Raw genomic sequence first — 144179 nt, forward strand, 5'->3', positions numbered from 1 at the left:
CTTGAACGAAGCACCGGTAAAATTGGAGAATGATAGCTGAAAGCTGAGAATGAATAATCCCGAAATGATGGCCTCCGGATAATCAAACTTAACAGAATCTTGAATTGCTCCAGATAGGTGAAAAGAATTCTCACGATCACGACAATTATGAGAGGATGGCAACAAGCTAGAATCACGAATCTTGAAGAGAATGGAGCAAGATTAAAGAGAAACTCTTCTTCGGTCTTCAAAATCCGAGAATGACGACGAGTAACACCACCAAGAATTATTGAGGCACACCGGAATGAAGAATGGAAAGGTTGATCCAACGATGAAAAGAATTTGACAGATCTTGGAGAAAGGCATTTGACTGATGATAATTCATTCTTACGTCAAACTTTGAAAAGAATTTAGGATAGCTCCGGGAAAATAAGAAGAGTCAGGTAAGATCCTGGGAAAAGACCTGTGGGTTAGGGCCCACTCAAAAGAAAACACCATTGAACAATTTAAAAGAGAGGTTGCACCGGTTGAATTAAATGACTTGAATGAAATAACATCCTCGAAATAGGTTGAACTGATCTTGAACGAAAAGACGAGCCTTCTGAGATATTTTGAGCACTCCGGGACAGTAGAATAGCGAGAGGTGAACGATTAAGAATTGCACCGACATGAGAAAACATTGAAATACGGAAAAGAATATGATCAACACCGAAAGCTTGAATTGGTTCCACCAGAGAAGAAAAAGAATGAATAATGGTGAACTAGAAACTTCGTTAAAATCTTCATGAGCATCACCGGGTAAGAACATTGATGGAGAAGAATGGAGAGACTTCACATCAATAAGATGGATACTCGATAAAGAAATCTGAGTCCTAGGAGAAACAAGGGTGGGAGGGTGGGAAAACAAAGACAACTTGGGATGGATGAACGAACACCGTTGAGAAAGCTGAGATTGGATCTTGCGGATGTTGAAATGTTCGGATCCACTTGAAGAGAAACACATTGGTGAAAAGGATTGATAAGACAATCTTGATGATCAAGAAGGATTGGTATCCACATCGGAGTATGAGAACACCATTTGGGGAAGGTATGGAATCAACACTTGACATCGAAGCAACTCGAATACCACAACTCAAAAACAAAAACAACGGATTGGCTCGCAGAATAAGCCGGAACAAACATATGATAGAGATTTCATCTGAAGTTTTCGTGGTGGGGCCTACACGGGCTCGATCGTACAACACCATCATGTACAAGGCAGTGCACATGACATACGAAGCGTCCCCGAGTCGGCATAGCCAAGGACTCTTTAAGACACAACGAGACCACTGTAAAACCAACCGTGGATAGGCGGACCACTAGACGTTGAACCCCAATTTCGTATCATACATCTGTCGGAAAGAAATCCTAAGAGCTACTTGAATTCCCACTTATGAAACTCCCGAACCTTTCCGGTTATGCAATCAGGTGTTGGGGATACAGGGGAAGCATAATATCTCACCCAAAACTAGCAAATCCTACATCCAGCTGTATCCATCCTTCAACACATAACCAAGAAACCTTCGGAGATCGTCTACCTCAACCTTTGAAAAGCATCCGTTATATGAGTTATGGCAATACTCCCGAACTCCCGCCCCAGTACTGGGTGGCGTCGAGGTTATCTCACCAACGAACTGCATAAAAGAGATTTTCGATGTTGGCGTACTAAACTCAGGTATTCCAGAACTGCAACGATAAAATTGTGACGACAACACCTCGGAGTTCAACTCCCCGGGACACTGCCAAAAAACCCCTGACAGGAGGCACCAAGACAATGTTCTCGTCACAAAACCATCGGAACGATTCCAAGATACCCGCGTGATCCTAAATTTTTTTTAGTGAAATTTGAGAAGAGAATAGTCAAAACTCTACGTCAGGATGCCTTACCAGAGCGATGAAGGGACTGGGGAGTAAAAAGAATTCCTAAACTCTCCGATATATAATTCCTAAATGACTCAAAACATTTTTTTTCTAGACTCAACAACGGCTGCTAAAAATGATCAAGCAGTGGGGGCTCCTAAGGTCGGGGAAGGCTCTGATTACCAACTTGTAACACCCTCGATGCGGCTATATCTCCCACGTGTCGAAGCACGACTTAGAGGCATAACCGCATTGAAAGCAATGTCGCAAGTGAGGTAATCTTCACACAACCCATGTAATACATAAGGGAAAGAGATACATAGTTGGCTTACAATCTCCACTTCACACATATTACATGAATAAAGCATTACATCAACCAAATACAAACAGGGCCCGACTACGGAGCCAAAATAAAAGAAGAACCCCAAATGCGACAAAGGTCCCCGATCGACCCCAACTGGGCTCCACTACTGATCAACTAGAACGAAGCAAGACAAAGGACAAGATCTTCAACGAGCTCCTCCTGAGCTGGGTTGCGTCATCTGCGCGGACTCATCGGCACCTGCAAACTGGTTTTGGAAGTATCTGTGAGTCACGAGGACTCAACAATCTCGCACCCTCACAATCAAGACTATTTAAGCTTATGGGTAAGGTAAAGGTATGAGGTGGAGCTGCAGCAAGCGACTAGCATATATGGTGGCTAACATACACAAATGAGAGCGAGAAGAGAAGGCAAAGCACGGTCGATAAAATTATGATCAAGAAGTGATCCTAGACAACCTACGTCAAGCATAACTCCAACACCGTGTTCACTTCCCGGACTCCACCGGAAAGAGACCATCACGGTTACACACGCGGTTGATGCATTTTAATTAAGGTCAACTTCAGGTTTTCTACAACCGGACATTAACAAATTCCCATCTGCCCATAACCGCGGGCACGGCTTTCGAAAGTTCAAATCCCTGCAGGGGTGTCCCAACTTAGCCCATGACAAGCTCTCACGGTCAACGAAGGAATAGACCTCCTCCCGAGACGTTCCGATCAGACTCGGTACCTTGGTTCTTCAAGACATTTTGACAATGGTAAAACAAAACCAGCAACACCGCTCGAATGTGCTGACAAATCCCGATAGGAGCTGCACATATCTCGTTCTCAGGGCACACTCAGATGAGCTCTCCATACAACTAAAACCAAACCTCGAGTTTCCCCGAGGGGGCGCTGCATAGGACTCTAGTTTGGACCAACACTTACAGGAGCACTGGCCCGGGGGGGGGGGTAAAATAATGATGACCCTCAGGAGCATGACTCCCAAGGGAAAAGAAAAGGCTAGGTGGCAAATGGTAAAACCAATGTTGGGCATTGCTGGAGGAGTTTTATTCAAGGCGAACTATCAAGGGGTTCCCATTATTGCCCAACCGCGTAAGGGACGCAAAATCTGGGAACATAACACTGATATGACGGAAACTAGGGCGGCAAGAGTGGAACAAAACACCAGGCATAAGGCCGAGCCTTCCACCCTTTACCAAGTATATAGATGCATTAATTAAATAAGATATATTGTGATATCCCAACAAGTAAACATGTTCCAACAAGGAACAACATCTCCATGTTCCAACAAGGAACAGACTTCAATCTTCACCTGCAACTAACAACGCTATAAGAGGGGCTGAGCAAAGCGGTAACATAGCCAAACAACGGTTTGCTAGGACAAGGTGGGTTAGAGGTTTGGTTCAACAATATAGGAGGCATGATAAGCAAGTGGTAGGTATCACAGCATAGGCATAGCAAAAGAGCGAGCAACTAGCAAGCAAAGATAGAAGTCATTTCGCGGGTATGGTCATCTTGCCTGAAATCCCGCAAGGAAGAACAACAAGTCCATGAAGAAGACAAACCGACGTAGTTGAACGGATCCTCACAACTCCGGAACGGAACCGAAGCTCACGAGAAAGGCAACCCGGAAAGAAGCAAACAACATAGTAAACAACCAACACATCAACATGGCATGATGCACAATCGAGTATGATGCATGTCCGGTTTAATGAAGCATGCATGGCAAAGTGCACAAGCAATTCTACAAATTAAGTGGAGCTCATTATGCAACGGAGTTACATATTGACGGAACACCACATTCAAGTTGTTTAGTTCTCTCTCGTTTAGGTACCCAACAAGCTTAAATGTTGTTAGCATGGCAAGAGGTGAAGCATGATGAAACTATCTAATCTAGGCAAGTTTAAATGAGGCCGGAACAACAAAACGACAAGTCCGGGAACTCCTCATATGCATATATTAGGTTTGGTACTGTTCTGACCTAAACACAATTTTAGAGTTGTTAAACATGCAAAGTGATGCCACCATGTTAAACTAGGCATTTTTATACCCCATTTACATATAAAGTTTATTTAAAATGGAGCTATGGTTATTTAGTTATGAATTAAAGCATTTTAGCATGGCATTTGGGCAAATTTAAACAAACAACATTTTAAGCATTTTAAACATGGATGAAAATGACATATTATTAAACTAGATGAAATTCTAAGCAAGTTTCATATATAAATTATTTTAAACCGATGCACGGTTGAGAAGTTATTAAATGCATGAAGTATGAGGGTTTTTCTGCAATTCTGTCAACTCTGGATAATTAGCAAATTCGCAGGACCCGAAAAAAACATATCGGGCCGAATTAGAGCTACAGGCCGAAAGAGGACATGGGCGCTGGGGGTTTCTCACCATGGGCTAAGCCCATCGGTGGGGAGGAGGATGGGTAGGCCACGAAGGGGCGCGCTGGGCCTTGGCGCGGAGGAGGCCGACCCACAGTTGCAGCCCATGTGAACAGCCGAATTGGTCAACAGGCGAAGGGGCGGGCGAGCTGTTGCTGCTCGTTTTTGAAGAACAAAACCAACATCGGGTTCAGGGCGACGAACGGCGAGAACGGCTGCCGGCGACGTGGGACTTGGGCGCGATGTCTTGGGGCTCCGGCAACGACGGGGATGGTCGGGACCCAACGGATCCGAGGAGGTGCGGTGGTGGTGCTCCATGAGGAAGCCCATGGCGGCGGACGCGGTTGACCCGCGACGATGCTTGCAAGACAAGGGAGGCAGGCGCGCGCGTGTGATCGAAGCAGAGGCTAGGATGGGATGCCGGCGGTCGGACGGAACCCGAGGCGTCAGATCACCGCGGAGACGAGGTGGCCGGAGTTGGAGCTCCGTGGCGGCAGTGGCTCTGCAGAAACGGTGACGTTGCAACACAAATCAGAGAGAGATGAGATGAGGGGACCGGAGGAAGGAGAGAAAGGGAATCAGGGCTGCGCTCAACTGAGACAGCGACGGTGGAGATGCTCGGGTCCCTCCTGGTCCAGATCGAGCGAGGCAGGAGGACTCGGGGTGCAGCCATGGCGCTGGACCTAGTCCTGCTGCAGTGGTCGACGAGGAATACGGGACGTGGTTCAGGCGGTTGGGTTCACCGAAGCTTGGACGGTTGACACGACGGTGAGATCCGGGCGCGGGGGTTTCGTTCCCGGCGCCGGAATGGAGGCGGGGTGCAGCGGCAAGGTGAGGAGCGCTCGGGCGCTGCGCTGTTGCTGCGGGCTCGAGGAGAAAGCAGAGGATGAGCTCCTCTCTTTTTGGCTTGATCGAGGCAAGGAGGAGGATTTGGTGGGGATCGGGATGGCTGGGAAGGATTGGTCCGGTGGGGAAAACGAGGGGGGGATTTTTGGACTTGGAGAGATCCTGAGGTGGGAGATAGTGCGGCGGCGGTGGCAGGGACAAATCCCCTAGATTTTAGGGTTGGCTTGATTGGGTAGGTGGTGGACTATATATATAGGGATAATCGGATTAGGTTTGGACCGTCCGATCAAAATCAGACGGTCTCGGATAAATAGGTTAGGGAGCCCAATTAAGAAAATGGAGACGTTTTGTAGATGTTTGGGGATGATCCGAACACAACGGTGGCACCAGTCCGGTTCGGGTTTGGGACAACTTTCGGACGCGCGCGAGGGGGGCTGTGGGCTGACGAGAGAGGTTGGGTTGGACCTGGCGGTAGGTAGTGAGCTGTGTAGACGGTCTCGAGCTGAGAGAAGAGAAGAGAGGGAGGCCCGGCGACTGTTTGCGGAGACCGAAAACGTCCGACGTTAAACCGGCTACTATTGCCGCTATATTTATCCGTTGGGGCATCAAACTATCTCCGAATGCGATGAAACTTGACAGTCGGTCTATCTACACTATAATAAGACCACACGTCAAATCTCATCTCATTCCGAGAACATTTTCCCGCCACTTAAAAAAATAATATTTTGGACATGCCGCGGGCGCGTGCAAGTGTGTCTGGGTTCAGAACGGACAACGGAGAGAACGAGGGGACCGGGATGGATGCAAGTTTTAAAACATGATGATGCAATGCACATGATGACATGACAAGATGCAACACGCAAGAAAATGACATGACAACGACAATGAAAAACTGGAAGACACCTGGCACATCGGTCACGGGGCGTCACACTCTATTGTCCAGGTCCTGGCATAAGTCGTAGGTATAGCCCGGAGCCGCTACCTCTCTGCCTCGACGGCGAGGCGGCACAGGCTGGTGTTCGGCGTAAGTAGCCGCTTTGTCCCGTCCACGTGGTGGTTGGTCTGGTTCATCAATATGATTATATCTTGACTGTATTGGTTCAAGGGCCTCGTAATCAAATTGTGGTAGCAACCTACGCTCCAGGTAGCTTTTCTTGGGCGTTCGAAGCCGTATTCTTTGGCAGCCAGGACCTTGGTCCATCTGTCGTTGAGCGTATCCTGTTCGGCTTGAAGCTGTTGCTGTTTTTTTTCAGGCTCCTCGAAGTGGCAATAAGTTGTCTCTTGAAGTGTTCTTGCTCAAGGGGTTCTTCTGGTACGATAAAATCTTTGTTACCGAGGCTAACATCTTCCTCGAAGATTGGTATAAATAGTTACTCTCCTCCGAATCCTCACGATCGACAAGTTCATCTGGGTTGGCTTGTCCTTCTTCCCATCCATCCTGCTCGAGGGCAGGTTCGACGGGGTGGTCGGAGTCTTTGGCCTTGTCTGGGGTGTTATTGTCTCTGGTGCCGGTATTACCGTCCTTTTCCCGACGCGATCGTGAGTGGCGCGTTGACGTCAGCGCTTTGGTGGTGCTTCGACGGGCTTGTCCTTGGTCGGATCCTGATTGCCATTGTCGTCCTTCTTTTCGGGCGTATCCACCATGTACACGTCGTATGTAGAAGTGGCCGTCCAATGTCCAATGATGAGTGGGTTTTGGCCTGATTCGGCTCCGGCATCATCGTCCATGCCGTCGATGTCCTCGGAGTCGTAATCTAGCATGTCGGTTAGGTCCTCGAAAGTGGCTATCAAGTGGGTGGTGGGCGGGACGTAAAATTCCCCGCTCTCAGCCCCTAGTTCGGGCTGGGCGTGATACGTCTCCGTCGTATCTATTTTTCCAAACACTTTTGCCCTTGTTTTGGACTCTAACTTGTATGATTTGAATGTAACTAACCCGGACTGACGTTGTTTTCAGCAGAATTGCCATGGTGTTATTTATGTGCAGAAACAAAAGTTCTCGGAATGACCTGAAACTGCACGGAGCGTATTTTTGGAAATAATAAAAAATACTGGCAAAAGATCAAGGCCAGGGGGCCACACCCTAGCCACGAGGGTGGGGGGCGCGCCCCCTACCTCATGGGCCCCCTGGAGCTCCTCCGACCTCAACTCCAACTCTCTATATTCACTTTCCGGGAGGAAAAAAATCAAGGAGACGGATTCATCACGTTTTACGATACAGAGCCACCGCCAGGCCCTAAAACCTCTCGGGAGGGCTGATATGGAGTCCGTTCGGGGCTCCGGAGAGGGGAATCCATCGCCGTTGTCATCATCAACCATCCTCCATCACCAATTTCTTGATGATCACCGCCGTGCGTGAGTAATTCCATTGTAGGCTTGCTGGACGGTGATGGGTTGGATGAGATCTATCATGTAATCGAGTTAGTTTTGTTAGGGTTTGATCCCTAGTATCCACTATGTTATGAGATTGATGTTGCTATGGCTTTGCTATGCTTAATGCTTGTCACTAGGGCCCGAGTGCCATGATTTCAAATCTGAACCTATTATGTTTTCATGAATATATGTGAGTTCTTGACCCTATCTTGCAAGTCTATAGTCACCTACTATGTGTTATGATCCGGCAACCCTGAAGTGACAATAATCAGGACCACTCCCGGCGATGACCGTAGTTTGAGGAGTTCATGTATTCACTATGTGTTAATGCTTTGGTCCGGTACTCTATTAAAAGGAGGCCTTAATATCTCTTAGTTTCCGCTAGGACCCCGCTTCCACGAGAGGGTAGGACAAAAGATGTCATGCAAGTTCTTTTCCATAAGCACGTATGAATATATTCAAAATACATGCCTACATTACATTGATAAATTGGAGCTAGTTCTGTGTCACCCTAGGTTATGACGGTTACATGATGAACCGCATCCAGCATAATTCTCTATCACCGATCCATTGCCTACGAGCATTCCATATATTGTTCTTCGCTTATTTGCTTTTCTGTTGCTATTGTTACAATCACTACAAAATACCAAAAACATTACTTCTACTACTGTTACCTTTTACTATCGTTACCACTACTATCATATTACTTTGCTACTAAACACTTTGCTGCAGATATTCAGTTTCTAGGTGTGGTTGAATTGACAACTCAGCTGCTAATACTTGAGAATATTCTTTGACTCCCCTTGTGTCAAATCAATAAATTTGGGTTGAATACTCTACCCTCAAAAACTGTTGTGATCCCCTATACTTGTGGGTTATCAAGACTATTTTCTGGCGCCGTTGCCAGGGAGCATAGCTCTATTCTTTGAGTCACTTGGGATTTATATCTTCTTATCATTAAGAAGAACTTGAAAGATCCAAGAACCAAGATTTATCCCTCAACTACGAGGGGAGGTAAGGAACTGCCATCTAGCTCTACACTTGATTCACCTTTTGTTTTGAGTGAGCTTGCGACACCTAAACCTGCTTCTGTTATTGATTCTGATATGTCGCATGTTATTGATGATGCCACTTATGCTATGCATCATACTTATGATGAAACTGCTTCTATGCTTGATACTACTATGCCACTTGGTGAATTTCTTGATGAACAACTTGCTAGGGCTAGAGAGAATGAAATTATTGAAACTGATAATATTGATGAAAGTGATGATGAAGACTCTCCCCCTAATAAATATGAATTGCCTGTTGTGCCTGAGGGTTATGTTCTGGATGAAGAATCTGCTAGAGCTATTCTTGCTTGTAATGATAGAAGTGATCTTAAGAAGTTATTAGCTAAATGGAAGCAGCAATCTCTTAATGCTAGAATGAAACCTTACCCTTCTTTTGCTACTTCACCTATCTGTGTTACTAATAAGGATTATGAATTCTCTGTTGATCCTGATATAATTACTTTGGTTGAGTCTGATCCTTTTTATGGCTATGAATCTGAAACTGTTGTGGCACATCTTACTAAATTAAATGATATAGCCACCCTGTTCACTAATGATGAGATGTAGCGACCCGACCTCAGACGGTCAAGTCTCTGTGCTTAAGTGTCATCCCTGGATCGGTATGCAGACACACACAGTACTCAAGGATTTATAACAGAGGTAAGTCACATGTATAAAGTATCGTAAATACTATTACCTCAATCCATATAGTGGAAGTAATAAAGGTTGTGGATTCCCATCAACACCAACGGCAAAGTTGAGTGTAGAAATCGTAACTCTAACATATCACTTACTCGTCGTAAGATTCCTGCAACATGAGACGTTGCAGCCACAAAGGGTCAGTACATTGAATGTACTGGCAAATTCACACTGTAGGAAAATGATGAATAAAGGCTATCACTACATGCATATTTGGCTGGTGGAAAGGCTCTATGGTTATAATATTTTTGCGAAAAGCCAATTTTTCCTTACTGCAAAGGAATATAATTTATTTAACTACAAAGTTGGTTGAAAATATTGAGAAGGTTCCTCCAACTCAATCCCAAATTAACATCAATAACCCAACAAATTATTTAAGTAACGTGATCAGATCAATATGATAATCCAAGTAACAGATACTCAAGATGTCCATAACCGGGGACACAGCTAACCATGATTAGTTTGTACACTCTGCAGAGGTTTGCGCACTTTTCCCCACAAGACTCGATCGCCTCCGTTGGGTTTCTCGCACTACATGGTGTTTGAGAAACGGATGAGCGAGACATAGTCTTTCAGAAGCATTAACTCCTTACTCCGGGTAGACCATACCAAACCTACATCCCTCTACCTGCTGATCCACCTCTTCAAGAGCTTCACGCAACTTACTCAACTATGCTAGAACCCATAATAGCTTGTGGCTGCACACGAAAGTTTCTAGCATGAATAATCGTATGATCCCTTTGAGCCTGGGTGGCATTCCATAGGGTGATCGCACGGGTCCTCCGGGATCCCCTTGGGCAAACACTGGGTTCTCCAGGTGCCCGGGCAAACCACTGGGTGCTCTAGGGTGCCCCAACCAATCCACCCAGATGTGTATTAAAGTAGCCACCTTAAGTTAACCATTACATAATAACTCTCACATCTGTCATGAATTCTCTCAAACCAATCCACGTCTACAAGCATAGCATGGCAGCATAAGCATAACGTAATAGTAACTCCCAGGGGTTTCATAGTAACAGGGCAATAGGTTCCTACCTCATCAACTACTTCCCAATACCCACATGTTATCAAGTCCTAACCATGCAATGTTTGAGGGTTGAAACTAATGCATAAAAACTGGGTATGAAAGGGATATGATCAAAGTGTGAACTTGCCTGCAATGTTGATGAAGATGATTCACACTCATAACTCTTGATAGATCCACTCGTCACACTCCGGTCAATCTATCGTACGCAAGCAATAGAACCACACATCAGCAATCACTCAACAGATCAGAAAGAACGAAGAAGACGATTTGGAAAACACCAAAACCAAGCAAATAACTCTTGCAACATAAAACAATTTCTAATAGTACCAAAATTATATGAATTTGGTCTTATCAGAAAGTTTAGGTCAAGAGCTTCGATTGGCAAAAAGAATCAACTCAAACGGAGCTACGAAACTCAAGTTATGATCAAACGAAGTTTGAATTCAAATTTTAAACTTTCAAAAACATGTTTGAGTTGGATTAATGGATAGAGGAGATCATAACAAAGAAGTGGGCATTGGTTTCGTTGGATTTGGATAAACGGGTAAAAAGTAGTGATCGTTTGAAGCAGAGGGACTAATCTGTAAGAAAATTTATCACGAATAGGTCCCTGACAGAAAACTAAAAAGAAAAAGAAAAATCCTATCGAGCGAACGCTCGCTAACATAACCTAACGAACGAAACCGTTCGTTGCTAAGACCTAACCTAGCAAACGTTCTCTAAATAACCTAACTAAAATAATAAAACCGGCTAAAAGAAAACCGAAGAAAACCTAAAGAGAAAATTAACCGGATCTAGGTTTTGGTGGTTTTACCGGTTCGGCCGGCTCGGTGAGAAAAACCGCGGCGGCTCCAGGGAAGCGGCGAGATCCGGCGATGTCGGCGGCGGTTCCGGCGACGGGGCGAGACGCGGGCGGCGACGCAGGCGAGCGGTGAGGGGAGGCGGCGAGCGGCGGATGCGGCACGGGCAGCGGCGCGATGCGACAGCGGCGAGGCGAAGCGCGGAGCAGCATCGGCAGCGGCGGGGCGCGAGGTGTGCGGCGGCGGCGCGATATGCGGAGGCGAGGCGGCGCGAGCAGAGAGGAAGGGCCCGGTGCCTCGTTTTTTAAAGGTGGGGTCGGGGTGTCGCCAACTTGGGGAAGGGGGCGGCCGGAGGCGGGCGGCGCTCGGACTCCGGTGAGTCCGGGTCACGCACAGGATCGGGGACGAAGGCGGTGGCGCACTGGGCCTTGGCCTGGCTTCGGTTGGGCCGGCCCAATAAGGAAGAGGGAAAGTTAAAAAAAACATTTTCCAGGCAAACAAAATAATAAAACCAAATAAAAATAAAAATAGTATATAGGCATATAATATATCAAAATTTTCAGAAAAAGATTTCCTACAAGCTGAACATTTTCCTAGCATTAAATAAAATTCACACAAATTCAGATAATTCAAAGAGTGCTACTGGTCTAATAAAATCCAATAAAAATCATTATAAAAATACCAAAATTAATTCAAATTTACTTCTCTCCACTTTTCTGATGTAGGGAATCATGTTACCCTATTTTCCCTATATTTTATTTTTGGAGAAAAATAATTTGAATAAAATCCAAATAACTCTAAATTGAAAATAATTTCGAAGGGGACTTTTAAATTTGATCCCTTTAAACTTCCAACTCATATTTCATATAATTTGAAGAAGTCATTTTATCTTCTCTCATGAAAATCATTGAGTTGCTTGAAGTTTCTGAATTAAAAATATTTCCAAATGAAATTCAAATCTTTTCAAAACCCTTTTCATTTATTTAAATGGAAGAAGTCATGTCATCTTCTCTCGAGGGTTTTGTTTTGAAAATAATTTGAATTCACGGAGATCAAAATGCAAAAGGTGAAAGTTTGGGAAAGTTCTTTTATTCCCTCTCATTTAACTTTCAAAAAGTTTCGAATTTCACTCAATCAATCACACAACAATCAATCAATCAATCAATCAATCTATTTATTATAACATTCCAAAATTTAGAATTTTGGGATGTTACATGAGAGAACTCGCTACTTTTATATCCTTAAAATATTCCCGTTCTCATTAAAGGGTGATGCTAAGATATGGTTTAATTCTCTTGATCCTGGTTGTGTGCGTAGTCCCCAGGATATGGTTTATTACTTCTCTGCTAAATATTTCCCTGCTCATAAGAAACAAGCTGCCTTAAGGGATATATATAATTTTGTGCAAATTGAAGAAGAGAGTCTCCCACAAGCTTGGGGGAGGCTTCTCCAATTACTTAATGCATTACCTGATCATCCTCTTAAGAAAAATGAAATACTTGATATCTTTTATAATGGACTAATTGATGCTTCCAGAGATTACCTGGATAGTTGTGCTAGTTCTGTTTTCAGGGAAAGAACACCGGATGAAGCTGAAATTCTATTGAATAATATGTTGACTAATGAAAATAATTGGACACTTCCTGAGCCTATTCCTAAACCAACTCCGAAGAAGAGAGGTGTTCTATTTCTCAGTCCTGAAGATATGCAAGAGGCAAAGAAATCCATGAAAGAAAAGGGTATTAAAGCTGAAGATGTTAAGAATTTACCTCCTATTGAAGAAATACATGGTCTTAATTTATCGCCTGTTGAAGAAATGCATAATTTTAATCCATCTCCTATTGAAGAAATACATGGTCTTGATAACCCGAAACATGTAGTAAAGGTAAATTCTCTCTATAGATATGATAAAGCTGAAATCCCATTCACTAAGTTTGCTAGCCCATGCTTAGATGAGTTTGATAAATTTATGGTTAAGCAAGAAGACTTCAATGCTTATTTTGGTAGAGAATTAAAACGAAGTGCTGATATGCTTGAACACTTGGGTGATTATATGGCTAATGTCAAAGGTGAACTTAAACTTATTAGTAAACATGCTTCTATGGTTACCGAGGGAGTCCTGGATTAGGGGGTGTTCGGGTAGCTGGACTATACCTTCGGCCGGACTCCTGGACCATGAAGATACAAGATTGAAGACTTCGTCCCGTGTCCGGATGGGACTTTCCTTGGCATGGAAGGCAAGCTTGGCGATGCGGATATTCAAGATCTCCTACCATTGTAACCGACTCTGTGTAACCCTAACCCTATCCGATGTCTATATAAACCGGAGGGTTGTAGTCCGTAGGCAATCAACTCCATACACAACAATCATACCATAGGCTAGCTTCTAGGGTTTAGCCTCCTTGATCTCGTGGTAGATCTACTCTTGTACTACCTATATCATCAATATTAATCAAGCAGGAGTAGGGTATTACCCCCATCGAGAGGGCCCGAACCTAGGTAAAAAAACATCGTGTCCCTTGTCTCCTATTACCATCCGGCCTTGACGCACAGTTCGGGACCCCCTACCCGAGATCCGCAGGTTTTGACACCGACATTGGTGCTTTCATTGAGAGCTCCTCTGTGTCATCGCCTTTAGGCCCGATGGCTCCTTTGATCATCAACAACGATGCAGTCCAGGGTGAGACTTTGCTCCCCGGACAGATCTTCGTCTTCGGCGGCTTCGCTCTGCGGGCCAATTCGCTCGGCCACCTGGAGCAGATCGAAAGCTACGCCCCTGGCCATCAAGTCAGGTTTGGAAGCCTAAACTACACGGCTGACATCCACGGGGACTTGATCTTCGACGGATTCGAGCCACAGCCAAGCGCGCCGCACTGTCTCGATGGGCATGATATAGCTCTACCGCCGAACAGTGCCTTGGAGGCCGCACACGCATCGATTTCGACCATTGATTCGGAGACTACTGCGCCGATCGAGGATCAGCAGTTGGACGCTGCCTCAAGGGCTGCGATCTTAGAGGCGATCGAGCCGAACTCCAGCCCCGCACTCTGCACGACCCGTGACTCCGAGGATCCGGACTCCTCCCCGGACTCCGAACCCCCCGCGCCCCTGCCAATCGAATCCGATTGGGCGCCGATAATGGAGTTCACCACCGCAGACATCTTTCAGCATTCGCCTTTTGGCGACATCCTGAATTCTCTTAAGTCTCTCTCTTTATCTGGAGAGCCCTAGCCGGACTACGGTCAGCGGGGGTGGAATACGGACGATGAGGAAATTCAAAACCCACCCACCACCCACTTTGTAGCCACTGTCGACGATCTAACCGACATGCTTGACTTCAGCTCCGAAGACATTGACGGCATGGACGACGATGTAGGAGATGAACAGGAACCAACACCTGTAGGGCGCTGGAAGGCCACCTCGTCATATGACATATATATGGTGGATACTCCAAAAGATGGAGATGGCGATGGAACAGTGGGGGATGACGCCCCCAAGAAACAGACAAAGCGCCGGCGTCAGCGGCGCCGCTCTAAATCCCGCCAAAGCAAAAATGGTGATTCCGGCACGGGAGATAATACTACCCCAGATAGCGCCGAAGAACACCCACCTCAGCAAGATTCGGCACAAGAAGATGGAGAAGCCAGCCCTCATGAGAGAGCGGCAGACCAAGAGGTCGAGGATGATAACTATACGCCTCCCTCCGAAGACGAGGCAAGCCTCCATGACGACGAATTCGTCATACCATCAGACCCCGCCGAACAAGAGCGTTTTAAACGCAGGCTTTTAGCCACGGCAAGAAGCCTCAAGAAAAAGCAGCAACAACTTAGAGCTGCCCAAGAATTTCTAGCTGACAGATGGACTAAAGACCTTGCGGCCGAAGAGTATGAACTCGAACGCCCCTCCAAGAGTTACCCGAAGCGCAGGCCGCTACCCCGATCAGAGGAGGAAGCGCCTACATCACCAGCGCATGACATGGCAGACCGGCCACCTCGCGGCCGCGACAGAGAGGCCTCTCAGCCCTCCACCCAAGCCATGCCCCGATGCCGCTCAACTAAGGCACGGGAAAATGCGCCCGACCTGCGAGACATACTGGAGGATAGGGCAAGACAAACAAGATCGATCCATGGATCGCGCAGGCGCCCTACGGCATGTGACAATGATCTTCACGCCGGATACAACAAATCCGGCCGGGCGAAACACAACAGACATAGCTCTTCCGAGCTGCGTCGTGATATAGCCCAGTACAGAGGCGCCGCACACCCGCTATGCTTCACGAATGAAGTAATGGATCATAAAATCCCAGAAGGTTTCAAACCCGTAAACATCGAATCATACGATGGCACAACAGACCCGGCGGTATGGATCAAGGATTATCTCCTTCACATCCACATGGCACGCGGCGATGATCTACACGCCATCAAATACCCCCCGCTCAAACTTAAAGGACCGGCCCGACATTGGCTTAACAGCTTGCCAGCAGACTCAATCGGTTCTTGGGAGGACCTGGAAGCCGCATTCCTCGACAACTTCCAGGGTACTTATGTGCGACCGCCGGACACCGACGACTTAAGCCACATAATTCAGCAGCCAGAAGAATCGGCCAGACAATTCTGGACACGGTTCCTAACAAAGAAAAACCAGATAGTCGACTGTCCGGACGTATAGGCCCTAGCAGCCTTCAAGCATAACATCCGCGATGAGTGGCTTGCCCGGCACCTGGGACAGGAAAAGCCAAAATCCATGGCAGCCCTCACGACACTCATGACCCGCTTTTGCGCGGGAGAAGACAGCTGGCTAGCTCGCAGTAACAACTTATCAAAGAACCCTGGTAATTCGGATACCAAGGACAAAAGTGGCAGGACACGTCGGAATAAGCAAAAACGCCGCGTTAACAGCGACGGCAATGAAGACACGGCAGTCAATGCCGGATTCAAAGGCTATAAATCCGGTTAGCGGAAAAAGCCATTCAAAAAGAATACTCAGGGCCCGTCCAGTTTGGACCGAATACTTGATCGCTTGTGCCAGATACATGGCACCCCCGAAAGGCCAGCCAATCACACTAACAGGGATTGTTGGGTGTTCAAGCAGGCAGGCAAGTTAAGGGCCAAAAACATAGACAAGGGGCTGCACAGCGACGACGAGGAGCCCAAGCCACCGAACAACAATGGACAGAAGGGCTTTCCCCCACAAGTACAGACGGTGAACATGATATACGCAACCCACATTCCCAAGCGGGAGCGGAAGCGTGCACTACGGGACGTATACGCAATAGAGCCAGTCGCCCCAAAGTTCAACCCATGGTCCTCCTGCCCGATCACTTTTGATCGAAGGGACCATCCCACTAGCATCCGTCATGGCGGCTTCGCCGCATTGGTTCTCGACCCAATCATCGATGGATTTCATCTCACAAGAGTCCTCATGGACGGCGGCAGTAGCCTGAACCTGCTTTATCAAGATACAATGCGGAAAATGGGCATAGATCCCTCAAGGATCAAGCCCACAAGAACGACCTTTAAAGGTGTTATACCAGGTGTAGAAGCCAACTGTACAGGCTCAGTAACACTTGACGTGGTCTTCGGATCCCCGGACAATTTCCGAAGCGAATAGTTAATCTTCGATATAGTCCCGTTTTGCAGTGGCTATCACGCCCTGTTCGGACGAACCGCATTCGCAAAGTTCAATGCGGTGCCGCACTACGCATATCTCAAGCTCAAGATGCCAGGCCCTCGAGGAGTAATTACGGTCAACGGAAACATCGAACGCTCCCTCCGTACGGAGGAGCATACGCCAGCTCTCGCAGCGGAGGTACAAAGTAGCCTTCTCAGGCAATTCTCCAGTTCGGCCATTAAAAAGTCAGACACTACCAAGCGCGCCCGGAGTAACCCACAGCAGGACCACCTGGCACACTCTGAACAAGCGTAGCAATGCGGCCCCAACCCCAGCCTTTGCGGCATAGCGAAACCAGTACCTCGCGTACATAACTACGCCCTTGAAATACCATGGGCACAGGGGAAGGGGCACAATAACGACACACCCAAAATACGGCTTAAAACATACTAGGGGCTGCCGGATTCTTTTTTTTAATTTTTTCTTACTTTCAGGACTCCATACTTCGGACGACCTGTTCGGCAATTCGACTGCCGCACAAACGATGCAAGATCTAGGGAGGCAGACAAGCCATGCCACATTATGGAACTCCCAGGTGGTCTCTGTTACAAGCAGTATACCTGTTTTAAATACAATTCCGTGGCCTGCCCCTGGTCAGGACATACTGAATAGTCCAATATCTTTTGCTTACTGCACTATTTGTATCGTTCGGCTTTGATAAATAGCCTCTCTATAAACAATGCTTAGCTTTTTGTCTATTTTTTGCATTACTCTCTTTTATATATGTTCATTAATGACATGTTTCACCCGTACACTATGGTACGGCAAGTATGCCTGGGGCTTTAGTACCCTTTAATATGGTGTGAGAAGTCCGTACACTTTCACAAGTGCGGCACCCCGAACTTATAGCACTATATGCATCGGCTCCGAATCATGATTTGGGTCAATAGTTGGGTTTGCCCGGCTCCTATGTTTTGGTGCCTTATGTTCCGCTATATCGGCTAAGGTAGCACTAGGAGAACCACTGCGATTGTGCCCCGGTTGAGCTGGGTTAAGCACCTCAGTGGAGAAAGCTAAAACTGACTGTCATGATGAGGCGAGAGACCGGTCGCTGTTCGAGAGGTTTTTCGAGTCCCTAAAGACTTATGCCGCTTCGAGCGAGGAGCCGGATTTGTCCGGCCAAGGCGTGGATAGCGCCTCGAACTCGGTCTTCCGAACTAGGGGCTTCGCCGAAATTTAAAATTATAAAGTTCTATGGCTAAGTGAGAGTGTTCAAGCATTATAGTCCAATTGCCTGGTTCGTCGTGCTGAGCGCCTCCCTCGAAGGACCCAACCATGGGAAAAAGAGCGCTCAAGTTTATCACCGAACACCCCAGCACTAGTGGCATGGGGGCAGAAGCCGACGACTGGCCATCTCTCAATTTTTGATAAACGGCCGCACAGAAAATAATATTTTAAATTCAATAAGCATTGCTTAGCGCATATGAACAAGTTTTCAGCGCATAGGATAAACACGAGCGAGTTCATTCAAAAATTACATCCTTGGTACACTCATCCGCCACAAGGCGGGCACCCGCAAGAACATCCTTATAGTAGTTCTCGGGCTTGCGATGCTCCTTCCCCGGTGGTGGCCCGTCCCTCACAAGCTTCTCACCGTCCAGCTTACCCCACTGCACCTTTGCACGGGCAAGGGCCCTACGGGCTCCTTTGATGCAGACGGACCGCTTGATGACCTCGAGCCTTGGACAGGCCTCCACCAGCCGCCGCACCAGCCCGAAGTAGCTCCCAGGCAGGGCCTCTCCGGGCCACAGCCGAACTATGAAGCCCTTCATGGCCTGTTCGGCCGCCTTGTGGAGCTCGACCAGCTGTTTCAGCTGGTCGCTCAAGGGCACAGGGTGTCCGGCCTCAGCATACTGAGACCAGAACACCTTCTCCGTCGAGCTGCCCTCTTCAGCTTGGTAGAATGCGGCGGCGTCGGATATGCTGCGGGGGAGATCTGCGAATGCCCCTGGAGAGCTCCGGATTCGGGTAAGTAACAAGTAGTTTACTTTTATATTTCTGCTTTGCATAAAGAATGCCTTACCCGCTGCTATCTTTTTCACCTCCTCCAACTCTTGGAGGGCCTTTTGGGCTTCGGCCTTGGCAGACTTGGCAGTCTCAAGGGCCGCCGCGAGCTCGGACGCTTGGGTCTTTGACTCAAGCTCCAAACTCTCATGTTTTTTCATGAGAGCCTGAAGCTCTTGCTGCACCTCGCCGACCTGAGCCCCAAGTTTCTCTCGCTCGGTGCGCTCCACGACCGTTTTCTCTTCAGCCTCGGATAGCGCCTGCTTGAGGGTCGCCACCTTAGTCGTGGCCCCTATAATAAGCAGTGCAATCCTGTTACTTTTTTGCAATCACGCCTCTCTATAGGCATTTTTTCTGTAAGGTATTTCTTACCTTCTTTCTCCTCGAGCTGCCGCTTGGCAAGGCCGAGCTCTTGCTCAGTCCGCTCGAGTCCCTGTTTCAGGGCACCCACCTCCGCAGTCAGTGCGGTGGTGGCTAGCAGTGAAGCCTGGATACGCATATCGACTCTTTGTTGTTAGACTCCTGCGAAATTTAATAGATCCTCTATTCGGCTTTTCTTTCCGAACGCCAAACAGAGCATCAGGGGCTATTGTCTATGCGGTAATATTTTTACATATTTTTACTTACCTCGAAGCCTGTTAAAAGGCTAGCGCAAGCTTCAGCTAGTCCGCTCTTGGCAGACTGAACCTTCTGGATCACCGTACTCATAATAGTACGGTGCTCCTCGTCGATGGAGGCGCCTTCAAGCACCTCCAGCAGATTGTCCGGCGCCTCCGATTGGACGGAGGCTGCCGGCTCAGAAGGCTTGCTCCTCTTGGAAGGAGTTCGCCTGCTGTGGTCCAGAATCGTTGAAGATTCCGGCACGGTGTCCGACTCAAAGCCGGACTTCGAGCCCTGGGGGGTCTTGTCCCCTTTACTCCTGGAGTCCGGGAGGTCGCCTTGCGGCTCCTCCAGGATCACCTCCTCCTGCCCCGGAGCTCGTTGCGATGCCACTTCGGCGTCATCCGCAGTGCGGGGGGAGACAGCGGGCGGGACTGAGTTCACGTCCGATGAATCCAGGGAGCCGCTCGACGACTTGTTGAGTTCGGCCCGGGACGGGCTGCATGATTATATTAGACATTAGGGAAAGCTATGCAACGAAAGGAATATCATGAGTTACTCTGGTATCCGAACACTTATGGTTTCACCAGACGCCTGGCCCTGTCCAGCCACTCCTCTTCGTCCTCGTCGGCGTCGGGGGCGTAGTCCGTCGGAGGGGTTTTCCTCTTCTTGGACCCTTCGCCCCCCCTACTGGGGCGGCCTTCCTCTTCTTTCCTCCCCCCGCTGGAGGGGGAGAGGTTTCTTCTTCCTCCTCCTCGTCTTCACGGGAGGAGTGCGTCTCGGACTCGTCGGACAACGAGTCCGACACCGCCATATGCCGGGAACTCTTTCGAGTCCTCGTGGTCTTCTTCTTCTTGGCCTTCTTCTCTGGCACCACATAAGGCGCCGGAACCAGCAGCTTCGCTAGTAAAGATGGGGCTGGGTCTTCGGGCAAGGGAGCCGGACAGTTAATCGATCCGGACTTCGCCCGCCAAGCCTGTCAAAGGTAAGGGAGTTTAGATCCCGCATAGAGTCAAACTATGAAAAAACTTAACATCCTGTAAAAGGTGAAAATAGCTTACCTCGCTAGCGTGACGCCGCGAGCTGTATCCGCAGTCTTCGGAAGCGGATGTGGGAGCCTCGGCGCCTTTGGTTAGCACCTTCCAGACGTCTTCATACGTCGTGTCGAAGAGCCTGTTAAGGGTTTGGTGTTGCGCTGAATCGAACTCCCACAGATTAAAGTCCCGTTGTTGACACGGGAGGATCCGGCGGACGAGCATAACCTGGGCTACATTGACGAGCTTGATCGGCTTGCTCACCAGGGACTGGATGCATGTCTGCAGTCTGGTCACCTCTTTTTCGTCGCCCCACGACAGGCCCATCTCTTTCCAGGACGTAAGCCGCGTGGGGGGTCCAGATCAGAACTCGGGGGTTGCGATCCATTTCGGATCACGCGGCTCGGTGATGTAAAACCACCACGATTGCCACCCCTTCAGGGTCTCCACAAAGGAGCCCTCGAGCCATAGGACGTTGGCCATTTTGCCCGCCATGGCGCCTCCGCACTCCGCCTGGCTGCCGCGCACCACCTTGGGCTTGACGTTGAAGGTCTTGAGCCAGAGGCCGAAATGGGGGCGGATGCGGAGGAAAGCCTCGCACACGACGATAAACGCCGAGATGTTGATGACGAAGTTCGGGGCCAGATCATGGAAATCCAGGCCGTAGTAAAACATGAGCCCCCAGACAAATGGGTGGAGTGGAAAACCCAGTCCGCGGAGGAAGTGGGAAGGAATAATACCCTCTCATGGGGCCTTGGGGTGGGGAGAAGCTGCCCCTCCTCGGGAAGCCGGTGCGCGATGTCTTTGGACAAGTATCCGGCCTTCCTTAGCCTTTTGACATGGCCCTCCATGACGGAGGAGACCATACACTTGCCTCCCGCTCCGGACATTGCTGGAGAAGGTTGAGGTGGGAAGTGCAGGCTTGGGCGCTGGGGCTTGAGTGCGCAGGAGATGGGTAGGCAAAGGAGGAAGAAGGCGTAGGTAAAAAGGGTGGATCCTTATCCCCTTATATGGGCGGATGCGGTTATGCGTCCCCACCTGCCTAATAAAACTCGCTTGCCTCCCAAGCGCCGTGGTAAATGGCGCGGTTGGGTTACCCACGTCCGTATTGATGAGAATCCCGTAAAGGGGGTACACGATCTCTGCTTTGACAAGACGTGCCAAGGAAACCGCCTCGCAAAACATGCTGAGGTGGAAAAATAAAAACGATTCGAGTAAAGGACTTGGCCGTAGTGTGATGACGCACTACGAAATACGTCGGCAGATTTGATTTGTGTCAATATTATTCTCTCTATGGCAATATGTGGAAACTTATTTTGCAGAACCGGACACTACTCTTGGTGTTTACAATCTTCTATGAAGGACTTGGAGGAGGAACCCGCCTTGCAATGCCGAAGACAATTTGCGCGCCGGACTCGTCGTCATTGAAGCCTGGTTCAGGGGCTACTGAGGGAGTCCTGGATTAGGGGGTGTTCGGGTAGCCGGACTATACCTTCGACCGGACTCCTGGACTATGAAGATACAAGATTGAAGACTTCGTCCCGTGTCCGGATGGGACTTTCCTTGGTGTGGAAGGCAAGCTTGGCGATGTGAATATTCAAGATCTCCTACCATTGTAACCGACTCTGTGTAACCCTAACCCTATCCGGTGTCTATATAAACCGGAGGGTTGTAGTCCGTAGGCAATCAACTCCATACACAACAATCATACCATAGGCTAGCTTCTAGGGTTTAGCCTCCTTGATCTCGTGGTAGATCTACTCTTGTACTACCTATATCATCAATATTAATCAAGCAGGAGTAGGGTATTACCCCCATCGAGAGGGCCCGAACCTGGGTAAAAAACATCGTGTCCCTTGTCTCCTGTTACCATCCGGCCTTGACGCACAGTTTGGGACCCCCTACCCGAGATCCGCCGGTTTTGACACCCACAGTTACCACTCAAGTAGAACAAGTACTTAAAGCTCAAAATGATTTGCTCAATGAATTGAATAGTAAGAATAAGGACTATGATGTTAGAGTGGCTACTAGAACTGGTAAAATGACTCAGGAACCTTTATATCCTGAAGGCCACCCTAAGAGAATTGAGCAAGATTCTCAAAGAAATAATATAGATACACCTAGTCCTTCTAAAAGGAAGAAAAAGAAAAGTGATAGGACTTTGCATGCTTCTAGTGAACCTATTGCTAAAACACCTGAGAATCCAAATGATATTTATATTTCTGATGCTGAAACACAATCTGGTAATGAACCTGAAACTAGTGATAATGTCAATGATAATGTTCATGTTGATGCCCAACCTAGCAATGATAATGATATAGAAATCTAACCTGCTGTTGATCTTGATAACCCACAATCAAAGAATCAACGTTATGGTAAGAGACACTTTGTTGCTAGGAAACATGGTAAAGAAAGAGAACCATGGGTTCAAAAACCCATGCCTTTTCCTCCCAAACCATCCAAGAAAAAGGATGATGAGGATTTTGAGCGCTTTGCTGAAATGATTAGACCTATCTTTTTGCGTATGCGATTAAATGATATGCTCAAAATGAATCCTTATGCTAAGTATATGAAAGATATTGTTACTAATAAAAGAAAGATACCGGAAGCTGAAATTTCCACCATGCTTGCTAATTATACTTTTAAGGGTGGAATACCAAAGAAACCTGGAGATCCAGGAGTACCCACTATACCATGCTCCATTAAAAGAAACTATGTTAAAACTTCTTTATGTGATCTTGGAGCCCGTGTTAGTGTTATGCCTCTCTCTTTATATCATAGACTTGATTTGAATAAGTTGACACCTACAGAAATATCTTTGCAAATGGCTGATAAATCAACTGCTATACCTGTCGGTATTTGCAAGGATGTGCCTGTTGTGGTTGCAAACGTTACTATTTTAATGGACTTTGTTATTCTTGATATTCCCGAGGATGATAGTATGTCTATTATTCTTGGAAGACCCTTTTTGAATACTGCAGGGGCTGTTTTTGATTGCAACAAGGGCAATGTCACTTTTTATGTTAATGGTAATGAGCATACGGTACACTTTCCAAGAAAACAACCTCAAGTCCATAGTATCAATTCTATTTGAAAATTTCCATCAATTATTTTTGGAGGTTTTGAATTTCCTCAACCTACTGTCAAGAAGAAATATGATATTCTAATTATTGGGGATGTGCATATCCCCGTTGAGGTAACTTAGTGTTATTCGAAATTTCTCCGGTTCCATGTTATTCGGAATGAGTTTGTTAACAAGACCTGATCAACCTTGTTAATGGATTCCTTTTGATGATCATGAGATGGATGAAGTTAGAAAGCACAGCCCCCTGTACCCTCCTTTTACTTTCTGTTATTTATATTAAATAAAATAAAAATAGTATTTTCTATCTGTTATCTGAATTATCCGTTCAATATAAAAATAACCCGAAAATAAAAGTTCTCCAAATGCCCTGAAATTTAAATATGATTTTTTTGAAATATTTGAGAATATTTGGCACTGGGAACACAACAGGGGGGTATCCACCTGGCCACGAGGGTGGAGGGTGCTCCCTACCCCCTTGGGCGCGCCCCCTGCCTCGTGGGCCCACGATGGACCTCCTCCACTTATTCCTGCACCCACACACTCCTTCCTCCCACAAACACCATTATCCATCTCAAGCACGAGTTCTAGCTCATTTTGCTACGATTTTCGATCTCCTTGCTCAAAGCAGCTCTCACAAAACTGCTTTGGGGGATTGTTCCTTGGTATGTGACTCCTCCATTGGTCTAATTAGTTTTTGTTCTAGTGCTTTATTCATGCATATTTTTGCTTCTTAGGTGACCCTATTCTTGAGCTTGCATGTCAAATTTATATGGTTCCAAGTAGTTTTGATGCATGATATAGGCTCTAGGCACTTGTAGGAGTAGTTGCTATCAATTTTGTTGAGTTTGGTTCACTTTTATTTTGAAGTTACTAAAAATTTCAGATTTTTTCAGAAAATAATGAAGAGATTTTTGAGGGGCTCATCGAGCCAAAGCTCGAAGGAAAAAGCAAAATGAAGAAGCAAAGAATCCCAAATATAATCTGCCTCGCATCACGGAGGTTCGGCCGTGTGAATGACCTTGTGATGATTTCTTGTGAGCAACCGGGATTTATGATGATTTCTATGAATTGGCTGAGAATGTAGGCCTCACCGCATTCCTCCACGACCAGCATGAACAGTATCTCTTACTCACCAATATCTTTGTGCAAAACTTTCATTTCCATTCTAGGAGCTCACCACCTACGGTGGAGTTTTATTTATATGATGAGCATAAGGAGATGTCACTTCGTGATTTTTGCCGGGTTTGTTTGTTCCCTTTCGAGGGCATCATAGAGGAACCACATCGCGGCAATGTGGATGGGTTTATTGATACCATCACTGTAGGGGAAATGAGGAAGGTTTCCGATGCACGCACTACTAGCATACACTTTCCTGTTCTACGGTACTTTGCTATATTTGCTAGTAGATGCTTAATTTGGCGCGGAAACTGTGGAAACTTGAGTGCCCCTGATATTGTTATTTTGTGCCATGCCTTATTTCGTGATGATACATTCAGCATGGGTGCTATTATTGCAAAGCGGTTAAATCTTAACCGTACTAAGGGCCCAGTCTTTGGAGGCATCTTCGCCTCGCGCCTAGCTGCACATTTTAACATACCTATTAGGCATTATGAGAAGGAAGAAAAATTGCTGCCTCCTGTTTATTTAGATTATAAGAGTATGGTAGCACACGATTTTATTATTAAGAATAGGGGAAATGAGCTCAAATACAAATTGTTCTTGATAAACATCATCCCGAGACTATTACCATGCCTGCTCCTTCCTTGTTTGATTTATCTGCAGGAAAGTACCTTGTTCCGTTGGAGGCTATTCACGCCTACCCGAACCCTACATCAGCCATAGAGCTAGAGTCGGAACCACAAGTCGATCCTCCACGACATTCTAATTACCAGTGGGATCCGGAGATGATTGCCAACCAGTGGCAATCAAAGTCTTCTTCTTCGTAGTACGACCCCAACTATTACTATGGATATCTGCCAGGCCATCCGTGGCATTAGACCAAATTAGGCCAAAATCCTAAGCTTGGGGGAGTACGTATTTCCCACCGACATTACATTCATATTCACACACTCATTGCTAATTGCCGGTGCTCATACTTTTTCATTGTATCATCCATGCTAGTTTATTTTCTCTTTTTATGCTTTCTTCTTGTGTGTTTAATAAACCTTAAGAAAAATAAAAAAAAATTAGTTGTAGCTTTTAGCTAGTTTTAATTTCCATGCTTGTAGTAGTAATTAAAAAGAAAACCCAAAAAGATTTCCTGTTCTTCTTTTGCTTGTTGGGAGCTTTCCCATGTAAATAGTTTTATTTCTTTTCTTTTCTTTGGGGGTCGATAGGAGAAGACCATGATTAAATTGTTGAAGTGGCTCTTATATGCATTATTGTTGATCTGACAAAAGAGCCCATATTGCCTTGTCTTCTCCTGTTTATTGAATGTTTGCAGATTCCAGCTTAGTCCAATGCACGTGCACTATTATTATTATCCACATCGTTCGGTCGTGCAAGTGAAAGGCAATTATGACAATATATGATGGACTGATTGAGATGAGAAAAGCTGGTATGAACTCGACCTCTCTTGTTTTTGTAAATATGATTAGTTCATCGTTCCTGATTCAGCCTATTATGAATAAACATGTTTGCGATCACAACTAGAGATCATAGTTTCTTGTGCCATGCTTAATTAGCTAGGAGCTTATAATGGTTTACCTTGCGTGCCAACATGCTATTAAAATGGTTGTGATGTGGTATGATAGGGTGGTATCCTCTTTTGAATGATTCGAGTGGCTTGACTTGGCACATGTTCACGCATGTAGTTGAAACAAAATCAACTTAGCCTCTACGATATTTATGTTCATGGTGCATTATATCCTACTCATGCTTGCATTCGGTGTTGATTAATTTTAATGCATGTTCATGACTGTTGTCTCTCTCTAGCTGGTCGCTTCCCAGTCTTTTTCTAGCCTTCACCTGTACTAAGTGGGAATACTGCTTGTGCATCCAACTCCATAAACCCCAAAGTTTTCCCATATGAGTCCACCATACCTACCTATATACGGTATCTACCTGCCGTTCCAAGTAAATTTGTATGTGCCAAACTCTAAACCTTCAAATAAACATTCTGTTTTGTATGCTCGAATAGCTCATGTATCAACTAGGGTTGTCCGTATCTTCCATGTTAGGCGGGTTATTCTCAAGAGGAGTGGACTCCGCTCCTCACTCGTGAGAAAATGGCTGGTCACCGGGATGCCCAGTCCCATGCTTTATGCGAATCAAATCAAAATAATTGCAAACAAAACTCCCCCTAGGACTCTTGTTAGTTGGAGGCACTCGTTGTTTTGAGCAAGCCATGGATTGATGCTTGTTGGTGGAGGGGGAGTATAAACTTTACCATTCTATTTGGGAACCGCCTATGATGTGTGTAGCATGGAAGATATCGCCATCTCTTGGTTGTTATGTTGACAATGAGAGTATACTGCTCAAAATATTATTCATCTCTATTTTAAAACCGAGCTCTAGCACCTCTACAAATCCCTGCTTCCCTCTGTGAAGGGCCTGTCTATTTACTTTCATGTTGAGTCATCCTCCTCTTATTAAAAAGCACCAGTTGGAGAGCACCTCTGTCATTTGCATTCATTACTGTTAGTTTACATTGAGTATGACTTGACTGGATCTCTTTTACCATGAATTACAATGTCTAGTCAGTCCTTGATCTTTAAAGGTGCTCTGCATTTATGTTTTGCGGTCTCAGAAAGGGCTAGCGAGATACCATCTTATTATATCATATTATGATTGTTTTGAGAAAGTGTTGTCATCCAAGATTTATTATTATTGCTCGCTAGTTGATTATGCCATTGATATGAGTAAACATGAGACCTAAGCATTATAATCTTTGCTGAAAACTTGAATGCTGGCTTTACATATTTACAACAACAAGAGCAAATAGAGTTTGTAAAAGTTTTTCTTTATCACTTTCAGTTTGTCAACTGAATTGCTTGAGGACAAGCAAAGGTTTAAGCTTGGGGGAGTTGATACATCTCCGCCGTATCTGCTTTTCCAAACACTTTTACCCTTGTTTTGGACTCTAACTTGCATGATTTGAATGGAACTAACCCAGACTGACACTGTTTTCAGCAGAATTGCCATGGTGTTATTTATGTGCAGAAACAAAAGTTCTCGGAATGACCTGAAACTCCATGGAGCGTATTTTTGGAAATAATAAAAAATACTGGCAAAATATCAAGACCAGGGGCCCCACACCCTAGCCAGGAGGGTGGGGGGCGTGCCTGCACCCTGGGCGCGCCCCCCTACCTCGTGGCCCCCCTGGAGCTCGTCCGACCTCAACTCCAACTCTATATATTCACTTTCGGGGAGAAAAAAAATCAAGGAGAAGGATTCATCGCGTTTTACGATACAGAGCCGCCGCCAAGCCCTAAAACCTCTCGGGAGGGCTGATCTGGAGTTCGCTCAGGGCTCCGGAGAGGGGAATCCATCGTTGTCGTCATCATCAACCATCCTCCGTCACCAATTTCATGATGCTCACCGCTGTGCGTGAGTAATTCCATCATAGGCTTGCTGGACGGTGATGGGTTGGATGAGATCTATCATGTAATCGAGTTAGTTTTTGTTAGGGTTTGATCCCTAGTATCCACTATGTTCTGAGATTGATGTTGCTATGACTTTGCTATGCTTAATGCTTGTCAATAGGGCCTGAGTGCCATGAATTCAGATCTGAACCTATTATGTTTTCATGAATATATGTGAGTTCTTGATCCTATCTTGCAAGTCTATAGTCACCTACTATGTGTTATGATCCGACAACCCCGAAGTGATAATAATCGGGACCACTCCCGGTGATGACCGTAGTTTGAGGAATTCATGTATTCACTATGTGTTAATGCTTTGGTCCGGTACTCTATTATAAGGAGGCCTTAATATCTCTTAGTTTCCGCTAGGACCCCGCTGCCACGGGAGGGTAGGACAAAAGATGTCATGCAAGTTCTTTTCCATAAGCACGTATGACTATATTCGAAAATACATGCCGACATTACATTGATGAATCGGAGCTAGTTCTATGTCACCCTAGGTTATGACTGTTACATGATGAACCGCATCCGGCATAATTCTCTATCACTGATCCATTGCCTACGAGCTTTCCATATATTGTTCTTCGCTTATTTACTTTTCCGTTGCTATTGCTACAATCACTACAAAATACCAAAAACATTACTTCTGCTACCGTTACCGTTTACTATCATTACCACTACTATCATATTACTTTGCTACTAAACACTTTGCTGCAGATATTAAATTTCCAGGTGTGGTTGAATTGACAACTCAGCTGCTAATACTTGAGAATATTCTTTTGCTCCCCTTGTGTTGAATCAATAAATTTGGGTTGAATACTCTACCCTTGAAAACTGTTGTGATCCCCTATACTTGTGGGTTATCAGGGCGTAGTTTGGAGGTGATACTTCCATAATGGCGAGAGATCGCATTAAGTCCAGAGCCTCATTTAGGAGCGAAGGCTGGACGGGTGACCGAGGTCCTGCGGAGCTGGGCATGGTAAATGCCACGTGACTGTGCTCAATGGACACAGACCTTGAGAGTTCGGATTTAGCATCCATAGATGAGTCCGGCTTCCCTATAACAGGGAGAGTCCTATTTGATTCCAAGCCTGCCGATAATATGGTCACCTCTGGGTCTTCGGCAGGGAGCTCTGTAGTAGGAGAGGGTTTGGCGGGGTTCATACTCCCGTCTTCAGACAGGGTGGTCCGCTCTGGATCTAAGGCTAGGGCAGGAACGATAGTTGATCCTTGAATGAAGCCTGATGGTGGATCTGATAGGTTTCCTTCTTGTAGATGGGGAACATCGGTCGCGGCCAACCCTTCGAAGATCAAGTCTCCTCGGATATCAGCGATATAATTCAGGCTTCCAAACTTGATCTGATGACCAGGGGTGTAGCTGTTGATCTGTTCAAGGTGACTAGTTGAATTGGCACGCAGAGCGAAGCCGCCAAACACAAAAAGTTGACCAGGGAGGAAAGTTTCCCTGGAAACAACATTGTTGTCGGTGATCGAACGAGCCATCGAACATTCTGACGACGACACAATGGAACTCTCAATGAAAGCACCAATGTCGGTGTCAAAATCAGCCGATCTCGGGTAGGGGGTCCCGAACTATACATCTGAGGATTGAAGGTAAGAAGGGACAAAGGGAATGGGATGTTTACCCAAGTTCGGGCCCTCTTAATGGAGGTAAAACCCTACATCCTACTTGATTGTATTTGATGAGTATAGGGGTTACAAGAGTTGATCTACCTCGAGATCGTAATTGCTAAACCCTAGATGTCTAGCCTATATGAACTCTGATTGTCCCTACGGACTAAACCCTCTGGTTTATATACACACCGGAGGGGCCTAGGGTTGTACAGAGTCGGTTTGTAGAGGAAGGAAATTACATATCCAGACACTAATCTTGCCATCCACGCATAGGGGAGCCCTACCTGGACACGGGGAAAATTCTTCCACTTTGTATCTTCATGGACCATCAGGCCGGCCCATATCAAATAGCCTGGACACCCGAGGACCCCCTAATCCAGGACTCCCTCACCCATCATTTAACACGAATAACTTCTATAGATCTTTAGTTTGACACAGTTATCGGATCGCTGACTAGTTTACGCCTATCATGTCAGTTAGTTTTCGGCTTTCTCCACTGAGCCACTTGACCATTCGAGCTGGAAGTGCAATCGCGGTGGTTCTCCCTTACACCCTTAGTCAAATAATGCGGACACATAAGGGGTAAGCACAGAAGCTGAGTAGCCCAACTATTGACCAAAGACATGATTTGAAACCGATGCATATAGTGCGATATCCAAGATGCCAAATACTTTTATGTGCGTATGGGAATGACTAATTGGGCAAGGTTTAAATCCAAGCCCCCGATCGAGAACCGAAGCATTCCAAAAGATATTTTATCATGATGGTTATCTTTGGCTCAAAGGCAAGAATAAAAGAAAAATGACACAAATATATGCGCGATGACTGCAAAGGGTCTTTTTCTTCGATTTATAGGGTCGAACCGTACATGACGAGCTTATCAAAGAAACTTTCAAAGATACAGGAAATAAGGAGGAGGTTTTGTACAGGGCATCTAAAGTTGGGGTTTAAGCTTCCTGATTTGGCCCTACCGCACGTCCGTTCCTTTGTGCTGTCTATCAGCTTTACCTTGTCCATTCCAAGGTTTGAACAAAGTAGCGTGCTACACCACCCTCCCTCTGCTTTGACACATTCAGTTGCGGATCCTGTGAAGAGGTTGTATCAAGTAGCCGCATGAATGACAACTTAATGCTACTTTATAGGACTATTCCCGTTCGGCTTTTATTAGCACCACAAATAGGACCAGGATACTAGTAGGCCACTGCTGGGATGAGCCGAGCAGTGTGCCCTTTGTTATGCTCCATGCCCCCATGGAATTTTAAGTGAGAAGTTATGTGCCCGAGGTACATAATCTTCAACCAAGTAGGGGGCCGTAGAGCGCGTACCCCTATTTCTGGGTATGATTGGGCCAACGTGGGACTAAGGGACATCCACATGTACGGTTTTATGAGCCTTGTTCCTTTAAATTGGTGGGGATCTTAGATGTGTCCTCGAATTCTTTGGCCTTGATTTCGAAAGCCGCGGTTTACTCCTCAGTGCAAAGGGAGAGTTTGATGTTACCATTGTTTGTAATAACGCCCTCTATTCCTGGCATTTTAATCTTTAGATGTGCATAATCGGGACCGCGTTGAATTGGGCGAACATAGTTCGTCCGACCTCTGCATGATAACCGCTCCGAAAAGGGACGATATCGAAGATCGAGTCGTTGCTTCAAAAGTTCTTGGGAGAGCCGAAGACTACCTCTAGAGTGATTGTCCCCGAGCACTGATACGCCCCCATCGTATCTACTTTTTCAAACTCTTTTGCCCTTGTTTTGGACTCTAATTTGCATGATTTGAATGGAACTAACCCGGACCGACGCTGTTTTCAGCAGAATTGCCATGGTGTCATTTTTGTGCAGAAATAAAAGTTCTCGGAATGACATGAAACTTCACGGAGATTACTTTTGGAATAAATACAAAATATTGGCGAAAGAATCAACCAGAGGGGATCCACACCCTGTCCACAAGGGTGGAGGGCACCCCCACCCCCCTAGGGCGCGCCCTCTGGTCGTGTGGGTCCCTGAAGCTCCACCGACCTCAACTCCAACTCCATATATTCATGTCCGGGGAGAAAAAAATCAGAGAGAAGGATTCATCATGTTTTACGATACAGAGCTGCCGCCACCTCCCGTTCTTCCTCGGGAGGGCAGATCTGGAGTCCGTTTTGGGCTCTGGAGAGGGGAAATCATCACCATCGTCATCATCGGCCATCCTCCATCACCAATTTCATGATGCTCATTGCCATGCGTGAGTAATCCCATCCTAGGCTTGCTAGACGGTGATGGGTTGGATGAGATTTACCATGCAATTGAGTTAGTTTTGTTAGGGTTTGATCCGTAGTATCCACTATGTTCTGAGATAGATGTTGCTATGACTTTGCTATGCTTAATGCTTGTCTAAAGATTAAAACACAGTCCCGATTCAATGCAGCCATGATTTCAGATCTAAACCTATTATGTTTTCATGAATATATTTGTGTTCTTGATCCTATCTTGTAAGTTATATTGACCTACTACGTGTTATGATTAGGCAACCCCAGAGTGACAATAGTCGGGACACTTCCCGGTGATGACCGTAGTTTGACAAGTTCATGTATTCACTAAGTGCTAATGTGGTCTAGTACTCTATTAAAAGAGGCCTTAATATCCCTTAGTTTCCAATAGGACCCCACTGCCACGGGAGGGTAGGACAAAAGATGTCATGCATGTTCTTTTCCATAAGCACGTATGACTATATTCGGAATACATGCCTACATTATATTGATGAATTGGAGCTAGTCCTGTGGCACCCTATGTTATAACTGTTGCATGATGAATGCCATCCGACATAATTATCCATCATTGATCCATTGTCTACGAGCTCGTTTTATATTGATCTTTGCTAAGTTACTTTTCCGTTGCCACTGTAACGATTGCTACAAAACTGCTACTGTTACTTTTTCCACCATTACCGATACTTCCATATTACTTTGCTGCAGATATTAAGTCTTTCAGGTGTGGTTGAATTGACAACTCAGCTGCTAATACTTGAGAATATTCTTTAGCTCCCCTTATGCCGAATCAATAAATTTGGGTTCAATACTATACCTTCGAAAACTGTTGTGATTCCCTATACTTGTCGGTTATCAAGCACCGCGCCTCCACATCTGGTATTACGCCCTTGAAAGTGGTGTTGCTAGGCTTAATCCTTAACGGATTGATACCCATGTCGACATAGATCATGTTAAGGCTGCTACCTCGATCCATAAGGACTCATGTTGAGTGAAACCAATCTACAATGGGATCGAGGAACAAGGATGCCTGCCCTCCATGACGGATACTGGTGGATGGCCGCGCTTGTCTAAGGTGATTGGGCAAGCCGACCATAGATCGTACTTTTGAGCTATAGGCTCTAGGGCATAGACGTCCCACAGTGCGTCTTTCCTCTCCTTCTTAGGGATGTAAGTGGCATAGATCATGTCCACCTCCTTTAATTGTTTTTGGCCTCCTTTACTAGTCCTTTGAGGTTCGTCCTCATCCTCACTATGAGGCTGGCTCTTGCCTTGGCTTTCGATTGCAATCTTTCCAGCCTGCTTGATAGCCCAACAGTGTCGGTTGGTATGGTTTGCAGGTTTATCCGAAGTGCCATGTATTTGACAAGGCCTGTCGAGAATTTTATGAAGTGTCGTAGGGCTATCCGGGTTTCCTTTAAAGGGCTTATTTTTCTGGCTAGTCCTTGGATTGCTGAACCCAGCATTGACTGATGCGTCCTTGACGTCACTTCAACCATTTTATGCCAACACTTGTTTTTGTTGCGCCGAGGCTTGCCATTGCCATCGCGCACCTCCGAGGCGCCAGTCTCGGTACTATGAGTGCTACGAGCCAATCAGCTGTCTTTGCTCATGAAAAAGCGGGTCATAAGAGAGGTAAGGGCCGCAATGGTTCTCGGATTATCTTGTCTGAGCTGTCACGCCAGCCACTCATCCCGGAGACTATGTCGGAAAGCGGCAATCGCTTCTGCGTCAGGACAGTCGACTAGCTGGTTCTTTTTGGTTAAGAATTGATTCCAGAATTTCCTAGTGGACTCACTAGTCTGCTAAATAATGTGGCTAGGGTCATCAATGTCCGGAGGCCGAACATACGTGCCTTGGAAGTTTGCCCTGAAGGCATCTTCGAGCTGCTTCCATCTCCCAATAGAGTTCTCGGGCATGCGGTTGAGCTTGTACCTTGCCAATTCTTTAAGATTCAATGAAAGGTATTTGATGGCGTAGAAACAAATAATTGCTTGCACCCAACAAAGGCAAGGGGGTCGTCACTCTCCTTGTTCTTGCTAGCCACAAGGTTAAAGGCAAATACTAGTAATGATAGCCAAAGATAATAGTAAATAGGATAATGATAGAAAATTGATAGTAATTGGAGGAACTAGTAAATATATGGAGAATGGACCTGGGGGCCATAGGTTCACTAGAGGCATCTCTCTTGAAAGCATTGTGCGTAAGGTAAATAAATTACTGTTGGGCAATTGAAAAAATTGTGCATAGTTATGGAGATTATCCAATGCATAATCATTATATAGGCATTACGTCCATGACAAATACACTGTTAAACTTACTGACGTCTACTATCGTTACTCCACCCAAGACCACTATCCAACATGCATCTCAAAATATTAAGTTCATGAGAAAAAAGCAACCCATTAAGCATGATGACATGATGTAGGTAGAATAAGACAACGCAATATGTTCAAACCCATCGTTTTATCCTTAGTTACAAGAATACAAATACGTAACCTTATCCTTTCTGTCATTGGATACGATCACCGCAAGATTGAACCTACTACAAAGCACCTCTCCCACTGAAGATAAATCAGTGAAACTTTGTCAAAGTAGACCAATAGATCATAGAGAAATACAAAGCTATAAAGTTACATAATAATAAAGGCTCAAGACCTCAAAATAGATCAATGCATAATATGATCATAAACCCACAATTCTTTGGATCCAAAAAAGACATCACAAAAGATTACATCGGATTGATCTCAGAAGAGATCATTGTATAGAAGTTCAAGAGAGAGAGAGAGAGAGAGAGAGAGAGAGAGAGAGCCATCTAGCTACTTCTATGGACCCGTAGGTCTTGTAGGAACTACTCACACATCATTATGGAGGTAGCAAGGTTGATGAAGATAACCCCCACAATGATTTTCCCCTTCGACAGAGTATCGAAAAGGCCTCCAAATGGGAACATGAAAAAACAGAGGCTTGCGACAGTGGAAGAATTGTTTCGGGTCTTGCTCCCGGGTTTTGGAATATTGTGGAATTTAAAGGCCAGGAATTAGGTCAAACAGAGCCACGTGGGGCGCACAAGCTTGCATGGCACGCTTACCCCCTGTGTGCATTTTGGGAGATTTTGCCTCCCTCATGCGTCTTCTGGTCTCTTCGAAAAGCTTCTAGGGTCTCTTATCTTCCAGAAAAAATCACCGTAAAGTTTCATCGTGTTTGGGTGTCGTTTGGTATGGTTTTTCTGAAAACAAAAAGCATGCAGAAAATAGGAACTAGCACTAGCACTAAGTTAATAGGTTAGTCCATCTTAATAATATAAAATGTCTTATAAAGCATAAAAAGTGGTAATTTGATAGCACAAAACAATTGAAAAAATATAAATACATTGGAGATGTATTAGCATCCCCAAGCTTAATTCCTATATAGTCGTCCTTGAGTAGGTAAATGATAACAAAACATTTTTTGATGTGAAACGCTACGCAACATGTTCTTGATCAACGATGTAACTTGGGTATGAATATTGGGATACGAATGATTCAAGGCAATAATCTATCAATTTGACATTAAAATAGTAACACATAAACATGCAAGTAAATAATTTATTGCCTTTCAAAATAATGATGTTAAGGAAAATGATCCCTACACTCTTGATCACGGTAAGCATAGCACGCTAAGTCTTCCCTGCATAGAGATATCAAATTAACAACAACCCTGGTGCCAAACCAAGCCATTTTGTCATAATTTTTCTTGCTCCAACTTGTAAACTTTCACACAATACTTGAGCGTGATCCAAGGTCTTTAGCACTTAGGATGGCAAACAAAATGATGATTGGGGTTTGTAGGAGAAGACAAACATCAATGAGGCTAGATCATTAGGCAATGGAGAGGCATTACAATCGATGTTAATGCAAGGAGTAGGGATTGCCATGCAACATATGCACTTAGAGCTATAAGTGTATGAAAGTTCTCTATATGAAATTGAGTGGGTGTGCAACTACTTGTGCATGAAGACCTCGAGCATTTTGAGGAAACTCTAATTGGAATATGCAAGTCAAGTTCTTATAATGAAAAATCCCACTAGTATATGAAAGTGAAAATCATGGAGACTCTCTATATGAAATACATGGTACTAGTTTGAAGCACAACTGTGGAAAAATGACAGCAGTGTGCCCCTATCTATTTTTCTCTCATTCATTTTCTGAATGTTCTCGTGGGCCTCATCCCCTCTTTTTTGAGGACTCATAACACTAGTATAGGATGGTCCAAACATGACACATGAATCAGAGACCCTTTGACCAAATTGTGTGCGATGCATTAATCGCAAATGGTGTTGTAATAAAACCATCACCAATAGTACGAACTACTTGCGATGGCGGAGACATCAAACATGATTCAAATTAGAGTTGCATGTGTGATATGTGGCATATAGTTGATCCATATGAACTGTTTGCGATGACCAGAATAACAGAAATGGTGAGCCAGATCAAGGTGTGTGTGATATATGGCATACAGTTCACTCGGATGAACTGTTTTCGATTAGGCAACACAACAGAAACGCCCGACCATACAAAGGTGCGTGCGATAGACAACATACAGTTCAGTCGGATGAACTGTTTGCGATGAGGGAAAACAACACAAACGGTTCGACTTAACAAGATGTGTGTGATATGCGGCAAACAGGTCCGTAATCAGAAATGTGTGCGAAGACCGATAATAACACAAACAATTGCTGCTAATAAACCATGTGTGTTGTGGGCAAACGCTTGCAAGTATACGATTGTCAGTGATTGATGAAATCATCACCGACGGGCTCCCTAGTGTACTCCATGTGTGATGTGATTTGCTCTGTCTATAGAAGAACAACATATAGAACCAAAATAAATATCCAATTACATAATTGATTATACAAATCATTCCACACACCTTAAACAATTACATGCACTCTAAACTAGGAGAAATGATCATCTAATCATCTACTTATTGTGACCCTGCCGTCACAACTCTATGGCTCGATCTCTTGTCTCGGGCAGGACGAAGGCACTTCCTCATGTCAACGATCCGCCTGTACATCTGATACGTCCATTTTGCATCATGCTTTTATATCGATATTTATTGTATTATGGGCTGTTATTACACATTATGTCACAATACTTATGCCTTTTCTCTCTTATTTTACAAGGTTTACATGAAGAGGGAGAATGCTGGCAGCTGGAATTCTGGGCTGGAAAAGGAGCAAGTATTAGAGACCTATTCTGCACAACTCCAAAATTCCCGAAACTCCACAAAAGTCGGTTTTGGAATATATTAAAAATATTGGGCGAAGAAAGCACCAGAGGGGAGCCAGCCATCGTCCACGAGGGTGGGGAGCGCGCCCTACCCCCTAGGCGCGCCCCCTGCCTCGTGGGCCACCTAGCAGGCCCCCGATGCCCATCTTCTGGTATAAGGTGTCTTTTGCCCTGAAAATAAACAGAAGGAAGCTTTCAAGATGAAGCACCACCATCTCGAGGCGGAACCTTGGCGGAGCCAATCTAGGGCTCCGGCGGAGCTGTTCTGTCGGGGAAACATCCCTCTGGGAGGGGGAAATTGTCACCATCGTCATCACCATCGATCCTCTCATCAGGAGGGGGTCAATCTCCATCAACATCTTCACCAGCACCATCTCCTCTCAAACCCTAGTTCATCTCTTGTATCCGATCTTTGTCTCAAAACCTCAGATTGGTACCTGTGGGTTGCTAGTAGTGTTGATTACTGCTTGTAGTTGATGCTAGTTGGTTTATTTGGTGGAAGATTATATGTTCAGATCCTTTATGCATATTAATATCCCTGTAATTATGAACATGAATATGATTTGTGAGTAGTTACGTTTGTTCCTGAGGACATGGGAGAAGTCTGGCTATAAGTAGTCATGTGAATTTGGTATTCGTTCGATATTTTGATGAGAGTTGACTACATGACACTTCACCATTGTTTGGGCCTAGAGGAAGGCATTGGGAAGTAATAAGTAGATGATGGGTTGCTAGAGTGACAGAAGCTTAAACCCTAGTTTATGCGTTGCTTTGTAAGGGGCTGATTTGGATCCATATGTTTCATGCTATGGTTAGGTTTACCTTAATTCTTCTTTCGTAGTTGCGGATGCTTGCGACGGTGGTTAATCATAAGTGGGATGCTTGTCCAAGGAAGGGCAGTACCCAAGCACCGGTCCACCCACATATCAAATTATCAAAGTAACGAACGTGAATCACATGAGCATGATGAAAACTAGCTTGACGATAATTCCCATGTGTCCTCGGGAGCGCTTTCCTTTATATAAGAGTTTGTCCAGGCTTGTCCTTTGCTACAAAAAGGATTGGTCCACCTTGCCGCACCTTGTTTACTTTTGTTACTTGTTACCCGTTACAAATTACCTTATCACAAAACTATTTGTTACCGATAATTTCAGTGCTTGTAGAGAATACCTTACTGAAAACTGCTTGTCATTTCCTTCTCCTCCTCGTTGGGTTCGACACTCTTACTTATCGAAAGGACTATGATAGATCCCCTATACTTGTGGGCTATCAAGACTCTTTTCTGGCGCCATTGCCGGGGAGTGAAGCGCCTTTGGTAAGGAAAAATTTATATAGTGTGCTGAAATTTACTACTGAACCTACTAAAAATGTTTACTTTGAAATTCCTTCGGTTATGATAGAGAAACTGCTAGCTAATCCTTTTACAGGAGATGGAACATTACATCCTGATATGCACCTAATCTATGTGGATGATGTTTGTGGATTATTTAAGCTTGTAGGTATACCCGAGGATGTTATCAAGAAGAAGGTCTTCCCTTTATCTTTGAAGGGAAAGGCATTGACATGGTTTAGGCCATGTGATGATATTGGATCGTGGAACTACAACCGATTGAAATTGGAATTTCATCAGAAGTTTTATCCTATGCATCTGGTTCATCGTGATCGTAATTATATATATAATTTTTGGCATCATGGAGGAGAAAGTATCGCTCAAGTTTGGGGGAGGCTTAAGTCAATGTTATATTCATGCCCCAATCATGAGCTCTCAAGAGAAATTATTATTCAAAAAAATTTTATGCTCGGCTTTCTCTCAATAATTGCTCCATGCTCGATACTTCTTGTACTGGTTCTTTTATGGTGAAGACTATTGAATCCAAATGGGATTTATTGGAAATAATTAAGCGCAACTCTGAAGATTGGGAGCTCGACGAAGGTAAGGAGTCAGGTATAACACCTAAGTTTGATTGAGTTAAATCTTTTATGGATACCGACGCTTTTCGTGAATTTAGCACTAAATATGGACTTGACTCTGAGATAGTAGCTTCTTTCCGTGAATCATTTGCTACTCATGTTGATCTCCCTAAGGATAAGTGGTTTAAATATCATCCTCCCATTGAAGTAAAAGTAGTCAAACCTATTGAAGTTGAAGAAAAGACTATCACTTATAATGTTGATCCTATTGTTCCTAGCGCTTATATTGAGAAACCACCTTTCCCTGTTAGAATAAATGATCATGCTAAAGCTTCAACTATGGTTCATAAGAGTAATACTAGAACACCTACATCCTCTGAGAAAATTAAAGTTGAACCTAGTATTTCTATGGTTAAGGATCTCTTGGTCGATAATATTGATGGGCATGTTATTTACTTCTGTGATGAAGCTGCTAGAATTTCTAGACCCGATACTAAAGATAAACATAGACCTGTTGTTGGCATGCCCATTGTTTCTGTTAAAATAGGAGATCACTGTTATCATGGCTTATGTGATATGGGTGCTAGTGCGAGTGCAATACCTCATACCTTATATAAAGAAATAATGCATGATATTGCACCTGCCGAGATAGAAGATATTGATGTTACTATTAAGCTTGCCAATAGAGATACTATTTCACCAGTTGGGATTGTTAGAGATGTTGAAGTCTTGTGTGGGAAAGTTAAATATCCTACTGATTTTCTTGTTCTTGGTTCCCCACAAGATGACTTTTGTCCCATTATATTTGGTAGACCCTTCTTGAATACTGTTAATGCTAAGATAGACTGCAAAAGGATATTGTTTCTGTTGGTTTAGGGGATATGTCTCATGATTTTAATTTTGCTAAATTTCATAGACAACCCCATGATAAAGAATTGCCTAGTAAAGATGAAATTATTGGTCTTGCTTCTATTGCCGTGCCTCCTAATGATCCTTTAGAACAATGTTTGCTAGACCATAAAAATGACATGTTTATGAATGAAAGAAGGGAAATAGATGAAGTATTCTTTAAACAGGGACCTATTTTTAAACACAACTCACCTGTTGAAATTCTAGGGGATCCTCCTCCACCCAAGGGTGATCCCGTGTTTGATATTAAACCATTACCTGATACTCTTAAATATGCTTATCTTGATGAAAAGAAGATATATCCTATTATTATTAGTGCTAACCTTTTAGAGCAGGAAGAAGAGAAATTATTGAAAACTCTGAAGAAGCACCGTGCTGCTATTGGATGATCTTAAGGGCATTAGTCCCACTCTATGCCAGCACAAAATAAAATTAGAAAAAGAGGCTAAACCGGTTGTTGATCACCAACGACGGTTAAATCCTAAGATGAAAGAAGTGGTAAGAAATGAAATACTAAAGCTTCTGGAGGCAGGTATAATTTATCCTGTTGCCGATAGTCAGTGGGTAAGTCCTGTCCATTGTGTCCCTAAGAAGGGATGTATTACTGTTGTTCCTAATGATAAAGATGAATTGATCCCACAAAGAATTGTTACAGGTTATAGAATGGTAATTGATTTCCACAAATTAAATAAAGCTACTAGGAAGGATCATTACCCTTTACCTTTTATTGATCAAATGCTATAAATATTATCCAAACACATACATTTTTGCTTTCTAGATGGTTATTCTGGTTTGTCTCAAATACCCGTGTCGAAAGAGGATCAGGAAAAGACCACTTTTACATGCCCTTTCGGTACCTTTGCTTATAGACGTATACTTTTGGTTTATGTAATGCACCTGCTACCTTTCAAAGATGTATAACTGCTATATTCTCTGACTTTTGTGAGAAGATTGTTGAGGTTTTCATGGATGATTTCTCCATGTATGGAACTTCTTTTGATGATTGCTTAAGCAACCTTGATCGAGTTTTGCAGAGATGTGAAGAAACTAATCTTGTCTTGAATTGGGAGAAGTGCCACTTTATGGTGAATGAAGGTATTGTCTTGGGGCATAAAGTTTCTGAAAGAGGTATTGAAGTTGATAAAGCTAAAGTTGATGCTATTGAAAGATGTCGTGTCCTAAGGACATTAAAGGTATAAGAAGTTTCCTTGGTCATGCCAGTTTTATAGGAGGTTCATTAAAGACTTATTAAAACTTTCCAGGCCTCTGACTAATCTCTTACAAAAGGATGTTCCTTTTGTCTTTGATGATGACTGTGAAGAAGCATTTGAAATACTTAAAAAAGCCTTGATTTCTGCACCTATTGTTCAGCCACCCGATTGGAATTTACCCTTTGAAATTATGTGTGATGCTAGTGATTATGCTGTAGGTGTTGCTCTAGGACAAAGAGTTGATAAGAAATTAAATGTTATCCAATATGCTAGTAAAACTCTAGACAGTGCCTAGAGAAATTATGCTACTACTGAAAAAGAATTTTTAGCAGTTGTATTTGCTTGTGATAAGTTCAGACCTTATATTGTTAATTCTAAAGTAATTGTTCACACTGATCATGCTGCAATTAAATACCTTATGGAAAAGAAAGATGCTAAACCTAGACTTATTAGATGGGTTATCATGCTACAAGAATTTTATTTGCATATTATTGATAGAAAGGGAGCTGAGAACCCTGTTGCGGACAACTTGTCTAGGTTAGAAAATGTTCTTGATGACCAACTACCTATAGATGATAGCTTTCCTGATGAACAATTAGCCGTCATAAATGCTTCTCGTATTGCTCCATGTTATCCTGATTATGCTAATTACATTGTTGCTAAATTTATACCACCTAGTTTCACATACCAATAAAAGAAAAAGTTTTTCTATTATTTAAGACATTACTTCTGGGATGACCCACACCTTTATAAAGGAGTAGATGGTGTTAGACGTTGTGTGCCTGAGCATGAATAGGAACAGATCCTACGCAAGTGTCACTTCGAGGCTTATGGAGGACACCATGCTGGAGATAGAACTGCACATAAGGTATTGCAATCCGGTTTTTATTGGCCTACTCTCTTCAAAGATGCCAGTAAGTTTGTCTTGTCTTGTGATGAATGTCAAAGAATTGGTAATATTAGTAGACGTCAAGAAATGCCTATGAACTATTCACTTGTTATTGAACCATTTGATGTTTGGAGCTTTGATTATATGGGACCATTTTCTTCCTCTAATGGGTATACACATATTTTAGTTGCTGTTGATTACGTTACTAAGTGGGTAGAAGCTCTTCCAACTAGTAGTGCTGATCATAACACCTCTATTAAGATGCTTAACGAAGTTATTTTTTCGAGGTTTGGAGTCCCTAGATACTTAATGACTGATAGTGGTTCACATTTTATTCATGGTGATTTTCGTAAAATGCTTGCTAAATATGATGTTAATCATAGAATTGCATCTCCTACCACCCACAGTCTAGTGGTCAAGTAGAACTGAGCAATAGAGAGCTTAAATTAATTTTGCAAAAAACTGTTAATAGGTCTAGAAAGAATTGGTCTAAGAAACTTGATGATGCATTATGGGCCTATAGAACTGCATATAAAAATCCTATGGGTATGTCTCCGTATAAAATGGTTTATGAAAAAGCATGTCACTTACCTCTCGAACTAGAACATAAGGCATATTGGGCCATTAAAGAGCTCAACTATGACTTCAAACTTGCCGGTGAGAAGAGACTATTTGACATTAGCTCACTTGATGAGTGGAGAACCCAGGCCTATGAGAATACCAAACTATTTAAAGAAAAAGTTAAAAGATGGCATGACAAAAGGATACGAAAACGTGAGTTTAATGTAGGTGATTATGTTCTATTATACAACTCTCGTTTAAGATTTTTTGCAGGAAAACTCCTCTCTAAATGGGAAGGTCCTTACGTTATCGAGGAAGTCTATCGTTCCGCTGCCATAAAAATCAACAACTTCAAAGGCACAAATCCGAGGGTGGTGAACGGTCAAAGAATCAAACATTATATCTCAGGTAATCTCATAAATGTTGAAACCAATGTTATTGACATCGTAACCCTGGAGGAGTACGTAAGGGACACTTTCCAGAATGTTTCTGACTCCGAAAAGGAATAGGTATGTAGTACGGTAAGTAAACTGACTCCAAAACAGTTCTAATAGCAATTTTCTCCATTTTGGAATATTTAAGAAAATAGGAAAATAAGAAGCAGTCCGGAAAGGACACGAGGCGTCCACGAGGGTGGAGGGCGCACCCAACCCTCCTGGGTGCGCCCCCAGCCTCGTGGGCACCTTGTGTGCCCTTCGGACTGTAGCGACCAGACCTGAAACGGTCCAATCTCTGTGCTCCGGTGTCATCCCTGGATCAGTAATGCTGACACCATACAGTACTTGAAGGATTTATAACAGAGTAGCAATCACACACTTATTACATCGAGTCTCAAAAGAGAACTTATTACAATAAATATGGCTTAAGGCCATCTAATAACGATAACAGCGGAAGGCTTGGAAGATAAGTGAGTCCATCAACTCCAACGGCATCATTGAGTATAGAACCACGACCTAAAAGGCACCTTACTCGTCGTCTGAAAAGTCTGCAACATGAATGTTGCAGCCCGAAACGGGTCAGCACATGGAATATGCTGGCAATGTAACACATAGAGAGCAATGAAAGGAATAAGACTATACTATATGCATATTTGGCTGGTGGAAAGCTCTATGGTTACAGTTTTGCGTAAAGCCAATTTTTCCCTACTGCAAAGGAATAAATTTTATTTAACTATCATGGTGGTTGTTAAACATTGAGAGTGTAGACACCTCTCAATCCCAATTAAACATCATCATTAAAAACCCAACAAATTAATTAGAGTAACATGATGAGATTCACATGATAATCCAAGTACTAGATACTCAAGATGTCCATAACCGGGGACACGACTAACCATGATTAGTTTATACACTCTGCAGAGGTTTGCGCACTTTTTCCCACAAGACTCGATCTCCTCCATTGGGATTCTCGCACCACATGGTGTTTGAGAAACGGATGACCGAGACATAGTCTTTCAGAAGCGCTAGCACCTTACGATCGGGTAGACCGTTACACCTACTTTCCCCTACATCTGCTAGTCTACCACTGTAAGAGTTCGCACGACTTAATCAACTATGCTAGAGCCCATAGTAGCTTGTGGCTGCACACAGAAGTTTCTAGTATGAATAGTCTCATGATCCCTTTGAGCCTAGGTGGCGGTCCAAAAGAAAACAGGCAATCGCTGGAATACCCAGGTGCCTCAATCCACCCATATGTGTAGTTAAGTTGCCACCTTAGATAAACCATTAATTTAACAAACTCACATCTGTCATGGATTTCACTCACCCAATCCACGTCTACTAGCATAGCATGGCATAATAAGCAAACGTAGAAGTAACTCCCAAAGGTTTGATAATAAACAGGTAATAGGTACTACCTCATCTACTTCCCAAACCCACAATTTAATTAGATCCTAATCATGCAATGTGTGAGGGTTGATCTAATGCAATAAAAACTGGGTAGTAGGAAGTATGATCAAAGTGTTACTTGCCTTGCTGATGATCCGCAGAACCTAGCGATTCGAAGTAGCAAGCGACGCACTCCGGGTACTCTATCGCAAACAAACAAGCATACAATAAGTACTCAACTAATGCACAGGTAAAACTCAAATAAGAGATCTAACCAGAAAGTTCAACTTAAGAACTCCGGTTGGCAAAAAGAATCAAATCGAACGAAGCAACGAAAGACAAACGACAAAAGAAACAAGCTTCATTTACTATTCTGGATCTAGGTCAGATTTTACAGAGGCAAAAACTTGTTTGAGTCGGTTAAACGGAAAGAGGGTTTCGAGACGAAACTCCAGGCGCTTGAATCGCCCGATTCCAATAAACGAGCGAAAAGTTAAACTAGAACGAAAATCAGATCAGAAATCGCGATCAGAAAAATCGCGGATTTAATCCGAGAAAAAGAAAAATGATGAACAGATTAACGAACGAACGTTCGTTATCTGGATCTAAACGATGAACGCTTTCGTTAAAACAAACGAACGAGTGAACGCTCGCTAATTAACTAAACCAAGAAAAAAACCGATCTATCTAAAAAAACGAATCTAAAAAAACTGAAAAAACCGACGGAAAAACCGAACGGTTTTTCAAAAAAAAAAAAACGGCGGCGACGGCCAACCTCGTCGGCGGCGAACTCCGGCGGCGGTGGCGGCGGGCAGCGGCGGCGGCAGCGCTTAGGGTTTGGGGCGGCTCGGCGCGGCTCTGGGCTGCCTCGGCCCGGGGCCGCGGTATATAAAGCCCCCCCCCCCCTGGAGGAGTCCGGGCCGGAAACGGCCCGTAGGTCGGTTCGGGCGTTTTTTTAAATAATTACACTCAGAAAAAAGCAAAAGGAATACTAAACGGACTCCAAAAATCCCGAAATAAAATTTCCCCAGCTTCTAAAATCAAGCCGCACAGGATGAACATTTATTTGGGGCCTAAATGCAATTTTGAAAAACGCGCATTTTTCCTAAATTAAAATAAAATAGCAAAAAAACCAAAATAAAATCTTATTTGATTTTTTTATTAAATCCTCAATATTTCTTTGTTTTGGGAAAGTCATTTTATTCCCTCTCTCATATTTTGATAATAGAAATAATTGAAGATAAAATAAATAAAATCAAATGACCCCATTTTCAAAATTTGAGAACGCTCAAATATGAAAATAACGAATTCCCCAACTCTCTCCGAGGGTCCTTGAGTTGCGTGAAATTTCTAGGATCAACCAAGATGCAAATAAAATATGATATGCAATGATGATCTATTGTATAACATTCCAAATTGAAAATTTGGGATGTTACAAACCTACCCCCCTTAAGATGACTCTCGCCCTCGAGATTCGGGTTGGCTAGAAAATAGGTGAGGGTGGTCCTTCAACAGATCTTCCTCTCGTTCCCAGGTGGCTTCATCTTCCGTGTGGTGGCTCCACTGAACTTTGCAAAACTTGATAACCTTGCTGCGGGTGATTCGACTAGTATACTCAAGAATCTTGACTGGTTTCTCCTCATAGGTCAAATCACTGTCCAAGTGAATCGCTTTCAGCGGCACCATATCTCTCAGTGGTATATCAGCCATCTCCGCGTGGCACTTCTTCAACTGGGAAACATGGAACACGTCGTGAACTGCTGACAATCCTTCGGGCAATTCCAACTTATAGGCTACTTCTCCCATACGCTCCAAAACCTTGTATGGTCCTACATAACGTGGCGCTAACTTTCCCTTAACTTCAAAGCGCTTAACTCCTCGAAGTGGAGATACTCGTAGATAAACTCGGCCTCCGACTTCGTAAACTGTCTCCTTGCGTTTAGAATCTGCATTGCTCTTTTGCCTGGACTGGGCTACCTTGAGCCTATCGCGAATCAATTTCACTTTCTGTTCAGACTCCTTAATCAGATCCGGTCCAAACAACTGGCGGCCTCCAACTTCGTCCCACGACAATGGGGTCCTGCACCTCCTTCCGTACAAGGCTTCGAAAGGGGTCACTTCAAACTGGATTGATAACTATTGTTGTAAGAGAACTCTACGTATGGCAAATTCTCGTCCCAACTAGATCCGTAATCTAGCGCGCAAGATCTCAGCATATCCTCCAAAATCTGATTGACTCTCTCGGTCCGTCCATCTGTCTGCGGATGGAAAGCTGTACTGAACTCTTGCCTGGTACCCAAAGTTTCGTGCAACTGATTCTAGAACTTTGAGGTAAACTGGGTTCCTCTATCCGATACAATGCTCCTTGGAACACCATGCAGACATACGATCCTGGTCATGTATATCTTTGCTAACTTAGCACTGGTATAGGTAGTCTTCACTGGGATGAAATGAGCTACCTTTGTCAAACGATCGACTACAACCCATATCGAGTCATAGCCTGAACGTGTTCTGGGCAATCCTGTGATAAAATCCATGCCTAACTTATCCCACTTCCATTTGGGTATTGGCAATGGCTGTAGCAATCCCGCTAGCTTCTGATGCTCTGCCTTTACTCTCTGACATACATCACAAACTGCTACATACTCCGCAATATCCTTCTTCATTCCGGTCCACCAGAAAGTACCCTTCAAATCCAAATACATCTTGGTATTTCCTGGGTGAATCGAATATGGTGAATCATGGGCCTCTTGCAGAATCAACTTCCTGATCTCCGGGTCGTTGGGCACATAAACACGGTCTTCAAACCATAAGGTATCGTGCTCATCCTCATGAAATCCTTTAGCTTTTCCTTTGCTCATTTTATCCTTAATAGAAGCAATCTCCTTGTCATTCCTTTGATCTTCTCTGATCTTATCCATCAAAGTAGACTGAATCTCTAATGCTGCTACATAGCCTCTCGGAACTATCTCCAAACATAGCTCACGAAGCTTTTCTGCTAACTCCCTTGGTAAATCTCCCGTCATTAGTGTGTTGACATGGCTCTTACGGCTCAGCGCATCGGCTACTACGTTAGCCTTTCCGGGGTGGTAATGCAATTTCATATCATAATCCTTGATGAGCTCCAACCATCTCCTTTGCCTGAGATTCAACTCCTTCTGCGTGAAAATATACTTCAAACTCTTGTGATCCGTGTACACCTCACAATGGTTTCCAATGAGAAAATGTCTCCAAGTTTTCAATGCATGCACTACGGCTGCTAACTCCAAATCATGCATAGCATAATTCAACTCATATGGCTTAAGCTGTCGGGAGGCATATGAAACAACTCTTCCTTCCTACATAAGCACTGCTCCAAGTCCTCGACGTGAAGCGTCGCAATACACCTCATAATCCTTGGTCTGACCTGGCAAAATCAACACGGGTGATGTAACCAAACGTTTCTTCAACTCCTGGAAACTCGCCTCACATTCCTCGGTCCATATGAACTTGGTATCCTTCTTCAACAACTCCGTCATAGGCTTTGCAATCTTTGAGAAATTTTCGATGAATCTCCGGTAGTATCCTGCAAGTCCAAGAAAAATCCAGATCTCTCCAACTGTTGTTGGCGCTTCCCAATTTGTCACAGTGTCAACCTTGGTGGGATATACCTTCTCCGGATATAACATGTCCGAGAAATCCAACTTCCTTCAACCAAAACTCACATTTGCTAAACTTGGCATATAACTGATGTTCTCTGAGCTTACCAAGTACCAAACGCAAATGCTCCTTATGCTCCTCTTCATTCTTCGAGTAAACCAGAATATCATCAATGAACACTACGACGAACTTATCCAAAAACTCCATAAACACCTTGTTCATCATGTTCATAAAATATGCAGGTGCGTTAGTCAGACCAAATGACATAACGATATACTCGTACAACCCATACCTGGTGGTAAAAGCTGTCTTAGGTATATCCTGTTCTCGAATCTTCAACTGATGGTATCCTGATCGCAGATCAATCTTGGAAAATACCTTAGCTCCTTGCAATCGATCAAACAGATCATTGATCATCGGTAGTGGGTACTTATTCTTGATGGTTACTTCATTCAATCCTCGATAATCAACAACCATCCTTCTTCTCCACTAGAAGTACTGGCGATCCCCAAGGCGAAGAACTTGGGCGAATATAACCTTTATCCAGTAACTCCTTAATCGGCTTCTTAATCTCCACCAAATCCTTTGCGGGCATCCTATATGGTCTCTTAGATATTGGCCCTGTGCCTGGCAAAAGCTCAATCAAAAACTCAATGTCTCTATCCGGTGGCATGCCTGGCAACTCTTCTGGAAATACATCAGGGAAATCCTTTACTACTGGTACTTCCTCCTACACAACTCCTGTTAACGAATTCACTTGAGTCCTTTTCGGCACATGCCGGGATGCATACTTGATCCTTCTCCCTTCTGGGGTGGTAAGCAAAATTGACTTACTGACGCAATCAATGTTTCCTCCATACATCGACAGCCAATCCATACCCAGAATTACATCCAAACCTTGTGATTCCAAAATGATCAAATCCGAGGGAAACACATGCCTACCTATACTCAATGGCACTTGAAAACATCCCTTACTAGCCATATACTCCGCTCCTGGTGAGCTTACTAACATAGGTGTTCTAAGAACTTTAGTGGGTAGGTTATACTTATCCACAAATCCCCTTGATATGTATGAATGCGATGCACCAGTATCGAAAAGAACGAGTGCAGTAAATGACTTAACCAAAAACTTACCGATTACTGCATCCGGCTGCTCTTCAACCTCCTCCACGTTAACGTGGTTCACCTGTCCCCTATTGAAAGGGTTCGGCTTCTTCCCAGAGCTTCCATTGCCATTTCCATTCTGTGATTCAGGACATTCATTGGCATAATGTCCGGTCTTCTGGCACTTAAAGCAAGTGACTTGGCTCAGGTCTCTCTTGGCCGGGGTTGATGGGTTGGTACGGTTCTGGCCATTGCTTCCTCCATTCCCATTACCATTCTTGATGCCGTTATGATTGTGCGAGCTACCTCCTCCATGGGTATGCTGAAAATGTCCTCCCGGTCTAGGGGTAAAACGTGGCTTCTGCTGAGCTCCTGAATTGTACCTCCCTTGTCCATACATCCTCTTACGGTTCTCAATTTGCTGCTACTTCCCTTCAATCATGAGAGCACGATCTACCAACTCTTGGTAGTTATTGAAGGTTGCTACCATCAAATGCATGCTCAACTCATCATTCAGTCCTTCCAGAAACTTCTCCTGCTTAGCTGCATCCGTAGCAACGTCATCTGGAGCATAACGTGCTAGCTTACTAAAGTCCTCCACATACTGGCCAACTGTCCGTCCTCCTTGGCGCAAGTTACGAAACTCACGCTTCTTCATGGCCATAGCTCCTGCTGAAACATGGGCAGTACGGAAAGCCTGCTGGAACTGGTCCCATGTGACAGTGTCGATAGGGAAAGTGGCGGTGAAATTCTCCCACCATGATGCTGCGGGTCCTTCAAGCTGATGTGCAGCAAACTTCACCTTTTCCACATCTGTGCATCCTGCTGTGGTCAACTCCCTTGCTGTCTTGCAGAGCCAATCATCTGCTACTATCGGCTCGGTGCTACTGGAAAACACCGACGGATTCAGCCTAAGAAAACGGGCTAAGTGGTCAACAGGTGGTGGTGGTGGGTTGTTGTTGTTGTTCCCCTGATTCTGATTCTGGACTAGCAACTGCATTAATGTGTTCTGCTGCTGGATCAACTAGGTGAGCTCTGGCGGGAAGGTAAATCTGGGGTCACGTCTCGGAGGCATTTGAGGGTTTAGAAAAGATGAGATTTAAGAATAGAGAGGGGTCTAGGGAGAAAACACTACCCATATGCACATGAGGAAAAAGCAAACAATTCACTTCATTCAACCAAACAAGGGCATACAATCGATATAACTATCACAAAAGTGCTCGGACTACTATATTTACATGGTGGACTGCTACTACTGTTGGGGTGGTCTACTAGAAATATTCTTCGGTTGCAGACTCCATGATATCTGCTCCAGCTTCATCAACATAGTCATCATCGCTATCATCTGGATCCGAGTCGGTGTCGTCAATGATGATGTAGTCTTCCGGGCGAATCTCCTTGGGTTCTTCGTCTTCTTCTACTGGTGTAGGGCTTCCCATAAATATTCCAATCTTCTTGACCAGATCGTCATTTTTCTCCACTAGTACTTCGATTTCCTCTTCATAATCTTCACGTGTAGCCTTGAGTTCTTCCTCCAGTTCCTTGATTCTAGTCCTTGCCTTCTTCGGATCTATCATGTCGGTGCACATCTGGTTCTCCTGACGTCGAATGTGCTAGTTTAACTCCTGGATAAAAGCTGCAATTGATCTATCCTTCCTGGTGCTGATCATCTCCCAGTGCTCATCTCGGCGCCCATAAATCTGGTAGATAGTATCCTTGAGATCATTACGGTAAACTTCTCCAATGCGTCATATGGCGATGTGAGCTGCCATGCTCTTTCCTAGACTCCAGGTTGGTGCATCAAAGGAAAACTCTATGGGCTCAGTGACTGGCATGAACGTCCTTCCTGGAACTTGAACTTGAATCATCCAGTGCTCCTCTTCAGGTAGAGTGGCATTGTAGGTTCCGGTGAAGCTTGGTACTCCTATGTTCAGATATCTAGTGACTTCCTTCAAGTGACGTCCAAAGGGTGTATCTTCATCGGGTTCCGTGAACTTGTTCCATGCATCCTCCATCCTAAAAGAGTAGAAAAGATGAGGAGTCAGAATGAGAAGAGTGAGTAGTGATCTAGGGCTTTAGCTTAGTGGTCGTGTCCTACAGTCAGCATGTGCTCTAATACCATCTTGTAGCGACCAGACCTCAAACGGTCCAATCTCTGTGCTCCGGTGTCATCCTTGGATCAGTAATGCTGACACCACACCGTACTTGAAGGATTTATAACATAGTAGCAATCACACACTTATCACATCGAGTCTCAAAAGAGAACTTATTACAATAAATATGGCTTAAGGCCATCTAATAACGATAACAGCGGAAGGCTTGGAAGATAAGTGAGTCCATCAACTCCAATGGCATCACCGAGTATAGAACCATGACCTAAAAGGCACCTTACTCGTCGTCTGAAAAGTCTGCAACATGAACGTTGCAGCCCGAAACGGGTCAACACATGGAATATGCTAGCAATGTAACACATAGAGAGCAATGAAAGGAATAAGACTATACTATATGCATATTTGGCTGGTGGAAAGCTCTATGGTTACAGTTTTGTGTAAAGCCAATTTTTCCCTACCGCAAAGGAATAAATTTTATTTAACTATCATGGTGGTTGTTAAACATTGAGAGTGCAGACACGCTCTCAATCCCAATTAAACATCATCATTAAAAACCCAACAAATTAATTAGAGTAACATGATGAGATTCACATGATAATCCAAGTACTAGATACTCAAGATGTCCATAACCGGGGACACATCTAACCATGATTAGTTTATACACTCTGCAGAGGTTTGCGCACTTTTCCCCACAAGACTCGATCTCCTCCGTTGGGATTCTCGCACCACATGGTGTTTGAGAAATGGATGACCGAGACATAGTCTTTCAGAAGCGCTAGCACCTTACGATCGGGTAGACCGTTACACCTACTTTCCCCTACATCTGCTAGTCTACCACTGTAAGAGTTCGCACAACTTAATCAACTATGCTAGAGCCCATAGTAGCTTGTGGATGCACACAGAAGTTTCTAGTATGAATAGTCTCATGATCCCTTTGAGCCTGGGTGGCGGTCCAAAAGAAAACAGGCAATCGCTGGAATACCCAGGTGCCTCAATCCACCCAGATGTGTAGTTAAGTTGCCACCTTAGATAAACCATTAATTTAACAAACTCACATCTGTCATGGATTTCACTCACCCAATCCACGTCTACTAGCATAGCATGGCATAATAAGCAAACGTAGAAGTAACTCCCAAAGGTTTGATAATAAACAGGTAATATGTACTACCTCAACTACTTCCCAAACCCACAATTTAATTAGATCCTAATCATGCAATGTGCGAGGGTTGATCTAATGCAATAAAAACTGGGTAGTAGGAAGTATGATCAAAGTGTTACTTGCCTTGCTGATGATTCGCAGAACCTAGCGATTCAAAGTAGCAAGCGGCGCACTCCGGGTACTCTATCGCAAACAAACAAGCATACAATAAGTACTCAACTAATGCACAGGTAAAACTCAAATAAGAGATCTAACCAGAAAGTTCAACTTAAGAACTCCGGTTGGCAAAAAGAATCAAATCGAACGAAGCAACGAAAGACAAACGACAAAAGAAACAAGCTTCATTTACTATTCTGAATCTAGGTCAAATTTTACAGAGGCAAAAACTTGTTTGAGTCGGTTAAACAGAAAGAGGGTTTCGAGAAGAAACTCCAGGCGCTTGAATCGCCCGATTCCGATAAACGAACGAAAAGTTAAACTAGAACGAAAATCAGATCAGAAATCGCGATCAAAAAAATCGCGGATTTAATCCGAGAAAAAGAAAAATGATGAACAAATTAACGAACGAACGTTCGTTATCTGGATCTAAACGATGAACGCGTTCGTTAAAATGAACGAACGAGCGAATGCTCACTAATTAACTAAACCGAGAAAAAACGCCGATCTATCTAAAAAACAAATACAAAAAAAAAAACAAAAAAAAACCGACGGAAAAAACGAACGGTTTTTCAAAAAAACGGCGGCGGCGGCCAACCTCATCGGCGGCGAACTCCGGCGGCGGTGGCGCTTAGGGTTTGGGGTGGCTCGGCGCGGCTCTGGGCTGCCTCGGCCCTGGAGGAGTCCGGGCCGGATCCGGCCCGTAGGTCGGTTCGGACGTTTTTTTAAATAATTACGCTCAGGAAAAAAAACAAAAGGAATACTAAACGGACTCCAAAAATCCCGAAATAAATTTTTGCCGGCTTCTAAAATCAAGCCACATAGGATGAACATTTATTTGGGGACTAAATGCAATTTTGAAAAAAGGCACATTTTTTCTAAATTCAAATAAAATAGCAAATAAAACCAAAATAAAATCTTATTTGATTTTTTATTAAATCCTCAATATTTCTTTGTTTTGGGAAAGTCATTTTATTCTCTCTCTCATATTTTGATAATAGAAATAATTGAAGATAAAATAAATAAAATCAAATGATCCCATTTTCAAAATTTGAGAACGCTCAAATATGAAAATAACGAAATCCCCAACTCTCTCCGAGGGTCCTTGAGTTGCGTGAAATTTCTAGGATCAACCAAGATGCAAATAAAATATGATATGCAATGATGATGTATTGTATAACATTCCAAATTGAAAATTTGGGATGTTACACGGACTCCTTTTTCTTGCATGATACTTCTTTTGGTCGGTAAAATTCATTATATAATCTCTGGAAGGTTTTGACCACCGTACCACACAAATATCTCCTGTTTTTGTTTTGAGCTGTTTTCCGCCAGAGTTTCAAGGCCAGGCATCATGTCGTTCCCCTCCTCCAATGACGCTTGGCTAATGAAGATAGAGATGAAGAGAGAAGAACTTGGGGAGATAAACAAGGGTGATAGGATCAAGAAGGCCGCGAAGGATCAAGCTCCGACAGCAGAAGAAGAAGACATACTTCAACCTCACTACAATCTTCTTACCCCTACTGAAATTTAAGCTTTCAAGGTGATTGAAATAGTTCGGGTGCAGAACAAGTATCTAATTCATGAAAATATTCTGTTGCAAGAGCATATCACCGCACTCAAGGGCATTATTCGTAAGTTGGAGCACCTCCTACGCTCGATGTTGGACGACAAGCCTACGTCATCAACAACTCCATCATCACCACCTCCGAAGAAAGAGACATAAATACATTGGTATGGGCACTCCCCTTGGCAACTGCCAAGCTTGGGGGAGTGCCCCGGTATCATATCACCATCACACTTCTATCTTTATCGTTTTTCTTAGTTCGATCCTTTTGGTTATACCTTGATCTAGTAGAATAAAGTTTAGTATGATCTAGCTTTGAGTTTAGTGTTGATCCTTGTCTATGTAATCAAGTCCGTGAGCTATATATATAATAAAGATTAGTTTTGAGTCAAGGGCTTGGTTATCTTGTTATGATCTTAAGGGAATAATAGAAGAAAAAAGAGAGGGAGAGAAAGAATAAAAAGAAATAAAGAGATCATATTGATCTTATGGAGAGTAATGACTTCTCATATAAATAGTATGATAAATAAAAGTTGTTGAGAGTTGACAAACATAGTTTTGGTCATCGTTGCAATTAATAGGAAGTGATAAAGAAAGAGAGGTTTTCACATATAAATATACTATCTTGGACATCTTTTATGATTGTGAGCACTCATTAAAATATGACATGCTAAAAGGTTGATGTTGGACAAGGAAGACAAAGTAATGGGTTATGTTTTCGTATATCCAAAATAAATTATATTGTCATGGATCATCCAACATGTTGAGCTTGCCTTTCCCCCTCATGCTAGCCAAATTCTTTGCACCAAGTAGAGATACTACTTGTGCTTCCAAATATCCTTAAACCCAGTTTTTCCATGAGGTAAAAGGTTGGGAGGCAAAAAAATAAGCCCTTATCTTTATATGTGTCCGATTAAAACTTCATACCCATATGTATTGCATGAGTGTTAGCAATTGTGAAAGACTAAATGATAGTTGAGTATGTGGACTTGCTGAAAAGCTATTATATTGACTCTTTACGATGTTATGATAAATTGCAATTGCTTCAATGACCGAGATTATAGTTTGCTAACTTTCAATGAAGTTTCTGATTCATACTTGACATTGTGAATCGATTATTATTTTAGCATAAGATATCATATGACAATATATGTATATATATGTTGCTGTTCTAAGAATGATCATGATGCCCTCATGTCCGTATTTTATTTTATCAACACCTCTATCTCTAAACACGTGGACATATTTTTCGATATCAGCTTCTGCTTGAGGACAAGCGAGGTCTAAGCTTGGGGGTGTTGATACGTTCATTTTGCATCATGCTTTTATATTGATATTTATTGTATTATGGGCTGTTATTACACATTATGTCACAATACTTATGCCTTTTCTCTCTTATTTTACAAGGTTTACATGAAGAGGGAGAATGCCGACAGCTGGAATTCTGGGATGGAAAAGGAGCAAATATTAGAGACCTATTCTGCACAACTCCAAAAGTCCTGAAACTCCACAAAAGTCAGTTTTGGAATATATTAAAAATATTGGGCGAAGAAAGCACCAGAGGGGAGCCAACCATCGTCCACGAGGGTGGGGGGCGCGCCCTACCCCCCTGGGCGCGCCCCCTGCCTCGTGGGCCACCTGGCAGGCCCTCGATGCCCATCTTATGGTATAAGGTGTCTTTTGCCCTAAAAAAATCAGAAGGAAGCTTTCGGGACGAAGCGCCGCCGTCACAAGGCAGAACCTTGGCGGGACCAATCTAGGGCTCCGGCGGAGCTGTTCTGCCGGGGAAACATCCCTCCGAGAGGGGGAAATCGTCACCACCGTCATCACCATCGATCTTCTCATCGGGAGGGAGTCAATGTCCATCAACATCTTCACCAGCACCATCTCCTCTCAAAACCTAGTTCATCTCTTGTATCCAATCTTTGTCTCAAAACCTCAGATTGGTACCTGTGGGTTGCTAGTAGTGTTGATTACTCCTTGTAGTTGATGCTAGTTGGTTTATTCGATGGAAGATTATATGTTCAGATCCTTTATGCATATTAATACCCCTTTGATTATGAACATGAATATGATTTGTGAGTAGTTATGTTTGTTCCTGAGGACATGGGAGAAGTCTTGCTATAAGTAGTCATGTGAATTTGGTATTCATTCGATATTTTGATGAGATGTATGTTATCTTTCCTCTAGTGGTGTTATGTGAACGTCGAATACATGACACTTCACCATTGTTTGGGCCTAGGGGAAGGCATTGGGAAGTAATAAGTAGATGATGGGTTGCTAGAGTGACAGAAGCTTAAACCCTAGTTTATGCACTGCTTCATAAGGGGCTGATTTGGATCCATATGTTTCATGCTATGGTTAGGTTTACCTTAATTCTTCTTTCGTAGTTGCGGATGCTTGCGAAGGGGGTTAATCATAAGTGGGATGCTTGTCCAAGGAAGGGCAGTACCCAAGCACCGGTCCACCCACATATCAAATTATCAAAGTAACGAACGCGAATCACATGAACATGATGAAAACTAGCTTGACGATAATTCCCATGTGTCCTCGGGAGCGCTTTCCTTTATATAAGAGTTTGTCCAGGCTTGTCCTTTGCTACAAAAAGGATTGGGCCACCGTGCCGCACCTTGTTTACTTTTCTTACTTGTTACCCATTACGGATTACCTTATCACAAAACTATCTGTTACCGATAATTTCAGTGCTTGCAGAGAATACCTTACTGAAAACTGCTTGTCATTTCCTTCTGCTCCTCGTCGGGTTCGACACTCTTACTTATCGAAAGGACTACGATAGATCCCCAATACTTGTGGGTCATCAACATCTCATAGTTGTGTACGTGTCCTTGACCATGTACTTGACGTGTTATTCATCTAGTCTTTGTTCCCATGCACTGTGCTAGGCGATCTTGTCCTTCTTGCTCTCATCCTTCATCTTCATGTAGCAGGGGTCGATGATGGCCGATGTGAGGTCAACCAGGGAGTCCTGATTGTTCTTCGTGCTACCCAGACCATGCAGTGGTCACATATGTCGACAAGATTCCGGCAGGCCAAGCCCGGAATCTTGAGTGATTTTAGATCGTTGTTGGTGTCCACCGTAGAGAAATTGTAGTCGAGGTTGTCGATAAACCAAGCAAAATGCTCAAAAGGCCTTCGAGCTAGGTGGTAGTGGTAGACGAGGACGTCATGGCGCATGCACAGTTGTGCGATGGCAACCTTCTAATCATACCCGACACGACCGCGGATGAACTCGAGGTCGAAGCCGACCACTTGGTACTTGTCCTCAGCAACCAGCTCCTCCATAGTGTGGATGGAGCTCTCCACCGAGACCAACTTGTTTGTGTACACCATCAAGAGGTCCTTCCCCCTTGGGTGTCCACTACGTGAGGCGTGATGAACTGCCGCCAGTTGTCGTTGTCAGCCATTGGGAGTGCTATTGGAACCACGGGGAGCGCCATTGGAGCCGCTAGATATCCTCTCTGTATGTTGATACCTCTCCAACGTATTTATAATTTTTGGTTGTTCCATGCTATTATATTATCGGTTTTGGATGTTTTATATGCATTTATATGCTATTTTATATTATTTTTGGGACTAACCTTTTAAACTAGAGCCCATTGTCAGTTTCTGTTTTTTCCTTGTTTTTTAGCTTCGCGAAAAAGGAATACCAAACGGAATAAAACCTTTACGATGATTTTTCTTGGACCAGAAGACACCCACGAGACTAGGAGTGCAACTCAAAAGAGCCACGAGGGTGGAGGGCGCGCTCAGCGGGTAGGGCGCCCCCCTACCTTGTGGGCCCCTCGGCGACCCCCTAACCTAGATCTTACTCCTATATATTCACATATATTCCCAAACCACCAGATGCATCCACGAAAACACGTTTCCACCGCCGCAACCTTCTGTTCCCATGAGATCCCATCTAGGGACCTTTTCCGGCACCCTGTCGGAGGGGGATTCGATCACGGAGGGCTTCTACATCAACTCTATTGCCCTTCCGATGAAGCGTGAGTAGTTTACCTTAGATCTACGATTCCATAGCTATTAGCTAGATGGCTTCTTCTCTCTCTCTCTCTCTTTGATTCTGAATACCATGTTCTCCTCGATGTTCTTGGAGATCTATCCGATGTAATCTTCTTTTACGGTGTGTTTGTCGAGATCCGATGAATTGTGGATTTATGATCAGATTATCTATGGATATTATTTGAATCTTCTCTGAGTTCTTATATGCATGATTTGATATCTTTGTAATTCTCTTCGAACTATCGGTTTAGTTTGTCCAACTAGATTGGTTTTTCTTGCAATGGGAGATGTGCTTAGCTTTGGGTTCAATCTTGCGGTGTCCTTTCCCAGTGACAGTAGGGGCAACAAGGGATGTATTGTATTGTTGCCATCGAGGATAAAAAGATGGGGTTTACATCATATTGCTTGAGTTTATTCCTCTACATCATGTCATCCTACTTAATGCATTAGTCTGTTCTTCATGAACTTAATACTCTAGATGCAGGCAGGAGTCGGTCGATGTGTGGAGTAATAGTAGTAGATGCAGAATGGTTTCGGTCTTATTGACACAGACGTGATGCCTATATTTCATAATCATTTCCTTAGATATCGTCATAACTCTACGCTTTTCTATAAATTGCTCGACAGTAATTTGTTTACCCATCGTATTATTTGCTATGTTGAGAGAAGCCTCTAGTGAAACCTATGTCCGCCGGGTCTATTTTCCATTATATAAGTTTTCGATCTACTATTTTCCATCATGTTAGTTTCCGATCTACTATTTTGCAATCTTTTACTTTCCGATCAATAAACCAAAAAACCCAAAAATATTTACTTTATCGTTTGTTTAGTTTTATCTATCTCTATCAGATCTCACTTCTGCAAGTGACTCTGAAGGGATTCACAACCCCTTTATCGTGTTGGGTGCAAGTTGTTTGATTGTTTGTGTAGGTATTGGTGATTTGTGCATTGTATCCTACTGGATTGATACCTTGGTTCTCTAACTAGGGGAAATACTTATCTCTACTTTGCTGCATCACCCTTTCCTCTTCAAGGGAAAAACCAATGCAAGCTCAAGAAGTAGCAGGAAGAATTTTTGGCGCCGTTGCCGGGGAGATCTACGCCAAGTCAAGACATACCAAGTACCCATCATAAAACTCCCATCTCTTGCATTATATTATTCGCCATTTGCCTCTCATTTTCCTTTCCCCCACTTCTAAAACGATTTTCAAAAAGATTTGCCTTTTTCTTCGCCCCTCTTCCGTTCGTCTTCTTCATTTGCCTTTTGCTTGATTGTGTGTTGGATTGCTTGCTTTGTCACGATGTCTCAAGGGAATACCAAATTGTGCGACTTTTCCAACACTAATAACAATGATTTTATTAGTAATCCGATTGCTCCCGCCACTAGTGCGGAGTCTTATGAAATTAATGTCGCTTTGCTGAATCTTGTTATGGAAGTTCAATTTTCCGGCCTTCCTAGTGAAGATGCCGCATACCATTTGAATAATTTCATTGAGTTGTGTGATATGAAAAACAAAAAAACATGTGGATAATGATATTGTTAAATTGAAGCTATTTCCGTTCTCACTTCAAGATCGTGCTAAAACTTGGTTTTCATATTTGCCTAAAAATAGTATTGATTCATGGAATAAGTGTAAAGATGCTTTTATTTCCAAGTATTTTCCTCCCGCTAAGATCATCTCCCTTAGGAACGATATTATGAATTTTAAGCAACTTGATCATGAACATGTTGCACAATCTTGGGAGAGGATGAAATTGATGATACAAAATTGCCCTACTCATGGTTTGAATATGTGGATGATTATACAAAAAATTATGTCGGATTGAATTTTGCTTCTGGAAATCTTTTAGATTCGGCCGCGGAAGGCATTTTTATGGAAATTACTCTAGAAGAAGCTACTAAGATCCTACATAATATTATGGTTAATTATTCTCAATGGCATACCAGAAGATCTTCCACTAGTAAAAAAGTGCATGCGATTGAAGATATTAATGTTTTGAGTGGAAAGATGGATGAACTTACGAAATTATTTGCTAGCAAGAGTGCTTCTATTAATCCTAATGATATACCTTTGTCTACTTTGATTGAAAATAATAATGAATCTATGGATGTGAATTTTGTTGGTAGGAACAATTTTGGTAATAACGCATATAGAGATAATTTTAATCCTATGCCGTTTCCTAGTAATTCCTATAATAATTGTGGTAATTCTGACAACAATTCTTTTGGAAATTATAATAAGATGTCCTCTGATTTTGAGAATAGTGTTAAAGAATTTATGAGTTCGCAAAAGAATTTCAATGCTTTGGTTGAAGAAAAATTGCTTAAGATTGATGATTTGGCTAGGAACGTGTATAGAACTTCTCTTGATGTTGATTCTTTGAAACTTAGATCTATTCCACCCAAGCATGATATCAATGAATCTCTAAAGGCTATGAGAATATCCATTGATGAGTGCAAATAAAGAGCCGCTAAGATGCGTGCTAAACGAGATTGGTTTGTAAAAACATGTTCTTCTAGTTTTCACGAAAATAATGATGAAGATCTTAAAGTGATTGATGTGGCTCCTATTGAATCTTTGTTTTCCAATGTAAATCTTGATAAAAATGGGAGTGGACATGAGTCAACTTTAGTTGAAGGGCATCCCAATGATTCAGAGTTTTTAGATCTTGATGCAAAAATTGATAGAAGTGGGATTGGAGAGGTCAAAACTTTAAGTAGCAATGAACCCACCCTTTTGGATTTCAAGGATTTTAATTAAGATAATTGTTCTTTGATAGATTGTATTTCCTTGCTGCAATTCATGTTGTATTCTCCACATGCTTACAATCAAAATAAAGCTTTTACTAAACATATCATTGATGCTATGATGCAATCTTCTGAAGAAAAGCTTGAATTGGAAGTTTCTATCCCTAGAAAAATTTATGATGAGTGGGAACCTACTATTAAGATTATTATTAAAGATTATGGGTGCCATGTCTTGTGTGATTTGGGTGCTAGCGTTTCCACGATTCCAAAAACTTTATGTGATGTGTTAGGCTTCCGTGAATTTGATGATTGCTCTTTAAATTTGCATCTTGTGGATTCCACTATTAAGAAACCTATGGGAAGAATTAATGATGTTCTTATGGTTGCAAATAGGAATTATGTGCCTGTATATTTCATTGTTCTTGATATATATTGCAATCCTACATGTCCTATTATTCTTGGTAGACCTTTCCTTAGAACGACTGGTGCAATTATTGATATGAAAGAAGGAAACATTAGATTTCAATTTCTGTTAAGGAAGGGCATGGAACACTTTCCTAGAATGAAAATTAAGTTTCCATATGAATCTATTATGAGAGCTACTTATGGATTGCATACCAAAGATGACAATACTTAGCTCTATTTGTGTTTTTATGCCTAGTTAAGGGCATTAAACAATAGCGCTTGTTGGGAGGCAACCCAATTTTATCTTTGTTCTTTGCTTTTTGGTTCTATTTTGCAATAAATAATTCATCTAGCCTCTGGTTAGATGTGTTTTTGTGTTTTAATTAGTGTTGTGCCAAGTAAGACCTTTGGGATGGCTTACGGTGATAATTGATTTGATCTTGTTGAAAAACATAAACTTTTGCTCTTAGGAAAACAATTCTATTTCCTAACAGAAATGTGATAAAATACTGATTATTTTTGAAGAAGATTAATAAACAAATTTCCCAGGTTTTCCTATTTTTCAGAATTTTTGGAGTTATAGAAGTATTCGATTCTTACAGATTACTATAGAATGTTCTATTTTTGACAGATTCTGTTTTCTATGTGTTGTTTGCTTATTTTGATGAATCTATGGGTAGTATCGGGGGGTATGAACCATGGAAAAGTTGGAATACAGTAGATATTACACCAATATAAATAAATAATGAGTTCACAACAGTACCAAAAGTGTTGATTTATTTTCTTATACTAACGGAGCTTATGAGATTTTCTGTTGAGTTTTGTGTTGTGAAGTTATAAAGTTTTGGGTAAGGATTTGATGGACTATGGAAAAGGAGTGGCAAGAGCCCAAGCTTGGGGATGCCCAACGCACCCCAAGGTAATATTTAAGGACAACCAAGAGCCTAAGCTTGGGGATGCCCCGGAAGGCATCCCCTCTTTCGTCTTCGTCTATCAGTAACTTTATTTGAGCCTATATTTTTATTCACCACATGATATGTGTTTTGCTTGGAGCATCTTGTATGATTAGAGTCTTGCTTTTTTAGTTTTCCACAATCATCCTTGCTGTACACACGTTTTTAGAGGGACATGCATGAATCGTGATTTATTAGAATACTCTATGTGCTTCACTTATATCTTTTGAGCTAGGAAATCTTGCTCTAGTGCTTCACTTATATCTTTTTAGAGCGCGGCGATGGCTTTATTTTATAGAAATTGTTGAACTCTCATGCTTCACTTATATTATTTTGGGAGTCTCTAAACAGCATGGTAATTTGCTTTGGTTATTAATTTAGTCCTAATATGATAGACATCCAAGAGAGGTATAATAAAACTTTCATATAAAGTGCATTGAATACTATGAGAAGTTTGATTCCTTATGATTTTTTTGAGATATAGAGATGGTGATATTAGAGTCATGCTAGTGAGTAATTGTGAATTTGAGAAATATTTGTGTTAAGGTTTGTGTGTCCCGTAGCATGCACGTATGGTGAACCGTTATGTAATGAAGTTGGAGCATGAGGTATTTTCTGATTGTCTTCCTCATGAGTGGCGGTCAGGGATGAGCGATGGTATTTTCCTACCAATCTATCCTCCTAAGAGCATGCACGTAGTACTTTGTTTCGATGACCAATAGATTTTTGCAATAAGTATATGAGTTCTTTATGACTAATGTTGAGTCCATGGATTATACGCACTCTCACCCTTCCACCATTGTTAGCCTCTCTAGTGCCCCGCAACTTTTGCCGGTACCATACACCCACCATATATCTTCCTCAAAAAAGCCACCATACCTACATATCATGGCATTTCCATAGCCATTCCGAGATATATTGCCATGCAACTTTCCACCGTTCCGTTTTATTATGACACGTTCCATCATTGTCATATTCCTTTGCATGATCGTGTTGTTGACTTCGTATTTGTGGCAAAGCCACCTTTCATAATTATTTCATACATGTCACTCTTGAGTCATTGCACATCCCGGTACTCCACCGGAGGCATTCATATAGAGTCATATTTTTTTCTAAGTATGGAGTTGTAATTCTTAAGTTGTAAGTAAATAAAAGTGTGATGATCTTCATTATTAGAGCATTGTCCCATGTTTGGAAAAAAATAATAGGGAGACCAAAGAAGCCAAACAAAAAAATGGGAAAAAGAGATAAGGGGCAATGTTACTATCCTTTTTCCACACTTGTGCTTCAAAGTAGCACCATGATCTTCATAGTAGAGAGTCTCCTTTGTTGTCACTTTCATATACTAGTGGGAATTTTTCATTATAGAACTTGGCTTGTATATTCCAACGATAGGCTTTCTCAAATTGCCCTAGGTCTTCATGAGCAAGCAAGTTGGATGCACACCCACTTAGTTTTCTTTTGAGCTTTCATAAACTTATAACTCTAGTGCATCGGTTGCATGGCAATCCCTGCTCACTCACATTGATATCTATTGATGAGCATCTCCATAGTCTGTTAATACGCCTAGTTGATGTGAGACTATCTCCCTCTTTTTGTCTTCTCCACAACCACCATATTCTCTTCCACCTATAGTGCTATGTCCATGGCTCATGCTCATGTATTGCATGAAAATTGAAATGGTTTGAGATCACCAAAAGTATGAAACAATTGCTTGGCTTGTCATCTGGGTTGTGCATGATTTGAATATTTTGTGTGATGAAGATGGAGCATAGCCAGACTATATGATTTTGTAGGTATAAGCTTTCTTTGGCCATGTTATTTTGAGAAGACATAATTCCCTTGTTAGTATTCTTGAAGTATTTTTGTTTTTGTGTCAATATTAAACTTTTGTTTTGAATCTTATGGATATGAACATTCATGCCAAAATAAAGAAAAATTATATGGATAAATATGTTAGGTAGCATTCCACAACAAAAGTTCTGTTTTTATCATTTACCTACTCGAGGACGAGCAGGAATTATGCTTAGGGATGCTTGATACGTCTCCAACGTATCTATAATTTTTGATTCTTCCGTGCAATTATATTATCTGTTTTGGATGTTTTATATGCATTAATATGCAATTTTATATTATTTTTGGGAATAACCTATTAACCTAGAGCCCAGTGCCAGTTTCTGTTTTTTCCTTGTTTTCTAGCTTCACGGAAAAGGATTACCAAATGGAGTCCAAACGGAATAAAACCTCCGCGTTGATTTTTCTTGGACCAGAAGACACCCAGGAGACTTGGAGTGCAAGTTAGAAGAGCCACGAGGTGACCACAAGGGTGGTGGGCGCGCCCCCTACCTTGTGGACCCCTCGGTGACCCTCTGACCAAGATCTTCCTCCTATATATTCACATATATTGCCAAACCACCAGAGGCATCCACGAAAACACTTTTCCACCATCGCAACCTTATGTTCCCATGAGATCCCATCTAGGGACCTTTTCCGGCACCCTTCCTGAGGGGGATTCGATCACGGAGGGCTTCTACATCAACACCATAGCCTCTCCGATGATGTGTGAGTAGTTTACCACAGACCTACGGGTCCATAGCGAGTAGCTAGATGTCTTCTTCTCTCTCTTTGATTCTGAATACCATGTTTTCCTCGATGTTCTTGGAGATACTATCCTATGTAATCTTCTTTTACGGTGTGTTTATTGAGATCTGATGAATTGTGGATTTATGATCAACTTATCTATGGATATTCTTTGAATCTTCTCTGAATTATTATATGCATGATTTGATATCTTTGTAATTCTGTTCGAACAATCGGTTTAGTTTGGCCAACTAGATTGGTTTTTCTTGCAATGGGAGAAGTGCTTAGCTTTTGGTTCAATCTTGCGGTGTCCTTTCCCAGTGACAGTAGGGGCAGCAAGGCAAGTATTGTATTGTTGCCATCGAGGATAAAAATATGGGGTTTACATCATATTGCTTGAGTTTATTCCTCTACATCATGTCATCTTACTTAATGCGTTACTCTGTTCTTCATGAACTTAATACTCTAGATGCAGGCAGGAGTCGATCGATGTGTGGAGTAATAGTAGTAGATGCAGAATCATTTCGGTCTACTTGACACGGATGTGATGCCTATATTTCATAATCATTGCCTTAGATATCTTCATAACTTTGCGCTTTTCTATCAATTGCTCGATAGTAATTTGTTTACCCACCATATTATTTTCTATCTTGAGAGAAGCCTCTAGTGAAACCTATGGCCACTGGGTCTATTTTCCATCATATAAGTTTCTGATCTACTATTTTCCATCATATTAGTTTCTGATATACTATTTTGTAATCTTTTACTTTCCGATCTATAGAACAAAAAATCCAAAATATTTACTTTATCGTTTGTTTAGTTTTATCTATCTCTATCAGATCTCACTTTTGCAAGTGACCATGAAGGGATTGACAACCCCTTTATCGCGTTGGGTGAAAGTTGTTTGATTGTTTGTGTAGGTATTGGTGATTTGTGCATTGTCTCCTACTAGATTGATACCATAGTTCTCTAACTGAGGGAAATACTTATCTCTACTTTGCTGCATCACCCTTTCCTCTTCAAGGGAAAAACCAACGCAAGCTCAAGAAGTAGCATATGTGTCATAGTGGGTGTGCTTATTGTCTCATGGGGCGTGAGAGGTTAAGGTAAATGGCCATGGGAATCAATAGGGGCCGGGCGGCCTAGATTCTTGGCATGTCCACATGACAGTTTTTGCAGCGGGTAACTGTATCGTAGCGCCGCGCCCAGTGCAACTGCATGCATAATGGCTGCATGAACGTACGTGATCATGCACCGGACCTAAACACTAGCAGTGCGCGGTAGGTACGTGGACAGAGCACGTGGAAGGACGCGAGCAGAGCGCACCGCAGCCGCCTTAACCATGAGAAACCACACACATAGAGCAGTTGAACATGCAGGGAATGGTCGTCTACAAGTCGGCCGACAGTTGCGAGACGGCGGCATGATGTGAAACTCGTTGCATTCCACATCACACGGTGGGCAAACAATCATTCACAACGCTGTGTAGAGAGTGGCCGTGTGCTAGGTAATTAAATCACAAACATTTTTTATTTACCATATGTGTACCTGTCATTTCATCCTCCTCTCGCACGTCTTGTCATCCCACTGCCGCAGAAGGCTTCGAGCGCAAGTTTGAGCACCGCACAAGCATTCTTTTGACCAAACGGTGGCTTGAAGAGGTGCCAATGAATCGTTGGTGAGCCCATTCATGCACAACCGCGTAGTTTCCCGCACACAGCCGCGCAAGCTTCCCACCCAACTTGGAGAAATCCCCCAAACGACCAGCGAGTCTTGCGTTGCATTTCCCCTCCCTCCCCGTAGCTTATCTCATCTGCTTCTCCCATAACCACCAATGGCACCGATCTATCATTGTCGCTTTGCCACTCCACCATCATCAGAGGACAAATCTAGATGGGAGGCTACACAGCGGTGGTGGCACAGTCCCTGGCATCATGTAATGCGTGTGGCGTCCCTGTTGGGTGTGGGCACAACACCCATCACACACTCCACCACCGCTGCCCATCGGCAGCTGTTGCCGGCCGCCATTGCTGCCACCCCACCATCTACCGTGTGTTGGAAATATGCCCTAGATGCAATAATAAAATGGTTATTATTGTATTTCCTTGTTCATGATAATTGTCTATTGTTCATGCTATAATTGTATTAACTAGAAACCGTAATACATGTGTGAATACATAGACCACAACATGTCCCTAGTAAGCCTCTAGTTGACTAGCTCGTTGATCAATAGATGGTTATGGTTTCCTGACCATGGACATTGGATGTCATTGATAACGGGATCACATCATTAGGAGAATGATGTGATGGACAAGACCCAATCCTAAGCATAGCACAAGATTGTGTAGTTCATTTGCTAAGAGCTTTTCTAATGTCAAGTATCATTTCCTTAGACCATGAGATTGTGCAACTCCCGGATACCGTAGGAATGCTTTGGGTGTACCAAACGTCACAACGTAACTGGGTGGCTATAAAGGTGCACTACATGTATCTCCAAAAGTGTCTGTTGGGTTGGCACGAATCGAGACTGGGATTTGTCACTCCGTATGACGGAGAGGTATCTCTGGGCCCACTCGGTAATGCATCATCATAATGAGCTCAATGTGACTAAGGAGTGAGCCATGGGATCATGCGTTACGGAACAAGTAAAGAGACTTGTCGGTAACGAGATTGAGTGAGGTATGGGGATACCGACGATCAAATCTCGGGCAAGTAACATACCGATAGACAAAGGGAATTGTATACAGGATTGATTGAATCCCCGACATCGTGGTTCATCCAACGATATCATCGTGGAACATGTGGGAGCCAATATGGGTATCCAGATCCCGCTATTGGGTATTGGCCGGAGAGATGTCTCGGTCATGTCTGCATGGTTCCCGAACCCGTAGGGTCTAACACTTAAGGTCCAGTGACGCTAGAGTTGTTATGGGAAATAGTATGTGGTTACCGAAGGTTGTTTGGAGTCCCGGATGAGATCTCGGATGTGACGAGGAGTTCCGGAATGGTCCGGAGATGAAGATCGATATATTGGACGAAGGGTATTGGAGTCCGGAATTGTTCCGGGGGTACCGGGTGACGACCAGCGTGTCCGAAAGGGGTTTCGGAGGCCCCGACAAGCGTTGGGGGGCCTTATGGGCCAAGGGGAGGGGGCACATCAGCCCACTAAGGGGCTGAGCGCCCCTCCCACCCCATCTCACGTAAATTGGAGAGGTGGGGGCACCTCCCCTAGGGCAGCCACCCCTCCCGGCTTGGGGGGCAAGTTTCCTAGGGGTGGGGGCGCCCAAACCCATCTAGGGTTTTCCCTGTGGCCACCGCCCCTCCCCTAGGGAACCCTAGGGTGCCTCCTCCACCCCTTCCCCCTATATATAGTGAGGGAGAGAGAGGGCAGCCGCACCCCTTCCCTGGCGCAGCCCCTCCCTCCTCCAACTCTTCCTTCTCCTCTGTAGAGCTTGGCGAAGCCCTGCAGGGATACCACAAACTCCACCACCACGACGTCGTGCTGCCGGAGTTCTCCCTCAACTTCTCCTCTCGTCTTGCTGGATCAAGAAGGAGGAGACGTCCCCGGGCTGTACGTGTGTTGAACGCGGAGGCGCCGTCCGTTCGGCGCTAGATCGGATATTCCACGATTTGAATCACCGCGGGTACGACTCCATCAACTGCGTTCTTGTAACGCTTCCGCTTAACAATCTTCAAGGGTATGAAGATGCACTCCCTCTCTCTCATTGCTAGTATCTCCTAGATTGATCTTGGTGACACATAGGAAAATTTTGAATTATTGCTACGTTCCCCAACAGTGGCATCATGAGCTAGGTCTATGCGTAGATTCTATGCACGAGTAGAACACAAAGCAGTTGTGGGCAATTATTTGTTCAATATGCTTACCGTTACTAGTCTTATCTTGATCCGGCGGCATTGTGGGATGAAGCGGCCCGGACCGACTTTACACGTACGCTTACGTGAGACTGGTTCCATCGACTGACATGCACTTGATGCATAAGGTGGCTGGCGGGTGTCTGTCTCTCCCACTTTAGTCAGATCGGATTCGATGAAAAGGGTCCTTATGAAGGGTAAATAGCAATTGTCATATCACCGTTGTGGCTTTGTGTAGGTAAGAAACGTTCTTACTAGAAACCCATAGCAGCCACGTAAAACATGCAACAACAATTAGAGGACGTCAAACTTGTTTTCGCAGGGTATGCTATGTGATGTGATATGGCCAAAAGGATGTGATGAATGATATATGTGATGTATGAGATTGATCATGTTCTTGTAATAGGAATCACGACTTGCATGTCGATGAGTATGACAACCGGCAGGAGCCATAGGAGTTGTCTTAATTTATTTATGACCTGCGTGTCAATGAAAATGCCATGTAATTATTTTACTTTATTGCTAACCATTAGCCATAGTAGTAGAAGTAATAGTTGGCGAGGCAACTTCATGAAGACACAATGATGGAGATCATGATGATGGAGATCATGGTGTCATACCGGTGATGATGGTGTTCATGTCGCGCCTCGAAGATGGAGATCAAAGGCGCAAGATGATATTGGCCATATCATGTCACTTTATGATTTGTGATGTTTGTCATGTTTACATCTTATTTGCTTAGAACGATGGTAGCATAAATAAGATGATCCCTCACTAAAATTTCAAGAAAGTGTCCCCCCTAACTGTGCACCATTGCGAAGGTTCGTTGTTTCGAAGCACCACATGACGATCAGGTGTGATAGATTCTAACATTCGCATACAACGGGTGTAAGCCAGATTTACACATGCGAAACACTTAGGTTGACTTGACGAGCCTAGCATGTACAAACATGGCCTCGGAACACAAGAGACTGAAAGGTCAAACACGAGTCGTATAGTAGATATGATCAACATGAAGATGTTCACCGATGATGACTAGTCCGTCTCACGTGATGATCGGACACAGCCTAGTTGACTCGGATCATGTATCACTTAGATGACTAGAGGGATGTCTATCTAAGTGGGAGTTCATTAAATAATCAGATGAACTTAATTATCATGAACATAGTCAAAAGGTCTTTGCAAATTATGTCGTAGCTTACACTTTAGTTCTACTGTTTAAGATATGTTCCTAGAGAAAATTTAGTTGAAAGTTGATAGTAGAAATTATGCAGATTGGGTCCGTCAATTGAGGATTATCCTCATTGCTACGCAGAAGGCTTATGTCCTTAATGCACCGCTCGGTGTGCTGAACCTTGAGCGTCGTCTGTAGATGTTGGGAAACATCTGACACGCATGTTTTGATGACTACATGATAGTTCAGTGCGTAATGCTAACGGTTTAGAATTGTGGCACCAAAGACGTTTTTGAAATGTCACAGAACATATGAGATGTTCCAAAGACTGAAATTGGGATTTCAGACTAGTGCCCACATCAACAGGTATGAGACCTCTGACAAGTTTCTTAAGCCTGCAAACTAAGGGAAAAAGCTCAATCGTTGAGCATGTGCTCAGATTGTCTAAGTACTACAATCGCTTGAATCGAGTGGGAGTTAATCTTCCAGATGAGATACTGATGGTTCTCCATAGTCACTGCCACCAAGCTATTAGAGCTTCATGATGAACTATAACATATCATGGATAGACATGATGATCCTTGAGCAACTCGCGATGTTTGACACCGTGAAAGTAGAAATCAAATAGGAGCATCAATCTTTGATGGTTAAACCACTAGTTTCAAGAAGGGCAAGGGAAAGAAGGGATACTTCATGAAACGACAAATCAGTTGATGCTCTAGTGAAGAAACCCAAGGTTGAACCCAAACCCGAGACTAAGTGCTTCTGTAATGAGGGGAACGGTCACTGAAGCAGAACTACCCTAGATACATGGTAGATGAGAAGGATGGCAAGGTCGACAGAAGTATTTTGAATATACTTTATATTATTGTGTACTTTACTAGTACTCATAGTAGCACCAGGGTAATAAATACCGGTTAGGTTGCTAAGTGTTAGTAACTCGAAATAAAAGGCTGCGGAGACTAGCTAAAGGTGAGATGACGATATGTGTTGGAAGTGTTTCCAAGGTTGATGTGATCAAACATCGCACGCTCCCTCTACCATCGGGATTTAGTGTTAAACCTAAATAATTGCTATTTGGTGTTTGCGTTGAGCATAGACATGATTGGATTATGTTTATCGCAATATGGTTATTCATTTAAGGTGAATAATGGTTACTCTGTTTATTTGAATAATACCTTCGGTGGTCTTGCACCTAAAATGAATGGTTTATTGAATCTCGGTCGTAGTGATACACATGTTCATGCCAAAAGATATAAGATAGTAATTATAGTACCACATACTTGTGGCACTGCCATTTGAGTCATGTTGGTATAAAACGCATGAAGAAGCTCCATGTTGATGGATCTTTGAACTCACTCGTTTTTGAAAAGATTGAGACATGCGAACCATGTCCATTGGTATATATGCATGAAGAAACTCCATACAGATGGATAGTTTGGACTCACTTGATTTTGAATCACTTGAGACATGCAAATCATACCACATGGGTAAGATGACTGAAAGGCCTCGTTCTTAGTGAGATGGAACAAGAAAGCAACTTGTTGGAAGTAATACATTTTGATGTGTGCAGTCCAATGAGTGCTGAGGCACGCAGTGGATATCGTTATGTTCTTACTTCAAGATGATTTGAGTATATGCCGAGTATATTTGCTTGATGAAACACAAGTCTGAATTATTGAAAGTTTTTTTAGAGTGAAGTTGAAGATCGTCCTGACAAGAGGATAAAATGTCTATGATATGACATAGAGATGAATATCTGAGTTACGAGTTTGGCACACAATTAAGATATTGTGGAAATTGTTTCACAACTAATACCGCCTGGAACACCATAGTGTGATGGTGTGTCCGAACATCATAACTGCACCCTATTGGATATGGTGCATACCATGATGTCTCTTATCGAATTACCACTATCGTTTATGGGTTAGGCATTAGAGACAACCGCATTCACTTTAAATAGGGCACCACGCAATTCTGTTGAGACGACAACGTATGAACTATGGTTTAGAAAACCTAAGCTATCGTTTCTTAAAAGTTTGGGGCTGCGACGCTTATGTGAAAAAGTTTCAGGCTGATAAGCTCAAACCCAAAGTGGATAAATGCATCTTCATAGAATAGCCAAAACAGTTGGGTATACCTCCTATTTCAGATCAGGAAGCAAAAGTGATTGTTTCTAGAAACGGGTCCTTTCTCGAGGAAAAGTTTCTCTCAAAAGAATTGAGTGGGAGGATGATGGAGACTTGATGAGGTTATTGAACCGTCATTTCAACTAGTGTGTAGCAGGGCACATGAAGTTGTTCCTGTGGCACCTACACCAATTAAAGTGGAAGCTTATGATAGTGATCATGAAACTTCGGATCAAGTCACTTCCAAACCTCATAGGTCGACAAGGATGCGTACTACTTCAGAGTGGTACGTAATCCTATCTTGGAAGTCATGTTGCTAGACAACAATGAACCTACGAGCTATGGAGAAGCGATGGTGGGCCTGGATTCCGACGAACGGATCGAGGCCATAAAATCCGAGAGAGGATCCATGTATAAAAAACAAAGTATAGACTTTGGAAGAACTACTTGATGGTCGTAAGGCTGTTGGGTGCAGATGGATTTTAAAAGGAAGACGGACAATGATGGTAAGTGTCACCATTCAGAAAGCTCGACTTGTCATTAAGATGTTTTCCGACAAGTTCAAGGAGTTGACTACGATGAGACATTCTCACTCGTAGCGATGCTAAGAGTCTGTTGGACTTATGTTAGCAGTTACTGCATTATTTATGAAATCTTGTAGATAGGATGTCAAAACATTGTTTCCTCGACGATTTTCTTGAGGAAAGGTTGTATGTGATACAACCAGAAGGTTTTGTCTATCCTGAAAGATGCTAACAACTATGCAAAGCTCCAGCAATCCTTCTAAGGACTGGAGTAAGCATCTCAGAGTTGGAATGTACGCTTTGATGAGATGATCAAAGATTTTTGGTTTATACAAAGTTTATGAGAAACTTGTATTTCCAAAGAAGTGAGTGGGAGCACTATATAATTTTTGATGAGTATATGTTGTTAGCATATTGTCGATCAAAATTATTTAGAATTTTTGGAAAGAATACAAGGTTATTTGAAAAGTGTTTTTCAATGCAAAACCTGGATTAAGCTACTTGAACATTGAGCATCAATATCTATAAGGATAGATAAAAAACGCTTAATAATACTTTCAAATGAATACATACCATGACGAGATTTTGAAGGAGTTCAAAAAAGATCAGCAAAGAAGGAGTTCTCGGATGTGTTACAAGGTGTGAGTATTGAGTAAGACTCAAGACCTGACCACGACAGAAGAGAGAGAAAGGACAAAGGTCGTCCCCTATGCAGAAGAGAGAGAGAAAGGACGAAGGTCGGTGCTGAGCCCATTCATGCACAACCGCGTAGTTTCCCGCGCACAACCGTGCAAGCTTACCACCCGACTCGGCGAAATCCCCCAAACGACCAGCGAGTCTTGCGTTGCATTTCCCCTCCCTCCCCATAGCTTATCTTGTCTGCTTCTCCCATAACCGCCAATGGCACCGATCTATCATTGTCGCTTTGCCACTCCACCATCATCAGAGGACAACTCTAGATGGGAGGCTACACAGCGGTGGTGGCACAGTCCCCGGCATCATGTAATGCGTGTGGCGTCCTTGTTGGGTGTGGGCACAACACCCATCACACACTCCGCCACCGCTGCCCATCGGCAGCTGTTGCCGGCCGCCATTGCTGCCACCCCACCATCTACCGTGTGTTGGAAATATGCCCTAGAGGCAATAATAAAATGGTTAGTATTGTATTTCCTTGTTCATGATAATTGTCTATTGTTCATGCTATAATTGTATTAACTGGAAACCGTAATACATGTGTGAATACATAGACCACAACATGCCCCTAGTAAGCCTCTAGTTGACTAGCTCTTTGATCAATAGATGGTTATGGTTTCCTGACCATGGACATTGGATGTCATTGATAACGGGATCACATCATTAGGAGAATGATGTGATGGACAAGACCCAATCCTAAGCATAACACAAGATCGTGTAGTTCGTTTGCTAAGAGCTTTTCTAATGTCAAGTATCATTTCCTTAGACCATGAGATTGTGCAACTCCCGGATACCGTAGGAATGCTTTGGGTGTACCAAACGTCACAACGTAACTGGGTGGCTATAAAGGTGCACTACAGGTATCTCCGAAAGTGTCTGTTGGGTTGGCACGAATCGAGACTGGGATTTGTCACTCCATATGACCGAGAGGTATCTCTGGGCCCACTCGGTAATGCATTATTATAATGAGCTCAATGTGACTAAGGAGTTAGCCATAGGATCATGCATTATGGAACGAGTAAAGAGACTTGCCGGTAATGAGATTGAACGAGGTATGGGGATACCGACGATCGAATCTCGGGCAAGTAACATACCGATAGACAAAGGGAATTGTATACATGATTGATTGAATCCCCGACATCGTGGTTCATCCAATGAGATCATCGTGGAACATGTGGGAGCCAATATGGGTTCCCGAAGATATGTCTCGGTCATGTCTACATGGTTCCCGAACCCGTAGGGTCTACACACTTAAGGTTCGGTGACGCTAGAGTTGTTATGGGAAATAGTATGTGGTTACCGAAGGTTGTTCGGAGTCCCGGATGAGATCCCGGACATGACGAGGAGTTCTGGAATGGTACAGAGGTGAAGATCGATATATTGGACGAAGGGTATTGGAGTCCGGAATTGTTCCGCGGGTACCGGGTGACGACCAGCGTGTCCGAAAGGGGTTTCGGAGGCCCCAACAAGCGTTGGGGGGCCTTATGGGCCAAGGGGAGGGGGCACATCAGCCCACTAAGGGGCTGAGCTCCCCTCCCACCCCATCTCACATAACTTGGAGGGGTGGGGGCACCTCCCCTAGGGCAGCCACCCCTCCCGGCTTGGCGGGCAAGGTTCCTAGGGGTGGGGGCGCCCAAACCCATCTAGGGTTTTCCCTATGGCCTCCGCCCCTCCCCTAGGGAACCCTAGGGAGCCTCCTCCACCCCCTTCCCCCTATTTATAGTGAGGGAGAGAGATGGCAGCCGCACCCCTTCCCTGGCGCAGCCCCTCCCTCCTCCAACTCTTCCTTCTCCTTCGTAGAGCTTGGCGAAGCCCTGCAGGAATACCACAAACTCCACCACCATGACGTCATGCTGCCGGATTTCTCCCTCGACTTCTCCTCTCTTCTTGCTGGATCAAGAAGGAGGAGACGTCCCCGGGCTGTACGTGTGTTGAACGCGGAGGCGCCGTCCGTTCGGCGCTAGATCGGATCTTCCGTGATTTGAATCACCGCGAGTACGACTCCATCAACCGTGTTCTTGTAACGCTTCCGCTTAGAGATCTTCAAGGGTATGAAGATGCACTCCCTATCTCTCGTTGCTAGTATCTCCTAGATTGATCTTGGTGACACATAGGAAATTTTTGAATTATTGCTATGTTCCCCAACACCGTGGTGGTCGCCACACCATCTACTGTGGTGGTCGCTACACCATCTACCATGGTGGTCGCCACACCACTGTCAAAAGGCATGGCCATCTCCCGCTCCGCCACCGTGTCCAAAAGGCGGGAGGAGGCTATTGTGTCCACCACCCCACTGTCGGCTGCCGTGGCCATCACCCGCTCCATCACCGCTGCCCGAAGGCTAGAGGCTGCTATCGTGGCTGCTACCCCACCGTCGACCGTCGTGGCCGCCACCCCACCGTTGGCCACCAGGGTCATCACCCACTCCGCCACAGCCGCCCGAAGGCAAGAGGTGGAGGTGGAGCCCTGCATGTGCGTCAACGACGTTGTCCGCTACATGGAGTTCCTACAGGAGGAGGAGGAGCACCTGGTCGAGCATGCAAAGAGTCTGACCGCCACCGTGGCCACAGCACACGCCATCGCTAAGGCGCGGAATGCGAAGATCTACGAGGATTCTAGCCGCTTCGATAGGGAACGTTCAGAGCAGCAGAGGGCGTTCGAGGTGGGCGTCGCTAAAGGTGCAGCAGCGGCAGGCACCGGATTCCAATTCTCCAGCTCGTCGGTAGGCTCCTCCTCCTCTGCCTCTTACTGAGCGCGCTCGGCAGAGGTGAGGCTGCTGCAAGTAGTACAAAGCCCCTCCGTAGTAGTATTTAGGGTTATTTTGTTTAGTTAATCTGGCTATAGATATGGTTTAACTGTACTATGTACTTAAAATTAGCTGGTATACATATTTGAACTAAATATTTCAGTATGTGGTTGGCAACAATTGGGGGAAAGTCTGTTCGGTTCAGTTGTCAAGTTGAACTATTTGTATAAAGAACAACTGCTTAATCTATTAATGAAATCTATTCTTACTGAATTTCAGTTACAAAATTAGACAGTGTTAGTGATTTTTAGCTGCATTTTTTTACAAATGGCAGTGTTACAAGTAGGGAAAAATGGCAATGTTACTAGATCGACAAATGCCAATGTTTCTAGTTTGACAAATGGCAATATACCCAATATGATAGATGTAAATCTTACCAAATTGTTTGTACGTGGATGCACACGGTCATCATAAAAAATGTTTGTGATGCAGATATGTACAAATCTTGCACGCCAGATTTTCTCTTGGCTTAGCAGCGAAGGAACCATAGCTCTCGCTTTGCATACGGTGTTCAATATGAACTGTTTGCGATGAACAGATGCACAAATCTTGCAAAACAAATTTTTCCCTTGGCTTACTAGGGAAGGAACCGTAGCTCTTGCTTTGCATACGGGTGTTCTATCTAAAACATTTAAGATGACTATTTTATTTAGAGAAAACATTGATGTTTATTTTAAAAAATTCTTTGATAAGTCTATACATTCAGAGAAAAGTCGCAAGTTTTTTCAAACCATAGGTTTCATTCAGTCACACTATGACTTTACATTCATACGATTGATATATAATATTAAACCAAAAAACTCAATGCAGTGGAGGCGGCGTGCTACGCTGGTGTTGTCCTTTGGGGCGCCGTTGTTCAAGTCTTCAAGCGAGCCTAGAATGTTGTTGACTTGGAAATGAAAGTCCCGATCGTCGCGCGATCGATGGGCATGGCACGGGAGGACGACGATTCGTGGTGTTATGAGGTAGCGGTTGACGGAGGCATCCCATGATGCTGAGGGGGGTGCGGCGGGTGCAGGCACACGCATGGGCACGGGTACGGCGAGTGCAGGAAAATGCACGGGGACCGGTGCCACAATGGGTGCAGGGGCATGCACGAGCAGCTAACGCCACGGGGATGGTCACTGGCGCGGGTGCGTGGATGGGAGCTGGGACGGGCGCGGGGGCAGCATTCGGCCCAGCCAGCTTGTTCATGGCCATGTCCATGCGACCCCATTCCTCCTTATTTTCTATCTTCTCTAGCTCGGAGTCGACTACACCAAACTGGAATACTAGTGGCAGATGATCTTTATGCGCCATGGCATTCATGGAGGTCTGCGAGAGGGGAATCACATGTGAAGAGTAAGGCCAATTTAGGATCGAAAGTATGTCAAGAGGGGGGAGATTAGACTACTTGACCAAATAAAAATCTATCCTTTTCCCAATTTTAGTCTTTGGCAAATTTTAGCTATCTTAGCACAAGTCAAGCAATCTTAACACAATGCAAGCAATCATGCAAAGAGTCTATGAGCAGCGGAAGGTAAAGCATGAAACTTACAAGAATGTAAAGGGAAGGGTTTGGAGAATTCAAACGCAATTGGAGACACGTATGTTTTTGTCGTGGTTCCGATAGGTGGTGCTATCGTACATCCACGTTGATGGAGACTTCAACCCACAGAGGGTAACGGTTGCGCGAGTCCACGGAGGGCTCCACCCATGAAGGGTTCACGAAGAAGCAATCTTGTCTATCCCATCATGGCCATCGCCCACGAAGGACTTGCCTCACTAGCAGTAAATCTTCACGATCTGCTTGCCCTTACAAACTCCTTGGTTCAACTCCACAATCTTTGTCGAAGGCTCCCAAGTGACACCTAGCCAATCTAGGAGACACCACTCTCCAAGAAGTAAAAATGGTGTGTTGATGATGAACTCCTTGCTCTTGTGCTTCAAATGATAGTCTCCCAACACTCAACTCTCTCTCACAGGATTTGTATTTGGTGGAAAGAAGATTTGAGTGGAAAGCAACTTGGGGAAGGCTAGAGATCAAGATTCATATGGTGGGAATGGAATATCTTGGCCTCAACACATGAGTAGGTGGTTCTCTCTCAGAAAATGTGTATTGGAAGTGTAGGTATGTTCTGATGGCTCTCTCCACGAATGAAGAGTGGGTGGAGGGGTATATATAGCCTCCACACAAAAACTAACCGTTACACACAATTTACCAATCTCGGTGAGACCGAATGGAGAAACTCGGTCGGACCGATTTAGCAAACCTAGTGACCATTAGGATTTTCGGTGGGACTGAGATGCAACTCGATAGGACCGATATGGTTAGGGTTAGGGCATAACGTAATCTCGGTATGACCGACTACACAAACTCGGTGGGACCGATTTTGGTAATAAGCTAACCAGAGAGTTGGTCAGGTAAACTCGGTGGGACCGATCGCTCATTTCGGTAGGACTGAAATGTTACAAAAGGAAAACAGAGAGTTTACATTGCAATCTCAGTGGGACCGATTGCTCATCTCGGTAGGACCAAAACGTTATGAAGTGAAACAGAGAGATTACAACCCCATCTCGGTGTGACCGAGATCCCTATCAGTGAGACCGATTTGCCTAGGGTTTGTGGCAGTGGCTATGACATCTGAAACTCGGTGGCGCGGGATAGAAAGAATCGGTGGGGCCGAGGTTGACTTTTGGTTTAGGTCATATGTGGATGTGGGAAGTTAGTTGAGGGTTTCTGAGCATATCACTAAGCACTATGAAGCAAGAAAGACATTAAGCAACACCTCATCCCTCCTTGATAGCATTGGCTTTTCCTATAGACTCAATGTGATCTTGGATCACTAAAATATAAAATGTAGAGTCTTGAGCTTTGAGCTTGAGCCAATCTTTTTGTCCTTAATATTTTGAGGGGTCCACATTCCTCATCCATGCCATGCCATTCATTGAGCTCTTCCTGAAATATTAATCTTGGAATAGCATTAGCTCAATGAGCTATATGTTGTTAGGAATTACCAAAACCACCTAGGGATAGTTGCACTTTCAATCTCCCCCTTTTTGGTAATTGATGACAACATATAGATCAAAGCTTCGACAAATGATAATAAGAGTGAAAAACATTGTCGCTTTGAGAAGTATGTGAAAAGCAAGAGCTCCCCCTAAATTTGTGCATAGTTTATGATTTGCTTTGGACTGCAAATGCACAGAGAATTAGGCTCATGGGTTACTCTTCCATGTCACATACATCCTAGTGGAGTGCTCTAAATGATAATAATTAAATACATGCACTCATCACCAAGCAAAGTGAATGATCATATAGGGATAAAAAGATAATGTCATCCAACAAGCAAAGCAAATAAAGTTCAACCACCAAAGCAAGAGAGAATAAAAAGCAACGCTCTCTCTCGAAGCCTATGATCTATACATTTTTCTCCCCCTTTGGCAACAAGTTACCAAAAAGTTCCTAGAAAATGCATAGCACTAAATCATCTCTCAGGCTTGGTCTTCAGGTGGTGGTGTCTGGATAACTCCAAGAATGAAGGCTTCAGTCGAAGTAGATGTAGCTGATGGAGTAGAACTGCATGATGAGCTCACCATTCCATTTTGTGAGCTTCTGAGCCACAAACTCATCAACTCCACATGCCTTGAAACTGTCATACACACCTGGATAATGTTCATCATTCTCCCTGATGTACTCCTAGTCGACCCATCTCATGTCACACACTATGGGCTTCTTGTCAAGCAGGATGGTCTCATAGAAGTCCTGCTGTTCCTTTGTATGGAACCTGTAGTCCACATCAGTCCTTCTCCTGGTGGCATATGGATCAGACTCTCTCCATAGCCTCAATCCAAAGTCCTTCCTGATCTTTATGTTCTCAGCTACTGGATGAGCATCATTGTGATCTGGAATTTTTGGCTTCAGATTCCTCAAGACATGTGACTCATCATCTTCTTCTATTTCAGCTTCAGGCACTGGGGCCTTATTCTTCTCCTCGGCAGGGATGTTCCTGGTGCTCCTCCTTGGTTTTGGCTTTGGAGATGGAGCAGCAGCCTTAGGAGCAGTCTTAGGTTTAGATGGAACAGCCCCTGCCCTGATGGCATCACCCATAAGCTTCTGAGCTTTGGGTGTTGGTGCAGCATCTTCTTCCTCTTCCTCTTCAGAATCTCTCATGATTGAGGATCTCCCAAGCACTCTGGCAGTGGTCTTCTTGACCCTCTCTTTCCTCTTCTTCTCTGCCACAACCTGCTCTTTGGGTGCAGATCCCAAAGTCTCTTGAGTAGATGCTCAGGCCTTAGACATTGGAATTCTCTTGGCAGGAACCTTTTGCTTCATGCCTGGCTTGGTGGCAGCAGCTGTGCCATATTCCTTTTTCAGGACTTTCCTCTTTGAGGTGGTTTCTTATTCCTCTGCCACATAGTCCTCATCCTCTGACTCTGAGGTTCTTTTCTTGCTGGCCTTGGTGGCAGCTTTGGGTAAGTTGCTTGGGGTGCTCCTGCTACCATCATCTGAGCTGCTAGAGGGACTAGTGCCCTCACTCAAGTGAACCTACTGACATGTTCTGGCTGTCACTCTAATCAGACATATTTCAAACACTGACAGCAGACCCTGTGAATAGATATAGATGAGATAGAGTGGATGAGCATCACAAAATGCAGAGGTTTTTGCAAAAGAATGAGTCAAAAATTTAGTTTTAGTTTTCCACAGAAAGCATTTCGGATCAACTGATTTGTAAACTCGTTGATACCGAAGCAGCTGTTGGAACCTAAACTAGTGAACTCGGTCAGACCGAGTCACAGTTCGGTGGCACCGAGACTGCTAGGGTTTCACAAAGTCCTGAACTCGGCCACACCAATTTTCAATTCTCGGTCAGACCGAGAATCACATGTGCAATGGCCTTAGCCGAATCGGTGGTACCGAGTTCCACAACTCGGTGGGTCCGAGATGGTTTCGGCGGAAACCTAACCCTAAATTTTTCAATTCATGACTAAACTACGGAGTGTTTTGACTGGATAAGAATGATCTCAATCGTGGCAAGATACATGGCGAATACAATGTGCTAGGAATCAGATAGGGATAGCACAGTGATAGAGTTCATACCCTAGTTCGGCGATGAACTCCCTACGGCGACAACGCCGGGGTTGATTCCCATTGACGGCGGCGAAGACCAGCGGCAGGAGGCGGCTGGCGACGAGGAGGACGATCCGGAGACCCTGAAGGCAGAGCGGGATAAGGGCGGGTCGAGGAGGTTCGGAAAGTATTCCAAAATTTGACCAGTGGATATATATAGCCCGACCCTGTCGGTGTGACCGAGTGGAACAACTCGGTGGCACCGAGATTCATAACTGCAAGCAGTTACTGAAACTCGGTGTGACCAAAAAGTTTGAATCGGTTGCACCGAGGTTGAAAACCTAGATCGACTTAGTGATCTCGGTATGACCGAAATGGGTGAACCGGTCAGACCGAAACACACAAAGAAGTTGTGGAAGTTTAAGTCTATGACGAATCGGGGACTCCGAGTGCTCCTCACACAGAGTGGTTCGAATTTGACTTGATCAAATTTTGTGATGTAGCCTGAATAGAGTTTGAGATGAGAAAAGCATAGATAGCTAGAGAAGGTTCTTAGGCATTCTTGTCCATCCACTTGGCCAAAAGAAAAGGGAACCAATCAATCAAAACAACAAGTGGATGTCCTCGAATGAGTAAATTATGCGACCAACATGCTCACACAATAAAATGGCAAATGAAATATGTGGCAAAGCATGCACAAACAATTCTAGCATCTATCAAGCAATTGGCGTTGACTAGGTCATTGTAGCGACCCGACCCGAATGGATCAAGTGCTCAGTGCTCAGGTGTCATCCCTGGATCAGTAATGCTGACACCACACAGTACTTCGAAGGATTTATAGCAGAGTTGCAATCACACACTTATTACATCGTTGTCTCAAAGAGAACTTATTACAATAAATATGGCTTAAGGCCATCTAATAACGATAACAGCGGAAGACTCGGAAGATAAATGGGTCCATCAACTCCAACGGCATCACTGAGTATAGGGCCGCGACCTAAAAGCATCTTACTCGTTGTCTGAAAAGTCTGCAACATGAGAAGTTGCAGCCCGAAAACGGGTCAGCACATGGAATATGTTGGCAATGTAACACATAGAGAGTAATGGAATGAAACAGCTATACTATATGCATATATGGCTGGTGGAAAGCTCTATGGTTACAGTTTTGCGTAAAGCCGGTTTTTCCCTACTGCAAAGGAATAAATTTGTTTAACTATCATGGTAGTTGTTAAACATCGAGAATGGTTGACAGCATTCCGATCCCAATTAAGTGAACAATTAAAACCCAACAACATTAATGAGAAGTAACATGATGAGATACTCAAGTTGTCCATAACGGGGGACACGGCTAATCATGATTAGTTTGTACACTCTGCAGAGGTTTGCGCACTTTTCCCCACAAGACTCGATCGCCTCCGTTTGGTTTCTCGCTCTACATGGTGTTTGAGAAGACGGATGACCAAGACACAGTCTTTCAGAAGCGCTAGCACCTTACATGTGGGTAGACCGGTACACCTACTTTCCCCTTCATCTGCTAGTCTACCCGTAAGAGTTCGCACGACTTAATCAACTATGCCAGAGCCCATAATGGCTTGTGGCTGCACACGGAAGTTACTAGCATGAATGATCTTATGATCCCTTTGAGCCTAGGTGGCGGTCCGAAATAAAAACAGGCAAGTCCCGATAGACATCAGGTGCCTCAATCCACCCAGATGTGTGTTTAAGTTGCCACCTTAGATAAACCATTAAAATTAACAATACTCACATCTGTCATGGATATCACTCACCAAATCCACGTCTACTAGCATAGCATGGCATAATAAGCAAACGTAGAAGTAACTCCCAAAGGTTTCATAATAATACAGGTGATAGGTACTACCTCATCTACTTCCCATCCCACAGTTTAATTAGATCCTAATCATGCAATGTGTGAGGATTTATCTAATGCAATAAAACTGGGTTGTAGAAAAGGTATGATCAAAGTGTTACTTGCCTTGCTGATGATCCGCGAAACCTAGAGATTCAACATAACAGGCGGCGCACTCCGCGTATTCTATCACAGACAAACAACAAGCATACAATAAGTGCTCATCTAATGCACAGGTAAAACTTCAAATAGAAGATCTAACCAGAAGGTTCAACTTAAGAACTCCGGTTGGCAAAAAGAATCAAATCGAACGAAGCAAAAGAAAACAAACGGCGAAAGAAAACAACTCTGTTCTAGCAATCTGGATCTAGGGCACATTTTATTGTAGCAAAAACATGTTTAAGTTGATTATTCGGAAAGAGGGTTTCGATACGAAACTCCAGGCGCTTGAGTCGCCTGATTCCGATAAACGAGCGAAAAGTTATACTAAAACGAAAATCGGATCAGAAATCGCGATCAGAAAATAACCGCGGAAAATCCGACGAAAAAGAAAAACGACGAACAGATTTTTTTTAAAAAAAACTGCACGGAAAACGAGGCGGCGGCGGCGAACCTCGGGCGGCGCTCTCCGGCGACGGCGGCGGCGGGCGGCGGCGGCGGCGGCGGCTAAAGGCAGCGGCGGCTAGGGTTTCATGCGGCGGGCTTCTCTCTCTCTCGGGCCGGCTCGGGCGGCTTATATAGCCTAGGCCTGGCGGAGTCCAGGCCAACTACGGCCCGAAGTCGGTTCCATTTTTTTTTTGAATCCGCTCGGAAGAAAAATAAAAAGAAATACTAAACGGACTCCAAAAATCATGAAATAAATTTTGCCGGGTTCCTAAAATCAAGCCTGCTAAAGTGAACATTTATCTGGGCCCAAACTACAACTTTGAAAAACGCGCATTTTTCCTAAATTCAAAAAAATTTACCGAAAACTCCGAAATAAATCTTATTTGATTTTTTTTATTAAATCTTCAATATTTCTATATTTTGGGAAAGTCATTTTATTCCCTCTCTCATATTTTTGTAATAGAAATAATTGATGATAAAATAAATAAAATCAAATGATCCTGTTTACATAATTTGAGAAAACTCAAATACGTAAATAACGAAATCCCCAACTCTCTCCGTGGGTCCTTGAGTTGCTTAGGATTTTCTAGGATCAAAACCAAAAGCAAAATAAAATATGATATCCATGATGATCTAATGTATAACATTCCAAATTGAAAATTTGGGATGTTACAGTCATATATATATGAGTATATTGACTTAGGAGTCAAATGAGAGCATTTGATCATAGGTCATACTCATCGTTTAAGCACAAGTGGGGTTACCACTTTTACATAAAGCATTGTTGTGTTCACACCATTAGAGTTGCTTTAACTCAATTGTTAGAGTAGAGCTCCCCCTAGATGTGAGATCCCCCTTAAGAGGGATAAACTAACCTTGGGTTTTGTCGATGGTGACTTCATGTAGGTGTTGAAGATGTGGATGCTCTATGTTGATGTAGATCATTTGGAGCTATCCTTTGGAGTGAGTTGCACTTTCAATACCTACACAGGTTAGTCCCACAAGGAACAAACAAGGATATCCATAGACATAGAGTGATGCACACACAAGATGATGTCTATGAAAGCTTTAGGTTACCTTGTCCCTTGTCTTACCAACAAGAGGGTTTGTGACTCCTTGAACTAGTGCAAGATGTGGAAGTTGATTGCACTTGTTCTTTACAAAATGATAAGAGTGAAGTATGTTGGCGGAGTCACCCTCAAGAACTCTCTAGTTCTTCTTCTTTGGGATCCACACCATCTTGATGGGAATCCTCGGAGTTGTAGTTGTACTCAATGAAGTGGAACTTGATGTAGTCTTGGGAACCCGCTTAACCAAGGCCTTAGAAGCTTCTTCAAATGCATCAATTTCCTCTTGAAGCTTGTCCTTGCCTTTTTGCTTGTGGTCTTGTGGTGGAAGATCATCTTGAGCTTGTGTCCCTTTGGATGAAGTAGGATCATACTTCTCTTGTTGAGGAACAAACTTCGTCTTGGGGTATTGATCTTCTTCCCACTCAACTCCATTGGCATTGAACTTTCGTTCAAAACCAATACCTTGATTCTTCCGGTGCCTTCCTTGCTTGCGTACAATTTCCTCGAATTGCTTACCCCCGGCAAGGCTCTTGTAAACACCTTTCTCTATAATTCCCTTCAATAAGCTATTTTCTTGCTCAAGTGTAGCTTGGCTAAGAGAATCATTAGTGGAATCAAGATAACTACTATAAGCAACAACATAGGATTTAGCATGATTATTGTTACTACTAGAGGAAGAATCTTTCTTGTTCTTGTTACTAGATTTGACTTGAGGCATGTAAGTGGATAAGAGTAAACGCTTGGCAATGTAAGAAGAACTTTTCTTGTGAAGATCATCATTGATTGCCTTTAAGAACTCATGCTCTTGCTCAAGGTTGAGCTTTTCAAAACGTAATTTCTCATGAGTCCTTAAAAGTTCTCGATGATCTCCTAAGATAGTTTCAAGAGCTAACTTAAGAGTGTTTAGTTCTTTAGTTAGAGACTCAATCCTCTCCTTATCATTGTCATTCGTTTCATCATAGTATTCATCACTATACTTGTCAACAAGTAACTCATCATCACCTAACAAGTCATCTTCATCACTATTGAAATCAACATACTCGGAGTGTGATACCTTTGGACCTTTGGCCATGAAGCATCTTCCAATTCCTTCATTTGGTGAATCAAATATGTCGTAGGAGTTGGTTGACACAAGTGCTAGTCCGGCAACACCTTCATCTTGAGTATATTCGGAGTCAGAGTGATAGCTTCTCTCGGAGTGATTATCGGAGTCGGAGCCGGATACCCATTCACCAACATGAGCTTGATGTCTTCGTTTTGTGTAGCTCCTTGATGACTTGTCCTTCCTTTCCAAATCCTTGCTTCTCCGAGAGGGTCTTCATTCATATCAATCATCTCTATTCCTTCTCTCCCTTGATGGTGATTCTTCTCTTCTACTTCTTCTTTTGGGAGAATCTTCTCTTCTCTTCTGGGGAGCCGTACACTCATTGGAGTAGTGTCCGGGTCTTCCACAATTGTAGCAGTTTCGCTCTCGACTAGAAGATCTTTTGTCATTGTAGGACCTTGACTTGGAACCTCTCTCTTTGCTTCTATTCTTGTAGAATTTGTTGAAGTTCTTCACCATTAAGCTGAATTCTTCATTAAAGGTTTGTTTCTCACTTGATGATGTGGGAGCTTCACATGAGGCTTTGTAAGCACCACTTGATTTGTTATGGAGCTCCTCTTATCCTTGACTGACATCTCATGAGCAACAATTCTTCCAATGACTTCCGTTGGCTTGAGATCTTTGTAATTTGGCATCATTTGTATCAATGTGCATACGGTATCATATTTTCCATCCAAGGCTCTTAGGATCTTCTTGATGATGAATTTGTTGGTCATCTCTTCACTTCCTAAGCTGGCAATCTCATTTGTGATAAGAGCAAACCTAGAGTACATTTCAGCGACACCTTCACCATCCTTCATTTTGAACTTTTCAAGTTGACTTTGGAGCACATCCAACTTGGATTCCTTGACGGAGTCGGTACCTTCGTGCATATCAATCAAAGTATCCCAAATTTCCTTTGCATTCTCAAGACGGCCGATGTTGTTGAATTCTTCAAGGCACAATCCATTGAAGAGGATATCACAAGCTTGAGAATTGTATTGTAGCATCTTCAACTCGTCCGCGGTAGCTTCACGATTCGGTTCTCTCCCATCAATGAATTCACCTTGCAAGCCAACACACACAATAGCCCAAACGGCGGGGTTATGTCCAAGAATATGCATTTTCATCTTATGCTTCCAACTAGCAAAATTAGTACCATCAAAGTAAGGACCTCTATGGTGATAATTTCCCTCACTAGATGCCATACTCTCCTAGGTTGTGAAACCAAGGCTATGACCACCAAAAGCTCTGGAAATCAAAGCAAATGGAGACCAAAGCTCTGATACCACTTGTAGGATCGAAAGTATGTCTAGAGGGGGGTGATTAGACTACTTGACCAAATAAAAATCTATCCTTTTCCCAATTTTAGTCTTTGGCAGATTTTAGCTATCTTAGCACAAGTCAAGCAATCTTAACACAATTCAAGCAAGCATGCCAAGAGTCTATGAGCAGCGGAAAGTAAAGCATGAAACTTGCAAGAATGTAAAGGGAAGGGTTTGGAGAATTCAAATGCAATTTGAGACACAAATGTTTTTGTCGTGGTTCGGATAGGTGGTGCTATTGTACATCCACGTTGATGGAGACTTCAACCCATGGAGGGTAACGGTTGCGTGAGTCTACGGAGGGCTCCACCCAGAAAGGGTCCATGAAGAAGCAACCTTGTCTATCCCATCATGGCCATCGCCCACGAAGGACTTGCCTCACTAGCGGTAGATCTTCACAAAGTAGGCGATATCCTTGCCCTTACAAACTCCTTGGTTCAACTCCACAATCTTTGTCGGAGGCTCCCAAGTGACACCTAGACAATCTAGGAGACACCACTCTCCAAGAAGTAACAAATGGTGTGTTGATGATGAATCCTTGCTCTTGTGCTTCAAATGATAGTCTCCCCAACACTCAACTCTCTCTCTCACAGGATTTGGATTTGGTGGAAATAAGATTTGAGTGGAAAGCAACTTGGGGCAGGCTAGAGATCAAGATTCATATGGTGGGAATGGAATATCTTGGCCTCAACACATGAGTAGGTGGTTCTCTCTCAGAAAATGTGTATTGGAAGTGTAGGTATGTTTTGATGGCTCTCTCCACGAATGAAGAGTGGGTGGAGGGGTATATATAGCCTCCACACAAAAACTAACCGTTACACACAATTTACCAATCTCGGTGAGACCGAATGGAGAAACTCGGTCGGACCGATTTAGCAAACCTAGTGACCGTTAGGATTTTTGGTGGGACTGAGATACAACTCGGTAGGACCGATATGGTTAGGGTTATGGCATAACGTAATCTCGGTGTGACCGATTACACAAACTCGGTGGGACCGATTTTGGTAATAAGCTAACCGGAGAGTTGGTCAGGTAAACTCGGTGGGACCGATCGCTCATTTCGGTAGGACCAAAATGTTACAAAAGGAAAACAGAGAGTTTACATTGCAATCTCGGTGGGACCGATCACTCATCTCGGTAGGACCGACCGCTCATCTCGGTAGGACCGAAACGTTACAAAGAGAAAAAGAGAGATTACAACCCCATCTCTGTGTGACCGATTGGCCTAGGGCTTGTGGTAGTGGCTATGACATTTGAAACTCGGTGGCGCCAGATAGAAAGAATCGATGGGGCCGACTTTGACTTTTGGTTTAGGTCATATGTCGATGTGGGAAGGTAGTTGAGGGTTTTGGAGCATATCACTAAGCACTATGAAGCAAGCAAGCCATTAAGCAACACCTCATCCCTCCTTGATAGTATTGGCTTTTCCTATAGACTCAATGTGATCTTGGATCACTAAAATATAAAATGTAGAGTCTTGAGCTTTGAGCTTGAGCCAATCTTTTTGTCCTTAATATTTTGAGGGGTCCACATTCCTCATCCATGCCATGCCATTCATTGAGCTTTTCCTGAAATATTAATCTTGGAATAGCATTAGCTTAATGAGCTATATGTTGTTAGGAATTACCAAAACCACCTAGGGATAGTTGCACTTTTAGCCACCTATATTAAACAACGACTCAGGCACCACTAATGGAGAGGTTGGGAGCGAGGCAGACGGCGATGGAAGTTAAAGGGCTCGCTTCCCAGTGAGCCTGCAAAACATACAACTCGCATGCTTCTTGGTGAGCCTGCACAGCAGAGGACTGCTCGCACGCCTCCTGTCTACTCAAGCAGCTGCCCGCACGGCACCCCTATGGCATCACGTGAATGGTTAGCAGAACGCCCATGATTTGAATTATACAAATGTTTGAGATGATAATGTGGCAGCTATATTTTTCAAAATGCTTTGTTGGCTGTTAATCGTGCGCCTTCTCTCAAATTGGACACAAAAAATAGCACACCATGTTTGTGCCATTTCTTGATGGCATGCCAAACTTCATGAATTTCAGATGAGTTTTAGATTGACAGGAATTTCAAAACCAAGTTTCTTAATGTTTGCGTCCGAGCCATGAAGCCGAGGTGTTTGAAATTCATTCTCATTTCTTGCATGGGACCTAAACATGCACACAAGGACACATATATGATTTTCTACCCTTTTGGTGCACTGGAGCATGTTCATATAGTTCAAATTTGAATTATGCACATAAAGTGCCTATAAACTCAGTTAATGTATAAAATGTCCAAACGAACCTTGAATAATTTCAAATTTTAATATGACACTCCTATTGGTCTATGTTGCCTCTAGAAAAAAAATTCAAGACGAGAAGAGGCGACGAATGTCATTTCGTCCACAAAGGTGACACGTTCCCTAACGGAAGCAGGAGGGCTTCTTGTGAGAAGCTATGGTTTGTGAGAAGCATATACCAAAACCTGCCCCAAATGGGACACAATATTTACCACAACATTTGGTGCCATTCCATGATACCATGCCAAGTTTCATGAATTTTAGACGAGTTTAGGATTTATTAGAATTTAAAAATCCAGTATCTCAATGTTTGTGGCCGAGCCATGATGCCGAGGTGTTTGAAATTCATTCTCATTTCTTGCATGGGACCTAAGCATGCACACATGGACACATATATGATTTTTCAACACGTTTTGGTGCATTGGAGCATGTGCCTATAGTTCAAATTTGAATTATGCACATAAACTGCCTAGAAAACTCAATTAATGTATAAAAATGTCCAAACGAACCCCGAATAATTCCAAAATTTAGCACGACACTCCTATTAGTGTATGTTGGCTCTAGAAAAAAAATCAAGGCAAGAAGATGCAACGAATGTCGTTTTGTCCACAAAGGTGACGCGTTCCCTACCGGAACCACGAGGCTTCTTGTGATAAGCTCTAGTTTGTGAGGCGCTTATAACAAAATCTGCCCCAAATGGGACAATTTTTTAATACAACATGATGGTGCCATTACATGATAGCATGCCAAGTTTCATGAATTTCAGAAGAGTTTTGGATTTACTACAATTTAAAAACCAAGCATGTCAATGTTTGCTGCCGAGCCACGATGCTGAGGTGTTTGAAATTCAATCCCACTTCTTGCATGGGACCTAAGCATGCACCCATGGACACATATATGATTTTACAAAACATTTTGGTGCACTGAAGCATGTGCCCGTACTTCAAATTTGAATTGTGCACCTTAAATGCCTAAAAAACTCAGTTAATGTATAAAAATGTCCAAAAGAACCCGGAATTAATAATACCAATTTTTTCACAACACTCCTATAGTTGCATGTTCACTGTAGATAAATATTCTAGCAATTCAAACACCGTCCTCTGTGCTGTGACTCCATTATGTATTTTAAATTAAAACAAAAAAGCAAGTACACCACACGTAGTTTATTATCAAGAACCATGTGAGATGCACTATAAAATATCTAGGAAAATCGTCTTATATCGCTTACGGGATAAGGTCTATCCGCTACAGTCCACAGCCTGCGCGCCAAGCACATTAGCTCCTCAAATATCATTTTACTATTCAATCATCACCGGTCAAAGATGGGGACATGGACCCGCGTTGTGAGGGCAGCTTTGGCAGCCCACGCCGGCGAGAGCGCGACAGCAGCTGCCATGAGCATGCTCACAACCTGCATTAGCGTGGCCACAATCTATGACTGGGCGGCTGAAGCTGCCAAAATGGCAGCTGCTACAACTTAGATGGCTGCAACAACATCTACGACGGGGATAGTAAATGGCAGGAGCGGCACCGTAGCTGTTCGTTCCACGGAGGCCACCTTAGCCCTGATAGAGGCTGGCCACACCCATTTCGAGGCCGGCCATGCCCAACTCCTGCCGGTCACGGCACAAATTGCACGAAGCTTCTCTAACAACGGTCGGCAACCCATAGCCGGAGAGTTAGCAATCGCCAAGAGCGTTCGAGCAGTCGTTCGTTCATTCGCGGTATACCTTGCCCACAGGGAGCCCTTCTGATCCGTCTCCAACGTATCTATATTTTTTTGTTCCATGCTATTATATTATCTGTTTTGGATGTTTCATATGCATTAATATGCTATTTTATATTATTTTTGGGACTAACTTATTAACCCAGAGCCCAGTGCCAGTTTATATTTTTCCTTGTTTTTCAGTTTTACACAAAAGGAATATCAAACAGAGTCCAAACAGAATACAACTTTACGATGATTTTTCTTGGACCAGAAGACACTTGGAGAAGAAGTTAGAGGAGTCCCGAGGGCTCCATAAGCCCTCAGGACGCGCCCTAGGGGGGCTGGCTTATGGGCCCACGGGAGTCCTCCAATCCTAATCTTTGGCCTATAAATTCAGAAATATTGTCAAACAACCAGAGGCGTCCACCAAAATACTTTTCCACCACCATAACCTTCTATACCCATGAGATCCCATCTACGGACCTTTTCCGGCACCCTGCCTGAGGGGGATTCGATCACGGAGGGCTTCTACATCAACTCTATTGCCCTTCCGATGAAGCGTGAGTAGTTTACCGCAGACCTTCGGGTCCATAGCTAGTAGCTAGATGGCTACTTCTCTCTCTTTGATCCTCAATACCATGTTCTCCTCGATGTTCTTGGAGATCTATGTGGTGTAATCTTCTTTTGCGGTGTGTTTGTCGAGATCCTATGAATTGTGGATTTATGATCAGTTTATCTATGAATATTATTTGAATCTTCTCTGAATTCTTATATGCATGATATGATATCTTTGTATTTCTCTTCGAATTATCGGTTTGATTTGGCCAACTAGATTTGTTTTTTCTTGCAATGGGAGGCGTGCTTAGTTTCGAGTCAATCTTGTGGTGTCCTCACCGAGTGACAAAGTAGGGGTAGCGAGGCACGTATTTGTATTGTTGCCATGAAGGGTAAAAAGATGGGGTTTTCATCATATTGCTTGAGTCTATCCCTCTACCTCATGTCATCTTACTTAAGGCGTTACTCCATTATTATGAACTTAATACTGTAGATGCATACTGGATAGCGGTCGATGTGTGGAGTAATAGTAGTAGATGCAGAATCACTGGGGTCTACTTGACACAGACGTGATGCCTATATCCATAATCATTGCCTTGGATATCGTCATAACTTTGCACTTTTTTTATCAATTGCTCGATAGTAATTTGTTCACCCATCGTATTATTTTCCTTCAAGAGAGAAGCCTCTAGTGAAACCTATGGTCCTCAGGTCTATTTTCCATCATATATTCTCAGACCTATAAACCAGAAAACCTAAAATATCTCGCTGCAATTTATTTACTTTTACTTTGTTTTACGTGTTAGTAATCTTTTATATCTATCTCTATCAGATCTCACCTTTGCAAGTGACAGTGAAGGGATTGACAACCCCTTTCTCGCGTTGGGTGCAAGTGTTTGATTGTTTGTGCAGGTGCATAGATTGGAGACTTGCTTGTATCTCCTACTGGATTAATACGTTGGTTCTTAACTGAGGGGAATACTTATCTCTACTTTGCTACATCACCCTTTCCTCTTCAAGGGAAAAACAACGCAAGCTCAAGAAGTAGCAGGAAGAATTTCTGGCACCGTTGCCGGGGAGATCTACATCGAGCCTACCAAGTACCCATCATAAACTCTCATCTCTTGCATTACATTATTTTTCATTTGCCTCTCATTTTCCTCTCCCCCACTTATAAAATGTTTTCAGAAAAATACAAAATATTTGCCTTTTTATTCGCCCTTCTTCCGTTCGTCTTTTCGTTTACTTTTTGGTTGCTGGTGTGCTAGATTGCTTGCTTTGTCACGATGACTCAAGAGAATACCAAGTTGTGTGATTTTTTCAATACTAGTAATAATGATTTTATTAGTACTCCGATTGCTCCCACCACTGGTGCGGATCTTATGAAATTAATGTTGCTTTGTGGAATCTTGTTATGAAAGATAAATTTTACGGCCTTCCTAGTGAAGATGCCACATCAGATCTAAATACTTTCATTGATTTTTGTGATATGAATAATAGGAAAGATGTGGATAATAATATGGTTAAATTGAAGCTATTTCCGTTCTCACTACGAGATCTTGCTAAAATTTGGTTTTCATATTTTCCTAAAAATAGTATTGATTCATGAAATAAGTGTAAAGATGCTTTTATTTCAAAGTATTGTCCTCCCGCTAAGATCATCTCCCTCAGGAACGATATAATGAATTTTAAGCAACTTGATCATGAACATGTTGCACAATCTTGGGAGAGGATGAAATTGATGATAAGAAATTGCCCAACTCATGGTTTAAGTTTATGGATGATCATACAATTTTTTATGCTGGATTGAATTTTGCATCTAGAAATCTTTCAGATTCAGCCGCGGGGGGTACTTTTATGGAAATCACATTAGGATAAGCTACTAACCTCCTAGATAGTATCATGGCTAATTACTCTCAATGGCATATCGAAAGATCCTCTACAAGTAAAAAAGTGCATGCGATTGAAGAAATTAATGTTTTGAGTGGAAAGATGGATGAACTTTTGAAATTGTTTGCTAGTAAGAGTGCTCATGTTGATCCTATGATATGCCTTTGTCTACTTTGATTGAGAATAATAATGAATCTATGGATGTGAATTTTGTTGATAGGAACAATTTTTGTAATAACGTGTATAGAGTTAATTTCAACCCTAGGCCATTTCCTAGTAATTCCTCTAAGAATTATGGTATACAACAATTCTTATGGAAATTATAATAATATACCCTCTGATCTTGAGAACAATATTAAAGAATTTATTAGTTCTCAAAAGAATTTCAATGCTATGGTTGAAGAGAAATTGCTTAAGATTGATGATTTGGCTAGGAACATGGATATAATTTCTCTTGAGATTGATTCTTTGAAAAATAGATCTATTCCACCCAAGCATGATATTAATGAATCTCTGAAAGCATTAAAATTTCTATAGATGAGTGCAAAGAAAGAACTGCTAGGATGCATGCTAAGCAAGATTGGTTTGTAAAAGTGTGTTCTTCTAGTATTTGGAAAATAATGACGAAGATATTAAAGTGATTGATGTTACTCCTATTGAATCTTTGTTTTCTAATATAAATCTTGATAAAGATGGGACGGGAGATGAGTCAAGTTTAGTTAAAAGGCGTCCCAATGATTTGGAGTTTATAGATCTTGATGCAAAAATTGATAAAATTGGGATTGGAGAGGTCAAAACTTTAAGTAGCAATGAACCCACTCTTTTGGATTTCAAGGATTTTAATTATGATAATTGTTATTTGATAGATTGTATTTCCTTATTGCAATCCATGTTGAATTCTCCTCATGCTTATAATCAAAATAAAGCTTTTACTAAACATATCGTTGATGCCATGATGAAATCTTTTGAAGAGAAACTTAATTGGAAGTTTCTATCCCTAAAAAGCTTTATTATGAGTGGGAACCTACAACAAAGATTAAAATTAAGGATTATGAGTGTCATGCTTTGTGTTATTTGGGTGCTAGGGTTTCCACGATTCCAAAAACTTTATGTGATGTGCTAGGTTTCCGTGAATATGACGATTGTTCTTTAAATTTGCATCTTGTGGATTCCAAGATTAAAAAACCTATGGGAAGTGTCGTGGAATTGTCACGGCAGATGTCCTAGTGAAAGGACTTAGTCGTGGAGCCATCGCAACTAGGAAGCTTAAAGGGGTTAATCGGGACAAAGGACACGAGAGGTTTATACTGGTTCGGCCCCTTGCGGTGAAGGTAAAGCCTAGTCCAGTTGATGTGGTATTGCTAGGTTTTGATGACCAGGGAGCGAAATACGCTAAGCCTAGTTCTCGATTTGATGTTACTTACCCTAAGTCATCGCCGGGTCGTCCCCTTATATACACGGGTTGACGCCCTGCGGCTTACAGAGTCCCGGCCGACTCATACAACGTGTCCGGCTCGGTGACGTCTTTTACATGCCTTACTTTACAAGTCTTATCATACATGGCGGTTTATGTTCATGGGCCTTAAGCCGCCTCTGGGCTTCGGCCTACTACAACCTTATCATAAACCGTCACCTTGTATACTATTCGGGCATCCTTTAGTTAACCCGTCATTGCTTACTGACCCGGCCCCTCCTGGGCGGGTCATACCTGGTAGTCATATCCCCAACATTAGGCCCCAGGTTGATTTGAACTTTGTTCTTGTCAATCTTCAGTACATAGAAAAAAATCCATCTATTACTGTTTTGCCAAAGACTTGTAACCCGCCATGACGTCATCTCCGGATTTTTCGGAAAGCCGCCACCACATCATCTTTTAACGGATCTTTATTTTAATGCCTTTCTGAAAATCGAGGCGCCTGGCTAGCTGGATAACCATGTTTTGATCTCCTCATTTTTCGCGCCCACTTACCAGTCTTCTCCTTATAAATAGGCACGACCAGCCTTTCTTCATTCTCCCCCTTTTCCATCGTCTTCTTCCTCTCTCGCAACCCTTCTGTCGCTCGAGCTCCGCTGCCGCCGCAGCGCTCATCGTCGTCCTCAAGCTCGGCCGCTGCATCACCCTGAGCTGTCCAGAGAAACGGCGACGACCCTCCGTAGTAGATCTGCATCCGTAAGTTCTTGCTTTCTCACAAGTTAGATCTGCATTTAGGGTTTGCGAGGTCTTTCTTGTGTTCTTCGCTGTTCATCACAGATTCCTTTCAATTTCTCCACCGCACCCTCCTTTGATGTAAAAGAAGTATAGAACCTATGCGGTAGTTGTTTTGCATCCATTTCAGATGCTAGTAGATCCCTTTCTCCTGTACAAATGCATCTTTAGAACTGATGAACTCCTCTGTGCCGGTTTTTATGTCCAGATTTATTTCCCTTTTTCGAACCATCTTGATCCAAAATAATAGCAACAACTTGTGAAACTTGTTTATCTCAGCACTTAGCCAATTCTGACTCCGATAACCTTTGAACATCTTTAGTCATGGCGGCTTATCATGCCGGCTCATTTTTCCTTTATATATCATTAGCCCTTACTTAAGCCGCCATTACTCATCTGTACTATCATCATTTAACCTGTAATTCCACCAATAATTTGAACCGGCACATTACTTTCTTTTCAGTTTGTCCTTTTTTCATCGTGCCGTCCAAAGTGCAAACGGTCTGCAACTGGGTTCCTTCCACAATCACTGAGGACACTTTGAAGGAATTTGTCACCATTGGATTTTTCCTGAGAAAAACATTATGTCTTATCGTGCCCCTGACCCGGATGAAGAACGTCCTCAGCCCAAAGACGGTGAAGTCATCATCTTTACTGACCACATGAATCGAGGTTTTTCACCACCCAGCTCAAAGTTCTTCAGAGATGTTCTGCATTTTTTCAATCTTCATCCACAAGATCTTGGGCCCAACTATATATCCAACATCTGCAATTCTCAAGTCCTCTGTGAGGTATATCTTCAAGAAGAACCGACTGTGGAGCTCTTTAGAGAGTACTTTTATTTGAACCGCCAGAATGAATGCACCAATGGCCCTAGCTTGGAACTTGGCGGAATCTCAATTCAACGCCGACAGGGTGCTGTCTTTCCTTTAGTAGTCTTACCAAGCCATCCCAAAGATTGGAACCAACCTTGGTTCTATTGCCAAGACACATTGCCAGCTGATGAAAAACCACTGCCAGGTTATCGCGCGGAGCGTCTTGATTCTAAGTTTGTGCTCCCTAACAAGCTTACTACTGCTGAACGCAAGAAGCTTATCCCATCTATCAAAAGGATTCAAGCCTTATTGGGAAACGACTTAATTGGAGTTGACCTAATCCATTGCTGGATCGCATGGCGGGTCATCCCTCTAAGCCGCTGAGGGAGTCCTGGATTAGGGGGTGTCCGGATGGCCGGACTATACCATCAGCCGGACTCCTGGACTATGAAGATACAAGATTGAAGACTTCGTCCTGTGTCCGGAAGGGACTTCCCTTGGCGTGGAAGGCAAGCTTGGCGATACAAATATGTAGATCTCCTACCATTGTAACCGACTTTGTGTAACCCTAACCCTCTCCGGTGTCTATATAAACCGGAGGGTTTTAGTTCGTAGGACAACATACAGAACAACAATCATACCATAGGCTAGCTTCTAGGGTTTAGCCTCTCCGATCTTGTGGTAGATCTACTCTTGTACTACCCATATCATCAATATTAATCAAGCAGGACGTAGGGTTTTACCTCCATCAAGAGGGCCCGAACCTGGGTAAAACTTCGTGTCCCTTGCCTCCTGTTACCATCCGGCCTAGACGCACAGTTCGGGACCCCCTACCCGAGATCCGCCGGTTTTGACATCGACATTGGTGCTTTCATTGAGAGTTCCTCTATGTCGTCGCCGTTAGGCTTGATGGCTACTACGATCATCAATAGCGATGCAGTCCAGGGTGAGACCTTCCTCCCCGGACAGATCTTGATGGCCATCTGGAGCAGATCGAAAGCTATGCCCCTGGCCGTCAGGTCAGATTTGGAAGTTTAAACTACACGCTTGACATCCGCGGGGACTTGATCTTCGACGGATTCGAGGCACTGCCGAGCGCGCCGCACTGTCACGACGAGCATGATCTAGCTCTGCCACCGAACAGTGCCCTGGAGGCCGCACCCGCATCGGCTTCGACCCTTAATTCGGAGCTACCTGCGCCGGTCGAGGATGGGTGGTTGGACGCCGCTTCGGGGGCTGCGATCCCAACGGCGATCAAGCCGAACACCAGCCCCGCACTCCGCGAGACTCGTGACTCCAAGGAGCCGGACTCCTCTCCGGACTCCGAACCCTCCGCGCCCCTGCCGATCGAATCCGATTGGGCGCCGATCATGGAGTTTACTGCCGCGGACATCTTTCAGCACTCACCTTTCGGCGATATTTTGAAGACACTAAAGTCTCTCTCTTTATCAGGAGAGCCCTGGCCGGACTACGGTCAGCAAGGTTGGGATATGGACGATGAAGAAATTCAAAGCCCACCCACCACCCACTTTGTAGCCACTGTCGATGATTTAACAGACATGCTCGACTTCGACTCCGAAGACATCGACGGTATGGACACCGATGCAGGAGACGATGAAGAACCAGCGCCTATTGGGCCCTAGAAAGCCACCTCGTTGTATGACATATACAAGGTGGACACCCCAAAAGAAGGCGATGGCGATGGAACAGCGGAGGATGACCCCTCCAAGAAACAGCCTAAGCGCCGGCGTCAGCGGCGCCGCTCAAAATCTGGCCAAAGCAAATACGGTGATTCCAGCACGGGAGATAATAATACTCCGGAGAGTGCCGAAGAAAACCCCCTCCAGCAAGATTCAGCACATGAGGACGGAGAAGCCGACCCTCATGAGAGAGCAGCAAACAGAGAGGTCGAGGACGATAATTATATGCCTCCCTCCGAAGACGAGGCAAGCCTCGACGACGACGAATTCGTCGTGCCAGAGGATCCCGTCGAGCAAGAGCGTTTTCAACGCAGGAATATGGCCACGGCAAGAAGCCTCAAGAAAAAATAGCAACAACTTAGAGTTGATCAAGATTTGCTAGTCGACAGATGGACTGAAGTCCTTGCGGCCGAAGAGCATAAACTTGAAGGCCCCTCCAAGAGCTACCCAAAGCGCAGGTTGCTACCCCAATTAGAGGAGGAAGTACTTAAACCTACATCAGCAGCACTTGATACGGCCGACCGGCCACCTCATGGCCGCGACAGAGAGGCCTCTTGGTCCTCCACTCAAGCCGCACCCCATACCAAGGCACGGGAAAATGCGTCAGACCTACGAGATATGTTGGAGGACAAGGCAAGGCAAACAAGATCGATCTACGGATCGCGTGGGTGCCCGACGACTCGAGACGGTAATCGTCACGCCGGACACAAATCCGGTAGGGCCGAACACAGTAGACAAAGCTCATTGGAGCTACGTCGTGATATAGCCCAGTACAGAGGCGCCGCAGACCCACTAAGCTTCACAGACGAAGTAATGGATCATCAAATCCCCGAGGGTTTCAAACCCGTAAACATCGAATCATATGATGGCACAACAGATCCTGCGGTATGGATCGAGGATTATCTCCTTCATATCCACATGGCCCGCGGCGATGATCTCCACGCGATCAAATACCTCCCACTCAAGCTTAAAGGACCAGCTCGGCATTGGCTTAACAGCTTGCCAGCAGGATCAATCAGTTGTTGGGAGGACCTGGAGGCCGCATTCCTCGACAATTTCCAGGGCCCTTATGTGCGACCACCAGACGCCGATGACCTAAGCCACGCAATTCAGCAGCCAGAGGAATCGGCCAGGAAATTCTGGACACGGTTCCTAACAAAGAAAAATCAAATAGTCGACTGTCTGGACGCAGAGGCCCTAGCAGCCTTCAAGCACAATATCTATGACGAGTGGCTTGCCCGGCACCTTGGACAGGAAATGCCGAAATCTATGGAAGCACTCACGACACTCATGACCCGCTTTTACGCGGGAGAAGACAGCTGGCTTGCTTGTAGCAACAATATGACCAAGAACCCTGGTAATTCGGATACCAGGGAGAGTAGTGGCAGGTCTCGTCGCAACAAGCAGAAGCGTCGCATTAACGGCGACAATGCTGAGGATACGGTAGGTAATGCCGGATTCAGAGGCTATAAATCCGGTCAGCGGAAAAAGACATTCAAAAGAAATCCTAGGGGCCCGTCCAGTTTGGACCGAATACTCGACCGCTTGTGCCAGATACATGGCACCCCCGAAAAGCCGGCCAATCACACCAATAGGGATTGTTGGGTGTTCAAGCAGGCATGTAAGTTAAATGCCGAAAATACCGACAAGGGGCTGCATAGCGATGACGACGAAGAGCCCCGACCGCCGAACAACAGTGGACAGAAGGGTTTTCCCCCACAAGCGCGGATGGTGAACATGATATACGCAACCCACATCCCCAAGAGGGAGCGGAAGCGCGCGTTAAGGGACGTATACACGGTAGAGCCAGTCGCCCCAAAGTTCAACGCATGGTCCTCCTGCCCGATCACCTTTGATCGAAGGGACCATCCCACTAGCACCCGTCATGGCGGATTCACCGCATTGGTTCTAGACCCAATTATTGATGGATTTCATTTCACTAGAGTCCTTATGGACGGCGGCAGCAGCCTGAACCTGCTTTACCAGGATACAGTGCGGAAAATGGGCATAGATCCCTCGAGGATTAAGCCCACCAAATCGACCTTTAAAGGCGCAATACCAGGTGTAGAGGCCAACTGTACAGGCTCAGTCACACTTGAAGTGGTCTTCAGATCTCTGGATAATTTCCGAAGCGAGGAGTTAATCTTCGACATAGTCCCATTCCGCAGTGGCTATCACACACTGCTCGGGCGAACCGCATTCGCCATGTTCAACGCGGTACCTCACTACGCATACCTTAAGCTCAAGATGCCAGGCCCTCGAGGAGTAATTACGGTCAATGGAAACAGCAAACGCTCCCTCCGAATGGAGGAGCACACGGTGGCCCTTGCAGCGGAAGTACAAAGCAGCCTCTCCAGGCAGTTCTCCAGTCCGGCCATTAAACATCCGGACACCGTCAAGCGCGCCCGAAGTAACCTACAACAAGACCGCCTGGCACGTTCCGAGCAGGCGTAGCAATGCGGCCCCAACCCCAGCCCTCGCAAAAATGCGACGCCAGTGCTTCGCGTACATAACTACGCTCTCGAAATACCATGGGTACAGGGGGAGGGGCACCATCACGGCACGCCCGAAACACGGCTTAAACCGCACCAGGGGCTGCCGATTTTTTAATTTTCTCTTACTTTCAGGACTCCATTCTTTGGAAGGCCTGTTCGGCAGTTCAATTGACGCACAAACGATGCAAGAACCAGGGAAGCAGACAAGCCATGCCGCATTACGGAACTCCCAGGTGGTCTGTATCACGAGCAGTATACCTGTTTCGCATACCATTCCGTAGCCTGCCCCTGGAACGGACATGTTAAACAGTCCAACCTTTTGCTTATCACATTAATTGTATCGTTCTGCTTTGATCGCAACCCTTTTTAATAAACAATGCATAGCTTTTGTCTATTTTTGCATTACTCTTTTTTTACAAATATATGTTCCTTAACGACATGTTGCACCCGTACACTTTGGTACGGCCAAAATACGCCAGGGGCTTTAGTACCCCTCAATATGGTGTGAGAAGTCCGAACACTTTAACAAGTGTGGCACCCCGAACTTATAGCATTATATGCATTGGCTCTGAATCATGTCTTGGGTCAGTAGTTGGGTTTGCCCGGCTCCAATGTTTTGGTGCCTTACGTTCCGCTGTGTCGGCTAAGGTTGCACTAGGAGAACTACTGCGATTGTGCCCCAGTTGAGCTGGGTCGAGCACCTCAGTAGAGAAAGCTAAAACTGACTGTCATGATGAAGCGAGAGCTGGTCGCTGTTCGAGAGGTTTTTCGAGTCCCTAAATACTTATGCCGATTAGAGCGAGGAGTCGGATCTGTCCGGCCAAGGCGTGGATAGCACCCCGAACTCGGTCTTCCGAATACCAGGGGCTTCTCCGAAATTTAAAATTATAGAATTCTATGACAAAGTGAGAGTGTTCACGCATTATAGTCCGATTGCCTTGTTCGTTGTGCTGAGCGCCTCCCTCGAAGGACCCAAACATGGGAAAAAGAGCGCTCAGGTTTATCCACGAACACCCCAGCACTAGCGGCACGGGGGCAGAAGCCGACGAATCGCCATCTCACAGAATTGATAAACAGCCGCACAGAAGGTAATATTTTAAATTCCAACAGCATTGCTTAGCGCATATGAACACGTTTTCAGCGCACAGGACAAAACGAGCGAGTTTTACTCAAAAATTACATCCCTGGAACATTCATCCGCCACAAGGCGGGCACCCTTCAGAACATCCGTATAATAATTCTCGGGCTTGCGATGCTCTTTCCCCGGTGATGGCCTGTCCTTCACAAGCTTCTCAGCATCAAGCTTTCCCCAGTGCACCTTAGCACCGGCAAGGACCCTACGGGCACCTTCAATGCAGACGGAGCGCTTGATGACTTCGAGCCTTGGACAGGCCCCCACTAGCCGCCGCACCAGCCCAAAATAGCTCCCAGGCAGAGCCTCTCCAGGCCACAGCCGAACTATGAGGCCCTTCATGGCCTGTTCGGCCGCCTTGTGGAGCTCGACCAGTTGCTTCAGCTGGTCGCTCAGGGGCACGGGGTGTCTGGCCTCAGCATACTGAGACCAGAACACCTTCTCTATCGAGCTGCCCTCCTCGGACACGCTACGGGGAAGATCAGTGAATGCTCCTGGAGAGCTCTGGATTCGGGTAAGTAACAAGTAACTCACGTTTATGTGTTTTCTTTGCATAAAGAATGCCTTACCCGCTGCTATCTTTTTCACCGCATCCAACTCCTGGAGGGTCTTCTGGGATTTGGCCTTGGCAGACTTGGCATTTTCAATAGCCATCCCGAGCTCGGACGCTCGCGTCTTTGAGTCAAGCTCCAAACTCTCATGTTTTTTCATGAGAGCCTGGAGCTCTTGCCGCACCTTGCCACCTGGGCCTCATACTTCTCCCGCTCGGTGCGCTCCGTGGCCGCCCTCTTCTCGGCCTTGACCAACGCTTGCTTAAGGGTCGCCACCTCAGACGTGGCCCCTACAATAGCCACGATAATCCTGTCATTTTTTGCAATTGCACTTTTTTATATATATTTAAACAAGGTATTTCTTACCTTCCTTGTCCTCAAGCTGCTTCTTGGCACGCCCGAGCTCTTGCTCGGACTGCTCGAGGTTCTGCTTTAGCGTGTCCACTTCCGCAGTCAATGCGGCGGACGCCAGCAGAGAAGCCTGCATACCCATATTGACTCCTTTTTGTTAGACTCCTGCGAATTTTATTTGATCCTCTATTTAGCTTTTCTTCCCGAACGCCAAACAGAGCATCAGGGGCTACTGTCTATGCGGTAATATTATTTACACATTCTTTACTTACCTCAAAGCCTGTTAAAAGGCTAGCACAAGTTTCAGTCAGTCCACTCTTGGCGGACTGAACCTTCTGGACCACCGCACTCATAATTGTGCGGTGCTCCTTGTCGATGGAGGCGCCTTTGAGCACCTCCAACAGATTGTCCGACGCCTCCGGTTGGACAGAGGTCACCGGCACGATGGGCTTGCTCCTCTTGGAAGGAGGTCTCCCGCCGGACTCTGGAACCTTTGAAGGTTCCGGAGCGGTGTCCGGCCTAGGGCCGGACTTGGAGCCCTGGGGGGTTTTATCCCCTTTACTCCTGGAGTCCGGGAGGTCGCCTTGCGGCGCCTCCAGGACCACCTCCTCCTGGCTTGGAACCTGTTAGGACAATACTTCGGTGTCGTCCGTAGGGCGGGGGGAGGTGGCCGTCGGAAGCGAATTCACATCCGACGAGTCCAGTGAACCGCTCGACGACGCGTCAAGCCGGTCTTTGGGTGGGCTGCATAATCATATTCGACATAAGGGAAAGTTGTGCAATAAAGGAATACTATGAATTACTCTGGTATCCAGACACTTACGATTTCGCCAGGGGCTTGGCCCTGAGCGGCCACTCCTCTCCGCCGCCGTCGGCGTTGGTGGAGTAGTCCGGACGAAGGGTTTTCCCCTTCTTGGACCCTTCGGCCTCCCCAGTGAGGGCGGCCTTCCTTTTCTTCTCTCCCCCCGCTGGAGGGGGAGAGGTCTCTTCTTCCTCCTCCTCGTCTTCACGGGAGGAATGCACCCTGGAGCCGTCGGATGATGAACCCGACACCTCCTGGCGCCGGGCACTTTTTCGAGTCCCCGTGGCCTTCTTCGTGGCCTTCTTCTCCGGCACCACATGGGGTGCCGGAACCAGTAGCTTCGCCAAGCGGGCATCGGCTGGGTCTTCGGATAAAGGAGCCGGACAGTCGATCTGTCCGGACTTCGCCTGCCAAACCTATCAATGGTAAGGGAGCTTAGATCCCGCATAGAGTTAAACTATGAAAAACTAATACCCTGTAAAATGTACAAACAACTTACCGCACTAGCGTGACGCTGCGCGCTGAATCGACGATCCTCGGTAGCGGATGCGGGAGCCACGGCGCCCTTGAAAAGCACCTTCCAGGCATCTTCGTACATCGTGTCGAAGAGCCTTCTCAGAGTTTGGTGCTGCGCCGGGTTGAACTCCCACAGATTGAAGGCCTGTTGTAGATACGGGAGGATCCGGCGGATGAGCATAACCTGGACTACGTTGACAAGCTTGAGCTGCTTGTCCACCAGGGTTTGGATGCATGTTTGCAGTCCAGTCACCTCTCCTTTGTTGCCCCACAACAGGCCCGTCTCTTTCCAGGACGTGAGCCGTGTTGTGGGTCCGGACCGGAACTCGGGGGCTACGACCCACTCAGGGTCGCGCGGCTCGATGATGTAAAACCACCCCGATTGCCACCCCTTCAGGGTCTCCACAAAGGAGCCCTCGAGCCATAAGACGTTGGGCATCTTGCCCACCATGGCGCCTCCGCACTCCGCCTGGTTGCCGCGCACCACCTTCGGCTTGACATTGAAAGTCTTGAGCTATAGGCCGAAATGGGGGCGGATGCAGAGGAAAGCCTCGCACACGACGATAAACGCCGAGATGTTGAGGATGAAGTTCGGGGCCAGATCATGGAAATCCAGGCCATAGTAGAACATGAGTCCCCAGACGAATGGGTGGATAGGAAAGCCCAGTCCGCGGAGGAAGTGGGGAAGGAACACTACCCTCTCATGGGGCCTTGGGGTGGGGAGGAGCTGCCCCTCTTTGGGAAGCCGGTACGTGATGTCGTTAGACAAGTATCCAGCCTTCCTCAGTTTTTTGATGTGTCCCTCCGTGACAGAGGATGACCATCCACTCGCCTCCCGCTCCGGACATGGCTGGAGAAGGTTGAGGTGGGAGTGCGGACTTGGGCGCTGGAGCTTGAGTGCGCGAAAATGGATAGGCAAAGGAGGAAGAAGGCGTAGGTGAAAAGGTGGATCCTTATCCCCTTATATGGGTGGACGCAACTACGTGTCCCAACCAGCCTGGTAAAACTCGCTTATCTCCAAGCGCCATAATCAATGGCGCGGTTGGGTTACCCATGCCCGTATTGATGAGAATCCCGGAATAAGGGGACATGATCTCTACTTTAACAAGACGTGGCAAGGAAACCGCCTCGCATGACACGCTGAGGTGGGATAATAAAACGATTCGAATAAAGGCTTGGCTGTGGTGCGTCACACTACGGAATACGTCAGCAGATTAGATTTGTGTAAATATTATTCTCTCTATGGCAATATGTGGAAACTTATTTTGCAGAGCCGGACACTATCTTTGTGTTCAAAATCTTCTATGAAGTACTTGGAGGAGGAACCCGCCTTGCAATGCCGAAGACAATCTGCGCGCCGGACTCGTCGTCATTGAAGCCTGGTTTAGGGGCTACTGAGGGAGTCCTGGATTAGGGGGTGTCCGGATGGCCGGACTATACCTTTAGCCGGACTCCTAGACTATGAAGATACAAGATTGAAGACTTCGTCCCGTGTCTGGAAGGGGCTTTCCTTGGCGTGGAAGGCAAGCTTGGAGATACAGATATGTAGATCTCCTACCATTGTAACCGACTTTGTGTAACCCTAACCCTCTCCGGTGTCTATATAAACCGGAGGGTTTTAGTCCGTAGGACAACATACAGAACAACAATCATACCATAAGGTAGCTTCTAGGGTTTAGCCTCTCCGATCTCGTGGTAGATCTACTCTTATACTACCCATATCATCAATATTAATCAAGCAGGACGTAGGGTTTTACCTCCATCAAGAGGGCCCGAACCTGGGTAAAACTTCGTGTCCCTTGCCTCCTGTTACCATCCAGCCTAGACGCACAGTTCGGGACCCCCTACCCGAGATCCGCCGGTTTTGACACTGACAGCCGCCAATCCAAGTTGATGTATAAATATGGCGGAGGCCCAGATGACTCTCTGCGTCATAGCTCTATACAACTAACCGAAGAGGACACTATTGCAATGTCAACCATCCTTGTGAACGAAAAATACGAGGACTGTAGTAAGGTTGGATTAAATCCTTTCTGCAAAATTAACCCGGCACCAGAGGTGAACCACCTTGACCTCCTTTTTTCTGCAGTAGTTAACTACTTGCATGAATTTTAACATGTTATTTGCCTATAAGCCAAATTTGACTCATGGAAGGCCAAATGTGATCATGAATCCGCCAAGAAGGTTAGAGCCGCTGCCATAGCCGCCAGGAAGACAACCCGGAAGTCCAAGAAAAAAAGACTGCTTCTAATATGTTCCAGCTGGATGACATTTCTGAGTCAGAGGTAGCCCTTGACTCCCTTGGCCTGTTTTTAACAACCTTATTGACATTGACTATTGCCAGGACGACACGGGGTCCAGCTAGGCAGCAGAAGAGGTAACTATTTCCTTCGACTCAGAACCTTTGCCAAGACAGAAACCTCGACTGGTAACCCGGAAAGTAAGGTTTTCACACCCTTTGGCTTATTTGGATCCTCATTTTCTTTTGAAAAAGCAGCAACATGAGAGCCGCCGTTAGGCCCGGACTAATGACGACAATCAACTGCCCTCCGGTTTACAAAAAACTCCTCGAAAACACCAGAATGAGGTTTCTTTCACCTTTGTCTTTTGCTTTTATCAATGAATCTATTTCCTTGCTCTCTTAACTTTATTTTACTTTTGCAGGAGGTTTCTCGCTCTTCTGGCGACTTGTCACAAACTCAATTTCCGGCCTTCAAGACTGCCCCTGGGTAAGGAAAATCATCTTTCTTCTGCATCTTTAAAACTGCATCATTATACTAACTGTCTCATAAAATCTTTCTTAGTGGTCAAGAAAAGCCCAAGAAAGCCAAGGTGACTAAACTGGCAGAAGACCCGAAAGATCTTGCACCTGAGCCGATAATACTGACTTCTACTCCTGAACAATCTAAAGCACAAGAAGACCCTGCTGCCAACATTCAACCCGACCTTCCTGAGCCGTCAGCTGATGAGACCATTCTCAATCCATCCACCATGGGGCCGTCCAGCTCAGCTAATCCGCCGGCGTCTTCTAACAATGACGTCCTAGTCACTGGTAGCAGATTCGTTGAGCCGGGCAATCCAACTGTACTGGCTAGGAACTCTGCCAAACAAGAGGCTCTGGAAATGCAGAAAGTGCGGTTTTATGTCTCTCACTACGCTCACCTGAACGTTAGTGACGTGCTGTCTGGGTACCTCAGTCATGTGCATTCCAGCCGCGACTCAAAAATTGAGATGGTGAAGTAATTGATACTGATATATGAGGTATGTTCACCGGCTTTCACTAGCTTACATATGTTCTACCAGCCCCCAAGTCTCCGGATTATGATGAACCTGAATGATCCATAGACTTATGATATAAGTTGATGCTCTGTCTTAGATTTTTCTTAAGTCCAGCATAACTTTCACCTGTAGTTCCCAAGGGCCGACTCATTTTATCATGAATGAGCCGGTACCTGACTTTATGACTGTCTTGAATCCGTCCAAACAAATAGTGTGCCGGCTCAACATGAAAAAACTTTCTTAATATCATGCATTAGCCCCCAAGTGCCAAGCGTTGTTACTTGTAAAACACTTGGGACTTCAAACATAGAAGAGCCATTTTGCATTTTAAAAACATTGCTTTGGCAGACATTAGCCCCCAAGTGCCGAGTGGTGTTGCGTTGCAAAGCACTTGGAACTTTATTCATTATAACCTTTATTGAAATAAATTTTACCACACCTGTGCATGTTTGCAGACCGCCCTAACTGAATTGGGTTCTCAATTAACTGATGCAAAGACCCGGCTGGCGGATCAAGAGGCGGAGATAAAGAATGCTGACTCCAAACTTCAATTGAGCCTCTCTGAAGCTGAAAAACTGAAGACCAGTTTTGATGTGGAGATGAAATCCTGGGGCGATGAGAAAACCTTACTGATACAGCATGCTGAGACAGCGGAGGCGGCTCTCAAAGAGGTTACCATAGAGCTCACCGGCTTAAAAAATTGTGTGCCTCAGATGGTCTCCGCAATCTTTGGTGAGTCATTTGCATTATTTACTTACACTCTATTTTTGCCAAAAATATAAACCGCCTTCTTAACCTTTCAAAACACCCCTAGGTCCCCGGAGCAACAATCTGAGCCAAAACAATTTAATAAAACTCAAGGCGGTTTACACCCTGGTGGAGCAACTGTACAGTGGAGCTCAACGGGCGCTTGCCATTATTTCCCCAGCCAACCAAGGACCAACCCTCTTGAGTGACGTCTTGAAGAAATTGTCAATCTTACCCACCAGATTCCAAGAGGTCAAGCGGTCTTGCGCAAGAGCCGGAGCCCTAACCGTGCTGAGCCGTTCCAACTCCTGGGTGCCGGAACTCGACCCAGCGGATGTAGCCAAGGGGTATCCCCCCTTGAAAGAAGATGGGACTCCGTTTGATCAATACAATTTTGTTGCTTGCGTGAGGGGAGTTCGTCCTCATGCTACCATCCTTGGCGAGGAAACCAACATTCATAAATAGCAGCCGGGTTTTGATGTTGAGAATAAGAAGATGGCGACTCCCTCATATAAAGTGACAGATCTTATCCCGCCGGTTCGCCAACACACCATTGCCCCAAAAATTGACCCGGCTGGTCTAATTGACGATGAAGCTGAGTTCATTGCTCTGGATGGCTTTGATTGGTCCAAACCCACCTTCCAACCAGTAGAGGGAGGTGAACTGGCGAGGGAGGAGTCATAATCATCCGAATAATCCGGCTTTTAGCTGAGAAAAAACAGTTTTAACCTTTTTGGGCTCTCAATGCCTTGTAATAGGTTAGCTTGAAAACTGCATGTTTTGCCTATGCCATCGTGCATATATTGCATATGACTGTTTTACCCGTCAGGTCAATATATGCATTATATCCTTTATAACATCTGCAGTGTTTAAATCTGTTCCTGTATGCAAAAGATGAAAAAACTGTCCTGGCGGTTTATCGCTGGACAGGTCAAAACACTCGATACATAACTATGAAATCATCATAGTGGAATAATCAGGACTAGATGTAAAGATAAACAAGGCTAAAAAAACCTTTGATTAATGAAAAAACATAGATAAATCTGTTTTATGAACGACAATGCCATACATGTGTTCTTTGATTCTGAACTGCCGGCTTATATGACCCGGACAGTAAGGTTGACAACCCAATCTTTGTAGAAGTTAATACCTCCATATGCCTAATGATTGTTATACCTTGGCAACTCATTGTCCAATAACCGAGCCGGTTTAAATTGAAACCATACTTACAGTTAGATTTGAGACAACAGAAAACCAGTAAAACAAAATAGTATGTTTCAAATGATGTAAATCAAGCATTAAGAATAATTTGGAGGCTTCTAATTCAAATACGATCAGTAAACCGGACCAAAGGGGTTAAGATAGGATTCAAATACGATCATGTAGCCCCCAGTGGCTTTGGCATTGCGCCGATCAAGAGGGTACCGACAGCTATGTTCTCTTTGGTTCGAATATGACCTATGTTTGAACAGGAAGCCCCCAAATGACCTTGAGAGGTTTTTAACGACCCTGATTCGAATACGATCCAAGTCGGACCCAAAAGGGGTTAAGCTATGATTTGGATATGATCAAGAATCCCCTAGTGAGTTTGGCTTTGCGCCGATCAAGAGGGTTACGACAACTATGTTCTCTTTGGTTCGAATACGACCTATGTTTGAACAGGAAGCCCTAGGTGACCATGAGGTTTAACGGCTAGATTTGAATATGATCATGAGCCGGACCAAAAGGGTTAAGCTAGATTCGAATATGATCAGCCCCCTATTGGTCGTTTGAATAATTAGAATGATAAAGATATATGATCAAAAAAGGACAGAGGTCCTGCTTTATTACTTATCATAATATATACAATGTCAAAGTATGTACATTATGAGAGCCGGTGGCTCGAGTGTAGTAAGGTCGGAGATGAGCAATATTCCCCGGCCGGTGGGTCTCCTCGTCCGACTTACGTAAGTCTTGGTGCTCTCGGACATCGATAAGGTAATATGACCCGTTGTTTAAGTTTTTGCTGACCACAAAGGGTCCTTCCCAAGGTGGGGATAACTTGTGTGCATTAGACTGATCCTGGATGAGCCGGAGCACCAGATCACCTTCTTGAAAGGTTCTGGACTTAACCCGGCGACTGTGATAACGGTGCAGGTCCTGTTGGTAAATTGCTGATCGGGCCGCTGCTAAGTCTCGCTCCTCATCTAATAAGTCAAGCGCATCCTGTCGCGCTTGTTCGTTATCAGCTTCAACGTAATATGCCGCACGGGGCGAGTCATGACAGATGTCACTGGGTAGAACTGCCTCTGCTCCGTAAACCATGAAGAAGGGCATATAACCCATAGACCTGTTAGGGGTAGTATTGATACTCCATATCATAGAGGGTAATTCTTCCACCCAACAACCCGGCGTCCATTGTAAAGGGACCATAAGCCGGGGTTTTAAACCTTTCAGGATTTCCTGATTGGCTCTTTCAGCTTGACCATTGGATTGGGGGTGAGCTACTGATGAAACATCAAGCCAGATATGCTCCCGTTGACAGAACTCTTCCATATCTCGTTGGGACAGGTTGGTGCCATTGTCAGTGATAATGCTATGTGGAAAGCCAAAATGAAAGATCACCTTCTTCATGAATTGAACCGCCGTGGCCGCATCACACTTACTGACCGGCTCTGCCTCAACCCATTTTGTGAACTTGTCCACTGCCACCAAAAGGTGTGTTTTCTTATCTTTAGACCTTTTGAAAGGTCCAACCATGTCAAGCCCCCAGACTGCAAACGGCCAAGTGATTGGAATCATCCGCAATTCTTGAGCCAGTACGTGCGCTCGTCATGCAAAATTTTGACACCCGAGGGAGTCCTGGATTAGGGGGTGTCCGGGTGGCCGGACTATACCTTCAGCCGGACTCCTGGACTATGAAGATACAAGATTGAAGACTTCGTCCCGTGTCCGGAAGGGACTTTCCTTGGCGTGGAAGGCAAGCTTGGCGATACAGATATGTAGATCTCCTACCATTGTAACCGACTTTGTGTAACCCTAACCCTCTCCTGTGTCTATATAAACCGGAGGGTTTTAGTCCGTAGGACAACATACAGAACAACAATCATACCATAGGCTAGCTTCTAGGGTTTAGCCTCTCCGATCTCGTGGTAGATCTACTCTTATACTACCCATATCATCAATATTAATCAAGCAGGATGTAGGGTTTTACCTCCATCAAGAGGGCCCGAACCTGGGTAAAACTTCGTGTCCCTTGCCTCTTGTTACCATCCGGCCCAGACGCACAGTTCGGGACCCCCTACCCGAGATCCGCTGGTTTTGACACTGACATTGGTGCTTTCATTGAGAGTTCCTCTGTGTCGTCGCCATTAGGCTTGATGGCTCCTACGATCATCAATAGCGATGCAGTCCAGGGTGAGACCTTCCTCCCCGGACAGATCTTCGTCCTCGGTGACTTTGCACTACGGGTCAATTCACTTGGTCATCTGGAGCAGATCGAAAGCTATGCCCCTGGCCGTCAGGTCAGATTTGGAATTTTAAACTACACGGCTGACATCCGTGGGGACTTGATCTTCGACGGATTCGAGCCACTGCCGAGCGCGCCGCACTGTCACGACGAGCATGATCTAGCTCTGCCGACGAACAGTGCCCTGGAGGCCGCACCCGCATCGGCTTCGACCCTTAATTCGGAGCCAACTGCGCCGATCGAGGATGGGAGGTTGGACGCCGCCTCGGGGGCTGCGATCCCAACGGCGGTCGAGCCGAACACCAGCCCCGCACTCCACGAGACTGGTGACTCCAAGGAGCCGGACTCCTCTCCAGACTCCGAACCCTCTGTTGGAAATATGCCCTAGAGGCAATAATAAAAGCATTATTATTATATTTCCTTGTTCATGATAATTGTCTTTATTCATGCTATAATTGTGTTATCCGGAAATCGTAATGCATGTGTGAATAACAGACACCAACATGTCCCTAGTGAGCCTCTAGTTGACTAGCTCGTTGATCAACAGATAGTCATGGTTTCCTGACTATGGACACTGGATGTCATTGATAACGAGATCACATCATTGGGAGAATGATGTGATGGACGAGACCCAATCCTAAACATAGCACAAGATCGTATAGTTCGTTTGCTAGAGTTTTGCAATGTCAAAGTATCTTTTCCTTAGACCATGAGATCGTGTAACTCCCGGATACCGTAGGAGTGCTTTGGGTATGCCAAACGTCACAACGTAACTGGGTGACTATAAAGGTAGACTACGGGTATCTCCGAAAGTGTATGTTGGGTGACATGGATCAAGACTGGGATTTGTCACTCCGTATGACGGAGAGGTATCACTGGGCCCACTCGGTAATGCATCATCATAATGAGCTCAGAGTGACCAAGTGTCTGGTCACGGGATCATGCATTACGGTACGAGTAAAGTGACTTGCCGGTAACGAGATTGAACGAGGTATTGGGATACCGACGATCGAATCTCGGGCAAGTAACATATCGATAGACAAAGGGAATAGCGTACGGGGTTGATTGAATCCTCGACATCGTGGTTCATCCGATGAGATCATCGTGGAGCATGTGGGAGCTAACATGGGTATCCAGATCCCGCTGTTGGTTATTGACCGGAGAGTCGTCTCGGTCATGTCTGCTTGTCTCCCGAACCCGTAGGGTCTACACACTTAAGGTTCGGTTACGCTAGGGTTGTAGGGATATGTATATGCAGTAACCCGAATGTTGTTCGGAGTCCCGGATGAGATCCCGGACGTCACGAGGAGTTCCGGAATGGTCCGGAGATAAAGATTTATATATGGGAAGTCCTGTTTCGGGCATCGGGACAAGTTTCGGGGTTATCGGTATTGTACCGGGACCACCGGAAGGGTCCCGGGGGTCCACCGGGTGGGTCCACCTGTCCCGGGGGGCCACATGGGCTGTAAGGGGGTGCGCCTTGGCCTAATGCGCCAAGGGAACCAGCCCCACATAGGCCCATGCGCCTAGGGTTTAGAAGGGGAAGAGTCCTAGGAGGGTAAGGCACCTCCTAGGTGCCTTTGGGGGGAGGGAAACCCCCCTAGGCCGCCGCACCCCCTAGGAGATTGGATCTCCTAGGGCCGGCCACCCCCCTTGGCACCCCTATATATAGTGGGGGATAGGAGGGACTTCATACCTGAACGCTTCGGCCTTTGGTTGCCTCCTTCTCCCTCCCCAACACCTCCTCAACCTCCATAGTGCTTAGCGAAGCTCTGCCGGAGTACTGCAGCTCCATCAACACCACGCCGTCGTGCTGCTGCTGGTGCCATCTCCCTCAACCTCTCCTCCCTCCCTTGCTGGATCAAGAAGGAGGAGACGTGGCTGTTCCGTACGTGTGTTGAACGCGGAGGTGCCGTCCGTTCGGCGCTGGTCATCAGTGATTTGGATCACGTCGAGTACGACTACATCATCACCATTCTTTTGAACGCTTCCGCTCGCGATCTACAAAGGTATGTAGATGCATCTAATCACTCGTTGCTAGATGAACTCCTAGATGATCTTGGTGAAACGAGTAGGAAAATTTTTGTTTTCTGCAACGTTCCCTAACAGTGGCATCATGAGCTAGGTCTATGCGTAGTTCTTCTTGCGCGAGTAGAACACAATTTGTTGTGGGCGTAGATTTGTCAGCTTTCTTGCCGTTACTAGTCCTTTCTTGCTTCAGCGGTATTGTGGGATGAAGCGGCCCGGACCAACCTTACACGTACGCTTACGTGAGACCGGTTCCACCGACTAACATGCACTAGTTGCATAAGGTGGCTGGCGGGTGTCTGTCTCTCCTACTTTAGTTGGAGCGGAATCGATGAACAGGGTCCTTATGAAGGGTAAATAGAAGTTGACAAATCACGTTGTGGCTTTAACGTAGGTAAGAAAACGTTCTTGCTAGAACCCTAATTCAGCCACGTAAAACTTGCAACAACAATTAGAGGACGTCTAACTTGTTTTTGCAGCAAGTGGTTTGTGATATGATATGGCCAAAGTTGTGATGAATGATGAATGATCTATATGTGATGTATGAGATGTTCATGCTATTGTAATAGGATTCACGACTTGCATGTCGATGAGTATGACAACCGGCAGGAGCCATAGGAGTTGTCTTTATTCTTTTATATGACCTGCGTGTCATCAAGAAACGCCATGTAAATTACTTTACTTTATTGCTAAACGCGTTAGCCATAGTAGTAGAAGTAATAGTTGGCGAGCAACTTCATGGAGACACGATGATGGAGATCATGGTGTCAAGCCGGTGACAAGATGATCATGGAGCCCCAAGATGGAGATCAAAGGAGCTTTGTGATATTGGCCATATCATGTCACGTTTATTATTTGATTGCATGTGATGTTTATCATGTTTTGCATCTTGTTTACTTAGAACGACGGTAGTAAATAAGATGATCCCTCACAATAATTTCAAGAAGTGTTCCCCCTAACTGTGCACCGTTGCGACAGTTCGCTGTTTCAAAACACCACGTGATGATCGGGTGTTTTATTCAGACGTTCACATACAACGGGTGTAAGACAGATTTACACATGCAAACACTTAGGTTGACTTGACGAGCCTAGCATGTACAGACATGGCCTCGGAACACAGAAGACCGAAAGGTCGAGCATGAGTCGTATAGAAGATACGATCAACATGAAGATGTTCACCGATGTTGACTAGTCCGTCTCACGTGATGATCGGACACGGTCTAGTTTAACTCGGATCATGTAATACTTAGATGACCAGAGGGATGTCTAATCTAAGTGGGAGTTCACTAATAATTTGATTAGTTGAACTTAATTATCATGAACTTAGTCTAAAATCTTTGCAATATGTCTTGTAGATCAAATGGCCAACGTAGTCCTCAACTTCAACGCGTTCCTAGAGAAAACTAAGCTGAAAGACGATGGCAGCAACTATACGGACTGGGTCCGGAACCTGAGGATCATCCTCACAGCTGCCAAGAAAGATTATGTCCTACAAGCACCGCTTGGTGACGCACCCGTTATCCCTGCAGAACAAGATGTTATGAACGCTTGGCAGGCACGTTTCGATGACTACTCCCTCGTTCAGTGCGGCATGCTTTACAGCCTAGAGCCGGGGCTCCAAAAGCGTTTTGAGAGACATGGAGCATATGAGATGTTCGAAGAGCTGAAAATGGTTTTCCAAGCTCATGCCCGGGTCGAGAGATATGAAGTCTTCGACAAATTCTTTAGCTGTAAGATGGAGGAAAACAGTTCTGTCAGTGAGCACATACTCACTATGTCTGGGTTGCATAACCGCTTGACTCAGCTGGGAGTTAATCTCCCGGATGATGCGGTCATTGACAGAATCCTCCAGTCGCTTCCACCAAGCTACAAGAGCTTTGTGATGAACTTCAATATGCAGGGGATGGAAAAGACCATTCCTGAAGTATTTGCTATGCTGAATCAGCAGAGGTAGAAGTCAGAAAGGAACATCAAGTGTTGATGGTCAATAAAACCACTAAGTTCAAGAAAGGCAAGGGTAAAAAGAACTTCAAGAAGGACGGCAAGGAGGTTGCCGCGCCCGGCAAGCAAGCTGCTGGGAAGAAGCCAAAGAATGGACCCAAGCCCGAGACTGAGTGCTTTTATTGCAAGGGAAGCGGTCACTGGAAGCGGAACTACCCTAAGTACTTAGCGGATAAGAAGGCCGGCAAAACAAAAGGTATATGTGATATACATGTAATTGATGTGTACCTTACTAGTGCCCGTAGTAGCTCCTGGGTATTTGATACCGGTGCAGTTTCTCACATTTGTAACTCAAAGCAGGGGCTGCGGAATAAGCGGAAACTGGCAAAGGACGAGGTAACGATGCGCGTCGGGAATGGTTCCAAGGTCAATGTGATCGCCGTCGGCACGCTACCTCTGCATCTCCCTTCGGGATTAGTTTTAAACCTTAATAATTGTTATTTAGTGCCAGCTTTGAGCATGAACATTGTATCGGGATCTCGCTTAATTCGAGATGGCTACTCTTTTAAATCTGAGAATAATGGTTGTTCCATTTTTATGAGAGATATGTTTTATGGTCATGCTCCTATGGTGAATGGTTTATTCCTTATGAATCTCGAACGTGATGCTACACATATTCATAATGTGAGTACCAAAAGAAGTAAGGTTGATAATGATAGTCCCACATACTTGTGGCACTGCCGCCTTGGTCACATAGGTGTTAAACGCATGAAGAAGCTCCATGCTGATGGACTTTTAGAGTCTCTTGATTATGAATCATTTGACACGTGCGAACCATGCCTTATGGGTAAAATGACCAAGACTCCGTTCTCAGGAACAATGGAGCGAGCAACCGACTTATTGGAAATCATACATACTGATGTGTGTGGTCCGATGAGTATTGAGGCTCGCGGTGGCTATCGTTATGTTCTCACCCTCACTGATGATTTAAGTAGGTATGGGTATATCTACTTAATGAAACACAAGTCTGAAACCTTTGAAAAATTCAAGGAATTTCAGAGTGAGGTTGAAAATCAACGTGACAGGAAAATCAAGTTCCTACGATCAGATCGTGGAGGAGAATACTTGAGTCACGAGTTTGGGGCACACTTAAGAAAATGTGGAATAGTTTCACAACTCACGCCGCCTGGAACACCTCAGCGTAATGGTGTGTCCGAACGTCGTAATCGCACTCTGTTAGATATGGTGCGATCTATGATGTCTCTTACCGATTTACCGCTTTCTTTTTGGGGCTATGCTTTAGAGACTGCCGCATTCACTTTAAATAGGGCTCCGTCAAAATCCGTTGAGACGACACCGTATGAATTATGGTTTGGGAAGAACCTAAGCTGTCGTTTCTAAAAGTTTGGGGATGCGATGCTTATGTCAAGAAACTTCAACCTGAAAAGCTCGAACCCAAATCGGAAAAATGCGTCTTCATAGGGTACCCAAAAGAAACTATTGGGTACACCTTCTACCTCAGATCCGAAGGCAAGATCTTTGTTGCCAAGAATGGGTCCTTTCTAGAGAAAGAGTTTCTCTCGAAAGAAGTAAGTGGGAGGAAAGTAGAGCTTGATGAAGTATTGCCTCTTGAACCGGAAAATGGCGCAACTCAAGAAAATGTTCCTGAGGTGCCTGCACCGACTAGAGAGGAAGTTAATGAAAATGATCAAGATACTTCTGATCAAGCCCCTACTGAAATCCGAAGGTCCACAAGGACACGTTCCGCACCAGAGTGGTACGGCAACCCTGTCTTGGAAATCATGTTGTTAGACAACGGTGAACCTTCGAACTATGAAGAAGCGATGGCGGGACCGGATTCCGACAAATGGCTGGAAGCCATGAAATCCGAGATAGGATCCATGTATGAAAACAAAGTATGGACTTTGACTGACTTGCCCGTTGAGCGGCGAGCCATAGAAAATAAGTGGATCTTTAAGAGGAAGACAGACGCGGATGGTAATGTGACCATCTATAAAGCTCGGCTTGTCGCTAAGGGTTATCGACAAGTTCAAGGGGTTGACTACGATGATACTTTCTCACCGGTAGCGAAGCTGAAGTCCGTCCGAATCATGTTAGCAATTGCCGCATTCTATGATTACGGAATATGGCAAATGGACGTCAAAACGGCATTCCTTAATGGTTTCCTTAAGGAAGAATTGTATATGATGCAGCCGGAAGGTTTTGTCGATCCTAAGAATGCTGACAAAGTGTGCAAGCTCCAACGCTCGATTTATGGGCTGGTGCAAGCATCTCGGAGTTGGAACATTCGCTTTGATGAGATGATCAAAGCGTTTGGGTTTACACAGACTTATGGAGAAGCCTGTGTTTACAAGAAAGTGAGTGGGAGCTCTGTAGCATTTCTCATATTATATGTAGATGACATACTTTTGATGGGAAATGATATAGAACTCTTGGACAGCATCAAGGCCTACTTGAATAAAAGTTTTTCAATGAAGGACCTTGGAGAAGCTGCTTATATATTAGGCATCAAAATCTATAGAGATAGATCAAGACGCCTCATAGGTCTTTCACAAAGCACATACCTTGATAAGATATTCAAGAAGTTCAATATGGATCAATCCAAGAAGGGGTTCTTGCCTGTGTTGCAAGGTATGAAATTGAGCTCAGCTCAATGTCCGACCACGGCAGAAGATATAGAAGAGATGAGCGTCATTCCCTATGCCTCAGCCATAGGTTCTATTATGTATGCCATGCTGTGTACCAGACCTGATGTAAACCTTGCCGTAAGTTTGGTAGGAAGGTACCAAAGTAATCCCGGCAAGGAACACTGGACAACGGTCAAGAATATCCTGAAGTACCTGAAAAGGACTAAGGAAATGTTTCTCGTTTATGGAGGTGACGAAGAGCTCGTCATAAAGGGTTACGTCGACGCTAGCTTCGACACAGATCTGGATGACTCTAAGTCACAAACCGGATACGTGTATATTTTGAATGGTGGGGCAGTAAGCTGGTGCAGTTGCAAGCAAAGCATCGTGGCGGGATCTACATGTGAAGCGGAATACATGGCAGCCTCGGAGGCAGCACATGAAGCAATATGGGTGAAGGAGTTCATCACCGACCTAGGAGTCATACCCAATGCGTCGGGGCCGATCAAGCTCTTCTGTGACAACACTGGAGCTATTGCACTTGCCAAGGAGCCCAGGTTTCACAAGAAGACAAGGCACATCAAGCATCGCTTCAACTCCATTCGTGAAAATGTTCAAGATGGAGACATAGAGATTTGTAAAGTACATACGGACCTGAATGTAGCAGATCCGTTGACTAAACCTCTCCCTAGAGCAAAACATGATCAACACCAGAATTCCATGGGTGTTCGATTCATCACAATGTAACTAGATTATTGACTCTAGTGCAAGTGGGAGACTGTTGGAAATATGCCCTAGAGGCAATAATAAAAGCATTATTATTATATTTCCTTGTTCATGATAATTGTCTTTATTCATGCTATAATTGTGTTATCCGGAAATCGTAATGCATGTGTGAATAACAGACACCAACATGTCCCTAGTGAGCCTCTAGTTGACTAGCTCGTTGATCAACAGATAGTCATGGTTTCCTGACTATGGACACTAGATGTCATTGATAACGAGATCACATCATTGGGAGAATGATGTGATGGACGAGACCCAATCCTAAACATAGCACAAGATCGTATAGTTCGTTTGCTAGAGTTTTGCAATGTCAAAGTATCTTTTCCTTAGACCATGAGATCGTGTAACTCCCGGATACCGTAGGAGTGCTTTGGGTATGCCAAACGTCACAACGTAACTGGGTGACTATAAAGGTAGACTACGGGTATCTCCGAAAGTGTCTGTTGGGTGACATGGATCAAGACTGGGATTTGTCACTCCGTATGACGGAGAGGTATCACTGGGCCCACTCGGTAATGCATCATCATAATGAGCTCAGAGTGACCAAGTGTCTGGTAACGGGATCATGCATTACGGTACGAGTAAAGTGACTTGCCGGTAACGAGATTGAACGAGGTATTGGGATACTGACGATCGAATCTCGGGCAAGTAACATATCGATAGACAAAGGGAATAGCGTACAGGGTTGATTGAATCCTCGACATCGTGGTTCATCCGATGAGATCATCGTGGAGCATGTGGGAGCCAACATGGGTATCCAGATCCCGCTGTTGGTTATTGACCGGAGAGTCGTCTCGGTCATGTCTGCTTGTCTCCCGAACCCGTAGGGTCTACACACTTAAGGTTCGGTTACGCTAGGGTTGTAGGGATATGTATATGCAGTAACCCGAATGTTGTTCGGAGTCCCGGATGAGATCCCGGACGTCACGAGGAGTTCCGGAATGGTCCGGAGATAAAGATTTATATATGGGAAGTCCTGTTTCGGGCATCGGGACAAGTTTCGGGGTTATCGGTATTGTACCGGGACCACCGGAAGGGTCCCGGGGGTCCACCGGGTGGGTCCACCTGTCCCGGGGGGCCACATGGGCTGTAAGGGGGTGCGCCTTGGCCTAATGGGCCAAGGGCACCAGCCCCACATAGGCCCATGCGCCTAGGGTTTAGAAGGGGAAGAGTCCTAGGAGGGTAAGGCACCTCCTAGGTGCCTTTGGGGGGAGGGAAACCCCCCTAGGCCGCCGCACCCCCTAGGAGATTGGATCTCCTAGGGCCGGCCACCCCCCCTTGGCACCCCTATATATAGTGGGGGAGAGGAGGGACTTCATACCTGAACGCCTCGGCCTTTGGTTGCCTCCTTCTCCCTCCCCAACACCTCCTCAACCTCCATAGTGCTTAGCGAAGCTCTGCCGGAGTACTGCAGCTCCATCAACACCACGCCGTCGTGCTGCTGCTGGTGCCATCTCCCTCAACCTCTCCTCCCTCCCTTGCTGGATCAAGAAGGAGGAGACGTGGCTGTTCCGTACGTGTGTTGAACGCGGAGGTGCCGTCCGTTCGGCGCTGGTCATCGGTGATTTGGATCACGTCGAGTACGACTACATCATCACCGTTCTTTTGAACGCTTCCGCTCGCGATCTACAAAGGTATGTAGATGCATCTAATCACTCGTTGCTAGATGAACTCCTAGATGATCTTGGTGAAACGAGTAGGAAAATTTTTGTTTTCTGCAACGTTCCCCAACACCCTCCGCGCCCCTGCTGATCGAATCCGATTGGGCGCCGATCATGGAGTTTACTACCACGGACATCTTTCAGCACTCGCCTTTCAGTGATATTCTGAAGACACTACAGTCTCTCTCTTTATCAGGAGAGCCCTGGCCAGACTACGGTCAGCAAAGTTGGGATACGGATGATGAAGTAATTCAAAGCCCACCCACCACCCACTTTGTAGCCACTGTCGACGATTTAACCGACATGCTCGACTTCGACTCCGAAGACATCGACGGTATGGACACCGATGCAGGAGACGATGAAGAACCAGCACCTATTGGGCCCTGGAAAGCCACCTCGTCGTATGACATATACATGGTGGACACCCCAAAAGAAGGCGATGGCGACGGAACAGCGGAGGATGACCCCTCCAAGAAACAGCCTAAGCGCCGGCGTCAGCGGCGCCGCTCAAAATCCGGCCAAAGCAAATACGGTGATTCCAGCACGGGAGATAATAATACTCCGAAGAGTGCCAAAGAAAACCCCCTCCAGCAAGATTCAGCACATGAGGACGGAGAAGCCAGCCCTCATGAGAGAGCGGGAGACAGAGAGGTCGAGGATGATAATTATATGCCTCCCTCTGAAGACGAGGCAAGCCTCGACGACGACGAATTCGTCGTGCTACTGGATCTCGTCGAGCAAGAGCATTTTCACCGCAGGCTTATGGCCACGGCAAGAAGCCTCAAGAAAAAAACAGCAACAACTTAGAGCTGATCAAGATTTGCCAGTCGACAGATGGACTGAAGTCCTTGCGGCCGAAGAGCATAAACTCGAACGCCCCTCCAAGAGCTACCCAAAGCGCAGGTTGCTACCCCGATTAGAGGAGGAAGCACTTAAACCTACATCACCAGCACTTGATACGGCCGACCGGCCACCTCATGGCCGCGACAGAGAGGCCTCTTGGCCCTCCACTCAAGCCGCACCCCATACCAAGGCACGGGAAAATGCGCCAGACCTGCGAGATATGTTGGAGGACAAGGCAAGGCAAACAAGATCGATCTACGGATCGCGTGGCCGCCCCACGACTTGAGACAGTAACCGTCACGCCGGACACAAATCCGGTAGGGCCGAACACAGTAGACAAAGCTCATTGGAGCTACGTCGTGATATAGCCCAGTACAGAGGCGCCGCACACCCACTATGCTTCACAGATGAAGTAATGGATCATCAAATCCCCGAGGGTTTCAAACATGTAAACATCGAATCATATGATGGCACAACAGATCCTGCGGTATGGATCGAGGATTATCTGCTTCATATCCACATGGCCTGCGGCGATGATCTCCACGCCATCAAATACCTCCCACTCAAGCTTAAAGGACCAGCTTGGCATTGGCTTAACAGCTTGCCAGCAGGATCAATCAGTTGTTGGGAGGACCTGGAAACCGCATTCCTCGACAATTTCCAGGGCACTTATGTGCGACCACCAGACACCGATGACCTAAGCCACGTAATTCAGCAGCCAGAGGAATCGGCCAGGCAATTCTGGACACGGTTCATAACAAAGAAAAATCAAATAGTCGACTGTCCGGACGCAGAGGCCCTAGCAGCCTTCAAGCACAATATCCGTGACGAGTGGCTTGTCTGGCACCTTGGACAGCAAAAGCCGAAATCTATGGCAGCACTCACGACACTCATGACCCGCTTTTGCGCGGGAGAAGACAGCTGGCTTGCTCGTAGCAACAATATGACCAAGAACCCTGGTAATTCGGATACCAGGGACAATAGTGGCAGGTCGCGTCGCAACAAGCAAAAGCGCCGCATTAACGATGACAATGTTGAGGATATGGCAGTTAATGCCGGGTTCAGAGGCTATAAATCCGGTCAGCGGTAAAAGCCATTCAAAAGAAATCCTAGGGGCCCGTCCAGTTTGGACCGAATACTCGACCGCTTGTGCCAGATACATGGCGCCCCTGAAAAGCCGGCCAATCACACCAACAGGGATTATTGGGTGTTCAAGCAGGCAGGCAAGTTAAATGCCAAAAATACCGACAAGGGGCTGCATAGCAATGACGCCGAAGAGCCCCGGCCGCCAAACAATAGTGGACAGAAGGGTTTTCCCCCATAAGCGTGGATGGTGAACATGATATACGCAACCCACATCCCCAAGAGGGAGCGGAAGCGTGCGTTAAGGGATGTATATGCGGTAGAGCCAGTCGCCCCAAAGTTCAACCCATGGTCCTCCTGCCCGATCACCTTTGATCGAAGGGACCATCCCACTAGCACCCGTCATGGCGGATTCACCGCATTGGTTCTAGACCCAATTATTGACGGATTTCAACTCACTAGAGTCCTTATGGACGGCGGCAGCAGCCTGAACCTACTTTACCAGGATACAGTGCGGAAAATGGGAATAGATCCCTCGAGGATTAAGCCCACCAAAACGACCTTTAAAGGCGTAATACCAGGTGTAGAGGCCAACTGTACAGGCTCAGTCACACTTGAAGTGGTATTCAGATCTCCGGATAATTTCCGAAGCGAGGAGTTAATCTTCGACATAGTCCCATTGCGCAGTGGCTATCACGCACTGCTCGGGCGAACCGCATTCGCCAAGTACAATGCGGTACCGCACTATGCATACCTTAAGCTCAAGATGCCAGGCCCTTGAGGAGTAATTACGGTCAATGGAAACACCGAACACTCCCTCTGAACGGAGGAGCACACGGCGGCCCTTGTAGCGGAAGTACAAAGCAGCCTCGCCAAGCAGTTCTCCAGTCCGGCCATTAAACGTCCGGACACCGTCAAGCGCGCCTAGAGTAACCTACAACAAGACCGCCTGGCACATTCCGAGCAGGCGTAGCAATGCGGTCCCAACCCCAGCCCTCGCAAAAATGCGACGCCAGTGCTTCTAGTACATAACTATGCACTAGAAATACCATGGGTACAGGGGGAGGGGCACCATCACGGCACGCCCGAAACACGACTTAAACCGCACCAGGGGCTGCCGATTTTTTAATTTTCTCTTACTTTCAGGACTCCATTCTTCGGAAGGCCTGCTCGGCAGTTCAATTGCCGCACAAACGATGCAAGAACCAGGGAAGCAGACAAGCCATGCCGCATTACGGAACTCCCAGGTGGTCTCTATCACGAGCAGTATACCTGTTTCGCATACCATTCCGCAGCCTGCCCCTGGAACGGACATGTTAAATAGTCCAACCTTTTGCTTATCGCATTATTTGTATCGTTCTGCTTTGATCGCAGCCCTTTTTAATAAACAATGCATAGCTGTTGTCTATTTTTGCATTACTCTTTTTTTACAAATATATGTTCCTTAAGGACATGTTGCACCCGTACACTTTGGTACGGCCAAAATACGCCAGGGGCTTTAGTACCCCTCAATATGGTGTGAGAAGTCCGAACACTTTAACAAGTGCGGCACCCCGAACTTATAGCATTATATGCATCGGCTCTGAGTCATGTCTTGGATCAATAGTTGGGTTTGCCCGGCTCCTATGTTTCGGTGCCTTACGTTCCGCTGTGTCGGTTAAGGTAGCACTAGGAGAACAATTGCGATTGTGCCCCAGTTGAGCTGGGTAGAGCACCTCAGTAGAGAAAGCTAAAACTGACTGTCATGATGAAGCGAGAGCTGGTCGCTGTTCGAGAGGTTTTTCGAGTCCCTAAAGACTTATGCCGCTTAGAGCGAGGAGTCGGCTCTGTCCGGCCAAGGCGTGGATAGCGCCCCAAACTCGGTCTTCCGGATACCAGGGGCTTCACCAAAATTTAAAATTATAGAATTCTATGGCTAAGTGAGAGTGTTCATGCATTATAGTCTGATTGCCTTGTTTGTTGTGCTGAGCGCCTCCCTCGAAGGACACAAACATGGGAAAAAGAGCGCTCAGGTTTATCCCCGAACACCCCAGCACTAGCGGCACGGGGGCAGAAGCCGACGACTCGCCATCTCTCAAAATTGATAAACAGCCGCACAGAAGGTTATATTTTAAATTCCAACAGCATTGCTTAGCGCATATGAACAAGTTTTCAGCGCATAGGACAAAACGAGCGAGATTTACTCAAAAATTACATCCCTGGAACATTCATCCGCCACAAGGGGGGCACCCTTCAGAACATCCGTATAATAATTCTCGGGCTTGCGATGCTCTTTCCCCGGTGGTGGCCCGTCCTTCACAAGCTTCTCAGCATCCAGCTTGCCCTAGTGCACCTTAGCACGGGAAAGGGCCCTACGGGCACCTTCAATGCAGACGGAGCACTTGATGACTTCGAGCGTTGGACAGGCCCCCACCAGCCAACGCACCAGCCCGAAATAGCTCCCAGGCAGAGCCTCTCCAGGCCATGGCCGAACTATGAGGCCCTTCATGGCCCGTTCGGCCGCCTTGTGGAGCTCGAGCAGTTGCTTCAGCTGGTCGCTCAGGGGCACGGGGTGTCCGGCCTCAGCATACCGAGACCAGAACACCTTCTATGTCGAGCTGCCCTCCTCGGCTCGATAGAATGCGGCGGCATCGGACACGCTACGGGGAAGATCTGCGAATGCTCCTGGAGAGCTCCGGATTCGGGTAAGTAACAAGTAACTCACGTTTATGTGTTTGCTTTGCATAAAGAATGCCTTACCCACCGCTATCTTTTTCACCGCATCCAACTCCTGGATGGTCTTCCGGGATTCGGCCTTGGCAGACTTGGCATTTTCAATAGCCATCGCGAGCTCGGACGCTCGCGTCTTTGAGTCAAGCTCCAAACTCTCATGTTTTTTCATGAGAGCCTCGAGCTCTTGCCGCACCTTGCCAACCTAGGCCTCATACTTCTCCCGCTCGGTGCGCTCCATGGCCGCCCTCTTCTTGGCCTCGACCAGCGCTTGCTTAAGGGTCGCCACCTCAGACGTGGCCCCTACAATAGCCACGATAATCCTGTCTTTTTTGCAATTGCACTTTTTTATATATATTTAAACAAGGTATTTCTTACCTTCCATGTCCTCAAGATGCTTCTTGGCACGCCTGAGCTCTTGCTCGGACTGCTCGAGGTTCTGCTTTAGCGTGTCCACTTCCGCAGTCAGTGCGGCGGACGCCAGCAGAGAAGCCTGCATACGCATATTGACTCCTTTTTGTTAGACTCCTGCGAATTTTACTTGATCCTCTATTCGGCTTTTCTTCCCGAACGCCAAACAGAGCATCAGGGGCTACTGTCTATGCGGTAATATTATTTACACATTCTTTACTTACCTCAAAGCCTGTTAAAAGGCTAGCACAAGCTTCAGTCAGTCCACTCTTGGCGGACTGAACCTTCTGGACCACCGCACTCATAATGGTGCGGTGCTCCTTGTCGATGGAGGCGCCTTTGAGCACCTCCAACAGATTGTCCGACGCCTCCGGTTGGACGGGGGTCACCGGCACGATGGGCTTGCTCCTCTTGGAAGGAGGTCGCCCGCCGGACTCTGGAACCTTTGAAGGTTCTGGAGCGGTGTCCGGCCTAGGGCCGGACTTGGTGCCCTGGGGGGTTTTATCCCCTTTACTCCTGGAGTCCGGGAGGTCGCCTTGCGGCGCCTCCAGGACCACCTCCTCCTGGCTTGGAACCTGTTGGGACAATACTTCGGCGTCGTCCGTAGGGCGGGGGGAGGTGGCCGTCGGAAGCGAATTCACATCCAATGAGTCCAGTGAACCGCTCGACGATGCGTCGAGCCGGTCTTTGGGTGGGCTGCATAATCATATTCGACATAAGGGAAAGTTGTGCAATAAAGGAATACTATGAATTACTCTGGTAACCGGACACTTACGATTTCGCCAGGGGCTTGGCCCTAAGCGGCCACTCCTCTCCGCCGTCGTCGGCGTTGGTGGAGTAGTCCGGAGGAAGGGTTTTCCCCTTCTTGGACCCTTCGGCCTCCCCAGTGAGGGCAGCCTTCCTTCTCTTCTCTCCTCCCGCTAGAGGGGGAGAGGTCTCTTCTTCCTCCTCGTCGTCTTCATGGGAGGAATGCGCCCTGGAGCCGTTGGATGATGAACCCGCCACCTCCTGGCACCGGGCACTTTTTCGAGTCCCTGTGGCCTTCTTCTGCGGCACCACATGGGGTGCCGAAACCAGCAGCTTCGCCAAGCGGGCATCTGCTGGGTCTTCGGGCAAAGGAGCCGGATAGTCGATCTGTCCGGACTTCACCTGCCAGACCTATCAAAGGTAAGGGAGCTTAGATCCCACATAGAATTAAACTATGAAAAACTAATACCCTGTAAAAGGTACAAACAACTTACCGCGCTAGCGTGACGCTGCGCGCTGAATCCGCGATCCTCGGTAGCGGATGCGGGAGCCTCGGCGCCCTTGAAAAGCACCTTCCAGGCATCTTCGTACGCCGTGTCGAAGAGCCTGCTCAGAGTTCGATGCTGCGCCGGGTTGAACTCCCACAGATTGAAGGCCCGTTGTTGACACGGGAGGATCCGGCGGATGAGCATAACCTGGACTACGTGGACAAGCTTGAGCTCCTTGTCCACCAGGGTTTGGATGCATGTTTGCAGTCCAGTCACCTCTCCTTTGCTGCCCCACGACAGGCCCGTCTCTTTCCAGGACATGAGCCGCGTTGGGGGACTGGACCGGAACTCGGGGGCTGCGACCCACTCAGGGTCGCGCGGCTCGGTGATGTAAAACGACCCCGATTGCCACTCCTCCAGGGTCTCCACAAAGGAGCCCTCGAGCCATAAGACGTTGAGCATCTTGCCCACCATGGCGCCTCCACACTCCGCCTGGTTGCCGCGCACCACCTTCGGCTTGACATTGAAAGTCTTGAGCCATAGGACAAAATGGGGGCGGATGCAGAGGAAAGCCTCGCACACGACGATAAACGCCGAGATCTTGAGGATGAAGTTCGGGGCCAATCATGGAAATCCAGGCCATAGTAGAACATGAGTCCCCGGACGTATGGGTGGATAGGAAAGCCCAGTCCGCGGAGGAAGTGGGGAAGGAAAACTACCCTCTCATGGGGCCTTGGGGTGGGGAGGAGCTGCCCCTCTTCGGGAAGCCGGTACGCGATGTCATTAGACAAGTATCCGGCCTTCCTCAGTTTTTTGATGTGTCCCTCCGTGACGGAGGAGACCATCCACTTGCCTCCCTCTCCGGACATGGCTGGAGAAGGTTGAGGTGGGGAGTGCGGACTTGGGCGCTGGAGCTCGAGTGCGCAAAAATGGATAGGCAAAGGAGGAAGAAGGCATAGGTGAAAAGGTGGATCCTTATCCCCTTATATGGGTGGACGCAACTACGTGTCCCCACCAGCCTGGTAAAACTCGCTTATCTCCAAGTGCCGTAATCAATGGCGTGGTTGGGTTACCGACGCCCGTATTGATGAGAATCCCGGAATAAGGGGACATGATCTCTGCTTTAACAAGACGTGCCAAGGAAACCACCTCGCATGACGCGCTAAGGTGGGATAATAAAACGATTCGAATAAAGGCTTGGTCGTGGTGCGTCACACTACGGAATACGTCAGCAGATTAGATTTGTTTAAATATTATTCTCTCTATGGCAATATGTGGAAACTTATTTTGCAGAGCCGGACACTATGTTTGTGTTCAAAATCTTCTATGAAGTACTTGGAGGAGGAACCCGCCTTGCAATGCCGAAGACAATCTGCGCGCCGGACTCGTCGTCATTGAAGCCTGGTTCAGGGGCTACTGAGGGAGTCCTGGATTAGGGGGTGTCCGGATGGCCGGACTATACCTTTAGCCGGACTCCTAGACTATGAAGATACAAGATTGAAGACTTCGTCCCGTGTCTGGAAGGGGCTTTCCTTGGCGTGGAAGGCAAGCTTGGAGATACAGATATGTAGATCTCCTACCATTGTAACCGACTTTGTGTAACCCTAACCCTCTCCGGTGTCTATATAAACCGGAGGGTTTTAGTCCGTAGGACAACATACAGAACAACAATCATACCATAAGGTAGCTTCTAGGGTTTAGCCTCTCCGATCTCATGGTAGATCTACTCTTATACTACCCATATCATCAATATTAATCAAGCAGGACGTAGGGTTTTACCTCCATCAAGAGGGCCCGAACCTGGGTAAAACTTCGTGTCCCTTGCCTCCTGTTACCATCCGGCCTAGACGCACAGTTCGGGACCCCCTACCCGAGATCCGCCGGTTTTCACACTGACAACACCCATCGCACCTACTGACCAGATCTTCCGCATCAGCATGAGCCGTTAGCCAGTAAAAACCATGACGAAAAGCTTTGGCCACAAGAGACTTTGAACCGGCATGATGGCCACGATCTCCTTCATGGATCTCACGAAGAATTTCTTGACCTTCTTCAGGAGAGACACAACTTTGAAACGCTCCGGTGACACTTCGATGATACAATTCTCCATTGGAAATTGTCATTGACTTAGACCGCCGGGTTATCTATCGAGCCAAGGTTTCATCCTCCGGCAACTCACCCCGGGTCATGTAAGAAAAATATGGCACTGTCCAATCTGGAATGATATGAAGAGTCGCCAGCAATTGTTCTTCTGGGTCTGGAACAGCCAAGTCTTCCTTTGTAGGCAACTTGACAGAAGGGTTATGAAGAACATCTAAAAAAGTGTTAGGTGGCATCGGCTTACGTTGAGATCCTAGCCGGCTTAAAGCATCAGCTGCTTCATTCTTTCTGCGGTTAATGTGCTCCACCTGATAACCCTTGAAATGTCCAGCAACGGTGTCAACCTCTTGGCGATAAGCCATCATGAGAGGATCCTTGGAATCCCACTTGCCTGATACTTACTGAGCCACCAAATCTGAGTCGCGCATGCACCGTACCCGGCTTAAGCTCATTTCTCTAGCCATTCGAAGGCCATGGAGTAAGGCCTCATACTCAGCTGTGTTGTTAGTACAAGGAAACATCAATCGCAACACATAACAAAATTTGTCACCTCAAGGAGAAGTTAAAACAACTCCAGCCCCCGAGACTTCCAATTGTCTGGACCCATCAAAATGAAATCGTCCAATATGTGTTGTCTGGCTTTTCTTCTGGTATCTGCAACTCCGTCCAATCGTTAATGAAGTCCACAAGTGCTTGAGATTTGATGGCAGTACGTGGCACATACTTTAAACCATGAGACCCAAGCTCAATGGCCCACTTGGAGACTCGTCCTGTGGCTTCTCTATTTTGAATAATATCTCCCAAAGGGGCAGAGCTAACCACAATGATAGGATGACCCTGAAAGTAATGCTTAAGTTTCCGGCTTGCCATGAAGACCCCATAAACAAGCTTCTGCCAATGTGGATATCTCTGTTTAGACTCAATGAGCACTTCACTGACGTAATAAACTGGCCGTTGAACCGGATGTTTCTTGCCAGCCTCCTTGCGCTCGACAACAATGGCCACACTGACAGCACGTGTGTTAGTAGCCACATATAACAACAGTGGCTCCTTCTCAATTGGAGCAGCAAGGACCGGCGGTTCAGCGAGCTGTCTCTTCAGATCTTCAAAGGAAGAATTAGCAGCATCACTCCAAACAAAATCATCCATCTTCTTCATCATTTGATACAACGGCATAGCCTTCTCACCCAAACGGCTTATGAACCGGCTCAAAGCTGCGACACGAGCCTCCAGCCGTTGAACGTCATTGATGCACGCCGGTTTAGCCAAAGATGTAATCACCTTAATATTTTCCGGGTTAGCCTCAATGCCTCTGTTAGACACCAAAAAAACCAAAAGCTTGCCAGCTGGGACTCCAAAAATGCACTTGGCTGGGTTAAGCATCATCTTGTAGACCCAGAGGTTATCAAAGGTTTCCTTCAGATCAGCTATCAAGGTTTCCTTCTCTCTATATTTCACCACTATATCATCCACGTAAGCATGAACATTATGCCCAATCTGATTATGAAGGCAATTCTGTACACACCGCTGATAAGTCGCCTGGGCACTTTTAAGCCCAAAAGGCATAGACACATAGCAGAAGGCTCCAAACGGAGTAATGAAAGCCGTCTTCTCCTGGTCCTTAACTGCCATTTTGATTTAATGATAGCCAGAATAAGCATCCAAAAAGCTCAAACGCTCACAACCCGCCGTAGCATCAATGATTTGATCAATACGAGGGAGAGCAAAAGGATCAGCCGGACAAGCCTTGTTTAGATCTGTGTAATCCACACACATACGCCAAGTGTCGTTCTTTTTTAGCACAAGCACCGGGTTAGCCAACCACTCTGGGTGAAAAACTTCAACAATAAACCTAGCCTCCAAGAGTCGGGCCACCTCTTCTCCAATAGCCTTGCGCCTTTCCTTATTGAACAGCCGAAGAAACTGCCTGATCGGCTTAAATTTGGGATCAATATTGAGAGTGTGCTCAGCGAGTTCTCTCGATACACCCGGCATGTCAAAAGGTTTCCATGCAAAGATGTCCCGGTTCTCACGGATGAACTCGATGATTGCACTTTCCTATTTGGGATCCAAGTTAGCACTGGTAATGAATTGTTTGGATGAGTCGCCAGGCACAAAATCAATCACCTTGCTATCGTCAGCTAACTTAAACTTTAGCGCCAGCTCATGCTCCATGGTTGGCTTTTTCAAAGACGTCATGTCCGCCGGGTCAACATTATCCTTGTAAAACTTCAATTCTTCTGTTGCACAAACAGATTCTGCGTAAGCAGCATCACCTTCTTCACATTCTAAAGCTATCTTCCGACTTCCATGCACGGTGATAGTGCCCTTGTAACCCGGCATCTTGAGCTGCAGATAAACATAACATGGTCGTGCCATGAATTTTGCATAAGCCGACCGTCCAAACAGGGCGTGATATGGGCTTTTGATTTTGACCACTTCAAAAGTTAACTTCTCCGCCCTAGAATCATGCTCATCTCCAAAGGCTACTTCCAGCTCAATCTTGCCAACTGGATATGCCGACTTACCAGGCACTACTCCATGGAACACGATGTTGGATGTCTTAAGACTTTTGTCAATCAACCCCATGCGACGGAACATCTCATAATAGAGAATGTTGATACTACTGCCTCCATCCATGAGTACTTTAGTGAATTTGTATCCACCAACCTGAGGGGCCACCACCAAAGCCAGGTGACCTGAATTATCGACCCGGGGAGGGTTATCTTCCCTACTCCACACAATAGGCTGCTCAGACCATCTCAAATAACGTGGAACTGCCGGTTCAACCGCATTCACAGCTCTCTTATGAAGTTTCTGGCCCCTTTTGCATAAACTAGTGGAGAACATGTGGTACTGCCCACTGTTTAGCTGTTTTGGGTTACTCTGATACCCGGATTGTTGCTGCTGTTGACTACCTTGGCCAGATTGCTGATTATAGCCGCCTTGATTACCCTGAGGGCCTCGGCCATGAAAATCGCCGCTGCCTGAGCCGCCATCCGGGCCATGAAATCCGCCACCGCCTGAGACATTGACAGGCCTACGATTATCGTCGAACATGTTAGAATTCTTGAAAGCCTTCATGATCGTACAGTCTTTCCATAGATGGGTGGTCGGCTTCTTCCGGGTGCCGTGTCTCGGACATGGTTCATTTAGCAACTGCTCGAGGGTGGGACCTGACCCGCCTGACCGAGGAGGTGGACTCCCCTTACGCCGTTGATTGTTGCCCTGTGTGTTGGTGTTAGCCACAAACTCCAGACTACCGTCAGCCTTACGTTTATTATTACCTCCTTGATTTGCCGAGTTATGCTGATGACCTTTGCCGTTGCCGTTCTTCTTTCCCTTCCCTGTCTTCTCTTCGTCAGACGCGGGATCCTTGGTACTATCAGAATCGGCGTATTTGACCAGAGCAGCCATCAGCTAGCCCATGTCATTGCAATCACGCTTGAGCCGCCCCAGCTTCTGTTTCAGTGGTTCAAAACGGCAATTTTTCTCCAACATTAAGACCGCGGAGCCGGCATCCATTTTATCAGATGAATGTATTATTTCCTTCACCCGGCGCACCCAATGGGTCGTGGATTCACCTTCCTCTTGCTTGCAGTTAGTCGAATCCACAATCGACATGGGTTGTTTGCATGTATCCTTGAAGTTCTGAATAAACCGGGCTTTTAACTCGGCCCATGAGCCAATGGAATTGGGTGGCAACCCCTTTAACCAAGTGTGAGCTATTCCATCCAACATCATGGTGAAGTACTTAGCCATTGTTGCGTCACTGACCTCCAGCAACTCCATGGCCATCTCATAACTCTCGATCCATGCCCGGGGTTGTAAGTCAGCTGTGTAATTAGGCACCTTCCGAGGCCCCTTGAAATCCTTTGGTAAACGCTCATTACGTAGAGCCGACACCAAGCAAGGGACTCCTCTTGTCCTTGTGGCTACCCACCTTCTTCAACAGAGGTCGTTGGATAAATTGGAAAAGCCTGGTGAGCCGCCTGCTCCGCTGCCTGTTGAACTGCCTGCTCAGCCTCTTGGAGGATCCTCTCCTAGTCCACCAAGTTAAGAGCTCCATCACACGCCGGGTCATACCTGCGTGGCTGGTTACGGCGCTGAGCATTGCTTGACATGGCTGCTGAATCCATATGCCTACTATAGCTTGGGCTCCGGCTTGGGCGAGGGGGTGAATGGATCATGTCTCGATTATAAGAGTATGACAGTTGCTGTGCCAGAGCTGTCTGAAGATCTCTGACCCTTCGCGTTTCGATCGCTGTCGGGGAATCGCCTTCCATTGGGAGAGCCGCCAGGTGTGCTGATGGAGCAACCAGATTCTCCAAAGGGTTAGAAAAATGACCCGGCGGTGTTGGTGTATGATGAGGCGGAGCCGTATTCACCTGAGGGGGTTCCATAGCTCGCGACTGACCCGGCGCCCCAACCCCGGGTGTTGTAATCCAGTTGGCCTCCAGCGGGTTACTAGGACTAGCCCTGGGTGTGTGGAAGAGATTCCTAGGATCATAAGTTAGGGGCAGACGTGATTGAGTCTTCTGGTGCCTTCTCCTCATGACCTCGTTTGACGCGTCGGAACGTCCTCCGCCGCTAAGTTCTCCTTGGCTTGAACTATCTCCTCATGTAGCCGTGCCAACTCCACATCATGCTGAGCCTTATCCGCCGGTTCAACCACGACGGTCAACAGGGCCGTCATCTTATCCATAAGATCCATCAGCACCTGAGCTGGTGGGCGCGCAGGGTCTCCTGACCCGGTCGTGGCCGTCCCGGAGGTTATTGCTGCCGCAGCTGTAGAGTTTTGTGCGGGCTGTGTACCAGTCACGAAGACCCCCGCTCTATTCGGCGGCTCAAAGGGGTCCGGAATACTGCTGCCATCGGAACAGCCCCCAAGCCCGCCATCTGGTAGTTGATACAATGAATCCGTCTGGCCTGTGGACGACTCACCGTCAGAGTAGATGGCCGTCTCACCACCATCCACAGATCCTTCAGAGAACTCCCCTTCATGGATGCAACCCACGAAGGCACGCTTCATGGCGGGCTGAGTCCGGGCGGGTCTCGCACGCTGAGCCGTCTCGACGAGGTCGGTGCAGATGTCCGGCTCAGGGCCCGGCTCGCCGATCCGGCCAATGAAGACATGGATTCTGCCAAAGGGGGCCGGTACCCATACTCAATTGAGCCGGCGTCGGGGCCCCAGCCTTCGTCGTTGATGTAGAGCTCGCCACGAAGATTCTTGGTCATCCATCCCGCAACGTATCCCTTGAGCCCTTCGAAGTTGCCCTTCAAGAACTCAAATCCACCGTGCGCTGGCCCCATGGTGGGCGCCAACTGTCGTGGAATTGTCATGGCAGATGTCCTAGTGAAAGGACTTAGTCGTGGAGCCATCGCAACTAGGAAGCTTAAAGGGGTTAATCGGGCCAAAGGGCGCGAGAGGTTTATACTGGTTCGGCCCCTTACGGTGAAGGTAAAGCCTAGTCCAGTGGATGTGGTATTGCTAGGTTTCGATGACCAGGGAGCGAAATATGCTAAGCCTGGTTCTCGATTTGATGTTACTTTCCCTAAGACGCCGCCGGGTCGTCCCCTTATATACACAGGTTGACGCCCTGCGGCTTACAGAGTCCCAGCCGGCTCATGCAACGTGTCCGGCTCGGTGACGTCTTTTACATGCCTTACTTTTCAAGTCTTAGCATACATGGCGGTTTATGTTCATTGGCCTTAAGCCGCCTCTGGGCTTCGGCCTACTACAACCTTATCATAAACTGTCACCTTGTATACACTTCGGGCTTCCTTTAGTTAACCCGTCATTGCTTACTGACCCGACCCCTCCTGGGCGAGTCATACCTGGTAGTCATATCCCCAACAGGAAGGATTAATGATGTTCTTATTGTTGCAAATAGGAATTATGTGCCCGTATATTTTATTGTGCTTGATATAGATTGCAATCCTACATGTCCTATTATTGTTGGTAGACCTTTCCTTAGAACGATTGGTGCAATTATTGATATGAAAGAAGGAAACATTAGATTCAATTTACGTTAAGGAAGGGCATGCAACACTTCCCAAGAAAGAAAATTAAGTTGCCATATGAATCTATTAGTATAGGTACTTATGGATTGCATACCAAAGATGACAATACCTAGATCTATGTTTTATGCCTATCTAGGGGCGTCAAACAATAGCGCTTATTGGGAGGCAACCCAATTTTATTTTTATGTTTTTGGTTTTTGGTTCTGTTTTGCAATAAATACACATTATTACTTTTCTAGTAATTGTGTTTTGGTGTTTTAATTAGTGTTTGAGCCAACTAAGACCTTTGGGATGTCTTACCATGATAGTTGATTTGATCTTGCTGAAAAACAGAAACTTTTGCGCCCAGTAAAATAATTTTAATTAATCACAGATGCATGATTAAATCCAAATTTTTCTGCAGCATGTTGATAAACAAATTTCCTAGGTTGTCATAATTTTTCAGAATTTTCGGAGTTATAGAAGCATTCGAAGTTTTGAGATTGCTACAGACTATTCTGTTTTTGACAGATTCTGTTTTCTATGTGTTGTTTGCTTATTTTGATGAATCTATGGGTAGTATCGGGGGGTATGAACCAAGAAGTTGGAATACAGTAGATATTACACAAGTATAAATAAATAATGAGTTCCAAACAGTACCAAAAAGTGGAGATTTGTTTTCTTATACTAACGGATCTCATGAGTTTTCTGTTGAGTTATGTGTTGTGAAGTTTTCAAGTTTTGGGTAAAAATTTGATGGACTATGGAATAAGGAGTGGCAAGATCCTAAGCTTGGGCATGCCCAAGGCACCCCAAGGTAATATTCAAGGACAACCAAGCATCTAAGCTTGGGGATGCCCTGGATGGCATCCCCTCTTTCGTCTTCGTATCGGTAAATTTACTTGAGGATATATTTTTATTCACCACATGATATGTGTTTTGCTTAGAGCGTCTTGTATGATATGAGTCTTTGCTTTTTAGTTTGCCACAATCATCCTTGCTATACACACCTTTTGAGAGGGTCATGCATGAATCATGAATTTATTATAATACTCTATGTGCTTCACTTATATCTTTTAAGCTAGGAAATTTTCTCTAGTGCTTCACTTATATCTTTTTAGAGCATGGTGGTGACTCTATTTTATAGAAATTGTTGAACTCTCATGCTTCACTTATATTATTTTGTGAGTCTCCAAACAGCATGGTAATTTTCTTAGGTTATGAATTTAGTCATAGTATGATGGGCATCCAAGAGGGATACAATAAAAACTTTCATATAAAGAGCATTGAATACTATGAGAAGTTTGATTCATTATGATTGTTTTGAGATATAAATATGGTGATATTAGATTCATGCTAGTGAGTAATTGTGGATTGGTAGAAATACTCATGTTAAAGTTTGTGATCTTCGTAGCATGCACGTATGGTGAACCATTATGTGATGAAGTTGGAGCATGATTTATTTATTGATTGTCTTCCTTATGAGTGGAGGTCGAGGACGAGCGATGGTCTTTTCCTACCAATCTATGCCCCTAGGAGCATGCGTGGAGTACTTTGTTTCGATAGCTAATAAATTTTTGCAACAAGTATGTGAGTTCTTTATGACTAATGTTAAGTCCATGGATTATACACACTCTCACCCTTCCACCATTGCTAGCCTATCTAGTACCGCACAACTTTCGCCGGTGCATTAAACCCACCATTTACCCTTCCTCAAAACATCCAGCATACCTACCTATTATGTCATTTCCATAGCCATTCCAAGATATATTGCCATGCAACTTCCACCGTTTTGTTTTATTATGACGCACACTATCATTGTCATTTTGCTTTGCATGATCGTAAGATAGCTAGCATGATGCTTTCATGGCTTGTCTATTTTCCGATGTCATTTACTACGCTAGATCATTGCACATCCTGATACATCGCCGGAGGCATTCATATAGAGTCATATTTTGTTCTAAGTATCAAGTTGTAATTCTTGAGTTGTAAGTAAATAAAAGTGTGATGATCATCATTATTAGAGCATTGTCCCATCTGAGGAAAGGATGATGGAAGCTATCATCCCTCAAAAGTTGGGATGAGTCTCCAGACTTTACAAAAATGAAAGAGGCCAAAGAAGCCCACCACAAAAAATGATGAGAGAAAAGAGAGATGGGGAATGTACTACCCTTTTTCCACACTTGTGCATCAAAGTAGTGATACGTCCATTTTGCATCATGTTTTCGTACTGTTATTTATGATGTTTTTGTGCATTATAATGCCTTTTGGAGTAATTCTAATGCCTTTTATCTCATAATATGCAAGGTACACACAAAGAGGGAGAATTCCAGTAGATGGAAATCTGGACCTAGAAAAGCTACGTCGGGCTACCTACTCTACACAACTCCAAACAAGCTGAAACTTTACGGATTGTTTTTCTGGAGTATATGAGGAATATTGGAGCTAATAAGTACCAGAGGAGGCCCACTAGGTGGGCACAACCCACCTGGGTGCGCCAGGGAGCTCAAGCGCGCCCTGGTGGGTTGTGCTCACCCAGGCCCACCTCCGGTGCCCATCTTCTGGTCTATAAGTCATTTTAACCTAGAAAAAGTAAGGAGAGGACTTTCGGGACGGAGTGCCGCCGTCTCGAGGCGGAACTTGGGCAGGAGCACTTTTTCCCTCCGGCCGAGCGATTCCATCGGGGGAACTTCCCTCCCGGAGGGGGAAATCATCGTCATCATCATCACCAACAACTCTCCCAACTTGGGGAGGGCAATCTCCATCAACACCTTCAACAACACCATCTCATCTCAAACCCTAGTTCATCTCTTGTGGGTGACTAGTAGTGTTGATTACATCTTGTAGTTGATTACTATATGATTTATTTGGTGGAAGATTATATGTTCAGATCCAATATGCTATTTAATACCCCTCTGATCTTGAGCATGTTTATCACTTGTGAGTAGTTACTTTTGTTCTTGAGGTCACGGGAGAAATCATGTTGCAAGTAATCATGTGAACTTGATATGTGTTCAATATTTTGATAGTATGTATGTTGTGATTCCCTTAGTGGTGTCATGTGAACGTTGACTACATGACACTTCACCATATTTGCGCCTAAGGGAATGCATTGTGGAGTAGTTATTAGATGATGGGTTGCGAGAGTGACGGAAGCTTAAACCCAAGTTTATGCGCTATTCCGTAAGGGACTGATACGTCTCCGTCGTATCTACTTTTCCAAACACCTTTGCCCTTGTTTTGGACCGTAACTAGCATGTTTGAATGGAACTAACCCGGACTGACGCTGTTTTCAGCAGAATTACCATGGTGTTATTTATGTGCAGAAACAAAAGTTCTCGTAATGACCTGAAACTTCACAGAACAACTTTTCGGAAATAATAAAAATCCTTGCAAAAGATGAAGGCCAGGGGGCCCACCACCTGTCCACGAGGGTGGGGGCGCGCCCCTACCTCGTGGGCCCCCTGGAGCTCCTCCGGCTTCAACTCCAACTCTATATATTTGGTTTTGGGGAGAAAAAAATCAGGGAGAAGAATTCATCACGTTTTACGATACAGAGCCGCCGCCAAGCCCTAAAACCTCTCGGGAGGGCTGATCTGGAGTCCGTTCGGGGCTCCGGAGAGGGGAATCCGTCGCCATCGTCATCATCAACCATCCTCCATCACCAATTTCATGATGCCCACCGCCGTGCGTGAGTAATTCCATCGTAGGCTTGCTGGACGGTGATGGGTTGGATGGGATCTATCATGTAATCGAGTTAGTTTTGTTAGGGTTTGATACCTAGTATCCACTATGTTCTGAGATTGATGTTGCTATGACTTTGCTATGCTTAATGCTTGTCACTAGGGCCCGAGTGCCATGATTTCAGATCTGAACCTATTATGTTTTCATCAATATATGAGAGTTCTTGATCCTATCTTGCAAGTCTATAGTCACCAATTATGTGTTATGATCCGTTAACCCCGAAGTGACAATAATCGAGATACTTACCGGTGATGACCGTAGTTTCAGGAGTTCATGTATTCACTATGTGTTAATGCTTTGTTCCGGTACTCTATTAAAAGGAGGCCTTAATATCCCTTAGTTTCCGTTAGGACCCCGCTACCACGGGAGGGTAGGACAAAAGATGTCATGCAAGTTCTTTTCCATAAGCACGTATGACTATATTCGGAATACATGCCTACATTACATTGATGAACTGGAGCTAGTTCTGTGTCACCCTAGGTTATGATTGTTACATGATGAACGGCATCCGGCATAATTCTCCATCACCGATTCATTTCCTATGAGCTTTCCATATAGTGTTCTTCGCTTATTTACTTTTCCGTTGCTATTGCTATCATCACTATAAAATACCAAAAACATTACTTTTGCTACCGTTACCTTTTGCTACCTTTACCACTACTATCATATTACTTTGCTACTAAATACTTTGTTGCAGATATTAAGTTTCCAGGTGTGGTTGAATTGACAACTCAACTGCTAATACTTGAGAATATTCTTTGGCTCCCCTTGTGTCGAATCAATAGATTTGGGTTGAATACTCTACCCACAAAAATTGTTGCGATCCCCTATAGTTGTGGGTTATCAAGACTATTTTCTAGCACCATTGCCGGGGAGCATAGCTCTATTCTTTGAGTCACTTGGGATTTATATCTGCTTATCATTATGAAAAACTTGAAAGATCCGAGAACTAAGATTTATACCTCAACTACGAGGGGAGGTAAGGAACTGCCATCTAGCTCTGCACTTGATTCACCTTCTGTTTTGAGTAAGCTTGTGACACCTAAACCTGCTTCTGCTATCCGTTCTGATGTGTCGCATGTTATTGACGATGCCACATCTGCGATACACGATACTTATGATGAAACTACTTCTATGCTTGATACTACTGTGCCAGTTGGTGAATTTCTTGATGAACAACTTGCTAGGGCTAGAGAGAATGAAAATTTTGAATCTGATAATATTAATGAAAGTGATGATTAAGACTTACCTGTTATTCCTGAGGGTTATGTTTTTGATAAAGAAGCTTCTTTAGCTATTTTAGCTTGCAAAGATAAATACGAACTCAAGAGGTTATTAGCTAAATGGAAGCAGCAATCTCTTAATGTTAGAATGAAACCTGACCCTACTTTTGCTACTTCACCTATCTTAGTTACTGATAAGGATTATGAATTCTCTGCTGATCCTGATATAATTACTTTGCTTGAATCTGATCCTTTTCATGGCTATGAATCTGAAACTGTTGTGGCACATCTTACTAAATTAAATTATATAGCCACCCTGTTCACTACTGATGAGAGAACTCGTTACTTTTATATCCTTAAAATATTTCCGTTCTCATTAAAGGGTGATGCTAAGATATGGTTTAACTCCCTTGATCCTGGTTGTGTGCGTAGTCCCCAGGATATGATTTATTACTTCTCTGCTAAATATTTCCCTGCTCATAAGAAACAAGCTGCTTTAAGGGATATATATAATTTTGTGCAAATTGAAGAAGAGAGTCTCCCACAAGCTTGGGGAAGGATTCTCAAGTTACTTAATGCTTTGCCTGATCATCCTCTTAAGAAAAATGAAATACTTGATATCTTTTATAATGGACTAACCGATGCCTCCAGAGATTACCTGGATAGTTGTGTTGGTTCTGTTTTCAGGGAAAGAACACCGGATGAAGCTGAAATTCTATTGAATAATATGTTGACAAATGAAAATAATTGGACACTTCCTGAGTCTATTCCTAAACCAACTCCAAAGAAGAGGGTATTCTATTTCTCAGTCCTGAAGATATGCAAGAGGCAAAGAAATCTATGAAAGAAAAAGGTATTAAAGTTGAAGATGTTAAGAATTTACCTCCTATTGAAGAAATACATGGTCTTAATTTACCACCTGTTGAAGAAACATATGATCTTAATCCTTTACCTATTGAAGAAACTCATGGTCTTGATAACCCGACACAGGTAGTAAAGGTAAATTCTCTCTATAGATATGATAAAGATGAAGTCCCATTTACTAAGTTTGCTAGCCCATGCTTAGATGAGTTTGATAAATTTATGGTTAAGCAAGAAGATTTTAATGCTTATTTTGGTAGATAATTGAAATAAATTCAAATATGCTTGAACACTTGGGTGATTATATGGCTAATGTCAAAGGTGAACTTAAACTTATTAGTAAACATGCTTCTATGGTTACCACTCAAGTAGAACAAGTACTTAAAGCTCAAAATGATTTTCTCAATGAATTGAACAGTAAGAATAATGATAATGATGTTAGATTTATGACTAGAGGTGGTAGAATGACCCAGGAACCTTTGTATCTGAAAGGCCACCCTAAGAGAATTGAGCAAGATTCTCAAAGAAATAATGTGGATGCACCTAGTCCTTGTAAAAGGAAGAAAAAGCAAAATGATAGGACTTTGCATGCTTCTAGTGAACCTGTTATTGAAACACCTGAGAATCCAAATGATATTTCTATTTATGATGCTGAAACACAATCTGGTAATGAACCTGGGTGTAGTGATAATTTTAATGATAATGTTCATGATGATGCTCAACCTAGTAATGATAATGATGTAGAAATTGAACCTGCTGTTGATCTTGATAACCCACAATCAAAGAATCAACGTTATGATAAGAAAGACTTTGTTGCTAGGAAACACGGTAAAGAAAGAGAACCATGGGTTCAGAAACCTATGCCTTTTCCTCCCAAACCATCCAAGAAAAAGGATGATGAGGATTTCGAGCGCTTTGCTGAAATGATTAGACCTATCTTTTTGTGTATGCGATTAATTGATATGCTTAAAATGAATCCTTATGCTAAGTACATGAAAGATATTGTTACAAATAAGAGAAAGATACCGGTAGCAGAAATTTCCACCATGCTTGCTAATTATACTTTTAAGGGTGGAATACCAAAGAAACTTGGAGATCTCGGTGTACCAACTATAAAATGCTCCATTAAAAGAAACTATGTTAAAACTGCTTTATGTGATCTTGGAGCCGGTGTTAGTGTTATGCCTCTCTCTTTATATCGTACACTTGATTTGAATAATTTGACACCTACTGAAATATCTTTGCAAATGGCTGATGAAAGTGCAATTATCCCTAGGTGGTTTTGGTAATTCATAACAACATATAGCTCATTGAGCTAATGCTATTCCAAGATGATTATTTCAGGAAAGCTCAATGATTGGCATGGCATGGATGATGAAAGTGGAACCCTCAAAATGCTAAGGACAAAGGATTGGCTCAAGCTCAAAAGCTCAAGACTCTTCATTTTATATTTTAGTGATCCAAGATCACATTGAGTCTTTAGGAAAAGCCAATACTATCAAGGAGGGATGAGGTGTTGCTTAATGAGCCTCTTACTTCATGTGCTTAGTGATATGCTCCAAAACCCTCAACTACTTTCCCATATCCACATATGACCTAAACCCTAAGCCAAACTCGGTCCTACCAATTCTTTCTATCCGGCGCCACCGAGTTTCACTTGTCATAAGCCACTGCCAAACCCTAGCAATTCGGTTCTACCGATAGGGATCTCGATCTCACCGAGATGGGGCTGCAAACTCTCTGTTTCCCTTTCGTAACTTTTCGGTCTCACCGAAAGAGCGGATCGGTCCCACCGAGATTGCAATGTAAATTCAGTGTTTCCTTTTTGTAACTTTTCGGTCTCACCAAAAGAGCAAATCGGTCCCACCGAGTTTACCTGACCAACTCTCTGGTTAGCTTATTACCAAACTCGGTCTCACCGAGTTTGTGTAATCGGTCTCACCGAGATTACGTTATTCCCAAACCCTAACCATATCGGTCCTACCGAGTTGCGTGTCAGTCCCACTGAAAATCTCTAACTGTCACTAGGTTTACCTTTTCGGTCCGATCGAGTTTGTTGACTCGGTCCCACCGAGATTGGAAAACTGTGTGTAATGGTTGGATTTTGTGTGGAGGCTATATATACCCCTCCACCTCCTCTTCATTCGTGGAGAGAGCCATCAGAACACATACACAATTCCAACTCATATGTTCTGAGAGAGAACCACCTACTCATGTGTTGAGACCAAGATATTCCATTCCTACCATATGAATCTTGATCTCTAGCCTTCCCCAAGTTGCTTTCCACTCAAATCTTCTTTCCACAAAATCCAAATCCTATGAGAGAGAGTTGAGTGTTGGGGAGACTATCATTTGAAGCACAAGAGCAAGGAGTTCATTACCTACACACCATTTGTTACTTCTTGGAGAGTGGTGTCTCCTAGATTGGCCAGGTGTCACTTGGGAGCCTCCGACAAGATTGTGGAGTTGAACCAAGGAGTTTGTAAGGGCAAGGAGATCGCCTACTTCGTGAAGATCTACCGCTAGTGAGGCAAGTCCTTCGTGGGCGATGGCCATGGTGGGATAGACAAGGTTGCTTCTTCGTGGACCCTTCGTGGGTGGTTGCTTCTTCGTGGACCCTTCGTGGGTGGAGCCCTCCGTGGACTCGCGCAACCATTACCCTTCATGGGTGGAGCCCTCCGTGGACTCGCGCAACCATTACCCTTCGTGGGTTGTAGTCTCCATCAACGTGGATGTAGGATAGCACCACCTATCCGAACCACGGGAAAAACATCCGTGTCTCCTATTGCGTTTGAATTCTCCAAACCCTTCCCTTTACATTCTTGCAAGTTGCATGCTTTACTTTCTGCTGCCAATATACTCTTTGCATGCTTGCTTGAATTGTGTGATGATTGCTTGACTTGTCCTACAATAGCTAAAATCTGCCAAGAACTAAAATTGGGAA

The sequence above is a fragment of the Triticum aestivum genome, chromosome 3A (assembly GCF_018294505.1).
Source record: "Triticum aestivum cultivar Chinese Spring chromosome 3A, IWGSC CS RefSeq v2.1, whole genome shotgun sequence".
NCBI classification, from domain to species: Eukaryota; Viridiplantae; Streptophyta; class Magnoliopsida; order Poales; family Poaceae; genus Triticum; species Triticum aestivum.